Source organism: Varroa jacobsoni, unplaced genomic scaffold (genome assembly GCF_002532875.2).
Source record: "Varroa jacobsoni isolate VJ856 unplaced genomic scaffold, vjacob_1.0 contig00873, whole genome shotgun sequence".
Classification (NCBI taxonomy): domain Eukaryota; kingdom Metazoa; phylum Arthropoda; class Arachnida; order Mesostigmata; family Varroidae; genus Varroa; species Varroa jacobsoni.
The window spans coordinates 1-113,943 of NW_019214544.1; the positions used below are offsets into that span (position 1 = coordinate 1).

General features: G+C 42.2%; 3 long non-coding RNA genes across 3 annotated transcripts; 1 reads left to right on the top strand and 2 right to left on the bottom strand.

The window, feature by feature from the left end:
* Positions 1-8,542: 8,542 nt before the first annotated feature.
* LOC111271687 (uncharacterized) lies at positions 8,543-10,010 on the bottom strand. The gene is made up of 2 exons (XR_002687038.2): positions 9,456-10,010; positions 8,543-9,084 (listed from the first exon to the last, which is right to left on the bottom strand). It is a non-coding gene; the product is annotated as an uncharacterized LOC111271687 (long non-coding RNA).
* Positions 10,011-24,032: 14,022 nt separating this feature from the next.
* LOC147751962 (uncharacterized) lies at positions 24,033-60,569 on the top strand. Its single transcript, XR_015315428.1, has 5 exons — positions 24,033-24,408; positions 25,395-25,444; positions 27,768-28,017; positions 59,072-59,226; positions 59,554-60,569. It is a non-coding gene; the product is annotated as an uncharacterized LOC147751962 (long non-coding RNA).
* A 38,106-nt stretch (positions 60,570-98,675) lies between these two features.
* On the bottom strand, positions 98,676-100,978 carry LOC111271688 (uncharacterized). Its single transcript, XR_002687039.2, has 2 exons — positions 100,178-100,978; positions 98,676-98,853 (listed from the first exon to the last, which is right to left on the bottom strand). It is a non-coding gene; the product is annotated as an uncharacterized LOC111271688 (long non-coding RNA).
* Positions 100,979-113,943: the final 12,965 nt, after the last annotated feature.

The following is a 113,943-nucleotide window of genomic DNA, read 5'->3' on the forward strand; positions in this document are numbered from 1 at the left end:
ATATATTTAGAGTGCTAGGATGGAAAATATCGAGTGGAGCCGTCAGTCGAACGTTCGTCAATAACGACCGCAGCAGTCGCATCGCTTATGTATATGCGTGATGCTAGTGTAAAGGCAAGAACAGATGGAAGCCGTTGCCAAAGTTACCGCTATCGTGCAAACGGTCTCGATTTATGTTTTGTGTGCCTGAACAGCTCGCGCCGTTCAATCCCTAACTGTTTTCTTGACTGCCTCTTCTTCGACTATTGCAGCAACAGCAGCGCTGGGATTTTCGTCATTTGAATTCGGCTCCCCAGATAGTTGGGTAAGCATGGGAAAAGTGGAGGTGTTCCCATTCACCGCCGCGAGCACAAACAGGAACGATAATCGTACCGATAGGTGAGACCGTAATACTGGCAAATACTGTGGTACGAATAATATCAGCACCAGCGGCAGCAGCGGTGGCGACGATGCCGATGCCACCGACAAGAGTAAACTCGAAAGACTCATAGAGAACGCCCAGGTATGGCTGGCCGAAATGTCAGTAGCAGCTGACGCGTGCCAATCAGACGGTAGCTAAGGCCGAAATAAAGTAGCAGCAGGCAAACGAGCAAACAAGACACTTGTTTGTGCTCTATAGAAGTTGTTATGGAGAAAATGGCAAAAACAAAAGCGAGATATAAAAGTGATATTAGAACAAGAGGGAAAATTTGCAATCGTTGTAAATCATCCACCGCTATGGCGGTGATTGCTGGAGTGGCGTTTTGTCGAAGACTATTTATCTTTGGCCGCCGTCACTGGTCACTTCGCGTTTGCCGAGCGTTGTCTACGCCGACGTTGGCGGTTCAAGAGATGCCCTGAAATAATGAGACGTAATGGGAACACGACGAGAAAGCCAATAAATGGTTTAATTCCTTTACCTGGAATGGGCATTTGGCTTTATCATTCAGCTTTAATAGCCGAAAGCGGCATTCACTAGTCACGTTTTGTATGAGTAAGGATATCGCTGCTTTTGTATTTCTCGGAGATTGCTTATGGCATCAGTTTGGTCACAGAAATGATTAAGATTACTATTACGACAAAGAAAAGAGCTGACGTGCTGTATTAAAGAGGCGTAAATGTTGTCGATTTACCTGTCTAATGAACAGGCCTAACAAAAGTCTGTTTTGGCTAGGTATCCTAGTTAAGGTCTTCGAAGGGCGTTTCTAGTACCAGCTCAGATTATGCCTTCATTTCCTATATGCTCCATGTATTTCCGACTCCCCCCCCAATTCGATGAAACATAATCTCGGACGATGTAAGCCTTCGAACTTATATTAAACTGCAATCCTCTATTTTCACTTGCAGTTTCAATGCGTTCTAAATTCGTTCAATTTGAAAAAAGAATTGCAAAGGATCTCCAAGTATTGCGTTAAATAAATTTGTCCTCGAATAAGGACTTCTTTTTTTTTTTTTTCGTGTAAAAACCGGAGCTCGGCTGAGAAAAGCAATTTTAAAATAGATTTTCGCAGGCAACGCGAGTGCATGTAGTATAGAATGCAAATCTTCAACAGCCGGCGGCAGTCAGAGCGAGATCTAACGAACAAGCGAGCAAACTTAGGATCATGGTGAAAGCCTGATGCTAGAGGCGTGACAATCCACTATCATCGTCAATCTGTTTTGGCGAAATAATTCAGCAAATCGAAACCGCGTCACGCAAGAGCTTGCTTACGATGGCCGAACCCTTCTTAGAGCAGCTCCGTCCTGCAGATCTGTACATACGCTCGGCTCCTGCCCGTGGCAGGGTGTTATCTATGTGCGCGTGTCCAACTCGAAATAGCAGCTTGCTGTCATGCTTGTAATGTTATGAATCCAATTGTAAATCATGCAAAAATTTGCATCCAACGTTGAACAACTGACTTGCTATATATAGTATATATAGCCGTCACGTAAGAATCCCTAACCAAATATATCGATGTTCTACAAAGGACATGTTAATTGTGTGCTCTTTGTGAGTTCAGCCACATTTGTTTGGACAACGCTTTGTTATCATTGCGTTTTCTTCTGCTGCTGTTAACTACAATGAACCTACTGCGGCCTGCTACGGCTAAATCTGCCACTGCTGACGCGTCCAATATATTTCTATAGCCACGTTACGCGTACGAACGGCGGTGACTGAGTTAAGCGTCATGTCAAAGATGGCACATTCACAAACCTTTATTTGTTCGTTTGCCAAATTGGACCTTTATCGTACTTTGCGTACCATTCAATGAATCGTATAGACAGCAGATCTGTTCGAATAATGGCGCCCGTATTTTATCCATACGCATACACTGATTGGCGCTAGAAATGCGTTTAAATGCACGTCAAAAGCCAGACGACACATTGAGAACACCGTCATCACCGGGCGGTCGGGTTGTGTGTCTTGCTCAATATATTCCATGCATGGGTCAATATCAAATCAATGTCTTTGCCATCGAATGCTAAAGAAAGGCACAGAGTAGAGAAAACTGACAATAACTCTATCTTATTTTACGAACGTCGCAAGTGGGATGATTGCTTAACTACTATCACTAGCGATCTTATCTTACATCTTCAGCGAGTAGTAAAAACAATGGTACTGTACCTTATGTTGATGATATTTTAGTAGTTCAACGTGTACTGCTACATCTAAGCGCAGTTATTGTAACGGGCCTTTAGGTGTCCTAAAAATCCCTTGGAAAATCTCTACGAGCTAATATTCAAAGTAATATTATAATAACATGTAAATAAAACTTAATTTGCACCGCTTCGACTAGAAGAAGTAAGTGGATTAAGCAGGGGTAATATGCAAAGGCGTATTTTGAACCTTCCTTAATTATTACTGCCTGAAAGCTTAGAAGTTTTTGTCATATCGGAGGTGGACTTATAGCGTGTGAGCATGATATGATAATGAAAACGCACACTTCTTATCCTGATTAAAGGTAACAAATAGTAGGGAATCGATGCCCGCAGGCAGTGTGGGCAAAACCCGTTTCTCGACTGCAGTAAGCCTTTGTCCTCTCACCTGTGCTGATCCCCCTAGTCTATCATGCTAGTGTATCGAAACGCTTGTCCACAGGTAAGACATCTTGGCGTACAATGACCTATTGTAGTCTTTGCAATTAAACCATGCTATATTTTTCCTTAGATAAGAGCTTTGACGCTATGAAGGAGTGCCACCGCGAAAATGCGATAGGACGTTCAAACTCTCGTTGCCAGCTGAGCTAACTCTTGTGGTTACGCGTTTTGAGCGCACCTATCATAAAGTAGAACTCTGGACGGCAGGTGGTCGGCAACATAACAAATGCCTGAAGACTGTTGTGGTCCACGTCGTTCATCGCTACCACGTCCTACAAGACCATACCTGCAAAAAAATGCTGTGGAATGATATCTGGTATGTATCTTGGAATAAATGTATTTGCGGGAAAGGAAACTTTATTAAACATTTAAGAAGTGTAGCCTTCAAGTTAAGCCAATCAATTTCGCTGATCAGTTTGGAAGCTTTTGGTTCAGAACGAACTTTCTGTCATTGTTTTTCTTCTGAGATAAAGGGTCCAGATTTGAATGGTGAAGCGCGTAATATCCGCTATCTATAACACATACGTTCATTTAAGACGCATACAAACTGTATATTTTTCTGATAGCCTAATTTATCAAGTTGCAGTCGACGCTCTTAAGTTTCTTATACGACACCACGTCAGCCGTCACCTGTTACTTAGAGCGTACTGTATGCAATCTAAAAGCAATCAGTAGAAAGTTTCGATATGTTCAGTATTCGTGTCGTTTAGACTTCTACAAGCCTTAAATTGTAAATTTTTAACAAAATTTCTCTACTCAAATAACAACAGCAGCACCAAAGGCAACAATAATACACATAAAGTAGTCTGTCACGAATTGTAGTCGCCTGCCCTATTTCTGAGTGCAGATGCTTCCCAGTCAATCAACATTCGGCTAACGGACTTCTCTCGGTGCGAGTATATCATTGAAACTGACTGGTCTTCCCTGCTTCTTCCAGGCCCGATGGATTGCTCGCTTAGACAGAGGACAGCTTTACCAAGGGGTTAGGTTGGCATCTTCAGCCGGCACCGAAATATGAACATTTGGAGGTATTCAACGCGCGATATGTGGCTCAAGCTCTGAGTACGGGAGCGGCTTTGAGGAAAGAGCTGTTCAAACAGAGGAGAATCTGTAAAACGATGTACAAGCGGGATTCGTGGTACGGCTATAGTGGTCCGTAATCAGAAACGTGTGTTTCACTCCGGCGACCTATAGCCTGTAGCTTGCTGTTTGCTCCAGCCCGCTTACAACGCAGAAGCCTCAAACGGCCTTCTGCCACGCACTGGGCTTGGCTTCAACTAGAAGGAATTTCCTCGCCACCTGCCAAGACAGCTTCCGGCTAATATGCAATACACATATACGCGCATAGAAACGTCGATAGATGAGAAGGACGAGATGCAATCGTCTAACGGGCATCTTCCACAAAACAACATTGAGCGGGCGAAGAATTACAGTTTGCGAATACAAAGCGACCCGTCACCTCGGTCACAAAGTGGTTGATATGAAGCGTGGTGAAACTTGCTCTGTCGAAACACGCCATTCGAAGGACAGGGTTAGATCGAGTTACCTTCGAAGCAGCAAATCGCTCTGTTCCGCTCGGGCTAATGTTTTGAAGTTACAGTTCCCCAATGTATTTTCCTATTGCATCAAATAATAGCGTGTCGTTCGGTTGAGTGGAGACACTTCACTGATTGTCCGAAATCAAGCAATAGTAGTAATTATATAATAAATGTTGAAATCTAAATTCAGGTTACGCTGCAGCTGTCGGTATATCAGTATTTAACAGATGACCCTGCATTATAATTGATTGTTACAAAAACATAGCCGCTTGCCTAGAAGTTAGCAATTTAACTTACATATTAATATGAAGCTAACACGTTTAGTACGGGTCACACGAGACTGATACGGCTAAACAACAAATAAGAAGTTAGTCTTGTTATTGGCGCAGTTACCCTTTGTCAAGTGTAAATTACATGTCAGTTCTAATAGTAGTAGTAATAATGCCAGTGTTAGGTTTATCTTCAGGCAGTGTCTGATACGGGCCTCGGCCGCCGACGCTCGACGGACCCAGGCTTTGCAAACTGATGGGGTGATGCTATGCTAGAAAAAACATAATAGCGCCAGCAACAAAGACGAATATTCTACAAACAAACAGTATATACAAGGGTGTCTGTCTTCGTTATTTTATACTTAGCTGATATCATTCGGACACATTTTTGATAGAATGAATACTAATTTAAACGTTTAGAGCAGTCACCATTCGCTTTTATATCGTCAGTATGATTCGTCAATCAACTTCTTTATTTTCCGGCTTGACTATCTAATAGAAAATATTTGACAGGACATCCAGTTAGTCAATCCTCACCGTCAAGAAACTGCGCATGCGAAAGGCATACCCCCTTAATCTAGGGGGATGGGCGGGATCCGTAACGTAGAAGAATTTCGTTATGACCACTTCGGCCACCCCGGCTTCCTATTCCCAAACTAAACTAGAACATTCTTCGTAAGGACATGATTAATTGCCTCTGATTTTCCAGTAATTATCTTAGGTTTACGTACTTATAAAACTGTGATCATTTAGCTAAAAGATTTCACGAGATAAGTGGAAACATTGCCAATTTTAGACAAATTGAATCTCTCTCATTAGCATGACTGTTATATCATTATATTATTATTATTATTATTATGGGTTGAACTTCAGTAATTTGGGTGATTCTTTGATAACGCAGTACGGACTGATAGGATGTTTATATCATTTAAGAGCGACGGTTTAGACTAGCTATCGTTCGTCCCTTATTATGCATCCGCAAGAAGAATGATCGTTATCATTCTGAGCAATGATTGACGCGGCAATAAAAACCAGTTTTAACGATTTGCTACTAGAAATATTACAGTTGAAATTGTTCTTCGGAAAAGTGTCGTGTGAACAAAAATTAAGGAAGATTACTTGACGATTATCGTTGTCAACTTGAAATATATTATACAACTTACTCGTGCATCAGCGCGATCGAACATCTACGAGGAGCTGAATTTTTCCCAGCTCACAGAGCTTTTATGTTCATCTGACAGTGTCCTAATGTTCTATGTACTTATACTGGGATCCTCCTTGCTCTTGCCAGGCGCAGTACTAGAAACCCGGATCCGGACGCGAAATTACTAGAATTCCTAGTAAATCCGTGGCCGTTTCGACTTAGCTATGCGCTCTCTTCTTTATTCGAAATTAACTACAATTGGACAGTGGCCGAACTTAAGCAGGTGGTGTGGTCTCAGTAGATTTTCACTTAACATGGTAGTGTCTCGGACTGTCTATTGTTTGCCATTAATCTTCTGCAAATGCGTGTAGACATTTGCAGCTTTTTTTCTTCTTTATACTTCTACTGAATGGCCGCCAGCCCATAAAGTTCGCGCCTCCAGAACAGAGGTCTGAACGTTTACAAACACATGGTTGAACTTTTCTATACACAGATTTGTCTTGACCCCGATACATCATTGTGGATCAAAACAACTATAATTGTAATTGGCAGATATTTGGAAGCGTTTAAAAAAAGCGCATTAAATCTGACAGCGCAGGTACGTCGGCATAAGTTTATCATTCGTATTGGATTATCTGATCAAACCGTAGTAAAATCAGTACAAATCAAAGTACGAAGTTAAAAAAGAAAAATTAAATTTTCTAATATGACTCGTTTGATATCATTTCAGAAACTTTCGATGCTCATATCGATTTGTGGCTATGGATCCACTGTTTCCTTAGGCTTAGAATAAGTGTATATTGAAATAGACTCTGTACATCAGAATGATCAAAGAAAGTCTTTCAGGAGCTACCTTTATTTTTATTACCATGGCCGGTTTCCTGTTCCTGGCAGCAGCCTAACGATTTCGCGCCTATCATTCCAATAGGCTGAGATTGAATCAGAAAGCAGCGAACCAAGTCTAGTCAGGTCGTCTCCCTTTTCCTGTCTAGGTAATCAGGTTCAGTAGAGAGGAAAGTATTTTTCGAAGAAGCGTGCGGCGATTCAATTGACAGAAAACAATATTTGATATTCCGTAGCTTAATATCGCTCGAGATCGCGTCTTCATATGGAAAGCAAATTTATTGTTTGAATTCGTTTATTCTTTGAAAGGTTAACTTCGTGGTTTTGTTTGAATTGGATAGCTTTTCTGTAAAGAAGACAAGTTAACCGCCCGATAGCGTTCGTCATTTTAACTTATACTCAGTTACGCAGCTACGTTTCAGCTTGTCCGCGCAGGAACTTCACTTGTTCTTGCCAAAAATTAGAAATTCGATGAACTTCTGTAATGTCTTGAGTAGAATGAACCTCGATACTTGTAGGCGTAGATCTAGGTTTTTTTTTTTAGACGTTATAGCAAGAAAGTCAATTTAGCAATAGAAATATATAGAAAATATAGAGAAAATAGAAATTCGGAACAGCTACGCATGAAATACAGCAAACCCATAGATAAACATAGCTAAAAGCATCGTTGTCGATGGTCCGAGATCGAGAAAAAGAGAAACTGGGTTGCAACTTGTCTTTATACTTTTAGAGACTACTTACTCGTAAGGGTTAGTAAATAAGCACAGGTGACCCTGAGGTTGACACTAATACATAAAATTTCTATGACTATCTGTGTGTGTTTTGTTACAAAGGTGCAACAATGACAGCAAATTTACGTAATTGAATTAGAGAATGCTTTAGAGACAGAACACAGCTCGCTTGATAAAATGTTACGCGTAAAGTTATTCTTAAGTAGAAACGCGTGTTTGTAATCAATTTTAGTGAGGCTCTAGCTTTTTTCAAAGCCTCAATTTGTTCGGCTCGGCAAGTGCGCCTGTGTATCCCAGCAATTTCATACGTCTTCTATTATTCCCGTGTTTTTCCTTTGAGCATTTGCAATAGCAAGGGCTATTTTGTTAAGCAAAAAGCATCTACAGACTCTCCTTTTTATCGATTACTTCATAACTAAACAGTATTCTCCTGACGCTTATAGTTGGTAAATATACACAATGTAATTCATTAGAACTGGTAAATACGGAAAACTGTCAATATGGTATGGATTTTTAAAAAAGTGACAAAATATTACTGGATTACTTTGAAGATTGTCCCTCAGGATGCAAAGGATTACCAACCTTGTAGGGAAAAACAACAACAGGAGATAACAATTTAATTTTTAGCTTGCTCTATGCTCTTGGAACTCGGCCTAATAACTGTAATGCAAAGATTAAAATGGCTAATGACATTAAACATACGAATATAATACACGTAAAATTCAAAGTTCAGTCTGTGCGCCAGGGAAAAGCTAAAATGGAATCGACGTCTGGGACTACGTAACAATACAATTATACCAACGGGAAAAAAACCTGTCGTCTCGTTGATTCCCCACATTCTACAACAAGCAGGTAGTAAGCAGGAAGCAAGGGCAAACATGGAAAAAAATACATCTATTTATCTCTCCGTATTTCTACGTACGTACTTTAACATACTACTAACTACAGAATACGAGGAGATGAGACAACAAAAGGCCCGCCAGCCCGTTTCAATTTATTTCAAGCTAAAAAATCTGCTAAAGCAGTCAAACAAGTTTTTTTCTTCAAGAATAAAATTCGTCCAAAAAAACTCCAGACAAAGAGCGCACTATAGAAGTCATCGTCATTTTCTTTAAAGTAGGCCAACGATTTTGTTCCCAGAGCAGTTTCGCGGGGCCGACTGGCAGCTCGGGTTGCTTGAGCTGAGGTAGGGTGGCCGGAACAACACGCTCGTTGACGCTTAGCGACATTATGCGCCGCTATCTGGGGTCGCCGCCGGTTGCCGGCCCGTCGCTTGCTTGCTGCCAAACGCACCAACGGCGCCAGGCCGTCTAGTGCTATTTGCTGCCGTAGCCGTCGCGGCCATCACTGCTAAAACGCCGGCTGACTTTCCTTTTTCTCTCTAACCAACCAGCCATCCACTCTGTAGTAGCTCAAGGACAAGCCAGCAGCATTCTCACTAGCTGCGGCAGCCGTGACACTAGTACTTTCGCTCTTGACGACGATGGCGCGGACGGGATGAACTGCAGTTAGAACAAAGTTTAAATTTTCGCGGCAAGCACAAGCACAAAGAGGACAGGGACGAGCGCTGTTAGAGCGTCCAGAAAATGTCCATTACCTTTGGAGAAAATCTCGGGGACCGTTTAGAACTATCTATATATACCTTGAACGTATAATGTTATATAGCATTCGCGAAAGAAGTCGCTAGTAGTATGGACGAAAGTTTTTCTTTCAAGCAAAAAAAAACGGATGAGCGAGGTCGAAAAATCGGTCGAATATCGAACGCGACAAAAAGAACTTATTAAACCAAGATGTGTTAGTTTAGCGGGTGAAAGCGAATTTCGGTAGATCTATCGTCAATTATCCTTTCAGTGTCTGATAGAAGCACACATACGAGCATTCTTCAGAAGTATCCATTTGTTCGATACGCCCGAAAGCTGGAACATAGGTATATTAACACACACTGGCACAGACAGGCACGCAGGCCAGAGTCGAATCGAGGCGAAACAACTGCATCGAGAATAGACAACGACATCAACTGCAGTATCGAAGCCACCGAATGCGGGACTTAGTCACTGACGGGATGGTTGAGCTGGGACATGTTGAGATGCGGGAGAGCAGAAAAAAAAGACGAGCTACCACCAGCAGCAGCAGCAGCAGCAGCAGCAGCACGGAACATGACGTACATCTTCCAAATAAATACTCGCCCAGTCGGCTGAGCAGCCCCCATAGCAACAATCCTACACTCACCAACGTCGACGGACGCGCCGGTAGCGCTGCGACAGAACCGCTGCCGATGCGCCGACAGACGCTCGGTTTCACAAGCAGTTCCAACTGTATATGGCCACACGACTCGAAGACGTTGTGTTCTATGAACGATAGAGCATACAAAACAAAAAAATGACCGGCCTTGACAGTGATGATGACAGCACGCACGGGCATAATCACATATCAGATCTACACAAGAGCTTTGGTCCAGAAACGCACTTAAACATATACCCGGGTACATACACGGCGAACTCGAAATTCAATAGTAAAAGTTGCCAGGGCAGCTCAAGTCCTGGCTTTACCTTTACCGTTCACTCACAAATAAATTTTCTCTTACCATAATATGAGCGATGCTGTCAGTGGAAGATACAAATCAAAATACTGGTTATGCGTGAATGTTCACATATGCTTTATGGCCATATATATATATATATATATATGCGATAATGCTAATGAAACTGAAAAAGATGCAATCAATGGTCACAGACCAAGCATTTATATATTGCTTGTACATTTTGCCTTGATAATATTACCGCAGTTACTAAGTTAATGATGGACACCGACGACTAAATGGAATTAACAATGAACCTACGTTTACTACCGATAGAACTCGTGTTACTTAAGTAGTTAAAATCCAGTATAATAGATAAATGTTTGCTTGGTCTAAAATGTCGCCTGAGAGATAGTAATTAAGTATAATCTTTGCTCAACTTGATTTAGCTAATCTCTACCCCATACATTCACAATGTATTTACGGAGATAATGGAGAAACAGCAACGCTTAAATAAATTAATGTGACAAATAACTCTCGTTGGCGTAATTATCGATAACTATAAAAACAAGTCGTTTGCTTGCTTGTTTTCTTTCATATTCAATATCGCTTAGTTCATGGGACGCGCAGATACGTGCGTACGTCCAGTATTTAAGTAAACCCTCTACTTTGCCGTTGACCTTGACTACAGTCAGTCATACTTCATCGAAAAACCCTTGAACTCGTTGTACCTTTATCACAAGCGACTTCATGTTTGACTGATTATAGGCCAAACATCTACATAAAATGCTTAGCTGTTTGCCCTTGTTCGTTCGTTGTGTACGAAACGTGTGCGAGTAGTGTTTGAGGAACGTTGCCTTCACCGTCTGCGTCCTAGAAAAATACTAGTAAATAATAAAACTCTGTAGTATCATGCGTGGCTTTCGTTTTCTGTTGAAGATGAACGTCAAATAGAGGTCCTGACGTCGACGGCACCAGTTGGAAGAGAAGCCGTGACAGCCAGTGGTCGTAGCAGCAATCCAAATAGACATCGTAAGGTGTTTCAGCCCTTCAGTCCATCAGCTTTTAAGATCGATGCTCCGGAACGACGCTTGTGGCGTATGGCGACTTCAACGCGAGGCCTCATTCTGTGTCCATCTGACACCGAGCCGGCGTCATAGCAGTCCAGCAGCAGCGACGAGCAAGCGTACCGGCAGCAGGAGGAGGCGTGTCGTCGACAGAATTGCCATGACCACAGACGCCACTAGGTCCATTGTTATCGTCGAGCCAGAGCACCGATAGAAACGCCAACCGCATAAGCGATAAATAATATAGATAGATGGATAGAGTTGGACTATTGTGTAAGTGCATTGTGATTACTATTATCATTATTGTTGCCATAATGGCCTCACGCGTCGTGCTTTAAAACTTTGTTTCCGTCTGGTGGCGCGGCCGCCTCTGCTGTTGTTGCTATTGCGTTTGCCTTGGTGATAAGTAGTGCCGGTCAGCATCGACGAAGTGGGCGAGTCACACGCACTTAAGAAGCTCAGAAGGACGGCTGAATGGAGTGGCGGCATCGCTTATACCTTATCCACGTACAAACGGGCACTTCTGCAGCCAGTGTTATGAGTTGAGAGGCGATACTCTCTTTTTGCGACCTCCTTTCTGGCGGCCTGAAGAAAAACTGACGCCATCCCCAGCAACACTGCGACGGGGCAACTAACAGGAGAGCTCAGGTTAGAAAAGATGACGGACGGCTGTTGCTAGCCGCAGAAGACGATAGGCCACTTTGCAATGAGTGGCCAGTTTCTGGTGGCGATTCGACTATCATTTCAGAAAAACAATCGGACATTCGCTATTGTCTTGCCGTTCGGAGCCGACACAGCCACAGGTACGGGATAGCTGTTCTTTTGCAAAAGCGTATAGGCGAGTACTACAAAGAAAATAATGACACCAGGTAGTACGCAAGAAGTAGAGAGTTATCGGTTTCGACGTTCACTTAAGTAAAAATATTTATGGCTTCACACTTCATGGGCCCTCTCTGACGTCTCATCTGCTACTACCATGTCTACCGTCCATGTCGAAGCGCAGTTTGAGCCGTTCACTTGACTGTGGAAAGCAGATATATTTGAATAAACACGAAATAAGGGAGCACTTAAAAATAATTTCAGTTGACTGACTAAGCGGCCGTATCGGCTCATAAATAAATTAAAAAAAAAAATAAAATAAAAACACGACATCTTTATGTATATAGGCATGACCTTTCGTAGAAGTATGTGGTCATACCTTGTTAGAAGCAATATCTTAGTTTTCACTGTAATTTTCTATTCTATGTAGTCTACGTATTCCATGTTTGTAAAGCATGTCCGCAGTAATACTCCGAGCGCGGACAAAACTAAGCGACCCAAAATTTAATTTGAACGTTATGAGATTTGTACAACAGCTCCGGTTTTTACGTCGTGCCACTGTCAGGAGCAATTACAAAACATTTTGCCCAGGGAGGCAAGTAGCGAGACCTTATCCTAGACCTAACCTCCCAAATGAACTTTCAACATAAGGATAACGTAGACTTGTTTCAAAATTTCAAGCCTGGCGGTAACCTGATTTTCCCTAGCTTCGATCCAGGATTCACTGAGGTATTAGGCATTATTCTACTAGACTAGACCTTCTTGATAAATGAATGAAAAATAGATGATAAAATACTTGGCCAGTACTTAACAGTTAATCGTCATTCATAGTGTGAACTTGCTGTGTATGCTGTTTGAGCAACTCATAAACCTTAACCCTGAGGCTGACGTAAACGCTTCATAGGTCGTAAGTTGGGTATAAGCATTTCTGTCCTCGTTTAGAGCGGCTTATCGTCTGTTTCTTCTAACCGGCAATGTAACTATTAATCTTACATAGAGTTGTAAAGACTGATGAGCTTGCTGGATGTACAAGTGACGACTTTTTCTAAGCATCTCTCAGGGTTGGGGCTGATCATCGATGTGTACCATTTGGCACGCTACGATCGTCGTTTTTCCTCGCTTATTTTCTACCCAGTCGTGCTTTTGTAACACCAGCATTTAGCCTTTACGCTGGGTTATATAGTAGAGGCATAGAATGTAGGACAGAAACTTTTGGATATCTTGTAAGTGATAGAGAGATGCAGTCAGCTTAACTGAGTTTCTTCATCGACGAAACACAGCCGTACTTTGAAGGCAACGACGACTAGCGCGTATATACAGCATTAGCGATCACTGTGTAGGATACCTGAGTTTGAGGTGTAACTGATGTGCGCACAGCTTTCCCAAAATGGCCGTTAGACAAAAAGGCGATTTGTTGCTATTCCTATGCACCACGTATTCTTGGCTAGGGTAAATAGCAGCACGAGTTGGGGCAGCATAGATACGACGAGCGAAAAAAGAGAAAAGGATTACTAATTGGAATAAACTCTGAAGAAAACGGGCAATTCTTATTTCATACAAAACCTTTGTCCAGATTTTCTCTTTAGACCTACACTTACAAAGGTGTTTTAAAGTTGACTGCAATCATAGGAAGCTTTCAGTATAGAGAGGAGACGCTAACGAATGGAAAAGGACTTAGGTTGAATGATAGAATAACTTGAACGATTCTTCAGAAGAAGATCTGCGGGATTTAAATTCATACATTTAAATAACGTTGTTCGAAAAAGTACATGACAGTCTTCATATTTGTAAGAAATCTATGGGTGACCGCATATATATAATGCACATAGGCAATATATTATAGCTGTACGCAAGAGATATTTGACAGTTGTTTGTTTAGTCATTTAGCCAGTATTGTTCCACGTTAAAACGACAAATTCGAATCATACTGAATTTATGACACCTCTTGCCGAACGGACAAAAGTCACCTGTAGTACTTCTATATAGAGTATGGAAGAAAAGTCTCTTCACAAACTGAGTCTTCGTTTTACAACTGTACAGTATATACACGGATAGAATCTACATTTGTCGAGAGATTTTTTCCCACCCTATATATATATACACGTGTGTATATGCTGACAAATAGAAAGAGCATTTGATAGACGAGGACCAACGAGCGCAATGATAACGCTATGAGCTTTACGACGCAGTTATAGAAGCCGGTACTGCTTTACTATTTTTGTTATCTGAGAGGTTGTATGCGCGTCTAAGTAAAGAGTAATGGGTTGTGGGTTCGATTGCGACAAGACCCAATCGTCGTCGACTCCACCAGCAAGCACAGCGCACGTTCATTACTGCTGTGCCCGCTGTAACGCTAAGAAGCAAGAGCGGCGGCATAGCTGGTGGTGACGGCGGATGATATGAGAAATCATTGACAATGGAGAACGAGAACTAGAACGTCGAACATCAACGCAAAACAGCCAACAAGGCAGGTGGGCAGCTATCCTGCCAAGTCAACATGGCTGCCAACGCCAAAAAGGTATGTATAGGCACCGACCACAGGTCGTCTTGTCGCGTCATCTTCGTCGTGAAAAACTCATCATCACTGAGAACGGGTGCCGCAGCAGCAGCAGTGGTGGCAATATCATCACATAAGCCAAGGCGCGTAAGCGACAATACCAACAAAAGGTGCTCGTGTCCCCTGGTTCTTATCGGTAGAGTTATGTGAAACAATGTCATATCATCTATGATACTATAATACTTATCCAGCCGATCGTGGTTGTGTTACGGTAACTGCTGGTTGTAGCAGTAGTAAACAGGCAGCGTCCGCAAAGTTACGAACACGTGTAACAGGAAGATTGAACAACATAAAGACGAGATAGGAAGCTTTACAAAGTAGGTGATACGAAGCCAATAACGGTAGGTCCACTAGCGACCGGTCACTGCCAAGCATGGAACCGTGCCCTAACAAAGAACACTCCCATCGTCTACCGGTACGATTCGAACCCAAGCAATTGATCAAGTTCGTGTCCGGACACCTGCTACAGTAATCAAATGACTACGGTACTGTTGATGTTTCCTGGTAGAACCCAATGCGCTCTTACTTGCGCATCGCCAACTGTAAAAGCCTAGCAACTGACTAAAGCTGTGGCTCTTACCAAAAGCTTCTCGATATGATGGTACTACTGCGTCACTTGGGTTTCTCGCAGTCTATCGCGGGCTTCTCAGCCGATAGAGCCTTTAAACTGGGACGAAGCTTAAAAAAGAAATCAAAAGGTAAAATGGGTGTCTGAATGCCACGGCAAAAAAATTATATTAAGTGTTTATGAAATCTAAGAGCCTAGATTTGGGCTATGTTCGGTAAAAATGTGGTGCACAACGCTCATTACGACCACTGCATCAGATGCAACGTTAATGGCAAACAAAGCATTGAACGTAACGGGAGCATCCTGAGGCGGGTTAGCGAGGCAGGGCTAAAATGTCGCTGAGAAAAGCTGCTATTTGCTGGTTACTCAAATATAAGCACCCTCTCAGCCTTATTATATTTTTTCGGAAAATCAAATACGTATTTATATACATGCATAAAAGGTAAAGGCGAACTAAGAAGCTGTGTCCAGACAGGATTTGTAGAACTAAAGCTTATTTCCAGTTATCTATACCTTATTAAGAATAGAGATAAAGGAAAGAGTGCCTGGGGATGAAGGAAAGGGACTAATACTGGGCGAAAGAATTGAAACAATGAGAAATAAGAAAATTTAGGCTGTGCATAAAAATCACCTCAATTTATCTTGTATAAGTGTTCAACTTCAATATCGAATCAAAAGTACTGATCGATTTTTCATTCATGATAAGAAACACCAACCAAAATTACTCTGATCATTGCGTCATCCTGTATTCCATAATATCCTATGCAGCGGAGCACAAACCGCATTAACCTTTTAGGTTAGTTTGGCCGGAGTGATACCGAGGTCTCAAACTATTGTTTAGAGATCAACGTCGCTGCACCACCGACCATCGTTAATTATAGACACCGTAATTTATCGTTTTAACCCCTCCAGTCGTGTTTAAATCACCATTAACTCTGGGCATGAAGAAACTGTAGCTGACGTCAATTATGGCGGTTCCCAAACTTGAAGACGTACTCGGCTAGAGATCTGCAAAAACGTGTACATGAAGCTACCATTTCTGTTGATGACTAGAGTAATGAAAGGATATTAATGATTTGTGTGAGTAATTAGCAGAGATGAAAAAAACAACAATAGAAAATTCTGTAACATTAAATAAACACGTTGCGAAGCAGATCTATGCATAAAACATTTGTCAGTATGCACCTGTAGTCGGCTAGAGAATAACTTAAAAATTAAGATAAGGAAACAGCGAAGAGTCGCTGATTTAATAGACTAATAAAAAATCTCTCTCTCTCTCTCTCTCTCTCTCTCTCTATATATATATATATATATATATATATATTTTCTTTTTTTTTTTAACTATATATATAATGAAGTATAATAATAAATTTAAGAAAATTACTAAATACGTGCTTAAGCGACAAAGCTGGCATCTGTAGACAGCGGCATGTTCGGCCTACTACACAACGAAAACGTCCTAAACAAGATATATAGGCATTTATCGTATAACCAATGCACCCAATATTATAAGCTCGATATAGTCCATGGTTTGTGCAAAATACATTTAGATAAGTACATACGAAAACTAGAACTATTTTAAAAATGTAAGGACCAGTCGGGCCAAAGTCGCAATGTTTTTTGTCAGGGAAAGGCTGAATTACGAGTGCCATTTTTTCGGCGATAGCGACTTCGCTTTTTATTTGTTGCCGATGGAGATAATGTTGTCCCAGAGTTGAGAGTAGGCCGAAAAGTATCATATTCGCGTTAAGTAAACGCGCTACTAGTGACTATAAGCAGTCCTACGAATTAATCTATAGCTGCCTCATATAAACTTAATCTCATTATTTCAATGCATTTGCATAGAGAAAACACAGCTAAGCCAGTATAGCTGAGTCCATTTATTCCAGATATCACGCCGATATCGATATCTGTACCATAAGACATGCGTGATTCAATAAAGTACCGTTGTCCTTGTCATTTCTATGCCTGATTAGCCAGACAGTAATGTCCCACGAGAACAGAGTACTAATTCACCTATGTTAAATGACTATTTTCTAGAGCTTGGTAAAGCTATACAATTCTGTGCGAATCCGCATTTCGGGACGCCGTGCTTGTACAACTCGAACTGAGAGACTACCCAAATTCGTAGTCGTTATCGCAGATCTGTGTAGGATATGTACATCTTCCATCAGACCTGCTGTTGCAACTACATTTATCGCTGATTGCAATATTGTGACGTCGCGGATCGCCTAATCATTCACATCATCATGTTTCTACAGTAACACAAAAACCATTGCTACTTGACACAGGAAATAACTCACCAAAACAGTTAGTTGGAATTGCCCCTTTCGAGGCAAGCTAAGCTTTTCAAGCCGACAGATGGACCGACAAACCTGGCGAGAGCACGCTGAACGAACACTACTACCGTCGAGGCGATGGCGATTTGGCCACATACGTTTAGCGACCTCATTACGACTTGTTCAGCCAGGTTGACGGATGACGATTTCACATCCTACGCGTAGGGTACCGTACAGAACAAGTTCGGCCACAGGAAGACAATCGAAAGGAAAGTGTTTCCAATTGTTGTTTTTTTTTTGTTTCTACTTAGTATCCTTCAAGATGTGAACACACGAAGGATTAGCAGTAACACAATGATATGTGCTGGACTCCTGTCTATTTTATTTCTTTCTTTGTATTATGGTAAAAATGTGGCTTCATTAGAGCTTTTCCGGGCTTATGGTTAGCACAAGCTTATTTATTGGCACGCTTGCGAGGCCAAGGGATTCACGACAAGTATATTTTATCCGCCAAATTAGATTGCTTCACTGGCATAATTCTCTCTCGAAACCGTTCGCGTCCAAATGGTATAGTAGCTATATTGTTTCAGTACTATCAATCCAATTCCGGCGCACCATATAGCTCTGCTAGATTGTCTTCGCAGTAACCAGGACTTCCTGTTTCATCTTTTTACTCCCTTCGGGCGTATCCTCTATTTTTTAGTGTCCATTAAAGTATATGTACGTTGACATTGAGCCGCCTTAACGTCAGATCTATTCCGATATCTGCCCAGCTATTACGTGCCGAACGACATACAAAACTATACGTTTAACGTTTTATATACGTAAATGAGAATATCGCGCATCAGAACGATATCAATAGATTTGATGAGATCTCGATAGTGCGGGATTTGATCACATCATCATCATGCAGGATCATCTTCGAATAGAATTTTGTAACCAACTTCAAATGAAGATCAACCTATTGCTGTGTTTGAGAGTCGTTGTCCCATTGGTTCGTTTACCACATATATTGATATTAGGGCGTCACGCTTTTTAATCCTATCCTATCAGTTACCTTTATTCTTTATAGCAGCCCCTTCCTGGACCAGGACAAGATGCCTTAGCTCACTGTTAGTGACTGAATTTGCCGGTCGTACGTACGGGCGCCATAATGTCGACGGTTCAAAGCAGCTTTTAGAGACTTGTCGTCGTTGCTTTCGTTGCTGTTAAATTTCTCTACCTACTACCTACTACTACTAATCTCTACCTAGTAGATTCTAGTGTACTTACTACCAGACTCTTTGGTTTTCCACCACAACTCCTACCACCAGCACTATTCTAAGGGTCAAAAACTCCCTTATTTCTCGTTCTGACCTCTGATGAAATCAGAGCTATAGGTCCAGGCCTAAAACCCGTGTTTCCCGTCACAACCATCTCACCCCATCGCAGCTAGTACTTCTTTTTTTCGACTTGTAGCAGCAACGGCAACAGCCTGCACAACAAAGTTAAGAATTATCGAAATATCGTTCTCGTTGCTATAGTAGTCCTTGCACGCTTGTTCATTACCTAGGGTTGGTAGTGTGACTGGCATTGAATATTGGCACAGCGACTGACAACATCCAGATCTTGATTGGCGGTAGCCCGCTGCACCGTGCTACTGAAAGCTGGCCAACGACAGAGACTACAACATTGCAAGTCCGATCAACTGACGCGGAGCTTGATCAACAGACAGATTAGGACCTAGGAGAAAGAGGCTCAAGAAGACCTAAACTTTTACATCGCCTGATGCAACTCTTCTTTGACTCTACATACATAGTACCATGCGATACGATAATTGTAAAGGGTGTAACTAGAATTCGTAATAATAGTAAGAAGAAGAAGGGCTTAATAATAAGAGACCCGCTTTCTTTACAGCTAATATTTCAACACTGCCTACAACGAAATGGCTCAGTATAGACCCATTCCAATGCCCCTCTGCAATTGCTGAATGCAGCGAATTAACCTGCCCTAAAATATATAGCCTATTACAAATAGTAGAAAGAATCCCTATGATGCATTGAACACCACTATGAAAAAAAAATCGGGAGCCAAATTATTGATTCGTTTATTTTTAAACCTCTAACGAACTGGCGCGCTCTCCATTTAATTCTGTCTTTGTCTAAAAATACGTAGCTACGACGACGTGATAAACGTAAATTCTAGCCCAAGTAATTGGCGTTTAGCAACATTTCATTAGTGGCTTTTTATCTGAGATGACGACAGATCAGCCAGGGTTTCAGCCTGATAACTTTGTACTTTTCTACCACATTGTTACCTGTAATATGTATTCTATAAAATAAGATAACAGACTTAACTATAGGTTTACAAATTTGTTGGTAGGGGACAAAGCTGGAATACGTTATTTTGTTCACTTGAGAGACACTAATTACGTCCTAATCCGATACGGTCTCTGGGTGAACCTACCTCGTGCCTTCATAAGCCGAGGCCATTTAAAAACGACTCTGGCCTGACCAGAAAAGTTCAAGGCCAATGAAGAATTGTTGTACAACCGCTGGGCAGCAGTCCTTGTGGGCTTCCTCTAACGAGTTACGATAACGAAGCCCTATAACAGCTTCGATTGGTGCAAAAGGGTGGTTGTAGCGTTCAGAGTTAAGATTGAACTCAGCGAAATGTTTTTCTTTTTTTTTTAGGGGTCAATCCATAAAATTCGAGTTATTTCTTTAATTCTAAAGTAGAGATTCTAATTACTCTTTATTAGATATGGTCATCTACTAGAACAGAAATTCTTTACCCATATGAATTGAAAGCCAGTGCTTAAAGGCAAAGGTTTAGAGCTTATGTGCCTCATTGTTATAATTAACTTCCTTGTTTTAAGTAAAAATCTTTTTTAATTTTTACCAAACACGTAAAACTAGTTATAGGATTCTGTCAAATCATCCGTATGGGTAAAGACTGAAGCGCTTACTGATACTAGCATCATGTCAAATTTTAGCAGAATATTGTTTATTGTTAGTAGTTAACACTTATACCATGCTTTACTCATAAAATACATGGTATAGTCACATTGGAAATCACTGCACAACTTACTAACGTCGTTGATAATGTCGCTCACTATTTAAGTTGAGGCAATGTGCTATCGAAAATTACTTCGTTATGAGAAAGTACTTCACCATATTGATTGCTAAAGCCAGGAAAACTACTGTTGCTTTGTTTTAATGCAGACTGTGCACGGAATAATGTATTGGTAAAATCTGTTTTTATTGCAAAATTGCTATTTTCTGTATGTTCTAAATGATATTTGCATTTCTGGGCTTGCTGATATCAATTCATGGCAGTCGATGAGCTTATAGTCGTCACAATCTCAATTCTGCAAAGTAGACAGAACAACGTTCAGGACGCTAAATTTTGTCATACTAAACTGTTACATGGCAACTATCACAAGGTGACCTTAGCTCGATCGGTAAATGACGTAACGTTACGTTTCTTTTACCAGTGCCGATAACGTAGTTCGTATAGATGAATTTTGCTCGCAAGACGTATATATATATATAATTTGCAATGTATTATTAACTAATTACTATATGATCAAACTTATACTTCTATTATCAAACTTACATAACCCTTAAATTGATATTAAAATTTCTCAGAGTAAATTGTAATGATTTTGTGTTCGTATATCACATGACTTGGCGGATCATTTAACGTTACTTCATCTGGAGCTCAGGCGCTCAATAAAGTGATCCTTCGCACGTTATTACTTACGTGGAGGGGTGGGCTATCTTGCTAAGATCTTCTTCAACAATTGGGGATATCAGAACACGTGGAATCATCTTCTAATAGTAAGCACAGTTTTTTTTTGTTTTGGCTAAGGAAAAGGCCAATGATGCCTTCGGCTCACATAGCGCACAAAATAGGGTTTTTTTTCTTGTATGTAAATTCTATTATCCCGGTAATTCTTGGCCTACGACATTCCACAAGCGGTGGACCCACTTGAGGAAAATATCCATGTGCCTTTAAAGAGCTAGTGTCAGATGTATATGGGAAAGTGGCTAAAAACTAAGTAAAGCAAATTACCGCAGTGCAGAAAGCCCTTGTAGCCCCCCCATCTTAGTACTCTTCTATTTGAATAAAGTCAGTATATAAAATTTGTAATAAAGAAATTGTTTTATAAGTTCATTAGGCCGGTTTTGTTTAGAAGTAGGTCTCGACCAGACAGCCGACCCTCTATTATGATTTGTGTCTATACACGATAATACGTAAAATTTCAGTATCTACACTTCATTATGATAGCCGGTGATAGAATAAACAGCACACAGATTGCACACGTCGATGTAGTTTGTTTTAGCATATCAGACCTATACATGTACGGTGTACAGGATTGTCAAAGAGGTGATTGTCTCAGCAGGTCATATTAGTTACCATCAAACAGAGCTAAGTAGCGGGCGAGCTACTTGAGTCGTCCAACATAGCCAAAAATAGAACAGAATGATACAGCCTACAAAGCACTTCACTTCGTCGAAGGCGTATAGCTGACCGTTCCCGATGATGACGAGGGACTCACCTTGAGTATAAAATCTGTTTCTCGTGCTAGGTAGAACACTTACACTTCTATGTAATTATATGTATATCAGATAGGTACTTATTGCCTCCGAATAACATACATGTTAGCCTCAGGTAATAGAGCAATCAGCTGCTATGAGATACATACATGTTTTAGTTCTTTTTGATTTTCCAATCGTTCTGTATTCAGACTACAATCGAGAGTCCATTGTTCAGTGAAGCGGTTGAAGACTAAGAGTATAAACTAGGGAAAATGTGGCTCAATCAATTTTTGTCAATGAGTGATTTGGCTAAGCATTTGTCTTCGAGCACGATCTGACATCTGCAGACACTATGGTCTCCAAAGGTCCTGCACATGCATAGCGTTCATACTAATTTACATAGCATGAATTGTCCAGGCCCTCTGAAGCTTAATATCTTGAAGTAGTACCACTCGTTACCACATTATTATTCATAACATATAGCCGAGGACACACATTGTAAACAGCGAACTGACCGTTGACTGACGAACAGAGTAGTCGCAGCATCGCGGTACGATTTTGCAATCGATGAGGCTACTGCAAGTGTTACAGCAACGAAGTTTGCAGAACACTGCCTTAGTCAAGCGGTATGTATCGGAAGTTATCATAATTTTATCTCCTATAAAACCTTCCTCTATGAGAGAAAAAGGAAAGGATAGTCATGTAAACTACAAATTTGTACCGTTACAGCGGCCTACGAATTTTCATAGAGATAATACTGTACACGGTACTTCCTGTGGCGGTGGCCTACAATTACTGCGGTTCTAACTACAGCAGTTCTGGGCCCTTTCGCAGCCGCCACTGTGGCAAACGCATCACTGCTGCGACTTCGCCCTCAACAGACGACTTTCGTTATATTGTATATAGCGTGCATCTAATTAATCAATCCTTTAAACGACGTATTTTATAGCTGTGAGTCTTTTTTTGTGAACTCCCCCTTTGTACGCTTTACGGCCCACCGTCGTCGACGTTTATAACAAGCTCGTCTATGTAAACGGGCTTTCGTAACACCTAAAGCAAGTTGCCGTTCTTTTCTGACAACATATCGATGGAGGCAATAGAAAACGAAGACATTAAATGCTTTATGAGAGGGCAAAATAAGTAAGAAACAAAGGCCAAACCAAAAGAAAGCAAGGAGCTGACGCAAAAATTTGTCAGCTCATATAGTATATTATTACCGCTGCTTCAGCAGTCTTGACATGCGTGGCACATGCACATGGAGAATAGTTTTTCAAATAACTTCCGTTCGAAATACATACATTTGAAATTACGTACACTTTCATAACTACCGCTTAGGTTACTTTATTGTATAACTTTATAACCTAACGGAACTTTATTGTTAGCGCAGTAATGAAATGGCGCTATTTCCTTTTCCGTTAGTACATACACGCGTCTACTGGGAATATAAGTTGAACTGCAAAATTGGACAAGTTAAGAACCGTACAATGGCAGTTCTTACGTCTTACATCAACAACGAGCTTTGTTAAGTGTAGCCTTTAGTCCTTTGTTCTGCCTATGCAATCATGTAGCCTTTGTGGTTTCATTGAAAACTTTCGCTATAGCGCACTGTCGGCCGCCAGCGATGCCGAGCAAACGTGACTCTGGGCACGCACTCCTCTCAGCTGCCAGCCACACTAGACGGTGTGGCTGGCGATCAGCAGGCGTTGTTGCTCTTGCAAGCGATGACAAGACAGAACAAACTATTGAATTATCTGAGAGGGACGGACAATGGCGGCGGCAGCATCTGCATTTGGGGTGAGATAAAGTTAATGCAACCGCTTTTATCTCTGTATACGGTAAGTTATCGGTAAAGGCATGCTACGAATCAGGCGGGCAAAAAAAGAGACTAAGTCAGCTGTATATTACTATGTTGCTGATTGGCGAACCATTGTATTCTCGTGCATGGGCGTATGCATGTGTGAACGCCAATGTAAGGCCGGGATCATGTGTGCCTTTTGGGCGATGAGAGAATAGCTGAGCTAACCGGATTAGCGATGCTAGCATCACTTGTCGAACAATTCGATAAAATGATGCAGGAGTGACAACTCACACGACGACGGCCAACTCTGTAACACAGTTTTCAGTCATCATGTCCTGCTTTCCAAGTTTGAGCTCGTTTGATTTTACGCGACGTGGTCCTGCGATGGTGATTCGTACTGTAAAGGCTGCTAATGCCTGTTGGTTACGTCTGTAAGTGTTGACGCTGTGTGGAACAGCAGCGCATTGGCATACGATGCGCACCTGCGATAGGTTCGCAAGCGATTCGCGCTTCGGCCTGTTGGCCACATTTGTCTGTGAGGCGGCCAAACAAGCAAGGGACCCTTTCAGGACGCACACGAGGACGATTGGGCGGCTGCCGAGTACAGCGTATATGCTGGTCAACAGTTGCTTAGGCGAACGATGCAAGAAGCAGTCGACGGTGGACAGCATCTGTGTGTGTCGTTATGGCATCAAAAGTGGGTTTATTTTGAGATGCGCTTGCCATTTAACACATTATAATTCTGCTTAATGTTATGTCAGAGGTATCAGGCCTAACAAATTCGGATCGGAAGAACATGAACTATAATATGTTTGTATACGTACAGAGTTGTCTATCGTTCATAATACGGTAGACGATAGATCTATGACGTAATTAATCGTCGCTACATGTAATACCTGTATAGAGAAAAAAAGTGGTAATAATTAGTAGTTAACGATCGGTAAATATGATAAGTTTATTTTATCGTATTCATGTTTTGACATACACTATACCAATAGGGCGATATCTTATGGAGTATATCTAGAACTATTATCTATCTAAAAATGACATGGCTGATAGGATAGAACTCGCCGATGTCCTCGATGCGTAATTTGATTGATTTACGCTATAGTTAGTAATTGGCGTGGTTCTATCCTAATGGTATTTGTGTCCGATATTTCGGAGGGGCGCTGTTTTTAAATAAATCACTTCTGCTAATAGCTAGAAAATACTGCGGAACGCCAAAAACGTACCGATGCCAGCTACGTTCATTATGTTTTGCCAAGTTGAGAACGCATGATATTGGGTCACACAAATTGAGTGCGCCTTAAGTTGCAACTTCCTCGCTGGTAACCTTCAAGTTGACACTGAATAAATTGTTACATTGTCACAGTAACATTTCAAACAGATGTCATGAATGATATCCATTATTATTATTATTATTATTCAACTAATAACTTTATAGTCCTATATCCTCCGAACTATATAATCGGCAGGTGTAATGAAAAGTCGAATTTCGCTTGACGCCAATACGCTGACTCGATATCATCATCTTATTAAAAAAATTGAAGTTATAATTGTTTGTTAATTGAAGGCGAACTAACAGCTTATAGTGATAATTTAATTTGTTTTCCAAATTTGTAACAATTTACATATACTCGTATGTCAAACTCTGCTAATATGCCCTTCTGTTTTTAATTTCAGTAATAAACGAAGTGATTTGCAGCTCCCAGGCGGTAGATCAACTACTTAAGGTACTGACAACGACCATAACGTGAGCTTTCCCCAGATGATATTATGGTCATTTATCTTAGGTCAGGACATATAAAAGGCGTTTTGCTACTTCTAGGAAATTGCCAAAGGCCAATAGATTGGCTAAAATCGTGTAATAAACAAAACCGTTACAACAATTGAATGTGAAACAATTGAACAAATGAACAAACCGAACTTGTACCTGCCAAAAGAAAAACAATAGCAGGTACATTATTAGATTCAGCGTAGCGCGTCGTTTCGGCTGAGAGCATAACCAGGACAAAAAGCTACGGACACATAATTTGAAAACGTTCAAACTTTAACAATGACAAGATGCCAAAACGATCACGGCATCTTTTCATGACCCATTTCCTAATTTCATTCATTTCGATTCTCGCTCCTGTTTCGTCTTGCTTTAAGTAAAGTCGAAGTGAACGTGCCGGATCACGCCCGACCTTTTGTTAGACTCTATAACATAATGCAAATGAGAATAGCACACAGATGACCATACTCGTGATCGTAACCCACACCTGATAAGCACACGAGGGGTGAGCTACAAGTAAGCACACTATTACTTGAAGTGATAGCTTTTCATATCACGTGTGTCTGAATGTACAACTTCCATCATCTGTAATTGTAAGTGTCGGTAGTCGTCCTTTCTTTAAGACTGCTTCTGCCCATCAGTCTTGATACAGGCCAACCTGCAGAAGGCACAATATCTTTAGTTCTAAAGTTAGCAGAATTTGTAGATAGGTTTTGATTATTTTTACCGTCGTTCCTGTTTTTAAGGCCGGTCGAGTGGTCGGCGTATGGAGTTGACATCTATAACACTATTGTTGATGACGACCGCTAACTCAATCAGCTATAAGAGTACAGTATCGTTACGTCGACTTTTCAGTCATTTAGTACTCTACTGGACAGCTTCGCTGACAAAACAAGGCCAACTGGCGCTGAGTTGTGATTAAGCAACGCGACTTTGCGTCTTCGCTCACCGTATTCCCCTTATTTTTCGTATGGTACTTGATCAAAATAGACTATGGAATACAATACATGAAAGCAACGTCTCTCGTACGCGGTAGCGGAAACAGTTTACCCGCCTGCTAGATCCTGACTCACTGTCTTAGCACGAATTTGAACATGTTTAACTGCTTTCATTTCAAAGTTTCCTAGTCGTTCAGTTTTGTTTAGTTCTTAAGTTCTCCTTGAAATGGCTTAGAAAAAGGTATCGTTTAGACCGCGTACACTTCTATAATGCATGGTCAGAGAGTGACACAGCCACTCGGATCGCCAACAAAGCGGTGATACCACTAATAAAAGTGAAATGATCTTATGAAGCGATTACTTCTCGCTAGACGCTTTCTACTAAGCAAGCGTAGGTTCAGCTCCCTATTAAACAGTAGCAAGGACGCACCTTTATTTATCGCAGAGGTCTACGGATAAAATATACGAAATATAGTGAGGTACATGTAGAAGCTTTACTCTAATACGTTTCACTGGTTTTATTCACCGTTCACGTACCACTTTAGGCACACTTGTATACGTACCATTTATGTACGGAAGCACGGAAAAGTCGAACATGCGAAGAGCAAGGACAGTCGTTGGTTAGACAAACCTAAGCGTGGAAATATTAGATTTTGTATCATAAAAGACTTCTCACGCCTGTGAGACGCGCGTGTCTGACGTTGTACGTGCACCTTGGCTAGCGGTAGTCAGTGAGAAGCGCGTCGTTCGTCTCTGCCTTCTGTTCACGACTGCCACGTCGGTATTCGACCATCTCTACAAACGAAGAGCGTCGGTCGTTAGGCAGACATACATCAGGCGAGCAAGTGAACGAACCGAACGACCCGTTGCTTGGCAGAGCCACACACTCACGCAGGCCGTCAGTGAAGATCGACCGACCGGATGTAGGCAACATTTCCGGAGATCTGTCTTGGACTCTCTTTAAGTGAGTTCGTCCGTCCATCCGTCCGTGCCTCCTTTCATGTATATATAGCACGTAACCACACGAAAAGAGACTAGACTGTCCATCTACCTTTTTCCTTTTTTCGTCGACCCTGCGGGAACGAGAGAACGTGCCCCAGCACGAGAAGATGGCAGCACTACTCCAATGGCAAGATAACAACTACTGGTCCGCCATGTAATACACCATGTAAAATACAACCTACACCAAACGGATAGGGTGGCGGAGTGCGTACCGCAGCGATGTGCACGCACATACATACACACTTAGCTATGGTTCACATACTAGCAGTAATAATATATATATATGTATATATATACTCTATCCATTGGCATAAAACATCCGCGCGGCCGTTCTTGTTTTAGGCGCTGTGATGTTGGATCAAGTAACGTCAAGAGGGATAAGTGAGGCGGTTCGCTATAATGGTCGTGTTCGTCTATACAACTATGGAATAGCAGAAATCATTAGAGAGCATGAAACGATAGAATATATTTGAAGGACATGACCAGTAGACAGACACGAGCAGGAAAAAAGAAGGACGGAAAAAGCTCCATATGCAAACGGCACAGAGGTCATGCCATGCCAAGCTAGGCTGACCTTGCGACAGGTAACCCGGTAAGAAACACAAGTACCATGGCCCTCCTGTATTAGGAAAATTGTTTGAGAGGGTGCACCACGAGTACTGGATGCGTTCTTTTTTTTTGTGATTTCAATGCGATTTTCTAACGTAACTTCGACTTCCTGTTGTCACCACCCAAATTTGCTTTAAATCGTTAATGGCCTTTAGAAAACATACTTTGACTGGACATACAGCCCATAGCTATTAATCCTAAACCAATTAGTGCCTGCGAATTTGTTTAAGAAACAGGTCAAATCCGAAAAAGCTTGTTGTAAGCTTTAATACCACTTATTGTAGTCACAATATTTTGTCCCCGCATATTTATATGATATAGAGCTGGTCCTTAAATGTCGTCTCTAAATTTTAATAATTTTGTTCGAGATTCTTTAGAAAGCTTCTAAGTTTAGATCAGTATGTTACCGTTCAGTTCCATATGTTACTAGGATTTGTATTTGATCTTGATAACCGGAGTTACGTGCCAACATAAAATCTCTTATAGGACACAGTAGATTTGATACGGTATCATATCAGGCAGCACGGTAGATTGTTCCTAGCGGAAAATAACCATCATTGAGGAGCCATTTGGCTATCAACAAATTCAAATAAATACTTTGACCTCAGAGCAGAGAAAATGCCAAAAAATCATTTGCCCAACGGATGAACGGCACAAACATTTCTTAGGTTTTCGATTGGCACAGTAAAAGCGTACTTCTGTCTGCAGTTCCATGACGTGTTTCAATATCGCAGGTTTGATTCAGTGGGCACTGGCGAATTTCATCGGCAAGAAGTGTTCTCAGCTAGCTTGGATTCAGTAGAAAGCAACTGGCTTCACCTTTATTCCGAATGGGGTTAGTGCGATGCGCTAGAGGAGAGTTTTTGAAGATGTTTATATTCTCACACTCACGACCATCGTACACCGTACCCTGTCCGTGATCTGCTCTGCGAAGGTTGAGCCGTTCAAGGGCAATAGACCAAAATCTAGATCAAAAATAGATGTGAGGGGTTAAAAAGCTTCCGGTACTTTTTTTATCGCAGATCATGACTAAGTCCCACCAGCAGACGATTGATTGCCACGAAACTGGGACTCTGAAGTGCGTGTGAAAAAATTGCGCTCTAAAATACAGTTCACCTACACCTCATCGTGGACGAAAAGGCTAAAATACGCTAATACATCACATTTAACTAGGGATTTTGTACAAACATACCTGTATAGTGAATTTATAAAAACTAAAGCACATCAGCTCGACATTGGACATTTCCTGACTGTAAATTTCGTTTCGTCGTAGATTTCTGACCTGTCAAATGATCTCCTATTTGCATTAGGTCTAGCCGTTTGCGCTAACTCTTAGATCACCCTCAAATAACTGCGAGAGCCATTGGCCAAAGGTGATAGATTCGATTAGTGCTATTAATGTTTTAATGTATTATTAGACCTGTGTACCTGTGTTTACGTAATGTGTTCATCATCAATTGAGTTAATAAGAAACGAAAAAAAAAAGAAAAAACAAAAGGAACTACAATAGGCTTTATTTTATTGAAAGGCCTAAATTAACGAAGGCATTCATGACACCATGACTATCGACTATTCTTATTAATATACAGTGCGAGTAATCGATTGCAAAAAAAAAATCGGATATAGAGCAATGGCCTGCTGTCTGTATGGTAGTTAGACGCAATCTGTATGGTGTACATGGTGCACCAATGCATCGTATCCTAACAAAGGCCGGCTAAACGAGCGAATAAACACGCAAGAGATATAACAAAACGATAATATATATAATAGGATAGTAGAACAATGGAAAATCATATGAATCAGTGATTGAAGCAACTATCAATCCATCCATGCAGCCTATAATAACAGCATCGTTCTGGTGTGGTCGTGAACAGAAAATGCAATAGTGAACACTGAAAATGAAACGAATCGTAATTTCATCGTCTTTGCCGATAAACAGTAATCCTGCCCCCTCAATTGACCATCCCCTTTTCCGTAGACAGGCTTGGTCGGTTGTATTTATACAGTCATAACATTGTACGTACGTGAGTCTCAGTGCACGGTGCGTGTGTATTAGGGGGGCGAGAACCGTCGTGCATAGCTGGGTCGTTCTCCGTTATCAATGTTACAGTGAAATAGAAAATAAAATAATATACATATTACGATACTTGGTATTCGATCAAGCGTTAATTAGAGGAGCATTTATACACGCACTGGTAATTCTACGTCGATATAATAGCAGACGGATGAAATGGGGTAGGTTCATCTTCGCTTAGTATAATGTATAGCGTTGTACAACCCATTGACTTTTGCATGAATCTACGTTTTCACATACAGAGCGTAATCCTCGTGCTATGATACCAGTATTATTTTTACCATATACGAAAGTTCGAGGTGTAGATAATGAGATTATCGGAAAGTGAATTACTACGTTTGCCCAGCCGTTGAGTCTCGGACAAAGACCCAAGGCGGGAACGGGTTTGGGAAAACCGCACTGACTGTCGCTTTATGGAGCTAGAAGAAGCGGGTATTCTACGATCGCATAAGTACCATCGCCATAGCTGTCAATCGCTTAATTCTGGAGGAAGCGTTTTTTGGAGAAAATAACAATCAAGCAGAAGGGTCCATAATCTCATGATAATATGTCAAATATATTTAAATTAGATGACAATCGTTTCTACCACCTGCTATAGTTCACGTTACGTATCGATAACGAATAGCTCTTACTATGTTTTATAGAGAAACAAATTATTACGTCACAAAGTGCTTTTGATAGATAACAACACTTTTAGCCATTAGCTCTGATGCAATGTCCTTGAACGAGAACAGCGTAAGAAAAAGCCAGCTAGTCGTCGGCGTGACGCACTCTGGCGCGTGCCAGGCCGATGTGTCCGTTAAAGGCTGTAAAAGGTCTAGCTACGGCAGCCGGAGCTGACTGGGTCTTGTAACAATACGGACATCCATTAATCGCAATTGTTACAAACTTTATCAACGAGCTCCTTTCTAAGATCACGAGCTTGATTTGTTGAATTGAGCGTTAATTATACACGTCGATACGGCTTGAACATTTTGGAAACTCGGCCTGCTTGCGTCAGCGTCGCAGTGGCGTAATGCAGGCGATTGAGCACCACGGTCACCGTTTCTGTGATTTGCGCGTCGTCACTAATGGGTTTCTGTTGTCTAGATATGTTTGCTATCTAATATGCCAACACTGTCGAGATGTTATACGAGCAAAAATACAAATAGTGATGAGAGATGCCACTCGAAAATGATGACTTATCTTTGAAGATGTTTTATGATAGTTAGATAATAAAGCAACATAATGGCACAAGATACAGTTACGAACGACTAACAGTTACATAGCATATCGGTATCCTTCTATATCTAAATGGATGCCAACTGTGTAAATGACCCCTGGCGAAAAGAAAAACACCTCAAATCAGTCTCAAACAACAGAATAAGTACTCTTTCTCACCTTTTTTCTGTGGAAAAAAATCTCAAGTGGCAATATTATGCTCAGATAGCAACGTACTAACTCGGGCTCGCATGTGTGACGTAACAGCCTCGACCGACATAACCAAGTTATATATATATATATATATATATAACTCGTATAATTACTTAACTAGGTAACTTGGCACAAAATAATTAACGCGTTGAATTTAATTACTTGCTTTATGGCTAGTCGTTCACTGTTTTGTGTTTTTACTAAATCGTCTTGCACACGAGAAATAGGTGTGGATATTATACTGACAGATGGAGCTTTTCTGTTGTGTTCCTATGTATAATACGACGTTCGTGATCTAATACTTAGCACATCCATAGTGCATCTCTGTCCTTATTCCTCTTGCTAAGTTAACCAGTGCTCAAAACAGAGTACACAATCAGCTGAACTCGATCATGGCCCACTATGGCGAAAGTCTAAACCGTGATTTGTTCAACGCTAGCATTAAGCCCAGGACAGCAAACCCATCATATGTATATATAGGGGCACACAAGCAAGCGGCCTGTGCTTTACGTATGTAGCAGATACAAATCCGCTGGGGCTTTCCTAGATCGATCTGCTGAGGCTAGTCATTCCACTCCCATAACCATTGTAATCGCCATTACTCGACCAACTTTCTCTAATGCAACCATAACAAATAGTAGCGCTACAGACCGCCGTTTGACCCGTCGTCGTTCAATAACTCAAATAATTTGGACCCCGCTCATTTGTAGCAGGAAACAAGATCATCAGCCGGAAGTCCAGCTAGTCCATTGTTCAAGCCCTGCTGCTGTAGCGATACAGCTACCGCTCCCACGAACGCAGATTTTCCAAGAATAGCGCAAAAGAGAAGGGCGAAGGAGAGGGATCGACTGAGATGTTATAGTACGAGTGTTGGAATAGGGAAAAGGGTTCAAGTTATGGAATTAAAATACTTGGCAGTAAGTGGAATAGCGAGAAGCAGACCCCAACGCAGCCATTGCCAAGGTCACTCATAGGAGCGAAAACTGCCTCCAGTGATCGATGTACGGCAACGACTGTAAAAGACGGAGAGAACGATCAGTATGACTGGGCAGACTGCGACGGCGGCGGTCGAGATATCGACAATAGCCGAAATAGGGCAGTATTCCAAACTTCTTAGAGCGACACGACCCATCAAACGAACACTTCGTTATTGAACGCAATCAACGAAAGCACTGATGCGTGCTGCTAATTCCACTTTCTCTCCAAACTACCGTACCTGTTCGTCAACGCGTAACAACGATTCTTTTCGACTCGATTCGAGTACCAAGTCTGTTGTTTAATCGTCTTTTCTGACATAATGATATTGTCGAAGTTGGACTAGCAACAATGACAATATCGTATGCTCGTACATGCGTCTGTTTATCTATTTGCCTGTAGTACGAAACTGAAGCAACATGGAAGGCGGTAAAAGCGAACAACGGTACTAGCAGAAGTGCAGAGAGCAGAAGACAAATGTCAATGGCGTGATTCAGTTATTAATTATTCCTATGTTATACGATGCTTTTGCTTCCGATGCAGTCGTGCGCCGCAAAACTGCTTGGTCCTACCGGCGTTGCTTACTAGGCCTCACCCCCCGTTTCGTGGTCGCCCGACTTCAGTTCGTCAACGGCCGTTTCGGTTTGCCCTGCCGATCGGCCCTCGAAAACGGCAACGGCAGCGGCAGCGACGACAGTAATAGTTACAAAAGAGGCAACGGTAACTACTAGTAGAAGGAAATGGTGCTTTGACGTCTATAGCAGTGGCTCGGTTGGCGATTTCGCCGTCCAGCTGAACCTCATTGCGTAAGCCTTACTGCCAGTGGTTAAGGCACTCATTCTCCGATTAAAAAGCTGTTCACGTTTGCGCAGTAGCTACCTTCATTTACGCATTATTATTATTACAATAAAAAAGTGTAAACGACAGTGATGCCTACAGACAATGCACACTCAAATGCACACTCGAGCTACTCATTAGAATCAAAGGCAAAATATAACGTTGTAATGATAGTAAGTGATTATACTATCAATAGCTGTACATTTAACTGCATAGTGAATAAAGTTACAGCTCACGCGCTCGCAAACGTACGTAATATCCCTTCGTAACTAGAACGGGGCCAGCGGCGTGCGTAACTCAATCAGATTGTTGTCATGACAGCGAACGTTTCCTTACGATACTATACCAGTCGACGACTAAATGTTTGTGCGTTTAGTGCCGCATATTCAATAATCAGAAAAAAAGTATGTTATTGAATAAGCTTGTTGTTCATAAATGTGTATCTAAATGTAGGATTGTAAAAATCCTATAGAGCCCCTGGTTGATTTACAGTTGAAAGATCAGGTATAATGTCTTTCGCTTAGTGGAAGATAATTTAAAATCGTTCTTGTATTAATTAACTTTAAGTTTTTACACCTTAGTATATACAGGGTAATGATATGTATGTGTAGTTCCATGATATGCATTCAAGTTGCGGAAGATTGTAATGGACTATAACGTAGTCTGACGTTATGTATCATTCATATGATCATCAGATATATCTAAATTGACTTACATGCTACGTCATGACAGTCTAAAGAGCAATATTACCTCTAACGAAAAAATCCTACAAAACCGTTTTTAAACTTTGGGCCAGGAAAGCAGAGTCTATAAGGGCATACGAGGCCTAGACGATCATGTTCTACGACAGGAAATAAGATCCAACCTCCAAGGTAGACATTTGCCGACTTTTTGCGAACTCTTTTTTTTTTAGCAATTTTTCTTAATTTTTATGAACTAACCAGCATTTAAAAGCCAAAAGCACGGATTTTTTAATAATTTCTATAATTTGGCAGTCGGGTTAGGTTTCTTACTTCTGTCACTCGCAGGTATACACCGATCGGCTCTACGTGTACTGCATGTGGCAGCTAAACTACTAATAGTGAACGTCTGTACTTGTTTCGAGGGCAAACGCCTACGACCATGAATAGATAAAGTATTTGTGAGAATTTTTCGGCTACATTACTGATTGACTTCCACACAAAAGGGCGAAATATTCCCAGTGAATGCGCAACAATGGGCATAAAAAGGTAGACTGAGCAGAGCTCTATCAGTATCGCTCAGCCTACTCTCAGAAATTGGCGGAATTGTTATCGGTAGAACGTTAGTAGTTAACGCTACAATGGAACTTGTGCCGAGTTAGCATTGTAAGTTGATGTACGACGGGTCGTACTAGGTAACGCACAAGTCAGCTGCGTATGTATCATCTTTGGTAGTCCGCCAACACATCTTCCTGCCTGTGGGGCCCAAAAAATTTCTCTTAACAGCCAATCACACAGGAATACTCACAGAAGATGGTCTGTAACTTTGAATAGAATGAATGAGTTTCGCAGTTCAATCCGGTGCCAAATGCTAAAGCAGTACGATACTGCCACGAGAACTGTTACCTATACGCGTATGTGAATGTATGATTATAGTATTCGACCCAAGCTAGCTCTTACTAGGTTACGCGATTAATAACAATATTCTAATTTTGGATTTTTTTTCAAATTTTTAGAAATTAGGACCGCCTGAGTTATCTTAATCGCTTGTAAATTTTCAGGAATAATTTTTTTCTTCTAAGTACATAGAATCGATTCGTGTATACTAGCTTCTGTTACATTCGAAAAGGCAGATCTGGACTGGGCTTGCTAGATCACAACGATGAAAATCCCTCGCCACGTGAAATTGCTATTCGAAAGCGAGAAAAAAATGGTAGAAAAAAATTTTTCCTCATATCGAGCAAAAAACACGCCTACTGTATAAGATACTTTTAGCCATTTAACTTTTCCACCGAGTGTCACGACGGCAGTGGCTATCTTGGAATGAGCGCAGATTGCAATCTACTTGTAGGAAATACCTTCGTCATATTTTGTCTGAACGTTACTATGGCAAGTCGTAAGTGATGCGACTAAGCTTAAACGGAGCGGCATGTAGGGTAAGTTGGACAACGAGCATAATGGAACAAGCTGGGGTCAAAAAAACTGCCGTGCGATAGCTTCAACATACACAAGAAGTAAATTCCCAAGAAATTTATTGAACATGCTGTACATAGATAACGTCTTTTGCCAACGGAGGGAACCCCTTCAAATGTATTCCATACGCCATAGGCCTGATAGGGCCTATGGCGTTTCGAACTCGGTCGGGGGAAATGTCCCCACTATGGAACTCGAATTAGCGACCTCATTTTCACAGCCGGACCCTGAGCTGTTGCAATTATCAACACATATTTAGCTCTGCGTCTGTTTTATTTCGATTTGAACAATTGGAATATTTTTATTAGTGCTCAGACAAAATTTTTAGCTATGACACCATCTGCATCACTATCTCAAGGTCTTCCAATAATTCCGTTGCGACGAACCTCATTATTGGAAAAACCTTCTCATATTTATCTGCTGTGCGTTCTCTGTTTAGCCCAACTGGGTCGTTGTATCGACCTGAACTAGCGATCAGGTTACGTTGAAGGCTTCATCCGATAAATACAAGATATAGATGATTTAATAAAAGGGCTGTCCTTAGAAAGTCAGCGTTTCTATAGACGCATAAATAGTGTTACTTACCGTTAAATATCCATGTTAGGCAATATACCAGCTTTTTTATACGGTTTGATTATGAATATACCCTTTTCCACTTACTTACAATAAACACATGCACATTGCCTAGAGATTTAATATAGATCTTTTGTCCGAAGCATTTTTGTTACTTCCTTTATTAAAAAAAGTTCAACAGCACTCATTGTCCCATTCAATAGAGATCTCCTCAAGCTTTGTCTTGTGCTGATGATAGTGACTAATTGAATGGTCCAAGACTAGATATTTGTTTCTGCGCTCGTCTATCCTTGCCGCATTCAGCGTCTGAAATCCACCTACATTTTGCTATCAAATACTGCTTTTGTTGAAACGCTATCCTTCGAACTTGCAGTCTTTAATGTTGTCTGGGGGACTGCTGCTTAATCCACCTGGCACTAGACACGTGTCCGTTTTTCCTGCGGGCTATTTTTCGCTCCTTTTAGCTTGACTCATTTGAGCTTGTATAGTGTAGTAGTAGTTAAACCTATTTGTATATTAGGCCAGTGTCTATCGAAAAACCAGCGTTAGTATCTGCTATGATTTGAGTCTGCCTGCTGTGTACAATTGAAGTCAGTTCTGGGTATTTTCGCTTATGGTCCCTTAAAAGAGATCTACGTACTAGCAAGTGCCCAAGAGAGATCACGATATCGTCAACTTGAAAGTCTCGTCGCGAGCTCGGTCTATATCTAGCCGATTACTAGCCCACCAGCCAACCAGCTACAGCTGATTCACTAGTATCAGCATTGCCTTTTCTCGCTTCTGTTCGTTAGTCTGTCCTTAGCTATCAGTAGTACATTGTTAGCACAGGACGACTGATCCAACAGGATGCCTACTTCTATATTCGTATATAGGCGGTCGCACGGATCGTCTTCTCTATCGAACGCAAGCTCCTCAAGCCCGGTTCCGATCATCACGAGAACTTCTCCCAGTCCGCAGACGAGAAACAGGCAGAATCGAGAGCGCCAGTAAAATCTTGTAGGTAGAAATAGATATGGGCTTAATAAATAGCACCGATTTAAACACAATACATATACAAAGACGTCAGTGTACATAGTTTAGAAAATCTACAAATATACACAGAAGAAACATCTAACAGCAACGGCTGAGGCGAAAACGAAGTCAGGCGGACGGTTGGAATCATAGACTGTGACCATGTGTATCTGTGCGCAATACAATGACTTCATTTGACGATGATCTATACGCTGTTATTTTATAAAGGACTCCCACTATGATCCCAATCGTAACAGGCCAGTACCTCGGAGCTCTATTCCTCAGCCGTTCTACTCAGTCCATTTAGAGTGTGCATCCACCCATCCCACGACTTCCTGGTCCGATCCTATTATGAAAACTTCTTATCCCCTCCTCTGTTTGCACGCTTTCGGGTTTTTATCTACGTAGCGGGCTTCGTGCGACTAGCATGCGACCAGCGAGCGAATGAACGATCAATGAGGTGTACATCAGTAAAAATAACCTTTTCTTCTTCGAGACGCTTAAAGCGCCGCTTCAAACGTTGCAGCCCCTCTAACTGTTGTCGGCGTTTAAGAACCTTGCCGTTAGTCCAACATTCGAATGCTTTTTGAATGGACGTGGCCCAACAGTTTCTGAAGCTGTTTGTTTCCCGTTGACATCAACTGCTTACAGGACACTGCCATAGAATATCTGTGTATGTGCGAGAAAAGCAAGAGAGAGAGCGAAAATATCTGTATCTCTGTGGAACGCGCTAAGCAGAACAACTAAGGGAAGCGCAGGGGGAGCGAAAAAACTTTTCTGAGCACGAACCATTGTCGTCGTCGTTGCCGCCGTTGCCATTCTAGCGCCGCCACTATCGGCAGGATCCTGATAAGAATCAACGAACGTCCGTCCCTTTGTTCCCGTCATTACTACTGGTACCGCTAGCCGAACAATTTTGATGATCTGATCAAATTTCCCGTTTGGTTGCCTGACTGCTCGTCAGTTAATCTCAGACCAAAGAGCAGACAGCTGGCCACGGAAGAGTATCGGCCATCGGCCTACTAGTTTCAGTAGACTCGATGGGAGTAAGTAAAACAGCAAACGAGCTGCAAGAGGAGAGGTCGTAGTTTTAGTAATAGTACCAACCAATGGTCACTATGGGTTGGCTTCATTCGGTTTGACTCGGTTCGATTGGGTTCGGCTACTTCGAGCGTAGTCGGCCTCTCTGCCGCCCTGTAAAGCTACTGTTGGAGTAGCTCGACTTCAGGCGACCGAGCCAAGCGAACTGGGACGATCGCTTGGGTCTCCCAGCACCCCTTCCGTACTCGTTTACCGAAATAGGAGACTTCACCTGGGTAGCTCCCTTTTTTCCCAGGGACTTCCTAGATCTCTCCCTCGCCCTGGATGCGCTCGTTTGCTGATCGAAAGCATCCAAACGAACAAGTAAATCTTCTCTGCTCGCTCCGAAGGACTTTCAAAAGAGTTTGCAGAGAATTGACAGTAGGTTCGCACGAGCCCTGGGGGCTGGTTCAGCATCTCCCTGGCTAGTTGGTTGGAAAGGAAAGAAGACGAAAAAGGAGAAGGAAGATGTAGAATGTGTCCTGTTGTACGAATCCTGCCCCTGCTGTGGGTCGAAGTAAGGGGCTCTTTAAACCCCCCGAGGGTAGACAGCCTGCAAACGGAGGGTTCCACGTTCTCTCTTTTGCCCAGCCTTTGCTGCTTTCCCGGCCCGTTCTCTCCCAAGTATCCTACGTACCCTTCGGAGTGCGGATCTTAACGCACCATCGGACAAAGTATCGCGCAGCGGGACGACGGACGGAAAAGCATCTCTTTCTGTGTGCCGCTGCGCCGCCTGTTTCTCTGGCTGCGGCTCTCGCTGCTGAAGCGCGTTGGATCGCAGCAGATAAGCATCCGTCCATAAATTAGGCACTAGACCGAGCTACGCTACTACTACTGCTACTACTATTACTGCCAGTAGTGATGCTGGTGGTAGACAGTATCATCCAGGCCGGCCGGCCGGCCGAAGAAGCGGCTGAATCCAACGGGGAAGGCGAAGTAAGTGTTGCACGCAACGGACAGCAAGCCGACACGGTATAGTACCACCGTCATTTCGAAGGCGGAAGCGCCATGAGTTTTCTACGAGCTGCAGCTACAGCAACGACGAGGCTGATACAGGGGCTCGACTAACCTTTAGTGTGTTTGCTACGTCGATCAGGAAAGAGTCCTAGACTACTGCTTCTAGACGAACTGCACTGAACGTCCCAGGCGAGCCAACTTCTGCCGTAAAGGCCACGCTTCCTATACAACACTATACGGACAGACAAAGGCAAGTGAACAAACGAGTGGTCGGACCTGTGGACCAGTCAGGCGAATATCGCAAAGAGCGGAACACATTTATCCAATTCTATCGCATCCCACTCGTTTGGATACAATCGGTCCGTATCGCATTTTCTCTTGTTCTATCTCTCATTTCTCTCAGAGACCCGGGAAAATCCACGGCTAGGGTTGGTTGGGATAATCTGAAGGCTCCAGCAGTCTTTAAGGCTCATGATATGGTGCTACAACGCTAGTAAACGATCAAGAAAAGCGGCTAAAGTAGTATATACATTGAATGAAAGTATTTAGGGTGACCTTGTTCATCAACTTTGTTTCTACCTTGCAGAACTTTAAATTCGATCAAATCGAAGCAATGCTATATGAAAGCTATCGGCGAATCATCAACCATAGCCAAACAATTTCTTTGTCCTTACGCTCATAATGCGTAGCATCTTTTTTAGTGTCTTAATGTACGTATCGCGTTGCTTTTTATTAGAATGGCATATTGTGTGCGTGTGTGTGTGCGTGCGTGTGTATGTGCGTGAGCGCGTATATTATATGTGGAGCAGGACACATTTCGAAAGTAGGCCCGTCGCCCCAACCAAAGTTGGTCGGGTAGCTCGTGGAGAATACACATCGAGTTCGTAGAAGTTGGTTGGAGAAGCATCAGATTTTCATTTGGCTGCAACGAAAACCGAGTGACGAGGACGACCCAAGGCACATCGTTTTCAGCCAAAGCGTGAACCACTCTCCTCTTGCTCTGTATATCTGGTACTACATGGGCGATACAAAAAACGAAATAGAATCAAACGCGATCAACAAAGCAAGCTGTAAGAAAAAATTGTCAGTCGTTTCTAGTCGGGTCTGCTTACTGCTTTTCGCTCAAGACCTCATGACAAAAACATCGTCGACAATGACGATCACTACTGCGATGACGCCATCGGAAGGCTACCGGACCGAACAAAGATACGAGGTCGAGATGAGTGAGCGGACGATGAGCAATGGCTAGATCGTTCCGTCCTCCTCATCGGCCGGTGATCCGATACTGTCATTCGATCCAATCGAATACGGTATATCTGAGACGGCCATTGACGGCGGTACATACATGGTATCCGTTTTTCATACACGTACAATCCACACCGAACTGCGTAGGAGTATCTACAAAGTTGTGTGTCAAAGGAAAAGACAACAGAGCAAGGACAAGACGTTTACAGGAAATTATGAGATAAAGAGGAAGAAAACGGCCAAAAAGGGTTTGTTGTCCTTGTATTCATGTGGCAAATTAGGTCCGCTGAGGGAATTAGCTGGATATTATTAACAAGATCAGAGCTTGTCTAGCTGTCGTTTAATTATGTCTCTTCGAAACACTAATGTGCAGACGTGGCGCATACGTGTCTACCATACCATAAAACAGCGCCGTCTACGATATAGAGCCGAGTGAAGACGTAGAAAGTAACGTGTCAGTCTACAATAGGTTGTAGCAGGATGTAATTTTGTAATCTCACATAAGAAGTGTATTTTATCCTTATGTAAGAGCCGTTGTCACTGAGGCCATATCAGCATATTCCGAACATGTTAACTTTTCGCTATGCTTCTCAATGCCGTTCGTTCTACAGAACTCCTGATCTGCATGTATATCGGCCATCTATCTACCGTGCCACCTATCTCCACGCTTATAGGATTAAATGAGTTACAGAATGTAAATTTCATGAGAAATTAACATTAGGATTGTTTTGTAGTCATTCGGCGATAGGGTTGAGCAAATGTAATGTAGCGAAGGATAAAGGGAGAAACATTATGGAAGAAAAAGGAGTGAAAAAGGAGCTCCGGTATTGGTGTCAAGGCTACGGGACGGCGGTAGAGGTACAAAGTATAACTGAGCTGGGCCTTGCAAAAGGCCCAATCAATCCAAAAGTCTACCGTGAGGGGCCAGAGACCTGCGGGAAGAAAGAGTTTTCAGTAACAAGTAAGTAGGCTCTAATTTCCTTTTTCATTTTCCCTTACCCTGACTCGTTTTTAATGTTACAGAGCAAGAAGGATAACGTCGAATATAGACAACGCTGGAAATGATCGACATGAGATCGGAACGTAGCACCCTGTCAAAAGGAAAAAGACGACGGAAGCACTGGTTGGAGATAAGCGGAAGACAGCTATGGCGCCAAGGAGGAAGATGCGTCTATAGCCAAGCGATAGGCGGCAAGAAAGATAACGAAAGAGATAGAAAGAGAAAGAGGCCGAGGTATGAGCGAAACTCACCTGCAGTAGCAGCCACTCTGGAGAGGAGAGCAGGAGAGGCGCAGGCAGCATCAGTGAAGATACAGCAATAGTCTGGAAAGAGTAGCAGGGAGCGGCCGGTCCAAACTGACAGCGCTAGTGCACCCGGCCAATGTCGCTGCGCCAGCCAAACTGACGTATCGGCTAAGGCAACCGAACTAATCCTTTCATTTGCTCCATTTCCGTTCCGAATGTTCGTTCAGTCGCCCGCTGACTCACTTCGTACCACCGTCACTCCTGTCGCTCGCTACCACCACCGCCCACATTAGACTAGTCGACTCCTGGGCTCGTCGAAAAAAAGAACGAAGACGCCAACAGAGAAAGCATGCCTGATGCGAAAAAATAGAGCAGCAGCAAAAGAACCGGAGTGTAGCGCAGTGCGCAGTCACCACCCTGTCCTTTCATCTTTGCCTACTTTTCGAGTCCTGGGACTGTTCAGTCAATGCCACGTAGTTGCGTCGACGCAGTGGCGGCAGCAACCGACCCATCGACAGGCGGTACCCAGTATGACGGCGGCGGCGGCAGTACCTCATAGCAAAAGCAAGAATGATTGCCCGGTCCGTAGGACTTCGGAACCCAAGAGCGGAACTGCGTCACTTTTCCGCTACCCATAGATACTCCACCTACGATGTTTATAGGGTCAGGCATGACGACTGAACCTGCGAGCTTACACATGGGATCCTGCTCGGTGGACGGGAATAGCGCCCCAACTTGGCAAAGGTACCGCCTGACTGTGCGTGTGATTTGCCTGTCATTTTCGCTGCTGTTGCTATCGCCATTGCTGATGTTAACATCGTTGTCGTTAACGGCACCGGCAGCAGTGGCGAAGGTCTAAGTTGGTATATACAGTAGCTGACGTGGGTATATGAATGTATATTGCTTGAATTGATATGGGCCTGCTTTATGTGGTTGTGGTAAGGCAGTCCGGGTTTAAATGGGTTCCCACTACTTATAAACCAAACGGTTGCAAAAGAAGAACGACAGTGCGCTCCCACTTACGGACCTTTTTCAATTTCCGGGTAGAGCAATTTGTATGATAAGCACGAAAATGTGCATCAATGCATGCTAATTAAATGTAGATGCATAAATACGTGTTTATAACGACGATGGATAAATAACGACCACGCAACTCTTGTTGTTTTGTAATATACTAGTCATTATTGCTCAATAGCACGCCATATTAAGTCCATTTGAGGAGTCTGACAGTTATAAACAATCCTAAAAGACATGTGGGCTTACATGTAGGTTTTTTGGTTAGAGAATATAAACGTGCTTGATGTTTAAACTGCAAAAGATTATTATCTCATTTTGTCTGAATTAGGTTGAAGGTTGAATATCTGCAGAAAACGTTAAATCAATCAATAGACGCCAGGCCCTGACATTTGTTTGACAAGCATCTACCCGTAATGGCGTACATTCACTCGCGAACCATTCATATATAGGGCAGCCAACACAGAGCCGGGCTTTGTAAAAGCATTTGGGACTTTTCAACCTTTGGATGCACCTTTATTAGACTGGTCAGCAAAAAACACATTAGGAACTGTGTTTAAGAACAGATAGTTATGAAATAGCGTTCTCTCATAGATGTACTTGACGGTACGATTCAGCATTATGTTTTTACGTCGAACGGCAGCCTCTGCGTAAACGTAGGCCAAAAAGGTCGATGTTGTGATCGTACGCAACGGTAGAATGCGGAAGCACATCGGAAATCCTAGCTCAAATCGAATTGAAAGGTGCCTTAGGTTGTTTACTTAACGATCTAAGCGAACGGATACTGGTTTCCCTGTTCTGCGGCTGCAGGTGCTGGCGATGTCTGTTGTCTGCAATAACACCTCGAGGACTATGCAGAGCCCAACAGAAAAACCGTATATTTGGGATGCAAAATTTTACATTGAAGCCCATAGATATGTCTTAATTTCGATTATGTATAGCTCAACGTTTAGACAGAATTCGTTAATCTTATCTAGTATTTTTAGTATTAACATTACGGCATTACTGAATAATGCTATTTACTGTTCCTCCTAAGCAGTTTGTTCAACAATATCTAGTTAGTGCTGGCCTCCTATTTATTTATCCTCATCCTAATTTGTGCACAAAAGAACTTAAAAAGATTACAAGATCAGCTTTGAACAGCGAAAATCTTGAAGTTCATTGAAGCGTGACACTGAATACAAACGCTGCGTGCGCCCTTTTGAACTTATTACATTAGCGAAGTAGATCTATGTAGCATAAAAATAACGACAATATCTTTCTTCCTCGTTAATCATAACCTTAGTTGCACGTAGTTATATCACGGCTCATTAAGTATATCTATGGAGAAGCTATACAGATATATATATGCGTAGACACTGATGTCGTCCCGCGAACGTCCAACTATTTTCCTCTAGTCTGATTTAGACCCACTTGGTTCCGTTAACCATCTTCGAAGTGCCCTTTGTTCGGCACCGTCACTCCCCTAGGAAAAAGTATCATCAATCATAATTTAGATGCTGCATTATTCCTACAGCTGTAAAACGAGTGCAACAGACTACGACGACGATCAGAGATAAAGGCTGGGAATGCAAGAGTCAGGACGGTGCGGAAAGACAGTGATACCGTTCGGTCACAGAACCACAGTTAAGCGTCCGACCTAGAGCGCCGCCACTGAGTCGCATACCGGTAGCGTTACTGCCCGTGTATACATGTATAGCACACACGCGCTGCGCTAGCTTTGTCCACTCGAAACATGGAAGCGTCACTGACGAGTCGACAGTTTGAGGTTTGAACCTTTTGACATCACCTGCTAAAAAGTGATTTTCCAGCGAGCGATAATCTAGCCCAGTTTCGAAGGCTGATTCAAGCCGACCCACCATTTCGGGTCCGCGCAAATATTTGCGACCGCTACAATAAATAGCACAATTCACCAGGCGGTCTTAGCCTAGAACTGAATTGAACCTTAGCAGTGATAAAATGATAGGACAAACGCGTTTCAGATAAACGATTGTCTGTCAGTTCGTATGTCAATTACATTACAGATTATGCCCAGTCGGATAGCTAAGCTGGGCCAACTTGTCCTGCGGCACACTCAAAATTTTTATTTTGCAAGGGGTGGGAATGCGCAGTGAAGAACGACAATTCAGCGACATCACTACACAGTAGGATTCATGCACTTGCTGGTTTTCGACGTGGCGTTGCCTCGACGCTAACCTGCGGCGGTATGTCCAAGTGTATATTCCGATAAGTGCGTTCAATGTATATATCAAGGTATTTTGTACCTATCACGAATGCCTGTCACTGGGTCTCTTAGCCCGAAAGAAGTGCCACTCGTTGTCCTTGTTTTGTCACGCTTGCGACTCGTTGTAGTAGGGATCGGTAGAGCGGAGAGATTTCTGCTGGATTTACATATGAGAGTGTTTAACGACGTGGGCTGAATAAAGAAGACGAAGAGGCGGAGACTGCGGCCAGCGGGTTTGAGAGCTTTACTAAGTGGATACATAAGGTGATAACCGCTGTCTGAGTAACGAGCTATAGCCATATGTAAACACACCACGAAACATATACTGCTACAAATACTAGACATAATCCAGAAATTCTGAAGGGGACAGAACGGTGCCTGCCACGGTTGCCAGCATTACAGCCAAATCGAAGAAATCCGTCTGAGTAGCAAAGATATAGAAAGTTCGAAGTAAGGGGAATGAACTGGCATGCAGACACTCGTAGGGCCCAACTACTTTTAACAGAGGTGTTTAGCGGGATAAATAGCCCGGAGAAGCAGGGATAAGGTGCCACCATCTATTAACAATACTAAAAACCCAGGAGGGCAGCGAAACAGTTCGAGAAGAAAGTAAATAGAAGCAAATGACTGTAGCAGTATAGATAGAAAACAGCATACGATATATACATGTACATATATGTATGTGTATGATTTAGTGTACATTTTGACGGCGCGTGTTGTTGTGGGCACGAGTATCTACGGATACAGTTGCATAGCTAGAAAGTCTGTGCGCTCTGCACGACTGTCTGTATGTATCGAACTACTGCGATAATGCTTGCACTGATGGTAGTGTGGGTGTCAAGCTCGGCTCTTTACCGCCCTAATACATACAAATTGTACACCTCTTTATGTTGACAAGAATTCGGTTCCAGTCGCGATTTGGGGATTGTACTGAACGACTCCACCTTTCTGAGTGGCAGATGGACGCCGACTGAAGAATACAGAGCGACCAAATAAGAACTGTCAGACTAATCATGCGTCTCCGTTGTGATGATAGTAGCGGTGATAGTATCCGCGTGGGAACCGAAGCCTGAGGTCGTCCACACTTCACGTGGCATAAGCGGACGAAATGGAGTCGCCTGGTATTGTTGCAGGATCAGCGGATCCTTCCCTGAAGGATAGAAGATGGATATCCGTCAGACGTGAAAGCCTATCTTTCCAATTTGTAAGCACACAGCAAGAACTCTCTGGATAGGGAAATAATTATGGTAAGCAACGCTAGCCTTGTGGCTCGCCTATTCTTACATTCAGATTGAGCTTATGCCAGGCAAGTCTTACATAAACGCGCGATGTGTTTGTTTGACAATAGGAAAACGCTTGGGAAGAAGCTTCGTCACTCTACTGCTGGTAGATCTACCCCTTTACTACCATTGGTTATTGTAAAATATTGTGTTTAACCATGCCCAATCAGACACAGCTAGAGCGATCGAAAACATTGTTAAGTCGTCGAAAAAAAACTGATAGTCAGTCGTAACAGGTTGGCGTTGGTGACGTTTGAAAGAAGAGAAAGTTGACGCCAGACGTAGATGTACTACCATAGCCAGAATGTTCTTCTTTAGTCTTATAATGGAAATATCTGGAAAATGAGTGAAATTTTTACAAAATTTATTCAATTTTTATTATGAAAAGCGCACAGATGCTGGCTAGGCCATAAACGGTTATACTATATATAGTCAAGATACGTTACCTGTATCTCTCGAAAATGGTTTCGTTTTGGAAATTTTGATGTGAAAACTGCTTCTCGTAGGGGTCGACCAGTTACAAAAAAATGCAATAATGTTATTGCAAAAGTTAAGCAAAATCAACCCACGAATTACAGAACCAAACATCTACCGCTAAACAGCTTTAAACTGTTTGAAGAAAACTGGCTACAAAAAGAAGCTCGAAGTTTTGGACGGCACATGAATTACGGCAAAAAAAGAAGTTACTCGATCCTAGTTCCATATGCACAATTTAACAGAAGTTCGAATCATCGAAGTCGAGTCATACTTGAAATATTTAATCACGAACAATGTGCGAAAAAAAAATCATGGTCACAACGAGGAAAAACTCCACCGTTTCTGGCAGAATCCATACTCATGCCAATGGAGGCGACGCTGTACGTTTGGTCGGATTGGACAGCAATCGCGCATTTTTAGTTGCTGTCACCGGGCAGGACGATTGACTCGGACCTCTACTCACAACAACTAACAAGACTGCAACAAACCACTGAAAAGGTAGACCGTGAACAGTGAACAGAAAAAGCGTAGTTTGCCACAGCCAGATGACGTACGTTTTTAGCTAACCGGCAGAAATCATGGGAAATTTTCATGCATGCCCCGTATAGCTCAGTTGTTGCAACATCAAACAGGTTCCAATCCGTTATCGGTGTTAATTTGGTTTAAATGAAGGAAGAAGCAGAGGTCACTTGTCACATCTATTCGTCCAGAAAGCAAAAGAGTTCTGCGGTGATGAGTTTATAGTGTTGTCAGGACAATGGCAGAAGGTCATTACTTGAAAGCTTGAGTTGGCTAAATTGGTTTAGAATTTAGAATAGAATAGAATAGAATGCTGTTTTTTCTAGATAGGTAAGGATATGCCCACTTTGAAGGAAACGCAAAAGTGATTGCTGAGGCATCCCTGCTGAGTCTAGCATCCGTCAACGGGCCCTAAAAGGAGGAACTCGGTATTCAATTTTGGTCAGTTGGCTAATCTGGGAAAGCCGCATGAAGCAGGATTTCTATCCTGTTTTTCAGACTCTAATTCGCTTACATTTAACTTGTTTCAGTTATTTTCAGAACATGGCAGCATATTTCCCAGAACGATTAAATCTAATATGTATTGCTGAGTGATATACCATAGCTTGAATGGGGTTACACTCCCACACACTGCGGTAGCCAAACACAGCAACAACAGTGTATCTATCCCAGGAGAGTATCTCAGTAAGGACTCTTCGACCACGTACGTTTCACTCCCATCGTAGACGGTGGTATCGACTGCTTTCAGCTATACCATCATAATATGCAATATATAATCAAATACATAGTAAACAATTCAGAGGCAGTGCACAGGCGTGTTTATTGTTAGAAAAAAAAAACGCCCAATTCTAGCTAGGTACCATAAATTGTACAAGCCTTATATACAGTTAGAAAAATAAGGGCTTCATGCAAGAACGAGTTCATTTGAGTTCGATAAGTGAATATATGGTGGGTTTGCGTTCGAACGAACATGCTCTCCTCTTTTTCTAATTCATACCAGCAGTGAATGATGCAAGTTATTTAAGACGGGTATTCTGAATGCGGTGCTACTACCTAAATTCAGAATGTCGAAATTTTCAAAATCGGGAGCAGATTTATGTGTGCCTTTGTGCCAGACTTCAGCTTCACGGACAGAAAACGTCGAGGCTGCTTCAACGGATTCGATGTGACGTTCAAAGATGTGCAACAGCACGTTGAAAAATTCTGTTCTCTAATAGTATAACTTTTTTTATTTAGCTAAATTGTTATACGGTAATTATGTGTCACTGGCGAGACTTGAAGCAGCGACCTCTGCTTGTTCCTTCCCGACAGCCGGACCCGGCCGCCCGAGCCATACTGACCGTCCGACCACACGTATGCTATTAAAACAACGTAACAGCCCGTTGGCCAATAAATGCATTGGATTTTACTGGTGCGATGAGGATATACGTCAGTAAGATAGCAAATATTAGATTATTAATTTACTAAGGCCTGCGTAAGGCGTACCATAGGGCATGAATAAACATGGTGAACACCCGACTTGGCCTCTTTCAGTTTATGGCAGCTCGTAACTCTTGTGTATTGCAGCTATTTTTGAGATCTTAGGAAGTCGTCTACACACGACTAGCACGAACACCTAAGGCAAATGGTCTTGCACATAGAACTCCTTTTTTTTTTTTGCCTTTTCGATTGGTAAAACGAAGCTACCGTGTCCTGCAGGTGGTCATTGGCCTTCCCTGCTACACTGATTTTTCGGTATTTTTCCTTAGTGAATCGGCTAAAAGCTTAACTGTTTGTTGCGCCCCCTAAAATGAATGTACTCGCTCATGGTTTCGAGCAAGCTCTACCCAGTCAGGTTAGGTATTGTGAACCAACAAGTTGTAAATCTTCCGAAAGAACTTGTCATACGCTGGACAACTACGCACATACTGACTGTAAGTAAAATATAAAGCTAAATGTCTTTTAATAAGAAACCTTAAAATATTATTATTATTATTACTGCTGTTTCTAACGGCCGCAAATTCGTATCTTAGCAATTCGGTCCTTGTCAGAAAATTTCCCCCAAGCAGTATGTACTCGTAAATCGTTACGAAAGATACTAATTCAATGATTATTTTTACAATATAGATATGATCTCGTCGCCCCTAGGCTGTCATTACCGCATTCTCTGAATAATGTTGTTTTTATTGCCGGAAATTTTGTTTTTTGCATTGGAAATGAAGAAGAGATGGAACGAACTCGCAAGAGTAGTGGACGAAGATTTGATCGAGTCACTTCTGTCGATTCAATAGATCTAAACTTTTTCGCGTTGTTGACATAATTTGCCCCACGGTTGGCGGGAGTGCAACATTCATTAGTATTCTAAGTGTTCTCCGGCCGTAAAGTCGTACGGATTAACCTGTAACCTCGATCAAGTCCTTATAGCTTCTTTAGGAAGTTATTATAACAGACTAGTAAAACACAACTATAGTTGCACGCACCTATTTGAAAAGTAAAGAAAAGATTTTCGAATCTAACAGATCTACCCACTAGTAGGTAATGGAGAAGGTCACGCGCATAGCACCTCACTACAACATGTTTTAACTAATCTAGCTGTTTCAACATGGTGAAACAACACCTAATTAACGTAAGTTCACTTTTACCTATAGCAATCTATTTGCATTACTATGTTTCACATGTACATGTCAAAGATAAGACTGAGATGAACAAATTCTATTTAAACTTTATGATAACAGTTATTACAAAACGTAATAATGAAACTCACAGTTTCCCACATACGTGGGACGAGTAGAAGAACTATGGTTTCTTCATTCGCCTGTAATTATCACTGTTATATCTTCAAGTCTGATGAGATCCACACGTTCGAAATGACGATACAGTCAGAGCTAGATGTTTGCGCAGACATTTCAAAATAATGAAGGTAATCTTCTATGTACATTAGTACATGTACAGCAGCAATCTATTTAGATCTATACTTTACCAACGTATGACTAAACTGACAGAGTTAAATACATTTACACGCCTTTTCTTGGAATAATTCCATCGCGTAAAGAACAGCCGTTTACAGGAAAAAAAGGACGTTTTTCTATCACGCTCTATATTCTACAGCGAAGGGAATGTTTTGAACGACAATTTTGACGCTAGTAGCCATGCATGCATGCATGCATTGACAGGGTCCTATCAGGTCTGTCACGACCGGTCGATAGGACGATAGAAATGCATTTAATTTTCAAGGAGCACCTTTTCTTGTGAGCACCATATTGGCCTACCAGTAAACTGTGTATCATTCTGTGTGTTGGCTGAAGTTACTTCAATTAAATTTACGTCATACGTCGTTGTGCCATATTACTCTGGATGTTGCCCGACTCTCGCTATAGCGTTTCTATTCCGCCTAACGCTTCGTTTATAAATACAATCCTATAAGGGAGACGCGACGTGTTATGGTGTGGTCGTAAGGACCAAGAGAACGTTTCGAATCGGGCGCATCATGTCAACCAGCTGAATTCCTAAGACAAATTGTGGAAGTTCGTTCTGTTGGACGTTCGCCCTACATTTTTATTAGCTCGACCAATCCAATACAAAACAAACAACGGACCCCCAATTGTAATAGCACTCGAGGCTAATAAGGGCACAAAACCATTCTATCGACAGCGACATCTTGTCGATCGCGGATAAGCTTCTTCGAGAAGCTTAGACAGCATACATTGGTGAGCCTAACGTTACGGCAAGCTCCAATAAATCTATCTATTCAGGCTTTCGATGGATTAGATGCGTAAAAGATTTACTTATAAAAATGTGCGAAAGGAATTGTTTCGAAATCGTTCGAGCGACATAAACTTGATGGTTATTTACGATTTCAAGTGTACCCAAAATCGAAGGAATACTGAAGTACTATGCATTGGCGGTAACATTTAGCTAACAGACATAGATCGTGTCCTATGAAAGCATCGATTTCGATAGCTGATAAGCCAGCGTCAGTCTGAGCAGAACAGCCTGCACCGCGTAACTCATTCGTTACAAAAGCAAAACGACCATCGTCTAGTATATATACGATACGCGCAAAGAGCGACCCAGTTGGCCCGGCAGCCTGGGACCGACCTCGTCATGCAACACACAAACTATAATATGATACCAAATAATGACAGTCGAGGAAGAGCGGACTGATGGTGATCGCGCACAACTAATCATTTCTATTCGGCTGTTGCTATCTTAGCGTAGGCGTTTCTTTCGTTGGCGTCGTCTTTCGGGGTTGATTGCGTAGTCGTTCGACGACGTGATCGTAGATATGGTCTGCATGGATGCAAATCTTTCTCCTCGACTCGGTCCGACCCCCGGCGGCGGCAACTGTAATCGTTCTACGGCTACTATTACAATTATTTTACAGCAATGGCTACCATTCGTAGAAGTAGCAGTGGTAGCACAAGTAGCATTTAAAATAGAGAGCACATATGGGCGTTTGTATGGCGTCCTTTCTTTTGTCGCATCATTATCACAATCATCGTCATGTTTCTCTCGTCTATGACGACAATGATGGTGCGATGTTGCCACGCGGTCTGGCGTCGATCGGCCGATGGCCCGTAGGCCGACTGGCTGTGTCGTCGGTTAGTTCACTAGTTTAACGTCCAGCCGATGGGCCTGGAGTGGTAGATCTAGCTGGTGGTTGTTAGACGTGTCGTGAGGCAATTAAGTTTTTGAGTGTCTATCACAAAGGAAGAGATGGCAGAGGGACGGGAAACCGAACAATGCAATACGTATGCATTTGCCATTGGTTGAGCGTCAAATATATAGGCAAGCATATAGCGGAAGGGTAAAGGAAAGGCAGCAACGGAATGAATCGCCAAGCCGAAATGACTTCTGTAGTAAACAACATATATACACACACACACAGGTACAATGAGCCATGACCTTTGGACTGCTTCATGTTTGAAGTAATCAGAAGGATGGCGCAACGAATCGGCTATTTCAGAATGAGTCTTGAGCAGTTGTCTGACCAATTGTACCAACCAAAATGCTGTTATGATACTGCCGGCCCAACGATGGCCAGTGACCTTACCGTGAGGCATGTATCTGGCATACGATCTGTGCGTGTACGTGTTCGCGTTAACGGGGTGGGTAAATGAATTAGCCTGAACGACAGCAGCCAGCTGTACTCGTTCCAACTTCAAAGATCTTCACTCATCTCGTCTTGCTTCCTCGCTAATTTCCTGATATAAAGGTCGTATTTTTCCTCGGGTTTAACAACAGTTAGCTACTGGTATATCTGTTTTGGGCTAAAATTTAGGACAATCTGACGTTTTTACAGAGTAGCTTGTGTAGCATTTGAATAACAATAATACAATGTTACACATCTGTGCGTTAGTATTATATATATATGGATATATAGTAGCGTAAAAACGTAAAGAAAAATATCGTTACTATGGCGGTTCATACCACAAAAGTAGCCCCACGTTCATTTAGCAAACCATATTACTTCAGTAGTGATGAATCCAGCACTATTTTGCTATAAATTACGTGATTGGCCCCTAGTTGTAGAAAAAGTTGATAGAGAAATACCTGCTGTTTGTTACAAATTGTTTTTCAGCAGAAGACTTCATTGTATCTAATTACCTAAACGTGTGGAGCATCATAATGATGATGACAATGAACGTGATAGTAGATAACTACAGAAAAGTCTGAGCGAAGCCCTACATTACTTAATTATAATATTTAACGTAAATGAAACTGCATCAGTAGTTATAGGACAATCACTGCAAATAGATGAGCAGAGAGGTGAACGGTATGAAATCGCAATCTATATAGAGAATGGTAAAAAAAGTATAAAATATATATATATTTGGTTCACTTCAACTGCTATTGCAACTGATGGACTAACGAGTCGAGCATACGTGAAATAATTAAGTGAAATTTCCATAATTTTCGCTGAAAGCGAGTCAGCTTCGAGACATGCAAGGGCGTCTTTCTGCTAAATATTCACTGCTACTTCTGGGTCGGCAGTAGGCGCTATTTTTTCTATGTCACCGATGTCTTCTCTATATAATGCATTTACTTTACGTTGGTTCTAGTCAGACTAGCAGACTGTTGAAAATTCGCACGTTAAAATACGTACCATATATCAGAATGGTTGCCATTATGAATCATGCATATCAACGAAAGCCAAAGAATGATCACTTATCTTTCAAACAGTTGCATTGATTTTCTTCTTTTTCTCGATTCGATTTCGTTATAATGACCCGCTGAAAAATGGGGGCGGGTATCAAAAAGCCAGCAATACTAATGATGTATGTAAGAAGATCATGAACTGATCAGACAGTTGCTGCATTACTATTGAAGTTTTGTTTGAAGTTTATGTGCGCTTGCTGCTGCTGCTGCTGCTGCTGCTGTTGTTGTTGCTATCGCTATCTATTTGCCGGTCTACGTTTCTGTCGGTCATTCTCTCCTGTCACGTCCTGCGAGCCCCGTCATCTGCACGAAGGGTTGCCTGTCGGAGTCTCCTGCTATTCATTGGCCAAGTCGGAAGGCGACGTACAAATTCTATGAGGTAATACTAGTTCGCCAGTTTGCTGGACTACCCGATGCCTATCTAACATCAACGGCGATCACCGTGAAGAGCTATATCGCTTATAGTCCACACAAGAGCTACGAAGTCGACGCCTGTGACGAACAGTGGTGACTAACATGTGTTGGATATTGATATCGATTTACGTTGCTACAGCCCCTGACGTCGCTGTCGTTCCTGTTCAGCAGAATTACTATTATTAGCGAATGTTGCTAACTACGGAGGTGAGTGGTCCACACAGCTGTTCGAGACCCAAGCGCACTATTCAGATGATGCCAGGAGATTAGCTAATACCCAGTTGGCATGCAGGCCGATGTCTCCCCTTTTTTTAACTGCAGCATGACGACAAGTCAGCTGCTATATGCACAGCACCTATATGCGCTGGCTAGAACGCTGCAACGTCGACTGACGACGGACTGAAACCGCTGGCTGACAGACAACGATCAGAACTGCACGGCAGACGACATTCGAAGACTTAGGCGCAGGACCAGAGTCGTCCGGATAAGCGCCTGACTAGGACCAATTCGTTGCGGCACCGATATTAGTGCTGGCCCAACTTCTGCTGCCCCTTGCGTCACATATTGCAACATACACACCCACACCCACACACACACACACACACACACCGGCTCATAAATAACGCAAAAGTGCACGGCGGCAGCAGCAGCAGGTAGTCCGCGTTGAGCGTTCCGTCGCCACTGCTGCTGTTTCTGCCCCCGGAAGGTAGGAAGCTATGCGTTGCGATTGGCGAATAAACTAACCCTTCAAACAAGCCAAAAAGAGTACGAACAAAAGCGCGAGTCACCAAGAGTGGAAGAGAGCAACGTACTATATATATCGGTTTACTAGGACACAGTTGGATCGTTCTCGGCTGCTACAGTCAGCGCAAACACGTCCATACCCCTATCTACTCTGTTGCCGACAGCAGCAGCGGTACCGAAGCGCAATCATCGTTGCGGCAATGCAACGCTCCATCAGTCATTCTAATCATTATTCGCCATAAAGCTAAAGTAATAAGTGAGACTCTTGCTTACCAACGAGAAGTTAGCTGTTGTGAAATACTTTCCACTCATAACAGCAACGCAGGCCAGCGTTCCCCATAATAATAACGAGCGCGGTTGAGCGCTCGTTATTATTATGGGGAAGATAGAAAAGGATCAATGAGAGCGCAGAAAGACGACCTAAAGAAAAGTCACACAGAGGCGGCCAAAAAGAGAGAAGGAAGTATTCATATTTCGCTAGGCCTTAAACTGTAGCGTAGAACTAACTGAGCAGTTGTCGATTCGATAAATTAATTACAAAAGCAACAAGTAGACCACATAAGTTGATGATGGTGACCGTGCAGCCATCGCTCGAGACACACATGTCTTTGAACAGATTTTTAGCGAGAGGAAGTTCAAACATCAGGGTGAGGAGTATAAGCGGCTTACAGAAAAACGGAAATTGCCATCGGTCCAGGTTTTGAAGTGGGCACGTCGATATCTGCAAAAAGTGACATGTAGTTGGCTCGATCTCGAGATCGGTTTCAGGAAGACCTGGAAAAGCTTTAAGGATAAGCTGTACAAACGTTTCCATCGGAGGTAATCGGCCCACCGAAACCGTTTTTTGTCCCTATAGGACAAACAGGAAGACGTTCCAATGGCTTGCGTACGTCTAACGAGCACTCCTGGTTGAGTTCAAATTTAGCGTATTCCTGGCAAACTTCTAAAGAAGCGCGAAATCGGCTACTTTTGCTAACTCTACGGTGGTTAGAGTCGATTCGTACGTGGAGTTGGCCTGCTTTCATACTGAAGAAGTCTGACGGACGCTTCCGGAAGCGTAACGAGCAAAGAAAAAAACGCCAGTTGCCGTTATTGTTGTGGCACAGAGCATATCAATGCGCAGGGATCGTGGGCAGGAGTGGGAGTCGACAACGCAAGACGAACCAGGCTGTGTTGCAGACAGCCCACGCCGTCTGTTCGCTATTAAAAAAAATGCCATTTTCAATGCAGAGATCATAATGCATCAACTAGCCAGTCCTCCATGGGTCGCTGTAAAACGAGCTTTGTAGGAAAAATGAAGGGTCTGTGAGTTCACGCTCAACGAAGACTTGCTATCTGAAATTAATCTGAGAATATTACGACCAATCGTACCAAAATTAGCTAAAGCGTTAATATTTCCACCTTGTGACCGAGGTAGCCAGACGTTAGTAAAACTGCGCACCCACTAATGACGTGCAATTTTCCCGGAAGAGGGCCTAGGTTGAAGTACGTGCGTTCGTACATGGCTTTGCCGTATATGTCCCTTTCTACCCCGTTTACCGAGGATCCGCGAATTCTCCGCTGAGAGGGGAGCATCAGTCTTGTTAAGTGACGTGAACAGCCGCTATCATTATGAACATTACCACGACAAAAAAGTGGATTTTGGTTGTCGGCAGGTCTGGGTGCCTGGGTTTGTCGCCAGACGCTCGTGCAGGACATTCGCGATCGTGTCGAAGGCCGCCAGTTGTTCTATTATCGGCTTGAGAATGCCGCCGGAGAAGCACACGAAGAGACGACGAGAAAGTTTAGAGAGGGTAACGTAAAGTAACTCAGCGCTAAAGCAGATCCGTTGCGGGATGAAGACATGCCGCCGGATAACCGTAGCCGAACTGTGACGAAGGAAATGTAATATTAATCTATGGGTAAATACACCTTGGCGGCTATATAAGGTCAGAGCGAGTGACTGTGACGCCAGCCGACGAAAAATCTAAGTTGGTTTGTTTCAATGACCCGTTTTTGTTCGGGGTCGAATCTGCCTTTGACCGACGTCTTACAAGTGTTCGGTGTTTCGGATCCGCCTAGCCCATATATACTAGATGTACGTGAACTGAAACAGGGCATCAAGTACATACATCGGACCACCTTGTTATAAGTAATTCATACAAAACGTTCGATGAAAGTGACGGCTAAGCTTCCTCCTCTTCAAGCTGGGTTCTCCGTCAAATTAGGATAGCCGTCGCTAGACGGCGATAAAAATTGCTTACATCGAACCGTTGGTAGTAAACGACCAATCAACGACAATGATCAGATCATCCATATGGGATATTCAGTTTATTTATCTGTAATAACAATACTAATATTAAGTATTTATCTGGAACGATAATATAAATGTGCAACAGGTCATTCTTATTCGTTTGAAATTGTCGCCGGTATCGGCTTGATTTTTTCAGGTCCCGTATCTAAGCTATTAAGCACTACCTCAGGCAGATCTAGCTAGATTAAGCTGAGTGTTTTCTAATAGACCTATAAAACGGCATAGCAGTCGTTTGTTAACGCTAAAATTTGGACCAACGATGGCCGCAGGCTCATATGGTAACGCACTCAGAAACGTGCGCTTTAGCCGTCAAACCACGCAGACCCTTTAAATGAACGATAACGACCGTAACTATGCAGCTGCCGTAAGGGATAGCAGACGAACCTACATTACTATCGTGATTACCTTTACTACAATGAAACTTATTACGAAGCTATTGCTTTCGAATAGAGAAAGTAGAATTAGTACGATCTATATTAAAATCATGTACGAAAAGCGTCATATCGTTGCCCTTTTCTTCTTCTTCTATTATGCTGGCGACTCATTCTGCTACCCAGCTATTGCAATGTCATGACGCATCCTTACCCCCTATACTTTACCCAGATAAGGTTCGTGGAAGATGATATTTTGATTCAGACGGTCCGATCGTTTCGTCTGTTACGATAGGTGTTGCTTATAAGTGTTACAAAGCAACAGCGTCACGAAAGATAGGCAATATCAACTAAAACAATTACGAACGAATAGCAACGCTATAATTAGACCTTCATTAGCTCGTTCTGACTTCAGAGTCATGAGGATCCAGGTATGAGTTTTGAATCCATTGCAGTACTAGGCGTCGCTGTCATGTAGCCACCAGTAAAAACGATCTTAATAACTTTGAAGACTACACAATTCGATATACTGATCACGGACATCGAGTTCTCCTGGGGTGTAAAGAAAGGATACCCAAACGCAGCTTAAAAAAAAACTTGCTTTTACACTGTTCTAATCGAATCTTTTACGTGACAATAATATTAATAGTTCCTTTGACGCGGCCCATGGAATGATCACTACTACGTTATTATAGATGTTTTTATATCATATTACGGGCTATAGGTTTCTAACAAATGACCAATGGGCATGAAATCGCCCATCCATCTCCGAAACGCTTGTTTATTAAATACGTACGATCTAACGCCATTTACTATCTGCAATAATATCGACCGCCTAATGTAAATTTTACAATATTAGATAAATTTGAATGAATTTAAAAAAAAAAAAAAAAAAAATCTACCTCGTGAATTTTCTATGTTATTTTAGTAAATTGATGACTCAATAACCAAATAGTAAGAATTGGTTGAATATTAAGAAAAGGTTACACTCCAAATAGTGTTAAATTAAATCGGTATACGAGACCAAGAAGCTTTTATTCTCTATAGGAATATTGATTTATTTCACCGTTGTGCCTATCTATAATCTAACAGAAAGGGAAGAGTTATAGCGTTTGAAATAGCTTTCAAGCTTCCGTATTTTTAAAATTTACTGCGATCCTTACGGGGAATTTCGAAAATCGAGAAGACGAAACTCAGTATCCCTGAAAAAATATAAATCCTAATTCTTCCATAAGAAACGAGGTCTCAGTTTAGAAAGAATACAGAGCTAAAATCAACGACGAAATGGACTAACAATATAAAGGGCACGTATTTTATTAGTAAGTCTATTTTCTCCCAAGAGAAAATCTGTTACTTCACAATAAAATCTCACCTTTACATTTAAGGCAATATTTTTTTTCCAGTTGTTTACGCAATGAAACGTTAAAATGACCATTGCATAATGTATCGTTTTTAATAGGTTTAACGTGTGTCAATTTAGGATAGTTCCCATAACGACTGTTGATTGCGATCATTATACGGTTTTACAGAGTCGTTCTTCAAGATGCTTTGAGCTTTCGAACTTTGACAAAATGCACTTATAATTCACTCACACGTCGGGGTAACTAAGACAAAGATTTTTTTTTTTTCTTAATTACTTTTCTATTACCATGGCAGATGTTTTCCTTTTTTTTTTTTGTTTAATCATCTTATTCATCTGGATACAGATAAGTAGAATTTATCGTATCTTATCTATTTTTATGCGCTGAAACGATCTCAGTCTAATACAGTATATTACAAATTCATATAGATTTTATTATGACCTATCCTACGTGTTCGGTCTTCGCCGTTTATATCTTTTGCTTTTTCTTGTCTATGAGCAGGAATCATTAAGAGTTGGATGGACAGAGCCCTTGATTAAAAATATGTTAATGTCACACACTACTATTAGCGTTATTGTTGTTGTTGTTGTCACTGCCGCCATGAGCAATAATTTCATGCTAATGTTAACGATCGTTAAGTCGTTCGCCAAAAGGAGGCTTGTCCGGTAGCAGGTGCGATTGCCGTTGACGCTGTCGCTAATCAGAGAAAATCGGATAATGGAAAGGTTTACACCCGAGAGGATCGAGACGAAATTTTTGTTGCCTTCAAGCATTGGCTAGCACCGACAGTAATGGTAACCCTGTAACTGTTTGTTAATATTATTCCACTTCTGTAGATATTAGTATTCTATAATGAATGTGGATATTAAAGTGTTAATGTCTTGATTTTGTATACGTATGTATTCATCTTCACCTAAAGCTAGTCCTGTTTATATTAACCCTCGTTTGTCGCGGAACGAAGAATGGAGGGAGAGCGTCAATCTAATCGGAAGAAAAGTACCTAATGTAAGGCATAGTCTGTTATGGTTGACGCTTTTTTCAGATCGTGCACCGTACGGTCGCAGGTTCGATTCGTAACTTGTATGTTATCTGCTTTATATTTTGTTATTGATTCCCAGCAGCATTTCGGCCGATCAGAGGCAAGTGGCTCAGTTAGAAGCATCCTGCAGTGAGACTGCGTCAAGCATCCAATAGGATATGAGTGAAGCAGGCGATCATATGAAGAGTCACTTCATTTAGGACGGCAACGACGAACGTGGGTGTTCTTCCTTTAGGCAGCAGCATGACTTTTGCGGATTCTTTGAGCTCATCTGTGATATATGCTATGCGCATCTACCATACTATACACATAGTGCAATACTGTCTAAGAGAAATTTAAGCTTAAGAGTCGCATGGAATACAATTGTCTTTCGTAATATTATTTAGAATGATGTGTGAGTTGTTCGTATATATCTTATTATATTAGACCAATCTAATTGGTAAGGTTATTTACCTAAGGTTTATTTAGAGTTTTACATATCTACTATTCTTCACGTGATCAACTAGGAGAGGAGACATAATTAATACCTACGTGTATTGGGTGGGTATCATTTGTACGAAAAGCACATATATGTATCTTATACTAGAACTTCCCTTTTTTATAACACACGATCTTGTAAACCTTTAAGTAGTGCGTTATTTAGAAAATCCACAATGATTTTGGCCTGCCTTAACCAGGGCATATCAGATTTTTACATACGCCTTACAGAAGGAAGTGTCAATGGATGCCAAAGAATTTGACACTGAATAAAATCGGCTTATATTGTAGCAACCCTTGGATGATCGCAGGTTGTAAGTTGCAAATTGTAGGTAAAAACGAATTTATCATTAATATGAACTTGTAATAATAGGTCATTCTTTTTTTTTTGCTAAATAACGTTTTATTAATATTTTTTCACTTAATCCTAGTTTGTTTTGATAAACCGTTGGTGTTTTACATCCGGAACTTCCTTTCAGGATGATGACGATGGAGATGGTTGACTTTCAGCTCAAATTAAACAAGCGTCTATCCGAAGATTCGTATTTTAAATTAATTTCCTCCGTTTATGAGTCATGTACGCAGATATGCTGCCACTGCACCGTCCTATCAAAATAGTTCAACCCGTATCAATCATATTTATGCTATAATGAAATCTGAGGACAGCGCAACGGCCTTTATAGTAGAGGCATCTTATATCGCAAATTTTAGAAAGCTAACATAGTTATAGGGCATTGAATATATAAGCCCCTATAAGTTTTTCTTTCCACAATTGAGGACGAAGCCTCAGATAATTTTGCTCGTGGGTCGTAGGAAATGACAGTTCCAATGGTGTATCACTCGGAAATTTACGGCACGACGTCTTCAAACCTTCGTGCGGCCCCTTGCTATAGCCCACTAAGAATTATCATGAACCGAGAAAGCGCAGGAAATCGACAGAAGAACGTATCTATATAAAATAGTTATACTGTTTTATATTATCGGTATTTTGCCAACAAAAGCTATGCTCACACAGCATACTACAATGATAGTTTTTCTTCATGTCCCGAAGTTGATTTTTTTTTAATATTTAAATAAAGGCCCTACTCTACGTCGACATGTTCAGAAAGGTCACCAGTCATGACACGTTGCTGGTCTGACTAAACCGTTTTATCAATAAAGTTCAACAACTCTTTTTTCAACTTTTTCGTTGCCAATCGTCAGCATCGTACCGGCGATCCTGAACAGTAATAATAAACGGGGTGCGATTCAATCTGACGTGACGTTGGAACTGGAACTAATCCTGTGGTTTCAGCATTGACGTCACGCTGCATCACACAATAAAATATATCCTATAAATGCTGTATTATATTCGACTAGGGATTCGTGAATCCAGTGATAAATTTGTTTGGCGGATTGTAGAATTCTTTCGGCAGAGAAGATTAGAAGCGTGAGTAAGAACCTATGTGGCCAATCCCCTTACGGATGCTAGACCCAACTTTTGGATAGGACGATTATTCAGGTGAGAAGATGTAGCGACGCGCAGCGAAAAGCATGTTGTTTATAGCTGGTCCTTCTTTCGTGCCGATTAACATCGTTGACATGCACAGAGATTGTGGTTTACCGCAGTTCTCCTGATGTGGACTGATGGACTATCACATTAGACGAGGCTGATTGGCTTGCAGCTTGTGAAAATACATATTGTTCCTAATAGGCACGTTTATGTCACTGCTTGTTCTACAGATGTTATAAATAAAACAGAATACGTCTAATCACAAATTATGATCATATGTACCATACCGACTGAGCAGAGCTCGAAATAGCAGTCTACCAAGGAAGAAAAGCTTAGCTTAGATGTATCACCAATTAATTTTTGAAAAATCCTTGTCACCTGTTTTTTTTTTAACCTAATTGTGGAAATGCGAGATAATTTATTGCGTAAGTTCAATCCGAGTATTTCCTTCCAAATGAATATCTAAACGACATGTGCAGAAAGATTATGTTAGGAATAATTTTCTATCATTTCATTGTAATACATTTTGCGCTCACTGTTCTCTAGAAAGCAACGAATGAAAATGAACCAAAAAAGACCCGACGATAATGCTGATTGTGATTTGGTTAGCGTATGAACTTAAATTTTCCCGTAAAATTAATTTCTTGCTTTGCGCTCTACGTTTCGGCGGCCCATGTGATAATGCAAGGTACACCTGTTATGAATGAAGATTTTGCCCATGTTCCTAATACATAGGAGCTAGGACTCGAAGGCACACAAAATTAACCTCGTTTACCGTTCACCATCTCTATCCTATCAACGTCCTCTTCCATCCATGGCCAACTAAGGGTCAATAATGGTTCGGCCTACTGCAATTCAATAACTTAAATAGCCGATCTTATAATCATAATAAATGAAAAGCCTTCGCCATCCTAGCTAGCCAAGCCTTCGAATAGAATAAGATGAATGAATCAAATTTTGACAGCTCAGCGCTACAAGTAGGACGTGGGTGAGATTTTGGGAACTTAAGACGTCTTTCGTCGAACCTCGAGGTAAAAGTTCATCTTGTTGCAAGCCAACAGCGTTTAAGCGCTCACCGTTAGGCACAGGCCTAGTGGTGGGCAGGAACCCTCGCCTAGGACAACCAATCAAGTAGCCAGCGCGTCGAGTAGCTCCTTAAAATTTAAGCAGCCAGCTAGATACAGCTATTCAATATATTTCAACGTATACATTTTGGCAGGCGCAGAATTTTCTTTCATACGATCGGTACTTTCGATTGAAAAGAAACAGCCAGTTAACGGCGTGAACCACGAGAGTATCGAAAATGGCGGCTCCCCACAGAGATATCGACACACAGGGCCATGGCAGTCTGACTGTTCCTCGCAATGTGTAACATATATCGCTGAACGTTTATTTACCCATGTGCGCCCACCAAACGAGATAAGTTTTCAAGTTTTATAGGTACTCATACAAGTTGACAGAAAAGAAAGACTTGCTTACTTACTTACAAAATTTCCAATTGCCAGCAACGAAACTAGAAAAGCACATTCAGCTAATTGTAACAAAATATATCATTCTGCTGCAGTTATTAGGCCTCTCGGGGAGGAGGAAGGGGAAGTGGAGGCTTACTTCAAATGTGCTTAATAATACAACTGTTTAGGTTTTATGAAGCTTACATAAACGTAGTGGTAATAGTAACACTTGTATTAGTTGGTCTGTTTATCTTCTGCACTATTCTACATTGTATATCTACCTTTGGTACGTTCTATAGATTAGCGGGTTTGTCCAGCTAGGCAACCGTTACTTCTACCTGTAGATTCTTTGTTACTGTCTTTTTTACATCAAAGTACATGTACAAATGAGGAAAAAAAGACAGAAAGAAAAACAATCTCGAAGGAAAGGTTATTTCGTAAGCTGCCGCCAAAGGTTCGTCTCCTATGTAGCCTATAGATCAATAATACTTTCTATCAATGCCGAAAACATCATGCTTGTCTATATCTTATATACGTTAATTGAATCGCCTTAATATCTTCAGACACAGTATCCATTATTATTCTTTGATTATTTATTTATTCTATCTCTAGCCATTCTTGTCAGCACCGATCAGCTTTGTCCTAATGGTATCAAATCTATTTTACCTGCTTACGTATTTCGTATACTTATTTAATCCTAGTTTACATTGATAGTACTAAATGATACACATGCATCACACGTGTGCGCTTGTGCGTTGGGCTTGTTTCCGACGCACGCTAATGGTAAAGATTCTTCGATGCTACGTTTTTCTACCTCATGTTGTCACTATTGAGGTGAAAAAAACATCATTTCATTAGATAACCTCGATCTGCGAGTATGCGCCGATGGTCCGGATCAATGATATCAAGTGGATGTGGTTCGTTCCGAGATCTGGTCGGTCTGAGAGCTCTCGAAATGCTAGCAAGTGAATCAAAATGAACGCTCACGAATAGAGTGTTCGATACATCATCATCATCATCATATCAAAAGCCTGTCCACTCAGTTGGGATAAATGTATCGGTAATGATGGCCTCGTTAGAACTATAATGCGGTGATGAGGATCGTCGTAGTCCTATAATAGCCCGATGGGCTGGTGCAAACAGTCAGGTAAAGCCTTCCCATATGGTAAGCCAGGACAAAGCGTGAATACGAAATCGAAAGGGAAATCAATGTACCGCATTCAATATTTCGTCACTAGTAGCCGCGTATTAAATAGACAACGCTTGAATCGACGCAGATTTAGATTAGACGCATAGAACGATCGCAAGAGGCGTTCGGTTTATGACCCTTCTATTGGTGCAATGGGCCAGCGAGACGAGGGATTCTCCGTGCCGCCAAATACAAGTTAATAAAAATACAGCCAGTCGAAATAGACACATTGGAATGAAAAGGTACAATTTTCAATCTACAAGCTTTTCCATAGTCAGAAACGAAGAAAGAGATGGAAGACGACGAAAATCTCACAACATCTGCGTATCGTTTAACGATCGGACGCCGTCTAAACATAGACGGCGCCTCTCGTTCTGATTATGAATCATAGCGTTATGATACCGACATGATGGAACTGCGAAACTTTTTTTACATACAACCATGATTCTGTCTATATATTCATAGCGAAGTTTTAGCCATGCGTAGTCAAGATCGAATTTTAATTACCCTATTTAAGGTTTATTGTGAAGCAAATATAGACTCATTGTATGTGCAGGATGGGTTATTTTAAAAAGCCAGATGAAAAATGACAGCTTCAAATACCATATTGGAATCACTGCGTCCATTGCAAAACTTTGCTTATAAGAGATCCTATAAAAATAGTTTTATTGATGTTTATTTCTTTTCTAATTTATATATACCCAATTGTATCGATTTGCATCCTGATTGACAACGTATGAGACAAGAAGCATGTCCTACTCATTAGAAATTTATAAATATCTGTACGTAGAAATCAGGTTAGTCCCCCCTCCCTCCCTTTTCCTCCACTTGTATAAATTCATTTCGCTCAAAGAAGACTTAAAATCATATACCATCAGTTCCTCGACGTAACGTTTGCACGTAGCTTCCGGTTCCGCCACAAGCGGTGCTTCATCTTTCATAAACACAAAGTAAAAACAAAGCAAGCACATATAGAGAAGATGCCATGTCAAAAAAGGCCATAGTCGCCCGCCAGCCTGAGTGACCGTGGACAGTGGCAGGGACACTAGCGCCGATGTTGGACCTACTCTATACCACAGAGAGATGACTGAATATACCGAAAATTCAACGACAATGTTAATGGAAAAATCTGACATTTTTCACACATCAGAGCTTTCTATGACATTATCATCATTGTCGTTGGACTACAGCCGTATGGCTGTGTCTTTCGTATGGGATCCCCATAAACGTAAGTAAGTAAGTTTACCTGAACAAAATTAGTGAAGGTTATCCTGCGTCGACCGTCCTTGTCTTCTAAATAACATTGTCCAAGCACTATTGAACAGCCTATTATAGTCTATCTAAAAAAGTCGGATTTGTGTCCTGGTGACACTGGAATATACCAGTAGGCATAGACTGAAAACGTTTCGGCTATCTACATAACTACAATGTAATTTTGTTAGATATGTGGGCACGTGTATAGCAATACGCTGTAGTGACCACAGTCAATCGAGGCCGCTCCACGCGCTAGAAGAGAAGGTGCGAATAACGCACAGGACGCAAACAGGTGAAGACGTAATTTCAGGTTGAAGCATTATTTTTATTATTTTAACGATTGATATTGACTTTATATTTCCTACACAAAGTATTGGGTCCGTCTAGCTTCGTATATGTTTGCACGACGAAGTAGTCATGATGACAGTGTGCTACCGAAAAATGATTTTTTTAAACTAGGTCAACTTTAACTAGCTTCACGTTCCTTGTCAATTATCGTATGTTAGCTATTTTGCTAACTTAAAAATATCTTCTCGAAATTCGATGACGGTAAGGTCCACGAAGTTGACACCCAAGCTTGAATGAATATATTCTGCTGTTTGGCCAGTATTCGGTTGCACCTGAAGGCTCAAGGCTATAAAGTGTATTGTTTTTATAAATTCTATTTAGATGTCCGTCTTGCTGCTACGAGGTGTCAACAATAGTCCCGTTATGATGCCACAGACGATGTAGAGCCCTTCGTAGCAAACAAGGGGCCGACATTCAGCGCAGTTCCTTTTATAAATATCGACATTGAGTTCTTTTCGTTCGCACGTTGTTCTCTAAAATGAAAACATACATCGCTGTCATTTGTACACATCTTTGTCGTCAAGGGTACAATGCGTAAGATTTATACTGCGGCGTACTGTGTTTACCCATGCTACGAAAATTGATACAGGGCCAGCTATGAGCATGCCGTCTCGTTCTATGTCATTAGAGCTGGGGTAGCCGATGATAAAGGTTACCAAGAACAACCCCAAGGGCCTGGAATCTAGGTAGGGGGTCGACAAGGCATTTCGTTGTGGGGTTGTGAGCTAGCACGAGTTTCGTCAGCCATCTTGGCGACGACAGCGGCACAACATTCCAATAGTACGTAGTGAAAGTACTAGTATCGTAGATCCGGCCTCAGGCTTAATGTGTGCGAGGAGAAAAGGAGTAAAACAAGCTTCTATCCCATATTATATCATTTTGGTGCAACTCCTGGGCTCTTTAAACTAAATTCACTACCCCTCTACCTATTTAAGTTCTCTCCGGCTACGCTGGGACGCAGCCAACTAACCATCTGGCTGTAAGCCGACAATAAAACATTGGCACTAGATTATGTTGCTAATATTACAGCGTCAGCGGCGGTTTCAGGAAGTTATTTGTCGAAATGGGCTGTGAACTTCAACGGAACAAACTGCCGCCATTTCTTCTCCATCAGAGGCCCTCTGATACTGGATCTCTTTGTTGAGTATGATGTGAACCCTAGTGGAGAAAAATCTCGATTAAAAATATGTTTTCTCTCAGGAGCTCGGTTTTAGCAACAATCATGTAAAGCTTGCATGCTCATGAAGAATACACAGGTACACAAAGCCACTAGTAAGACAGCTTTTGTGAGTGACCAGAGCTCCCTCTTTATGGGTATGGTCGAGTGACAAAAGGGCTGCTTGGACGACCGGAGAACCTGGCTGGAGATCTGACGAACAATGCCTAGGCCTTCACCAGTTGTCGGTCGCCGTCGGACAAAAAGGCCTCATAGATTGCCAGGTCCATCGCAATCGGCGCAGGCTGTCTGCAGGAAACTGTTTCGACGATGGCGGCGACTTCCGGCATCACAAAACCTTAATAATACTTAACAAAAGCTAATCAATTTGTTGGCAAGGTCCTGTCATTAGAGAACGTTGAGTCTAACTATCGGCTTTTATAAGATTCGCTGCTAGTCGTCCGAACGGTTTTTATTGGCAGTTGGACGATTATGCAGGCTCAAGCACTACTGTCAAAGGAAAATGCTCGATGGACAATTAACGCATGCGGAAGTATCTGCTCTAGTTTGCGGCGTTTACACTCAAACCATTAGATGAAAGATCCCTAACGAGACATTTATTTAACGAAGGCGATAGGCAGAGTAATTCGAATGTCAGGTCACTATATTACGTGGACACCGGAAGCGATTGCAGTGTAGTGATATGAAATGAAGGGCATGTCTTTTTTAATTTACGTAAGTTTAAAGTATGCGTTACTTCATTTGAGCATCTACTCACCAATTACAGATAAATCTAAGTAATGATTATTGGTAACGATCACCATTATATTACACGTGCCTTTTATTTTAAGTGAAGCGTTCCGTAGATGGTTCGAAGGAACACTTGATCTCGAATAGAGCCCCTTTTAACCCGTCAGGGAATTATAGTGGCATAACAGTACTATCCTTATCCGCCCTATAGAATTGCTAATATCTCTCTTATCTAGCTATCGAATTTTCCTACGTAACAGAGTTGTCGGATCAGAGCGGTTGCCTTCAGCTCAAAATAGAACGTGGGCAAATCGGAATCGCCGACGTTACGTAACGTCCTGTTGAGTACATGTTCGTTCGCCAATTTTCAAGCGGGACTTGTTTCAAGGGCAGGTGGTCATATATTGAGAGAGCACGGGACGACGGGCTATAAAAACTAGTCAGTCAAAGGCAGAAATGTGCTCGGTAATTAGTTCGATTACGATATAGATAAAGCGTCCGTTCGGCGAAATCACTAACAGGGGATCACTAATGATTAAATAACAGTTTGTTTTCGTTCCTCCTTCGCACAGTCGATATCGTCTTGAATAGGTGTCTTCGCTGTTCTCATACTAATCTCTATGAGCTATAGCATGCCATAGCGAAAACAATTATAGTAAAGATATGATACATTACTAACGAGATCGTGCGTCAGTAGTTCTTACGATGCTATGCTGTTATGCATAGGTCACCACAAAAGAGATGTAGCTAAACGAGCTGATGTCTTCTTGCAGATAGAATTTTAAAAAGAGCATCTATTATGTGTTCTGTAGTTGACGACCTCAGCTCGTGCGACTCGTATGGGCTTGACAGAGCGCGTGCGTTTTTCGAATCTCTAATCTCGTTGAGGACCGTATCATCGAGTTGGCGTGCTGCGAATATATCATTGATGAGATTACAGCCAGTGAAGCAACTAACGATGATGAAATGACTTCGAGATGAGTGTACAAACGCGTTCTGATGAGATTACACTGTCGCTATCCTCGAGTATGTCGCACGCAAAATCACAATTTATACAGAAGCCGAAATACCTCAACGCATTATTATATATCTATCGATCCCCTTTCTCGTCTGTCTGCTGCTATTTAATTTTGGCTGCTTCTCCGCCGAACGTCCGTCAAGGCCTTTCTCGGTTGCCTTCCAGTAGACCAAACAACAGCACTAGTAATTAGGTAAACGTCTAAACTGTAGAGGCAGACAGGCTTTCCCCTTGCATGCATTCGCAAAACTACGTCCTAGCTAATAAGGCACCCCTTGGGAAGCTATTCTACCATTGTGTTGCTATACGGCGCCTACGAGAGCTTTGCCTCAGCTGGACTCCTGACGTACTATGAACAGCTATAGCTTTGGCCCTGTTGCGCCTGTAGTGTCGCTGTTTCAAAAGCATTCAAACGATGATGGACTCTGAGCTGATACAGGCTGAATTATATTGACTGACCGCTGGTTAGTCCAGGTAAGCTTGGCTTGCACAAACTAGAATACTGACATTAAGAGGTCAGTAAGCGATAGATAAAGAAGCTAGCAAAGAGTTACGCAATGACGAGCAACATAATACTCAACTTAAAAAACGACCTTTGCGATCCGTCTTCCACTTCTGATCCTACCCCTTACGGAAGTAAAACTTAGTTTATACATGGTTCTCGACCAGTCCTTCGCCGGTCCATTAGCATACCATTGACGAGCATTCAGGAAAGTGTATAATAATGAGCGGTCCCTTGCTCCCTGGCTGTCTCTGTGCATACAAGTATTTCCAAGTCGAAACCAAGCCACGTCATGAAAGATCGATAGAGTGCGTACTCATGGGTATGTATATGTCTGTATGTACATGTCTGTGTGGGTGTATTGATAAGAAAAATCAGTTAAGCTTAGCTTGCTGCTTTGATTATTTGCTTTTGGTCGGTGCACCAAACACAAGGACCAAATCATACATGCATGCATGCATGCATGCATACATACATATAACTATGCCGCTCTTTTCTTTACCTCGAGTTGTTTTCTTAAGACTTTTCCCCAGCATGCTGTCCCTGATCTCATCAATGACTGCTGCCCTCGATCGTGAATCAAGGGAAACTAAAAAGGGCTTCGGTTCAATGACTGCGCATAATATTTCTAGAGCTATCAATGCTATTGTATGCACAGTCATGGATCAACATCGACGTTCATCGGCGTGGCTCAACCGAAGGAAGATTATCTGGTGTGAATGGAGTATCAGGGCAGATATTCATATTGTGACCCATGTGGAGAATCCTATGTGTGCCCGATACGCTGGACGACTTCTAGTTAATTTGCTTTTCAATTCCACATCCACACTGACACGCCAACGTGTATCCAAGAACAAAGTATATACTCGAGTACAACTGGTTCAGTTCCGTTGTTTAGAATCATTACGGAAGTTATTCTATTTAAATAAACTATTTTCGCTTTGCTTAACTTTTCCATAATAGTGCATTGCTGATCGCGAATGACGATCAACCGAGTGAAGTTCTTCGCAACCTACCTGGACAATACAAGCATTCAGACGTTTAGTCTGCCAGGAAATACGCATTAAGTTGACGTCAAACGTTGTAGAGGCTTACGCCAATGTTACTTGTGCTAGGCGTTACAGCCATTTAATAATGAATAAGAAAATTAAAAATATCATCTAGATTAATCACTGATTTGGAAGCATCATTGGAGCATAGGTGAATTAGAAACTTAGCTGATTCCCGTTTCAACTGCCCTTTTGGAATAAGCCCTTTTGAAAGTCATATACGCTTACGTTCGCCACCGAGACGCCAGATGTTCGAACACGTCACTGCACGCAATGCGGATATAGAATAGATAATGTATATTCATTTCAAAAGCAACTTTTAATTTGATTTGGAAAGCCATAGGGGTACGCTACACCAGATAATCGAAGTCTGAACCTACCCAGAAGCCCAGTGCGGCGTCGCGCTAAGAGCGTCTTTGTCCTGCCTCAACGCGATCAAACATTCTAACCTTCGACGGCTCCATCGTTTAACCGTGAAGTCCAATAGTCCGATAACCAATACCTTCATTTCTGTCGATTATGGCCGATCTGACGTGAGGCATGTCGATCTTTTTCCATAACGATAAAAGAGGACCGAAACTCTGCTCGAATCTCCAAATTCCCAACTGGATCAAACTTAAATTTGCTTTCCGCTGTCGCTGCTTTTCGCTTAACCTAATGTCTCCATGAGAGTCTCCCTATGATGCTTTAAGTTGCGATTTAGTTATAGTTCTAAACCTAAATATGTAAAATAGTCCTTCAAATTATGTTTTACTAAACCTTTCTATCATTTAGCTATTTTTCTATATGCTGCTTTCGTACTATTTAATATGTTTGCTATCGATAAGTATGCGTAACAGGTGCCTGATCGCAAGGATGAAAAACTGTTTTGATTCCCATGGTAGGACACATACGGTCCTGCTAGAAAAAAGTAACATAGTAGCATTCTTGACTCTAAAAATCGGAGATACCGTACAACCCATATAGGTATATCTTGAACTGCCTGAAGAAACACTTAATAGCAGCGCCGGACATAAAACTTAGGTCCATCTTACATATATATATATATATATATATATATATATATATAAATTGGAGTGGATACTATACTACAAAAAACTGGTGTTCTTCTTTACGGATAAACAATAGGCAGTAGTAACCAATCGTTTCAGCTTGTTCGGCCATACCTGCTTCCTTCTGTCGCCCTATAGCACGACTGCTGGCGCTTTACGCGGCCAAATCATCACAGCATCACAATTAACAGTGTCCCATTCTATCAGCAACCGCTTTTTGCTCTTCGTAATTATGCCTATGTATATCGCCGTAGTATCGTACACTGTCGCCAACAGCGGAGCCAACATCGCACCAGACGATTCAAATGACGTGGTGACCGTTCCTGCTGCGTTTGTCGTCGTTGTTGTTACTATTGTTGTTGCTACGTAAGAGTCGAACGAACAGATGAGCGGCCGTTAAATTTGTGATGCTTTTTCTTTACTTCGATTTCTTTCTTTTATTATCTTCGATACCTTTCTTTTTACCGTTACCGCTATCTGTCACTAGACTTTTTCCGTCGTGACCTACTCAGCGACAGTGGTAACGTCGGGCCTGCCGTCGTGGTCTTTCCTGTTACCCTCCGCTTCTACTGCAGCTGTTCATAGACTGATCTCCTGAAAGCCGTCCCCCGATTCTGCGTATACATATTGCCATACATAAAGTTTACAACAAGTTAACGCTTTTCTAGTCATCCGCCAGCGATCACCTCACTGCCTATACGTATTAGCGAACTTATTGCAGGCAGTTTGCACGGCTCTCCCGTGCCTTTTTCCCTGATTTCATGTCGCGTTCAACTGGGTCATAGCAACAGTGGGGCTTACCACGTTAGTTCACCTTTGTTCAGTCCGTTTGGGATCCGGTAATCGGCAGCGATATTCCGTTTCGACCGTTCGCCAGGTTCAAGCAAAGTGGGCTTGCGACCGCAACTGCGAACAACGGCTCCCCTGTTTGTAGACAGTGGCGCCTGCAGCGTCAGCATCGTCACTTCCACTGTAACAATGGTCCGTACCGTAACAATTGTTGTCCTAGCACTTACATAAGTTTAGTGTAGGTCTATCTGCCTGTTTATTTATGCCGTCTTTATATCCTTCTATTTGTTCGCCTATGCAAAAAATAGTCAAACACCCTGCGGTGGCTATTGGCGCCGTAACAGCCCACCCGCCAGTTCACGGCAGGAACAGGGCTAAAGTTCCCACCGGTGCGAAAAATGCAAAGACTACCTCTCTTGCTTTCTAACCCCCTAACCCACAAAGATGTAGGATGTGTGAGCGGTTCTGCGGTGCGTATTGGTACATGTGCGCGTTTGCGTATCGTGCTAGAAGCGAACGACACTGCTGCGTTATATTAGATCACACTATGTGACGCTGTGATTCTGCCGGCAGCAGCTATTTTTCTCGCACTTGCTTTCTCTCTCTCTGTAGTAGTAGCTATTGTTTGCCCTTGCGTGCCTGCCTGCCTCTCGATTACCCCATTCTGCTCACTCTGTCGCTAATTCGCCAACTCTGTTTGAGCCACGAGTCGCGAACAGCATGACTTGCTCTCGTTCCCCCCTGTAGTCCTCTGTGCCATAGAAAGTAGGACCACCTATAAATTCACTTAGTTTTTGATGGACATGTACGCTATGCTAGCATTGTTGTTGTTATGGATAGCGGTAAACAAAAGCTTCAGCGCTATTGTTCGTTATGTTATGGCCATTGCGAGCCAGTTTGGTCAGTGTGGACATCGTCATGCACCGTTCCGTATCAGAGTCTTAGCCTCTGTCTGCATTTTCGCTGTGGGCGATCGACAGAAGAAGCGCTCGTGGCTGCTGGTGGTCGTGCGGCCATTGCTGTACTGTGCTCGCCCGCAAAGTTGCGGTGTGGCTGTGGCGTTTGTTGCAACTCACTCACTACGAGAGAATGCGATACACAAGCGGTAGTTGCGAGCGATCCAGGGATCGGCCAAATACAAACGGGGTCGTTTTATCGTTACGTTCGTTATCCATCGCACCATATGGCGACTGCAATGCTGCTTCGACCGAAAACTGTGGTTGAAGGGGCACTTTGCTTGCCCACTACAAGTGCCGGCACCGACTATATAATCAGGCAATCTGAACTCTCCAGCCCGAAATGCTGGAGCCCATATGGTATGGCACGGCCTATCCCACGATCTAGCTCAACTTAACTCTGTTACTGATTCAACCCTAGCGAGTAAGGGCCCACTGATCACCGACAGCAAACGTCGACTAGCCCTACTTGGGCCGGCCAGTAAAACGGATGCGCGACGCCGATGACACTTACGACGATAGCGAATATAACGGTCGTCTCGAAACATATCGCTGGTCGTGGTCTTTATCGCCACAGGACCGTCTCATCGCCATTGCCATTGACACTGCGCCACTCGAACGTTGCGCCCCGCCGACTTTGCCACTGTTAATGTAATACAACCGTCATTGTCACCCTCCTTTAAGTGCCACAGCTGCCGATTTCCCCCTTACTTCCCCCAAGCGCCGATTTGTCCCTCGACCTCGTTACTCTGTAATACTCAGACTCTCGCTTGGTTCCTTGACGTTTGGCGCGTTGTCGCCTCATTGTCCTGATTAAAATAAAGCAAGTAAGCTAACGATGTGGAACAACTGCGACGATAGCTACCAAAGCAGCCAAGCGACTACGGCCGAACAGCATCGCATCGGTGAGCCACTAGTGACAAATGGCTATAGTGAGCGGTTGCAACGGCTACGAATCAACATAATATTTTCAATATAATAATATGACTAGTTTTAAAAAGACCACTGAACTAAGCGAGGCATTGTTTGACAGGCAATCGTTGGTACATTGCTGAGATGTTCATCGACCTGTAATCACATCGGTTCGTCCTACTGCTAAAGACTGTCACCACCTGTACAATCATAAAGCTGACAGCCAGCCGACGGAATAGGTTGCAGTGCAGATGGCTAAAGGCTGCGACCTCAATCTTCTCACTATTGTTGACAAACAACTAATTAAAAAGATTAAGCTTTTGTAAAACATCGCTTAGCTAAAACATTAATTTTAGAACGCCAGCAAAGGGTACGGGGCAATTTTCGTAACGAATAGGGCGGAGTGTAGTTCCTTTGTCCTGTAGCTTATTTTATCGTTGTATATCGAAAAAGGACCGAAAATTATTAATAGCGTAAAAATTGATTGTCGAAATCGATTTGATTTTGCTCTCTGCGTTAGAAGAGGAACCAGATTAACGAGTCAATAGCGGGAAAACAGGCGACGGTACATTGAAGTTTTAAAGGGGTAATCGGCGGTCGATCTGATAGTGAACCTACAACAAATGGAGAAGCTCAGCGCGTATTAATATATCTGTACTGAACAGGTAGAACACAATAACTAGATACACAGTTCACTGAAACGCAGCTCTGACTAAAAATAACAACGAAATTTGCCAATTTTAATCTATCGTAACAGATCAGAGTTCGTTGAGTAGCAGTCAACTCATTCTTATCAATTAGGCCAAATTTCTGGCCTGGTCTGGTAATTATACTAGCCGCCTTCAATTTGCATATCCTCAAAACAACTGAATCATTGCCTAGGACCGCTTTTAAACGCTGCGAGGGCAAATATTGAAAAGCACAATGATGTGAAATATATTAAAACTGCTGTAAGTGCATCTCTATTTGTCACTAGTTGGGATCTATCAATAGAGCAAAATAGTACTTTTAACGACAAAAATTTAATCTAGGCATCGACAGAAAGCAAACCTTCATAATAAATATTAACGAGCTGTTCACTTGTTTCTTTGTTTAGTATGTAGTCTGCGAGAGCAACGTTTAAATACAAAGTCTAATCTCAACGTTAACATGTCCTTTGCAGGGCTTAACAGTTAGGTCAGGCAGCGTTTCCGGTTGCCCTAGCGGCAACCAGCTGGTGACCTTTCTGTGTTGTCTGAGAAAGCCAGTTGACAATGGTTTCACTATGTCGTTCTTGTTTTTGCTGCCCCACGAGAACTCTGTGGTCGTCGACCCCCGTTGCTTGTTTATTTCGAAGACGGCTCTTTCGAGGTAAGCAAAGCGGCAGGCAGCTGATCAAGAAAGGTGCCTATAAAATCCAGTAGCGGTCCTGCTCTGTCTTTTATACTGTTTCACCCCTTTGTTGACTACTACGAGGCCTGCATTCGCATTATAGTCTGATCCAAAGCAAGTTTTGCTCTGACCTTATCTAACCATGTGCACGAAAACGTACAAATATATACATAGGTTATGAATGCATAGATTGTATCGAAGGCCGACAATATCATTTGCTTTTGTATCCCGTCCGTGTCGGAACTAGTAGCTATTTGTTACTTACTTTGTTGGGCGTTACGCTCAGCCCCCTTCGCAGTTCAGTGCCCTAACTGTCCGACAGCAATATCGTGACGCCCACCGTTCTTCCGACTGCACGCCGTCGCTACGAATCTTCAGCGATCATAGTGCTCTCGCACTTTACCCATCGTCATAGTACGGACCCGATGCCATTCCGGTCTGTAGTCTTTACGGTACAAACCTGGCGACTTCGTACAGGATATAGCTGCTTGCTCCCCGGACAGCATTCGTCTGGTCTTCCTTTTTCAGTCAAGTCTTCTTCGCGGATCCTAATCCTTTTAGGCTGAGTGCACCCCCATTTGGTTCCGTCTTTTAGTGCCGATAACCCCGTAGGCTACCATCTGATGCTACTATCGGCATTACCGGTCGCAACAGAGGTGGCCTCTCTTTATTGTTGAGTTGATCGGCGTTCCTCATCTTGTTACTTATCCTCTGCTGTCTTCAGCAGCGAGGACGTGTTGACGGATATATGGCCAGTCTCGAAGTCTGAGCATTTCGCCACTTCTACGAGTCGGAAACAACTGACGTGGCGTGGGCTTCGTCGTTGGTTGTTGACGGAAAATGTATCAGCTAACTCTTTTATGTTCGAACCACGTAATTTGTAACTATTCATAACGTACTCACTTGCTCATCATTTAGTTTTTAATGTTTTTTTTTAAGACTAATGTACTGGATGTAATGGATGCTTGCATGCGCATGTTTTGCATAGGCTGGGTATCGACGCGGACTATACTCTAGAATCTATCGAATTCTCTATGCGGTTTTTTTGCTAATTGGCATTGCTGCATCACACGATGTTTTCGACACTTCTTCTGGCAATAAGAAATAGGTAGTTGTCCTTGTTTATGGTGCAATTCTTATGAATGTACTAAGGAGATACACTGGTTTTAGAATTGATGGTAAGTATCGTATATTTAAGCGTAAAGAGAACTTTTTTTTTATATTCAAGTTGGAATACGACAGACAATATCGTGGTAATTCGTCAGCGGAACTTTCAACATAACCAAATACCCCGATCCTATTGTAGCTTCCTGTTCTTGATAACTTGCTTGATAAACGTGTTTAATTCATCCCTGTGAACATAATTGCAGTTATTCAACTAGATTACAACAGTAATACGAACATGTCTGCAAATCTGCACTCACGGAATCCTAGATAGGTAGCATATGTATTTGCCTAGATTACTAGGATCAAAAATAGAAAAGAAATATCAGAAGTGAACGCTGTATACTCAGCCCTCTGAGGACGTAGATGCCGAAAAGATCTTCTATTCTCATTGTTGAGGTTCGACACAGAGTTTCTCTGTTATCATCCCGTTCTGACTCGTGGGGTGTATTAGTCCGATAGCGCTAATATTGCGAAACTGCTGACTTCACCAAAACGCACTATAGTCAGGGAGCGCTGCATCTGTCTCAGTGAATCTAACTTTTTTTATGTCTTTTCAAAAGTGCCTGCTGTTAGACAATATGGCGAAGTTTGATCAATACAGGCCTGTTATTTATGTATGTATGATAAAAACTAATAATATTGCTACCTATTTCACGATAAACGCGACACCTCAGCTGCTGCTATTGGGTTGAACGATAAGTCCGTCTCGTTATTATTTATGCTCTCTCCTATTTGATTTTGTTTTTGGCTGTTTATTGCCGCAGTCGAGCGTTACATCGAAGAGTTCTTCCTTTACTCTAAGGTATGACATAGTCATCGTTCTAATCGGATCATGAACTCTGACTTCGGGCTCCAGTAATGGCCATGTTAGATGAAGAAGAAGAGCTGGACCTAATCGCTAGTGTCATTAATCTACAAAAGGAACCTAGAATATTTGTACACAGCAAGGTTCCACATCTATTCAATAATAACTATCTTCAAAGATTGAGCACAATGCAGTTTTGGATCGAAGATGCTTTTTGAGTTTTGAAAGTTATTTTTGATTTACACTGTCAGCTACCAAATTGCGTTCTACATGTCAAATCTATTTTCACTTATTCCGACAGCTTGTAGAACTCAGTTAAGGAAGACAGACAAATAACGAAAATGGTATCCGATACATTCGTATCCAAAATCAATTAAAAGATAGCTCTCCAAGAGCCCTCCAAAACAATGACACGTGCAATGCTTGTTTGTAGCCATCGGCACACGAGGAGACTCAAAGTAAACGCAAGTATCAAACGCTCGATAAAGCTCAGTTGAGAACCTATATTTTGTGATTACCGCAAACAGATTAATTAACTGTTGCCCCCCCCCCCCCCCCCGACTATCTATTATCAGCTAATCTCTATATATAATAACAACAATAATATCTAAGCTATATCTCAATGTACAGTAGATCATTCGGCTACAATAGCAGAGCGGGTTGGGTTGTGCAGATTATTCCGCTTCAATTAGCGATGTATGTTAACAACGACGGCGAACCAACTGTCGTTGCCTGTCGTCTTGGCCTGTGCCTGTTAGGCTAATTGCCGTTAGCCTGCTGGCCAACACGCATGAGGCTATGTGACCTACTGCGTGTACCGAAATTGGTTTCATACATGGCAACGCTTGCTCTCTACCCGCACACATTTACCTCCAATACAGCCGCTTGCCAGAATATTGTCACGATGCGTGAAAGCAAATAATCTTCATCCATGAAGCGAATATACACATATAGGCCTCCTGGACCAGGCCCTCGATACAGGAAAGTTCTGAAAAACGGATGAAGAATGACGATATAAAGAGAAGCGCAAGAGCTGGCTGTTGAAACTATCTAGGCTAATATCATATGGAGTAGTTAGGCAGACAGAAATTAAGTTACCCTAAAAGTTGCTGGAGCCACCATTTTCACCAACCATTCATGGAGTCCACTCAACGATTACTCGAAATTACCTTACGCTCGAATCCGGCAGGCTACAATAACGAGTGGGTGATGGCAACGAAATAAATGAAGAGATGAGGACGTGTACGTGTGTTCCCCTGTCTGTCTTTGCGAGTTTTCGACGCCATTTATGTGTTGCGCTTTTTTTTCGCGTAGCTTGCTTGTAGTGTAGGATGTGCATGAGCGGGACAAGCGGCCTAGACTATAGTATGGATGTGATAGAAGTTAATATATATACAAATAGACTGAAAGGAAGAGGAAAACAGGTAATTAGCGTGTGAATACTAGAAAGTGAGATCTAGACGAAGCAGCTGATGTGGAAACGCGTTAACATTGTTATGTTGGCTTGATGCTGGCTAGGGGCTTAAATCGATGTCTCTTTGTGCTGACATTTTGTATAAGACACATTGCTCATTTATCAAGACTTGTGACGCAGCATCGGCCTGCATATAAATGGCTTGTCTGTCAGTATGTCTACGACTTTCATTCGCCACAGAGTAGAGGAAGCCTATCTGCTCAGATATCTGTATACGGCCAATTTGTACGGATGTTTTTAGTTATGTAGCAATATTTTTTCTAAAAAACTAGGTCATAGCACGCACTAATTCCCTGAACCACACAGGTTCTTCACCTGTCTATGGCAATATCCCTATTTAGCTAGCAGACATAAGAAAAAAAAACTGCTATTAATCTATTACATTAGTTACATTTTAGCGATCGCTAAAATTAAACGTGCGGGTCTTAAATTAATGATAAATAAAAGAATAAAGAATTTTCATTTAATAAGCACTGTATACGTTTTTACTTATGGGACACTAGTGGCAGAAAGGGATACTGATAGTGACTTTATCTGTTTCGGTAGCGACGTGAATAAGGCTCCACACTCACAAGACTGGGGTCCTGATTTTGACTCCTAAATTGACGTCCGATAACTTCCGAAAGCTGTTTGAGTTCTCAGCATAAATTTGTTACATAATTACGTCTGACCAGCGTAAATATGATTCCTGCCCTATTTCGTGCTGCATTAAATACAGGTCCTCACCGCGCTGCAGACACTATTATCGATTCCACAATTACTGATAGATCCTCGCTTTTAAGAAAACCATGGTAGATCCTAAAACAAAGCAGTGATAAATGAAAATTCACTGGAAATGCCGGTGCTGTAGAAGCTGCTCAAAAAAAGAATTGCTACAGTCTCGATCAAATTAGAACTGTATTTTTGCTTTTCAATGATACCAGACGCGAGGACTTCTTCGAATAAAGAAGATCTTAGAATTTTTAGCAGACAGGTGGAAAATTTGGTTTAACTTGACAGTTAATGGTTCTTTATTGTGTTTAAGCTTTAGCTAGATAAAAAACGAATGACTCCTCATACGAAGGACCATTTTAGGTAAATTGATCGTCTAAGTGTCAGAAACTCAGCCTCAAAAATGTTGGCGTTTGACAATACCTAGTGTCTGTTTATTAGGTATCTATATATATTTAGTAGTATATTCATTAGTAGTATAGTAAATTCATCGTGTAATCCTAATCCCATATATATATATATATATATATGGGATTAGGATTACACGTTGAATTTACTAAGGTTTCCTGTCAATAGGGATTTCAAAGCTTTTGTAGTTCACGTTCGAATAAAGCGTCTGCTTAGGGAGCGAATCCTGCGAGGTAATCGCCCACGCTATCGCTGAGCGAACTCCGACAGTAACGAAATTTTAGAATGGATACAAAAACCGGTTTAGATAGAACATAGTAGCGGAAACGATTTGGATATTAATAGGTACCGCACGCATTTTAAAATCTAAAGGTTATTAAAGTTTATCTCATTCAAAGTACTTATTTCGGTAAAGTAGGTCCGTCTAATACTGTGTGTGTTTCGCGGAGCTAGCAAAAAGCCTCGCTGTAAATTTAGCTACATTTATCCTGGATGACTAAGGAAACATGTCGGGTCTGCCTGGCGTCACTTTGTAGCTAATTACGAAATGAAAATAATTGACAACTACTGCAGGATGAGCCGATTCTGTGCGTCAAATTCCAAAATGAAAAATCTAAAATGTTCAACCTAACCTCAATTATTTCTAGTTAGCATAGGCGCGTCAGATATCTCCGAACTAAATGTTAGCGTGACGGGACAAGGCCACCATCTCTAATATTAAAGCTATATCGTCACGTGCATATCATTCGGCACTACCTGCCGGACGCCTTCTTACCGGTTCGACGATCTTTCCTGGGTAACAGCTTCAATCTTAAGAAGTAAAAACAGATATTAAAAGAGCTTTTTATATTGGATACAACTAAACTATGACAGTTCCGTGTCTAATGTGTTTCTCTGAAGAACTATGAGTCAAATCACTTCTGTCTAAGCTAGAAAATAATCTTCCGATGGAGACGCCGTTGCCAAACAAATAGTTGAACCAAGCTGAAAGCGCACCGTCGTCGTTCTTCGAGTGTCTTTGTCTCTGCCATCCCTAGCTAGAAAGCGTTAGAAATGTGTAATTTAAATTGGATGATATGATTCTTGTTGGTTCCGTTGAGTCCGAAAGATTAACTACTCGTTGTACTTAAATCGCCTCCGGCTCTAAGTCCCAAGTCCGCTTTATTGTAGATCGCTGGTATTAGCTCTATTACGGGCGCCACCATTGTGTTATAGTGATGACCTCCTTCCTGTTGTTGCCCCCAAAACCTCACCCCCATCGCACACCACATCATCCTCGTTTGCCTATTGTTTATAGCCGCAATTATTGTGCTCGCACTAACCCTCACACGCTTGTTGTTCTTATAGTACTATTATTATTGTTATTATCAGTAACAGCTACAGCCTCATCGGCAGCATCACCATGGCGATTGTGATTATGGTGCTGGACAAAACGGAAGACGAATCACTAACGAATTCAGTGACTGTTGAACGGTGCTGCCGGGCGTATTCTGCTAGACTATGGCCTGCTGAAACTACTATGATCGCTCGAAGAGAAGTCTGTAGATAGCTAACCACCGGTCGCATGCCGCTAATTCTAGAGACACCGTTTCGCAATATTGGCGAATCGTGGCATCACGACGATGATGGTGACGACGACGACGACGACGACGACAACAACAACAACAACAACAGCAGCAGCAGCAGCAGCAGCAGCAGCAGCAGCAGCACCACCACCACCACCACCACCAAAGCGGCCGCAATGACTGGCAAACCCTCCAGACGCAATCGTCTAAGGGGAGATGAACCCTTTAAAATCTTTAATCACCCCACCCGCCCCTCAAACGTTCATAGACACCTTGTTCTTATTTAGCCTTCCTATAGCCCCTTCCCCTTTCGAGAACTTCACACCACTATAGCTAGCCAAGCTGAGACGGAAGCTGGTTGGCGAGGATAGACCGACTGGTTTAAGTAGGTTTCCATCTCCTCGCCATCTGGACGCTCGTCTCATTGCTAGCTGGCTCACTGGCTTGTTTCGTTATGCATGAACCGCCTGTAGTTCATGGGTCCTGTTGAAGCTCCGCACAGTTGCTTTTGTCGCTGCACCCTGCTTCTGCGCCATGATGGCATAGTAATAGCGGCAGCCGCTGCGGTAATGTTAAAGACGGTAGATCTGAAGAACGCCTAGTACGTATCATAGTTGTAAGCTTAAGCTGGCACTACTGCTGACAGAGTATTAATACGGTACCTATGGTGAGCGCCTAAGGTCTAAAGTAACGGTCCACTATCAGCGCTCCAGCGACTTCACGCCGAACACTCGCGCTTTCGAGCCGTCAAAGCTTTCGAATTTGCTTCTAGTCAGAATCCTGCTAGCAGGACGCTATTGGTTGCTGTGATCGCACTTCTTGTTGCTCGGTGCCTTTACTGAATCTCAAGGGGAGTTCTAGTATAGACAGCCGATTCATACGCGCAGACATACACACATCCCGGCCGGATAGGCAGGCAGATATGAACGTCGATGGGCTGGGGTTCTGCTCCCAACCCAACCGCCTTGGTCCCAAGCATCTAGAGACTTCTGCCGCTGCCGCAGGTGCTACTTCGTGTGAGCCATTGTGTCTACTGTACTGTACAGCATTTGCACTCCGTTGTTCTGTGTAGAGCGACCCTAACGAATCTCTAAGGTGGCGTGGCTAGGAGCGGTTTTCCTGCTATTCTCGGCTGCAGGGAATGTTTTGTGGGAGAGATGAAGCGAACCTTTTCATTTGGGTGCTTGGGACCATCGCAACTCATCAAGACTTCGCTTATAACTGAATGTACAGTTATAATCGTGGGTTAGACAGACGAGACCTATTTCGTGCAGGGGCTTATGTAGATTGAAAGTTTTTTTCAGCAGGAACAGCTCTGCGGCAAGCACATGCGACCGGATCAGTCCAGTTAGGTAGGAGCTGGGGGAAGTAATGGGGGGTAGACACACAGCATGACCAAGCGCTACGTAGACAAAGGCAGATATAACGGCAGGAGGAAATAGCTGCTATAGTCGTTCGGAATATTAGCTCGTAATGGCCTCGGCTTTTTGTTGCTACTACTAGATTCGCCTTGTGGAAGGCGAAAAAGAAGACTGGGGCGTTGAAGGTTTCACGTGATATTACGTATCACATGTGGAGTCGTTGAGAAGTCCGAGGTAATCTTAGCTAGGACAACAAAACTATAAATTGCTTGTCCAGCTTTCGATTATTACGCTACGCAATAATACTCTTGTGCTTGCTTAATGATAATGAGCTAAATTGCAACATTAGTAACTTAGTCCGTCTGATGCATAAGGGCATATCGTAGCCCACAATAGCAGGCTGAAACGAGCTGGTTTTTCTAATATAGTTTCGTCGTCCAAAAGACAAATACGAAACTTCGTTTGTTTCATACGGTCTAATAAAGATATAGTTTTGGGACGCTTACATTTCTTGAGTAGAGATGCGCCAGCCCCCCTTGTTTCGTCCGAATGTTCAACTTCTCCCATGGCACTTCAGAATCATGAATTTCAGAAAATGCCTTTTTTAATATAGAACTAATTGAAAACTCAGAATGTGTCAGACACACATTTGGAGCAACTACGGTTAGTTACTTTGCTCTTTCTGAAAGCAGCATTCAGAATTGAATATATTTCTTTACGGATCTCTAGTTTGGGCATTTTTTCAAGTTACATACGAATAAGGTATGTAAATAGATTATATCATCATAATCTTACCACATTTCAAATAGTTCAAACTCCCTTCCAAGGCCATCATTTTATTGCGCATTTCGTCTAGCCGTGGCGTACGCAACGTTTTCCCGTTATAAAAGAATTGCCTCCTAACGCAACCAGTGGAAGCTAAACATAAGCGGTAAATATTAATACCCAAATAACAAGACTATGATAATAACGATGATGACGCGTATTCAGCATAGTATTGTAAGTCCCTATTTTTTCCCTATGAGCCTTACAGCCACTTAATTCGCTCCACTGATCGAAACGTGGCATCTGATAGGTCCGTCTTAGGCTAGACTTTCATGTTTGTCGAGAAAGAAAGAGAGATTGAAGTATATTTTCGATTTTATGCTCGTTCCCGTCTGAAGGTGAGGCGGTTGTCTCAGTATCGTTGCGCGCATCGTCTCGAGTATACATTGTGCCGCTACAGCTCGTGGCGGGTTATCATATTTTGTGGTGCCGCCCGTTACGCCCCAGCGATTTGACGTCAATGTCCACAGACACTAATGTACCTAGCTGGGCGCACCAATAGAAAAGAAAGTTTACTGACGATTCATTTGCAAAGAAAGCTACGAATCTGCTAAGTAATGCAAATATTATATTTTTTTGACCTATGCTAGATGTTGTACACTTATATTCGTTTCTCTTTTGATGCATCCTTTCGAACTAAATAGGCCCCAGGCACACGTTTAGTGGTATTGGACTTATTTGTCTTTACAAATACATACGCTACCATAATGCGCTAGTTGATGAGGCATATATCCAGCTTCTGCTGATCTTTCTGGAATCCTTGCGGATGAAGTAAGAAATTACTATTCTTCATATAATTGGCCCGTTGACCTCCCCTTAGGTTATTTTATTCGGATCCTCGGATCAGATGGTAATGCCACATACCTTTCTTTATCTTTATCACCCCATCCTAGTTGGGATTGAGAAATGCTACGCGCTATTTTCGGCTCATTTACATCTATATATAACACTCAAGATTAGAATAACGTGTAATGTTACAAGCACCTTGTAACTTTGATATAATACATATACATAAATACTTAAAAATAAACTTTATATATATATATATATATAGAGAAAGGGTATATAAGTCCGTCTTTGTTTACGTATGTACGCGTTTGCAACCTTAGTGATTTAGATAAACCTTCCACTTGGATATAAAAGATGCAATTAGATAGCGAAGACGCTGACGACAGAATTAGAGCCGACCGCGCTAAGCGGCTAGCGCTTTTGCTATCGTTAGCACAATTCAGTTGTGAGATGAGGACGGTAAGTGGGGGGTGGCTGAGTGGGACTGGGGGGTCAGACCGGCGGCAGCAGCAGGTCAAAGGGGGAGCGGGAAAACTAAAAGGGTCTACAAAGTAACAGCAGAGTGAGCCTCGTCGGTTTGGGCATACTCTAAGTAAAGTGGCGCTTAAAAGCACCTGCCTAGCGATAATCGTTGTCGCAGAGGACAGAAAGCCCTCGTCGCCAGGCGCTCACTTCTCTTACCGTTTGCCGTTCACCTTGCTACCACTGCCACAACCGCAGCGGCTGTAACTGCTGCCTCGACAAGGTGCAAACGTAGAGAAGATAAAGCGCTCTCCAGAGATAGGATCACGCCAATCTTCTCTGTTCAGCAAGGCACGCTGAAACACATGCAGAGCATAGCTAGCCCACTAACGCAGCTAACCCAACAGCGGCAGTTAAGTGCGAACGAAACGGCCAACGACGATGAGACAGAGCGAGAACTATCCACTCGCGGGCAACGTGCCGTCGTGCAAGTACGTATGGAAAAAGCTGACAACAAAAATAATTTTTTATGGTGCGAAAATCATCATACCAATGAACCAGTCGTAGCAGTAGTAGTAGCGGTAGAACTAGTCCTTGATCGTGGCTGAATAGCTGGGCGAACGCAATGAAATACGACGGAAGCTAATGTAGTGAAGAATATGAAGGCATCGGACAGCATGCGATAAAAGTCAATTTCGGAAACATCCAAGCAATATATTATTATACTATAATATAGTGCTGTAGCTGATATTGTAAAACGCGCTGAGAAGTCGGACGTGTCCTTGAAATGTCCGCCGAGTAATATCAAAGCTGTGCATGTCTCCGTCTGTATGAAGCAAGCTACATTGTGTAGCTTTTCAAGTTTGGAAGAAGCACATGCAGCGACCTTGTAAATAGTGACTTGCAACTTACATCGACCACCGTGATACAAGCGATATAGGCCGGAATGAATGTACACTTCTCGCTATCGCTGATCGCAGCGGTGACATGAGGAGCGTTAAACGAAGTATTGACAGGAATCCTTGAAGAATCTTCCCCCGCCCGATGAAAGCGCCTTTATTTGTGCCTACGGGCGAGACCAGCGTATCTTCCTCCCTGCCTGTATGTTACGTGCATGGCCGATCGTGAGCTTCTTTCCATATGAAAACGCGAAGAGATAGCGTGTATTGAAATGTCCCGAGAGAAGTATACGGATGTTTTGCCGATGATAATGAATGAAGCAATCCATAAACGTCCATAAGCGGGACTTTCCATTCTTCTAGGCTGGCTGGCTGGCTGGCGGAGAGTTAGCAGATATGAATAGCTGCCATCTTACGGATGGTGTCGTAGTTATTGTCACGAAAAGAAAGTTTGGCTGGGTTATCCAGGCATGTTGGTCGTGCGACATCAGCGATGGAGTCGTTTATGGAAAAAACGAGCGGACGAATGGGAGTGGCGATAGACCAAAGCTCAACTAAGTTGTTGCTTTCCTCGTACTGCATGACGCTCTATTTCGTAATATCTACGAGTTTTGCCGCTGCTCGAGAACGTTCTGATCTACCATTGTAGGCTGGTGGCAACAGTACATTCCGTTCACTTGCTGATCCTGCTACTACCGCAACCCCTCTCCAGTAGAAGTTTACTTCTGCCGCCGTTAATCACTGCTAGTGTTGTTAGGATGTAGGCTATAGTGTACGAGGTGACAACATCCGAGGCATCCTCGTTGCGACTATCGCAACCCCGCTCAACCACCCACATGAAAGAAGATGGATCCGGCCGAGCAGGCGACGGAACAGACTGCGGTAACGGTTGCACCAACGAGGCCGACTGAGGATCGAATCTGTTCGACCAAACAGCCGGTTGCCAGTCATTGGCGCTTGTACTATCAGCAGAAAAATATGTCCTATGGCTTTACTCTGTGTCGAAGTGGGCAACAGGTCAGATGAAGGCTACCCAGTACTCGGTCTCGCCCTACGACCAGTTCAACTGCATCAGCAGAGCTGCTACTATTACTGCTACCTTTGTGTACTGAATCAAAGTCATCACTATTCTGTTTCAGGATCTGCTAGCTTCAAAGAACAAAAAGGATCACGGTTTGAATTTGCAGAAGAAGAGTTAGGGATTCAACTCGACTTGCTTCGCTTCCGACGGAGAACATTGTTACTAGGTGTGCTCTCCAAGTAGCTTTCGGATGTACGGATCTTCTACTTCAAGTTGGACCGACCAGAAAAGCCACAACGGAGCGAGGCAAAGTTAGGCGCGAGTTTCCTGCAAAAGATGGGGGGCCGACGGGATGAAGGGAGAAGTCTTGAGGGTCGGGCACATCATGAGTTGAAGTAGGAGTTCACCGGCTTGAGTAAGGGCCTGCTTGGGCCTTCAGGCCTTAAGACATTGCCGCTGCCTCTACCTTAGCAAGCAGCCGGCGACGGACCAGGTCAGCAATCGAAAAATCGAGAGACCAGGCGACACCGGTTCCGAAGTTTAGCCGGTCGTGCACGAAGAAGGGTAAATACGGGGCGTGAGTTGGCTTGGAGGGAAAACAGCAGGAATAGTGGCGGGGCCCTGCCCTCTTTTATAGCGACTCCACCTCCGCTCCCAAAGACCCTTCGGAGTCTTCGACTCTTCGAGCAAGTCAAGCTGACGAGAAAGGCAACAACCCTCTCCAACGGCAGTCATTCGCGGCGTACTACTCCAAAGAGCAGTGAGGCCTTCTTTCACACTGTACGAGCAACGGACTCGGTGGGAAGAAGGGAGGCGAACACAAGGTGGGTTTGAGAGTCGACGAACAGGGAAGGTGCTGTTCCCCTGCAGTGCTCGTTGCCCCTACAATTCAACCCCCAAGTAACGTACCTACACGAAGGCTCAACCAAAGGCGTGTTCATGCATCCTCACTTATTCCGCAGTATTCTGCGTACAACCACCGAAACGTCGGAGAGCGACCTCAAAGTCAGCTGTTAGCAGCAGCAGCAGGCCAAGCGGACTTCTTGAAATCGATTTTTTTTACTACTCCAAGTCTATCTATTTATATATCACTCGGAAACGCTATTTACGCATCGAATGGGTTTGAATAAACCTGCATGAGAACATTTTCTTTACTTGAGAACAAAAATGTTAGTTGAAATACAGCCAATCAAAGATGCCAAGCACCACCGGGAGGGGTACGTGGGAAAAGGGGAAACCAACGGAAGATCTTAATGATTACTTAAATTCTTCACGTTGGATCAAGGGACCACTTATGCGTTCATGTCACGCCCAGAAGTCTACGAGATGATTCTATTATCTGTTCTTCGAATTTACCATCAACATCAGCTTTTGGTAATACAGTCGTGTTGCTTTTCTCAAAAGATGCTAGATAATTTACGAGCATCTTGACGGAACGGTCGATCAACGATCAGGACAATTCTACACGCTCGGTGTATAGTCTGTGGATATCTATATGCTCACAGAATATATAATTGATTCACTAATCTCCGATACTTGCAGTTTGCCTTGAAAAGGCTTATTGATATCCGATCTTCAGTGAACGGTGCTAAAGTGATACTTGCCACCACGGTCACCGGCCTGAGTGCTCTGCGAAGCCAGGTCAAATGACAGATGATTCGACTGCCCCATTCGATATGTGTGGCTCATTTGGCTGCTATAATATCATTAGTAATCATTTCTTACCTGTCCTCAGTAACGCTTGCTTCTTGTGGCTCACAACGATTTCATGGTTAAACTATATTATATTATATATACACCAAGTTGACAAACAGTAATCAACACTCATCTCTTCGCGAACTTCGGCCACTAAAACTTATTAGCTGCTTCTAGCTGTTTCAAGACTACTTCTGCTGGCAGCAAGTTTACCCTGTAATAAGAGCGTTAAAATGTGCATTTCAACAAGACCAGGTTGACAATGCCGAGACACAGGATACAGGACAGCCCCAGTAAAGTCCTGTGACTACAACGTTCGAATCAAACGTTCACATGAACAAGCACCATTAGTAAAATGCACATGGCAAAACTGTAAAATAGAGCATGCTCTCATGTAATAGGTTCGTGCAGCAAAAATTGTATGAATTAGAGGATAAATGAGGGCTGACGTCATCCGGATGTGAGTGAAGACCTTGTGGTTCGGGATTCTATCAAAGTTACGTATACACAAACTAACATTCTTTGACGGAACTGATATGTTTAGGAGCAGCAAATTATTCAATAGAATGAGCTAGAGTAATACGGCTCGTACAAGGACACTTATCTGAGGCTTTAGGTAAAAACGTTACCAGCAGACTTCGAAATACCGAAAAATAGGTCATATGAAAGCGTCGTTGGAAGAAGCAAATGGGTTGTTGACGCTAGCTACCGGGAAAGTGTTAAAACGTTTTCCTCTACCCTTCTACTGAACATTAATTGAATGCTAGTTATAAAAATTAGGAAAAAAATGAGTGAACCCTAACATTGAAATGGCTTGATAATTGTCTCCGGTTTTCGATATAATTGTCGATCATCCGGGGAAAGCTTAACAGACTTAGATAATGAGGATTATATTGTATTATGATTAGGGAGACAACGAGATTATAGGGGCAATTATCTGCTGATAGAGAGTCTACCACGTCAATTAATTAATGCTCGGTGACGAAATAAATTTACAAAAACTAATAATGAATAATTGAAACCATCTTCAGTCGTACGCTATATGAATTCTATAGGTCTGTACATATCGACGAACACGTATCGTTCATATGACTAAAAATTGAAAAACGTGCGGTGTAAAAACAGGAAAAAAGAAGGCAACTAGAGTTTTATATTGTCTAACACCGTCTATCTAATTGTTGTCGGTAGGACTATGCAGCTGCGGGACCATCAGTAGCTAGCCCGTTTTTCCAGATATGTATCGTTATTACTGCAGCATTAAGAAAGGCCGTATTGCCACCCATTGGCTATCAGCGAGTCACGTGGTTAATTACTGTTGAAGTTTTAGGCAGCTTGCCTCTATATTACTGCAGAATTCGTTCGAATGCGATGCGCAGAGTCCTCGGTATATGTATAAGGGAACATCGATATTAGGGTCGTATGAACAATCAAATACCTTCCGTATCGGTTTTATTTTCTGTTAAATCTACTGTTCTGCGTAAGCGAAATAAAGGTGACAGGATTTTATTTGTGGTAAACATTCGAAATAAATCGTTTGCCACCTCAGCCGTACATATGTAATTTAATATTGTATTTCTTTTCCGGCTTCTGTGTTTTTCTATTAAAAACCACCAATTTTAATCTGGGAAATGCTACCGTTAGTTACAATGAGCAAACGTAAAAAAAAACATAAGTGTATTCAGCTTTGTAAAAAAAATAACGAAAAACAGCTATTGATTAATTCCCAAATCGTCTAAAATTTTACCTCATCGTATTTTGTTCGAAGGCCCTTGTGCTCTATGTCTAGTTTTCTAGAAGAGAAATGTCTCGTAAGCACTGTTCTAGGTTGAGAAAACATCACAGTACAATATCTGCCACATCCTGGCATAACATTTTAGTGCATCAATATCCTTCCTTGTAAACTATCTGCGTAGAATAAGGTTCAGAAGTTCCATCAGTTTTTCAATAACTGGTTCGATTTTAGGAGACTCTTCGTACGGAGTCTTGCCTCCATAAGGCTCGAGTATTTGCCGAGGTCTGGCCAAAAAAAATATGGTCGAGTTTTAAAAAACATCACTTGTCCTGGGTAGTACCTTTGAAAAAGGTGCTAACTTGATACGGAAAAGTTTTATAAACGATATATACGCATAGAGATTAAACATATATCAAAATACGCGCCCGTCGAAATAGGGAACTGTAAGAGATTTCCAGCCCTGCTCAGCTGTTAAATATAATAAAGGACCCAGCTAATTCTTATTGTCGAATCATCATTGACCAAATGCTATTCGTTAATTATATAAGCGTTTTTACAGAATCATTATCAAATAAAAGTTGATGGGAGGACCCCAATGTGTGACTTTACACAGTTTCGAAACAATGGCAGCGTATTGATTGCCTTCAAATTTCTGAAGTTAGCCTGTTCCACACGTAAGGTGGCTTCCAATAAGGCAAAAGTTGTACTTTACGACTTAGGATTTTATGACAGAAGACAGGACAATCTTCATTGTTTTGTGGGATATCAAAAGATCGTATTTTGTAAAAGTTCAAAAAAAGAAAACAATCATATTTAAACCTTGTGAACCTTATTCGTTGATATTTTAATACAAAGCAATTATTAACTGCATCGAATCTACAGAAAGCGATTATGGTCGCATGGCGGTCATATCTATGTTTCAACGTTCGCTTATCAACAAACAAGTCACGCCAGGAATTACTCCCTTTTCTACCAATTTCTCTAAAACGGCCTTAAACGGTCGTCTCTCCGTCCGCTTGAGAAGTTGATGGAGAAGTCGACAAAGGTACTTTCTGCTAGAAAAGTATGGTCAGCTGAAGTTTGAGTTTTGAAATGCTCCGCACTGCTAAGTACCGTTTGCGCAAGCAGGATCTTTCTATACACTATCGGACTGTATTCGCATTTTGTTCACTGTCTTTTAGTCCATCAATTAAAACCTACCACCGCTTAAATATCAGTGCCCTTTCCATCGCTTTCGTTAAACGCGCTTCCATGCACTCAATCCGGCTCGGGCAGTCTCGCTGAGGGCTAATGCAAGCAAGAAAAGTGGGCTTTAGCGCCACACCCAATGCGACCCAGAGTTACGAACAAATGGGGCGCCAAGCTTCGCTCACACCAGCTACGAACTATCAAGTCGCCAATTTCGTTTTTAGTAATGCACCAGCTGCACCTGACGCTGTGTCTAGGACGTTGCAACACTTCCGTAGGAGACTATAGGGAAAAATACAGGAAAAGGAAGTAGGTAACCAGTAAACGAGCGTACGTAAAGCTATACGCTAGTACATGCACACACATTAAAATGTATAATCAGCATTAATCTTCGCCACCATAGGCGAGATAGGCATGCAAGCTGGTGGTGATATGACGGCTAATCAGCAACAGTATGCAGTAGTTCTACACTGTCATGTTTACACGCTGCAGATTTTTAATATGATTTAGTAGAGGTGATTACGATTGATTCCTTTTTAGTTGTTTATTATCTGTTCTGCTTAAAACTGGCACTATTTATCTTCTTCGCCTAAGCGGAGCGCCTTGAAACAGAATGATTCTTTTTTATGATTTAATGTTAAAAGCTGTATGTGAGAATGTGAAATGAAGCCGAACAGTAACACTGTATTAGTATTGTCGTAGTCACAATTCAGGGAACGGGACTTGGGTTCTCGATAATGCGACTGCCCCACCTACTCACTCTTCTTCACTTCTTCGGTGCACCAACGGTATCCCACAGTGTTAAACCCCAGAGTTCCCTAACTAAACACTCTTGTAACGTAGGTCCAGACGGTCTCCTACAAACAAAGATCGTAGAAAAGGCCAACAGCTCCTCCAGCTACTGCTTATCGCTAAGCGAGTGTTAAAAAATATATAAACGGACCAGATACTAAGTCTTTAGTAAGAAATAACATCAGCAGCTGTAATCATTGGTATGGCAGTAGCGGACGTAAAACTCGAAGCATTTCTCTATTTAGCAGCTGTAGTGACGAACTTCAGCAAGACACCAATAAGGTGAAGAAAGCGATAATGATAATAAAAACGCGTAACTAGATAAAAATTATCTGTCGAAATAAACCACCCGCTCGTTTCCCGTTATTCTCATACCCTTATTCGTGCTGGCCATCTTTATTCTACTGACCTCTTCCGTTCACCCCTATCGGCTTACCGCCCCTGCTTCTATCCTATCCCTTGCAAGTGTGATAATTCCTAAACCGTGGGGACTGCACAGCCGATTCTGGCCTAATTTATTGATCGGCTTCCGTCTTAGTAAAAGCGAGAGGAACTATAAAGCAGAAGGCGTCTGTTTCCTGACGCTATTTGGTTAATTGGCGAGGCTTCTAGCTAAGCGGTTCAGTTTCGGTTGGAAGCGTGCGGTGTCGCTAAATCGACTTTCTGCCCCTAGCGGTGCCAACGTATGCAAAGCAGAGCCCGTTCATCAAATAGGAACAGTGGGCTAACCAAAGCTGGTCTGAGCAAATCAAGGAAGATAACTGCTTAACTTAGAAGTAGTGGCAGTGCTATCGGTGGTTGTAGCATAAAGTGTGGTCCTGCCAAAGCCTGTAGAAAACTGTTTTAGGCTCGGCATCGGCGCTAAGCATTACTTCAACGGGCTGGGTTTCAGCTCGAGACAAAGCGTGCCTATGCCTGGTTTCAAGCCCAGACCACCATGTGTTTCTAAGTTTAGTAGGCAAATACGTTACCCATGACGCTTTCACAAGGACATCAGAGACTGTTGGCACAAGGAAAACGGATATGCTTAAAAAGGTGGCGAAAACATGATTTAAATAGCAGGGTAAAAGAAATGAGAACGCAGTCCTACATCTCAATGAGATTCACCGGTCCAGCGAAGTTCGTTGACATTGCCTCCCGTGAAGCCTCTGCACTTAACTTCTCTATGTATAACCTCTGTAGTAAGTCCTCTTTTTGGAGCCTATATAACGACCGGTAAACATAAAAGTCTAGGCCCATGGGCTACAAGGGTGTAACAACCTCCCATTTTATAGTAGATCTAAAGATCTACGTTGTCTAAAAAATTCGTAGGCGATGGTAAGCGAGGAGTCAGGAAACGAGAACTAAAAATACGATGAAAGGAGCCAAATTGAAGAGAGAGAAGTAATGGGGAATCAAAGCAACAGCCACTAAACCAACTGGATGCGGAGATTGAGAGAAAAGCTTACTATAAACGAATTAAGATTAGGTTATTTTGAGAATATCTAACAATGATTCTGAAGAAGCGATACTATCGTATCTCGTTTGCGTTTTTGTATCCGTAAGCGCAGCAAACGCAGTGATATAAGAGGCGATATAAATTTGACAAGTTTAGGAAGGGCAAGCCGTTATGTCGATTCTTCGATAATTTTCCTCGGCAATTGTGACGCGTAATTGGCATCAGCGAAAAAATCAATTGCAAAATTACTCAAAAGGAAACATTGAATGAGCTTAACAGTTACGAAGTCGTAACCTAACCTTAGCTAGACGTCATTTCAATGATCACTTCCGCGATGGCTGGCCGCAGCTTTTTATACACAGTATATTTAATCATGCTTTTAGTCGCCACACTATAAGGAAACATCACTATAAGGATTACGACAGCAACCGCGATAGACCTAAATTAACACAGGGGAGCGTCACAAAAACTTGCAACCAACGAAATAACCGACAAATAGTTTTTTCGTTATGCCCTTGTTTCTTTCCTCATAATGTGTAGACGTACTTAGGACAGAAGGTGCGACCTTTTAACTTTGCACCGGCTCCAACTTACTAATAAGAATTTAACCAAAGCATGCTGAGGCAGGGCCAACAGACCCGCAGTACAAGATCCTTGAATCGGCGTACGCATCGACAGTGCTTGGCCCTCCAGAAACGCTAGGAGACCTATACCGGCGAAGGTATCCACCACATCAGTAAAGCCGGGATGCCGGTTGAGCTGTTGATTCTGTCGAGTATTACCTCCGCGACGTTGGCATGAACAGGAAAGGGAAGCCGGTGACGCTGGTGTTTAGTGTTGGTATTAGACAGGGTACAGCGTCATGCTGGCGTGTGTTAGCACACCCGCTTCTATCGACTCTATTTTTGGAAACGCACTTGACATCTGTGAAAGTCGTAACAACCTAACGACTGACGACGAAGGCCTGAATGCTAGTCCTCGAAACGGCAACGACAGTACAGCCTAATGTACTGCTGAAGCTTGCTGCTTTTACTTATGTTGTTCTTGCTTTCCTTTGTGCCTTTTGCCGCTGACGCAGACCGGCTCGTAAAACATGGATTGTGGTGCTTATGCGACTTTTCCAGGCTTTCACCGGTGACAAAGCTGGTGCGGGCTGGTCCAGCGAGTAGGATGATACTGCGCTATTTTTAGAGTTATGGATTCCCTTGGAACCGTTGATATTTCTAATAGTGTTATTATTAATGCGAACTGCAAATAGTAGAACTAAAAATACAATGCCACTACCCACCAACACGATGTGTTCTACTGCAATACAAATAAAACCAGGCGGGTTTATCTAGTAAAGGACTTCATCTCATGTTATTACATAGTTTTGTTGTTCCCATTAGATAATTGCTTAGAGACAGATGCTCCACATGAGAAGCTTATTTCAAAAACGATCATCAGTCGGCCACTGCGATCATGACGAGAAACGTATATTTATTATATATAAGCAACTGGAAATTGTTCATAAATTGCGTCCAATTCTACAGAATCTAGTCTATTAAAAATAACCCAGATCATTTTGTGCATTTTAGACGAATTTGTCGTTGTCTTTATTATTTTGTTGTTACTTATTATATACTAACGCTGTTAGCACTTAAAATTACGACAATGTTGTCTAAATCAGGTGCTCTCTGTAGGTATGCGCTATATCAAGTAACTAGAAAAACCAACGCAATGATCCAATGTAAATGAAACAAGCTTGCTCCATAATGTTTCTAAACAAATATGAAGATAAAATTGAGAATGTTGTTTCCATCCTAAACACTGATATGTTTTTTGCCGTACACTTATACATTTCGAAGTTGGGTAACAATGAATTCAGTATAGATTTTGTCAACATAAATGGGGCCTGCGGAGCTGATTACAATCTGCTACGGACTGAATTATTCACAAGTTAATAATATCCCATAATATAATCACGATAATATTCCTTAGATTACTAAACTATTTTCAGGTTGAACGAAATACACACGGAGCTGCAAGTTACGCATATATTAACTTTATTTGCAAGAGGATGTTACAGTTGGAAGGTTTTACTGCAAAGACCATCCCAAACTTTAATAGAAGATCTACTAGAGTCCCAAGGGGCTGAACACCAGACAAATTCAATGCGACAGTTGTAGTTACCCCCCCCCCCCCCCCCCTCCCCCCGCTTAGGCTACAAATAAGGAACCTGGGCGATTCTTCAAGTTGCCTCCTTCTGAGTCCCTGGAGCCTTTGCCTTATCGTGTTGTCTGTTGCCGTTATCGTTGATATTGATTTATTTAATTTCCGCTAACGTTCTGTAAAAGCCTTGACAGCTGAGTGGTATAGCTGATGAGAAAACAAACATCGGCTGCAATGCGCACCGGCTGAGCCGACACGCACCTACTACCCGGAATGGATGTCTGAGGTTCAATGTTACCGTTAATAGCGATTTACCTACAATGGCTAAGGACATCCACTTCCATATCCTCCTAGGTAGCAGCTTCGCGCGGCTATGGGATGACTAGGATTGCCTAAAATGACAGGCGGTTGTTTCCGATCGGTATCATCAGTCTGAACTCGAAAATAAGAAAATGGTTGTTGCTTATTGTAGAATAGCTCTACACAGACCCGAATATCTCATCCACTAACGATGTAAATGTTAACATCTGAAAGTTTAAGGCCTAACACAAATATATAAAGCAACGATCACTTGGTATGCAGACTTCCATATTAGACAATTCAATATAGTCATAGAATATGTCATTCAATGTAGGCTATCAGTAACCTTATGCAGGAGAATTGACTTGGGCAGATTTTAAAGCTGGAAGGTACACGTTGACCCTGGAAATTCCATAGATCCCGATGAAGGGTTGGCATTATTCTGAACAGGCGTATGCGGCAACCATAAAAAATTGACGTGAATCCCATTGACGGTAGCTCTAGATCAGACGTTTCTATATGCATCTGTCCATTGTTAAATTTAAAAGCTCCAGGAGTCCCATTTCTCACGAACCTCAAGCCCCATAACACGTATGTAATCTGGTTCACAAGAGCGAATGCAGTTTACAGATAGTGGATAGCTGTTCGGCATGCACGAAATTGACGCAGTCAGTTGATCTGCCTGGTGAGTGACGACCGTTGGTAGCCCTATTCTATTCAAGCCTGAGCCCTAGTTTTCTCATGCGTGGAGAATTTTCCAGGGTCTGAATTCCTCTATGTCTGCTGTGGCGGCCCACCAACAGCAGCTTGTTCCATCTGAGGAGTAGTTTCCTGATGTGCTGTATGCAAAGTCAGGCTGTGTTTATAGGGAACGCCCTTTGCACTTAAATTCTCGCTCTGTATATAGATAGGGCGCTGGCAGGACTCGCCGTCGCTTTGCGATTACGGGAAAGCTCCTAGTAATATTCGTCGACCTCTCTGTGGCTGGCGGTCGGCGGCAGAGTGAGCCGGCTGAGAGCCAGAAATATGAGCCGCACGAAGCAAGGAGAACGAGGTGGATTAAAGCTTAAAGATAGCCTGGTGCAGGAGAGGGATAGCGGCGGCGATCCGGAGGTTCGAGAAACGCTGTTTACCGCAGTCGAACAGTGCGACACGGCTGTTTCCCAGTGGGAAATGCAGAACTATACAACCTGCATAACTCCTCGCGGATGAGTCGGTCGTGGAGCCCTAGCCGGTTGGGAAATGCGGGATGGAGGAGGGGAAAGAAAGAAAGAAATTCTAAATTGTGACTTGATGATGCAGAGGTAAGACGAAGGGTCCATGTAAAGACAAGAGACACGCGCAGCCCGCAATAATCAATATGTACACTGTACTAGTTAGTTAATGGTCAAAATATAATGTGACAGGCGTATTTTATAAATATGTTACCGTGTTCCATAGAGAAAATACGCTACATGTATGAGTAGAACGTGTTATGGGACGATGCTGCTGTTCAAGAAATTCTGAACGATAATACCGGTTTATAGCATATAGTGTCAGAAGACTATTATATTTTTGCATCGTTTCTCGTTGGCGTTTGTGTCCTTTTAAAGTACCATGCAAAAATGTTATTTTGATTAAAAGTGAAGGCTGTCCAAGTTTTGACGTCCACGTCGCAGCGCGTACGCTCGACGTAGACGTCAAAACTCTATATTCTAACGTCTACATTCGAAGCGAAAAGCTAAGTCGGAACAGGATTGCCCGTCTCGCTGTCTTCAGTGCAAGCCGTCATATGAAGGGCGTTTGCAGTCTGTCGGCTGTAAGGCAGGCTGTTGGCTGCAATTGGCACGATACACGTAAGTAGCAAGAACGATATGACGTCAAATGAGTTTAATGAATAAAAAAAAAAAATCAAACGACTACTTTTTCGCCAATTATATTTTATGCGAGAACAATATTCCTCTTAAATATAGAATTTTAGGCTCATTACATTATGGCAGCGAATAGATAGGTGTGCACTGTAGCTGGTTTACAGACAGCGTCTACGACAAGTGTATACTTGCATTACATAATAGGAAATATCTAAAAATGAAGCGCTGATTTGAAGCTATCGCGAACGTAAAGCTCACGCGCGTAGTTGAAACACCGCGTATCATATGTTTAAAATTAACTGAAAACAAAATTCAAGTTCAAAAAACCTTTCCCCATAATCATATGTTAGCCTGTATATCATGAGGCCATTAAATGTGATTCCCCCTTATACTCCAAGCCGATCTTGGCGTGATCCTCGAAACTTCTATCGTTATATTTTTTATTTTTCATGCTATAGGATAGAGGTCAAGCCAGAGATAATAACAAAAGGGGGTGCAAACGCTATATTCCTGTAGCTTGTAGTATATTAAAGCTGTCTGTGAAGTTTGAAAAGCCAGAGTAGAATATAACGAAATTACTAAACGGGCCGACTAGTTATTGCTAGATATCATGTCCAGTATCGGCGTAATGTGGCAAAAATGACTAGATAAATAAAATCTATTGTTATTTGAAGTAATTGTATATGTACCGTTTTCTCACTGACGCCACAACGCAGTGAATTTCGTCCACTGAATTTCGTCCACTGAATTTAACAAGGAGGGGTGGCCACGGCTTTATCTAAAGCGCTAATGAAAACATACTAGATAATAAAGCTGTTCGAAAGACTATCGTCATGGTTTATGTTATAGACAATAAACCAGGATTACTCGTGCTGCTACCATTGCTGCTGCTGCTGCTGTTGTACCGATTAAGGCTTGCATGATCTTATGCTTCTGTCCCAACTCCTGTCCTACAGCCAAAACGGAAGCGGGTAATCAGGACACTGTAAAACGAACGTCGCGATGGTATTGCAGTGAGATTCCATAGTATTATATTACGTTATCTTACGATTTCTCAAGAGTTGGGAGCGACGCGGTACCCTCTGACGGCTTCGCTTTATCGGGATAAAACTTTGTCGTTTCCAGTGTACTTCAGAGTTTCATTCTGTATTTTCGGTCCGTAAGTTGTCCACCACTCGAACCACTGCACTAACTTAAACTTGATTTAGGCTCGCCTATAATGTACCAATCCTTTAAGCGAATCCTTCAACTCGGCCTTCAGCCTAGATTAACCAACGTAGTCCTCGTGATAGCTTAGTGGGTAATGTATTTGCCTGCTAACCTTAGAAACATGTTGTGGTTTAGGTTCCAAACTGGGTATAGATACACTTCGTTTTGTGCCAGGAGCCAGCCGTCTCACGACATACCTGACGGTGATACCGGACGTAAAAACTCGACACATAGAGAACTCAATTATTTGTTACAGTCAAAATACTTCAATGTTTTTGCTTACTCAAGCGTGACTTTCAACCGGTCTGCACAAAATTTGAAGGTGTTTATTATCGAGTATCCAAGCAATAACGTAATCAGACGTACGATAGTAAATAACAGCGAAGCTACTATGCCGACTGGCGCTATGCATATATTTCTCTGCCCTAGAGAAATTGTTGTTTCTGTCTACATTTATTTGCAGCAATCGTTATTATAAATATAAATTAAATAAATGATTATAGATCAGCGGAACGGGCATATTCCGAAATCTAATAAATGGGCGGTTTGATGAGAGCTTGAAGCGAACGGAGGCAAACTGTAATACATATTTTAATGCCTACTAACGCTATATTGATACGGTACACTGAGTAAAGCTTTTGGACAGAAAAGAAGCTAGCAAAAAAACTAGTAATGATAACAATAGATCGACAATAAGCACCAGCATTAAGAATGAGAAATGGTACTCTTCCAGTGAAGCGTGTCTGATTCGGGCTTACATATCGAGAAGCGGATCTATTTCAGAGGAAGCGGGAAAAGTAACTCGATGTAGTCGAGAATGCTTATTCTTTGACCTCGAACTACTTGTCACAGTGTAACAACACTCGCCGACATGGAAAGCAAACGTGAACGAAGTAACAAACAACAGACTATATAAATTAAGTTCACAAAATTATACATATATGTAGCCAGATAAAAAGGTATTACTACATGATTATATGATTCAACTACACAACAGCGAGAGAAAATAAAAACACCGTTGGAATTATTGTTGTTGCCTCAGTTGTCCGTGTCATCATCGTTACATGGTAGATAATTGATAGCCCGATGGCTACTTACCTCGTTCACTGACGACGATCGACTTGTGATGGCTGCATACGAACGTGACCAAGTTTTGCCGACGCCACTTTCACTCGTTTCTTTATCGCACCTCATCATCGCAAAACTGTAAACAATCAATAAGCGCTCAGCTACTCAGGCGGATGGCGTCGTTTCAGCCCAGTGACAATGTTACGTCCGCTGTTTCTCTAGTGTTCTGATATTTCGAGGGACAGAAACCGCCACAGAAGCTAAGAGCGAAAGGCGACATAAATGCTCAGTCAAGGTGCGGCAGCAACAACCGCTCGTCAGTGTCGATGCAATGTTACGTGCGGCACGCAGGTACTCGGTCTGGCTGCATGTACCTGTCTATGGACAGATCTGCCGACGCGTGTGTGTCCTTGTCAAAATGACTGGCTACAATGACGTCTCGTTCTCATCCGACGACAGCAGTCGTCTCGATCACAACCATCATAGGCAATAGAATAGCAATTATATGTTAGAAAATGTTCTAAAAATAATAATCACAAAAAACTACTAAGCCGATTTATGAAGTGATTTACAGACTGTTCGTCACAGCTGGCCACTATACAGTCGCACAGATGCTAGTTTCGTCAACATAAATCATCACACAATACCCATAGTAATAGTATGCCTAGAGCTGCACGAATGAGCTTGCTGCTCCTTCTATGACTCCTACGAAACACAAAGCGCATAGATATATTCACTATTGGAAGTAAATAGAACATTAATGGAATGATACGAGATTGCAAATGATGACACAGAATTGCCCCCATATGCTATCCATAGACACCAAATAAAAAAAAGCCACACTTGTATTTTCTTTCACTTGTGTTGTTTTTATATTGTGTTGATCTAATTTTTCGGATAGGCGGTTTCGGTAAGCTTTTAGGGACTTGACCGAGTTCTTCAGCTTTACCGCTTCAGACGGGGGTACGTAGTTTCGAAGACTGCATGCTGAGTCAGAACAACCCCAAAGACCAGTTCGATTTTCTGTTCGATGCCGTGGGGAGGTCAATCGGAAATAACTCTCTATACTGTCAAAATCTAGCCAGTTAGAACTCGATGTAGTCCTTATAAGTATACTGGGCAGAGTTCGCAATCTAGATGCAAACAAAACTATGTGCAACGATGTACAAGTTATCGATAAATCGCTACAACCTACCAAAAACTTAGGTTCCCAATATTGGGGCCGATATTGTTTGGATATTAGTCGTGGTAAAGGACAAAAGTAGCTTAGAAAGTATCGGCCTTCACACAGAAATCACGTCCGATTCGTCTTGCAATTTGCTGCTACAAAGCTCAGTGTTCTAGCGTAAGCTCCTGTAAGATGTCCTCTTCGACACTGACTGTTTGGTATATTAATGCAGTTGATCGATTACAATTATCGATTTATCATCACCTAATTAATGTTAGTTAGCCAAACAAATATAGTAACCCCTGTGACAAGAGCCGTTGGTATATTCAATTACTTTTGTCATCACTTGCTGTCTCAGCACAAAATCTTCGGCAAATCATAATAGTTCTCGAGCATCTGGATCAGTAAATTGCGTTTGAAGTTCGTGATGGACCTTGGTTGGCCTTATAACATGTAGTTTTGCTGTTAATTTCTTTTAGCCCCTTTACTCGCTTTTTCGCCTGAAGTAGGCCTCGGGAAGGCCGCAATAACTCATCTTGACGAATAGCTGATTTATTCGGCCGGTGGCAGGACGTATTTAGCGAGTTCAGTAAGGTCGAGTCAGCTCGGACGCTAACGGTGTTTGAACACGAAGAATCCGTCCGACGGCTTCGCTTGCTCCCTGTTCGAATTGTTGATAACTTTGAAACGACGAGTTACGTACTTTCGACGAGTATGTTTGTTTGCTCAAGGTACCTTATTAGCTTTGCACTAATCTTTATAATCAAAAACAAGATAATATCTTATATATATATATATATTATTTTTCTTTACTCTCTTGTATTCTTGGCATACAGCAATACCCTTAAGGGTCCCATAATTTATGGAAACAGTTTACTATCTCACTATGCTGTTGAAACTAGATTTTGGTTCATAGGATCCATACAGCCTGTCCCTGGTTGAGGGCGTCATCGACTGGATTTACCAAATTCATGTTCCGTTAACACTTCGTTATAAAAGTAAGAGGGACACATAAAATAAATATAGACTCTATTGATATTCGTACTATTATGCTTGGCGGAAAGTTTCATAACAAATAAGGCTGGACAGTATTGTTATATTAGAATTTGCAGTTTTTTCCGCAGACATTTGAGTGAGCAACAGCTTGCTAAAACCGATACCACAGATATCGGCAACCATTTCTCATACGATGGCAGTATCGAACTGGGTTCGGTGACGGTTGAACTTATTCACAGCTCATCAACTTCCTTAGAATCGGTGGACAAGCACTGTCTTGCTCGACGCCTTCTATAACTTAGAGGTTTCCTCATTCATACAAGGGTTATGTGTTTTCACAGCGGCGCCTGCCGTACTGAAGGTTCTGAGTCAGCATTGCTGGGGTTCCTCTCAAAGTGTACTCACTAACAGTTTCTCTAAATCCTATTATCTAACGCGTAATAATAAACATTCACAAGCGCGCTCACTAGAAGCTGCGCACAACTGATACGCGTCCATCAGCAATGAGAGACAATCCACCTGTCGTTAGGGGTGTAGTTGTCGCTGCAGCCGTCCGGCTAGATCTCTGTTTTCGCTCGGCAATCCGTCTGGTCTGATACTGCAACAAATGTGTTGATTGTCAGGAGGCTGTTTCTTAACGATGCATTGTTCAAGACTATTTCGAAAGCGTAATGCTACTCGTTGTACGGCTCGCTCATGCATAGGACCAACGCCTTGGACGTTAGTGCAAGAGCCTGCCATTCTTGTGTTCAAGGGCGTTTGCAGTCTTTTACAAAGTGTTCCAGGTACTGTTTGAGCATGAATAGGCCTCAAAAGAGGTGTCATTAGAGCTATAGCATTAGATGCGACATGAGCGTGCAGGAAGGAATTCGTCCATCCGGGAGTCTCATAGTGGCGTTGTTTTCTATTTAAATAGGATCACGTCTGGTCACCTGTACCGTAAGGTTTACACGCATATATTCACGTAGGGCTATTTTGCGACCAGTCTACGTACATACAACTACAGATCATTTTAGTACGATGTGTCGGGGCTAGCTGTTACGAATAAGTTTAGATCAATCTGGCTTCGCGCTCAGCTTGTTTTTTCAAATTTTTGCTCATAATTGCTGTTATATATCCGGGCGATATATATGTATATATTATTTATTGGCCTGCAAATTTCCCGTCACAAATAGCGTTTGAGTTTACTAACGTGATGGAGCACTTCGATATATTATCAGTTTACAAACTCGTTTATGCAACAAATAGCTACTATCTATGTTGTAAAAACTGTTAGCCAGAATCTATTGGTCGATTGGGCACAAGTCATGTGGACCACGATATGAGAAAGTATCATTTACGTTCATCGCAAATCGAAAATCAGCCACAAGATATGAGGGTGAGCTGCCCACGTCGTTGCCCTTCTGGTACAAAGCTGCTAGAATTGGCGCAGTAATCGATTTGTTATGTATGGCCTAATTGTTACACGTCGAACATCTTGCCGACGGGTGTATGCTGAACAGATTGATGGTATCAACACACAGATGGGATGGATTTAATCGAGTGGCGGGCGCTTTCGGACTCAGCAAAAGCAGTGTATAACGCCGATGAAAAGATTTTGGCCATTGCATACTATATAGAACACTCCAAGCCAGACGCACATGTATAGTATTAGAACTATGTATTCCTGTACAGCAGGGCCAGTTTCGAACGAGGGTACGGAACGTATCAATAAGTTTGTTTGTATTAGCGAAAGCAGATGCTCACTAGGAATAAATCCCTCTGCTATGACCCGTACACTTGGGCCTTTTAAGAGGGCCTAATAGATAATTAGGCGTTCAATTAAGGCAGCGAAGGCTCTACGAACAGCAGAACATCTTTAAGAGCTTTTCGAATCGAGGACGCACTACCGATAGCCCAATATATAGTGGTGCCCGAGTTTTATTTGACCTCTAACATTTTTGCTGGCGAGGATCTACGAGAAGCATCAATTACGGTATAAACTAGTTTATTGCCGATTCTTGTGCCTACTCATCGATGGCATTTAATAATGAACGTCTGTCGAACTTTTTTTTTCATGAAACAAACAGAATAACAATCATGTAAACATGCTATATTTATTAAAAGCAAGACAAAGATCGAGTGGCTGTTAGTCGGATGTGTATTAAGCAGCGTTATCGCCCGTTCAGCTGGAGGCCACACTTTTCTCGATGGCTGTAGGCGCGGAACTTCCGGCCGGCGATCCTTTTCTTCAGAGAATCGACTCAACTGTTCGGGTTTAGCTTTGCCGCCCTCTGATTTATTGTCGAGGACGGCTGTTACCACCCTTTGCCAGCAAAAAAAAAAAAAGAGGCTTGACCATATTTAAGAGGGACACTCCGGTGCTACGCAAATAAAAATTATATGTGTCTGTAACGGTATTAAGCAATAAGCTTTATTAATTAATCACCGATGAATTAAAATACATTACGTTTCAGCATACGGGTCGGTCTCTCAGAACAGTGCAATCGTTAACTTTATGCCGGTAAAACTGAGACGGCTGGTTTTGACGGTGCGCGCTATTTTAGATCAAAGAACAATCCGACATTTTTCAATGGTACAATATACGAGCATAAAGCAAAATTGTTTGTTTCTAGATAACTTACTCTAGTGCAATCATATGGCCAAGACGTGGGTAGCGGTGAGGCATTGGTTTGATTCAGATAACGTCACAGCTATCACAGAATAGATAACATGTCGGTATTCTAATAATCGTCAATGATTTTACTTCTTCAAATTTAACTTTATCTGAACATACTTACATCTTAAAAGCATTAGGTAAGTTAGATGTAGAATCGTATCGAACATCCGTCATTCGTAGTAAATTTTCCATTTATCAATCAATACAAGAATATCTGTCGTATTGTGTCAGTACTATATTTATCATCAGCTATACTGTGCCCTACTATCAAGATTAAAAGAATACGACTCATACGATAAATTTATAGTGGCAACTTAATCATCGAAGTTACAATGAACACTTTTTAGTATAATACGCCCTATTGACACATTACATTGGCCTATCGATACGGCGTGCAGTCACAACGAATAAAATGCTACAACGCATCCCTTCCATGATTGCGCTGCGTGCAGATGCCTCGAGCGGCACTCACTGGCCAGAGTACCATGGCCGTTGTGGTAAAATAATAAAATTAATGCGAAAATAACATGCGAGTCGGTAGAATCCGCATCGGAACTTTGCTAACGATGGTATCACCCACCCATCGTACTTCTATGTACATGTGCACGAATGCCGAACGCTTGACCTGCTCAGGTTGTACGAGTAGCGATGGTCGAAGGGTAAATAAGCCCGTTCCACCTGTTCCAAACCGGGCCTCAACGTTCTGCCCACGAGGCTGCCAGCAACTCAACGTTATAGCTAGACTCGAGCTAGCTCAGAGCGGGTATACGGGCTGCGCACTGGGGCAAGGGAGCTTGCAACTGAAAGGGAAATTCGGTGGGTGGCTGGGGGCCGGCTCCTGCAGTGCGACGAGTCAACATGACAGAGGTTCGTCGACCCCACGACCGGACGGATGGAGCGAGAGAGTGCAGCTGTGTGCAGCCCATCCTGCCGTGTGCCATCTAGGAAGCGGATCAAGGGGTGCACTGTATGAAGAAAGGTCTGTTGGGAGGTGAGTCTGGATGATGAGGATTGAAGAGTCGAATGTCTGGTGAGGTGCGGTCAGTGGTAACGGGAAGAATAGCTATTTCCGAACGGGAATACACGTGACTATGGAGAGCTTGGGTCCTCGAGTGTTTTAGCTGTCACCTACGACTCCCACGAGCGGTTTCCAAACCCAGAGCCTCTCATACAGTGGGGATCGACTAAGCGACCCGCATGCTGGACCGCAAAGAGGCTCGCAAAGAGGATCTATCTCTCATTCCCCCCCCTCCTCTTTTTCTCACTCTTTCTCTCCTTTGTCGGTTGCAATAGTACTTCTCTTTCAAGTATCTGGTTAAGCATGTACGTATATATATATATATATATATATATATATATATGCTCACGACTGCGACGCTAATTGCATGAGTACGGGCAGTAGAAGATGGACCTACCGCTGCCTGTAGGTATATCAACATCGTCACTTACGTGGCAAGCCGATCTAAGCTGATCATACATCCGAACCAGTGTTCGTCAGCTAGGTTGTCTCTTTTATCCTTTCTCCAAAGAGGGTCCTAACGATAAGATCTGATGGTTTAGGATCAAACGGACAGGTCCCAGATATAAATACCATACAGACGCCGCATGAGTATATCGTAAAATTTTAATTACATAACACACACTTTCATGGCATCGTATGATTGCTGCAGGGCTCCTGACCTCCAGTTCGGCTTATTGAAATTAACTAACGGAAGATAGTTTCAAGAAATGGGTATGTAATAGATAAATAATTAGGAGCATTCGTGGAATACCAGGCATGAGAGGATAATTTCATTATCATTTTATATACAATAATAAAAACTATATGATATTAATAATTACAAAACAATATTGAATTCACATGCTGTAGCATAATAATAACGTTTTCTGCTAGGCTATATGAAATCGTTCGAAATATATAATTATTAATAGACATCGATTAATATATTATTTTATATACTTATATATACGTATTCTTGTTTTTCCCTCTTAAATAATGTATAAAATGAGTTCGAAACGTTAGCATCGAACAATGTTTCACATAAAAGCATGACTTCCAGGCAGGACAAAAATGTGCGCAACCCCTGTCTGCATCATAATTTATTCATGATCCCCAAAAGATACTTAAACAAAGAAATTTATCTAAGGGTTACATAAAGGATTAACTTTACAACACTGTTTTCCCCGCCAACCGCTCTTAGATCTATAGATAATACCACCCGTTTTGCAATTAATATAATTGAAAACCCCAATATATTTAGCGTTACATCACTCAGCATCAATTGTGGCATATGATTTAGGATCTAACAGAAATACGAAACAATTTTTACGATATTATGGGATTGGTAAATAATCACAAGAATGTGAGCAAGGGACGATCGTAAGAAAAATGGGTTCAGGTACGATAAATGGGTCTGTCACGCATTTTTAAGTAATTAGCTAGTTCAACCTAAATAAAGTTTAAAAAGTGGTTGACGTGTTCGGTTAGCATATTTGGCGCAATAGTAAACGTCAGTTATTCTACCAACGCTAGGTCAAGAAGTCTGCGCTTTTTACAAAGACAGTCAAACCTAGCTATATTGACGGTGTGTAAAACAAGGGACAAAGTTCAATGTCATTAATGCATAAAGTATTGCTTTTCATCTTCTTGATTCTCTCGTTTTGTACGGGACATCTTAGTTTTGAGACTGGTGTACTTTTTCATTAGATCCCCATAGGTATTATTTGCAACTATTAAGCAAATATGCTTGAAATTAATTTCCAGAAGTTTTTTGTGCTTTAAATAACTTCTCCGTTTTTCACACTTTAGTTAAATACCAATACCAGGAAAGCCATTTACGACCAAATATCAAATAACTGATCCCATCAAAGTTTTCAATTTGAACGGAAGGTCCAAGGAGACGTTTGCCAGTATAGAACAGCATGCACTCATTTTGACCTAAATGTAAGCAGACAGGCGTATGGCACCGGGCGCTAACACGATTTGAGTAGCTATAGATATACTTATAGTAATTGCAATCCTTTCCATCTTGTCTTTGTCGAATATTTGTGAATAGATTGTGTTTAAAGTAGCCATTTTCTCTTTAGCAGTAGTCCTTGATGCATCTGTCCCGGGTAACGGTGAGCTCCTATGCTGCACATACGCCTGCGTATAAGTACCTGGCACAGGCTTGTCATCCACCTGTTCTCTCTGTCTGTCGGCATAAGTAGGGAAATTTATGAAATTCGGGTATTTTCATCTACGCGTTGGTCATGGATAGCAGCAGCAGCGGTATCACAGCCGCATACATGACCAGACGCGCCCTTCTTCCACCGCTAGCTGCAGTCGTCCAGCTTTCTCTATTCCTTTGAAAAGAAAGAAGACGAAAAAGGCGAGTACAGATTTTTCCTGCATCGGACATGCTTCTCCTACACGGGTATTTCCTCACCACCCGCAAGTAAAGCTTGATCTTGTTCTTTTTGTCGGCATATCTGCATCACAGCGGCGTTAGCTCCAATTTTCGTCCTTCTTTCTGTGCTACTTTGTTTTGTTCCTCTTGGTTTTCCGCATGTAGCTACTTGGAAGGTCATCAAACAGTCTCCTCAGCCGTTTCTTTTGTTGTAAATTAAGCATGAAAAGGCTACATTCCGCCCCGAGATAGAATCACATTATATCCCCCCCTCCCCCCTCGCACAACTGAAAGAAAATAGGCTAGTAGCCAGAACCGAGCAGGTAGTACCTAAGCAAGATTAGACTTTTTAGGGTTTCAGGACGTTCTTTTCTTTACCTTCATCATCGTCATGGCAGCGACCGTTATGTTCTGATTCAAATGAAGAATGCCGTCGTTCAGTTGTTCAGCCGTTTGCTCTCTTCTCGCTATCGTTTACTGCTTGAGCTAAAATAACTCCTGTATTCTTTCGCAATTCGGTCAAAAAGGTCTCATCCTGCCTTTTTTTCTATTATATTGGTTCCGGCGGCAGCAGATGGATGCAGCACGATGACGGAGGAAGGTGCCTCTTTTCAAAGCATTCCATCACCCTACAGGGGCAACTCCCATCTTGCTTTGTAGGGCATGATTGCATATGGCATCTAGCCTTCAGCGGTGGCATTGGCAACAGCAAAAGCAAAGCCAGCAGCAAAACTAGCGACTGCTATCAAACATCCAACCAGCTAGAGAACCAGCTACATGCTCACACGCAGTCCTGTAGCACTTCAGCCCTCCGTTGTACTTTCTTTTTTTCATCCTTAGCCGTCTCTTCGATAAAACCTGCGACTTAATCAGGGCGGAACGCGGTTCTGCCTCGGTGCAGTTGCTATAACCAGTCCTGCTGCGGCGCTGGCCTTTGCCAAGGGAAAAAAGCAGCACCATCCAGGATCCTTTCTCAAAACATATCCTGGTACTCGGGCCATTGCTACCACGCCGGTTCCTTCTCATTTATACTGAGATACAGCAACCACGGCCGCGGCATTATGCTATGGCTCTGAGCCAGCATCGTAGTAGCAGTCGTGGAATAAATGGATGGATTTTCACTTGAGCGTGCGTCCTCCTAGGGATTCCGAGAGGTACAGGTCTTAGTAGGAGGGTAGCCTTGTGCCTGTTGCCTATTTTTTTCTTTACTGCAATTCACTCATCCCTCGCTGCAATGCCAACCATTTGACACCTGAACACCGCCTGCCCTTCGCCGCCGTCCCCATTACCACTAGCTGTACCTGCGTTCAGGACACAGCCTAGCTAAATCTAATGGAGTCTTCTTCCAGGCGACGGCGATGGCAACATCAAAAAGCTGAAGGGAACCAACAACAAGGCGACGATAGGCGGAAGCTACCTGCGGCCGCTGTTGAACTAGCTCAGTGGCCTGTTGAAGAGTAATAGCAGCAGCGAAGAATATGTGTCCCTATATTATATATGTATGTCCCTTTATCGTTTACCTAGAAAAATCATCGATGTGCCGGACATGGATAGATAGAACGAGGGATAAATTATTAAAAGTAGTCAGCCAGTTATCTCCTATATTGTTGCCAGCTAGCAGTCATTGCATCCCAGATTGATTGTCGAAAATAATGCAGTATTGCCACCACCGGCGAGCCGAGAACCGTCTAAACGGAAAAACTAGTGCGTAGCAAACAAGCTTGCTTATTCGGTACATCTGTACATTAGTACCTTACCCATAAGAGCGAAAGCCACGGCTGGATCTGTATATGTACTAAGAGGCACGACAGACTTTATCAAAGTGTGTGTTATAATTCTGCGTTTCACTGGACAGACGGATGTGAGTGCATGTTATGGATATATTTGTAGAAGCTTCGAAATGGACTATAATTAATTAATAAAGTACTCATATATACTTACCTAGTAATTAGCAAGTCTAAGCAATCGAGTCACTCAAGTACCGCTGTCAGTCAACAGAGGACACTTTAATACAACTCACACTTCGTAGAGTGACTGTCCAGGACGGTTTCCTGTAATTTGCATATATCTCGCTTTTAGCCAATGCGGGTCAACTTTACGGCCACTATATAAGCCGTGGTAAGAAAGATGTGCTGGGCAAAGCTAGGTTCTTAAACTAAAAAAGATGCAACAATTAATTGCTACTGGTAGGGATATGTTAGTAAAACAATTTAACCAATGGCAAGCAGTCATGAAACTAGCTTGTCCTGCCATATGAAGCTATATGAATAATATTAGTCTCCAGAAGAAGTACTAGGTAGCTTGTAGATGGGTGAGTGTCCAGAAGGACAGGCGCCTCAGGCCGCGAATATTTTCTTCGCGAAGCTTTCTGCAGCTGAGTTTGATCCATGATATTGAAACGGAAGTGAGACGTACTTCCTCCAAAAGCGCTCCCCAGAATATATTTGAATCAGTGAATAAACGGGCAAATGAAAGTTTTCCATCGTTTAGGATACTACGTTGCGCTAAGATATCCGCAGGGGGATATGCTTGAATCCTTATGCTGGGTAAGACGAATAAACGCATCAGAAATAAAATATGCAATTATGGGCTATTTACATTAACAAATATGTGCAGGTGTCTAAAAGAGTTGTGTTTAGGCGAGGCATCATATAGAACTCGTCTCTCCCTAAAGTCTATGCTAACTTATTTAGTTTAGTTAATTATTGATTAACCTTTATTACTTGTACCTAGTTGCACGTACGACATCTCTTCACAGGAGTCTCCACCCAAACTGATAGTCAACGCGTAACGTAAACTCGTCACGGAGTTCGTTAGTGCCTCAATGCCGCAATTCCGTTTATCACGAAATCGTTAACGAACGTCATTAGAAAACGGGTAACTTGTTCACTTCGTTAAAGTTGGCTAACGTTCCATTTGTATGCGATCTGCTTTATGGCTTTCTGGGCTGATTGTCTGTCGAAACGAACCCGAGTCAGTATACGAGGGGCATTTGTCGGCAGTTAGAGACAACGGTCTATGCAATCAAGCGGACACGAAAATTGCATTCAACCAACAGACGCCGACCGGAAGGGCGCAAAATATAGCTTAAAAGAGAAAGTACCATTACAAACGCAATGTTAGCGACAGATAGCATATCAGAGCCGAGATGAAAGATGCTAATCACCGGCCTCGCCAGGAAATCTTCAAGAACTCGACGATTTCCTTTCGTGTGCATGGGAGGATACGTTTAACTTGTGTTTTTTTTTCTATGTTCGTTGCAGTAACGAATTCTGAGTTAACCAACGCTTAAAATAGCTGATTGCGCTGAAATGTATTTGGAGCCGTTTTGTTGACTTTTGGGATATTACATTAGCCTATCCTCATTTTTTATTGCCGGAATTATTCCGTATGCATTTATTTATATATTTAAATGAAACGAAGAATTTTTTGACTTTTTTTTTTTGGGTTTACGGTTGCGCGCTTGTCTATGTGTGTCTTTCTGTTCGCCTGAAGAACAAGGGAGTTGTGGTAGCTGAACTTTTACCGGCACTTGCTTGGAGGCCGGAGATATAATTATCTTTTGTTCTTGCACGCATGCTACATAAAAGGATTTTGGCCAGCGGGTCTTTATAATGCATTCAAGCTAACTTTTATGGAAAACGGCTTTGCTATACGCTAGTGTTTGACGAACGCTTGTAGATGATTGGCTGTCGCACTGGCCCAAAGCGAAAACTGCAAGAGATACAAAGTCTGCTTGGGCCGTTACATCGAACAAGCTCAACGACCTCGAGTCGCTCGAAAGTCGCGTTTTGATCGCTGGTCTATTGCGATTGATCTGATGTTGCCTCATTTCATAAATTGATCTACAATCTGAAACCGCTACACATATTTTATGTCTTATAATGAAATAATTATATATATATATGACGAAAACATGTGACAACAAAGCGAAAGTAATGTCCTCAGACAGAGATTTGACTATAATCAAATCTTCTTTAGACACACTTTTGTGACAGGTACACAAAATGGAAGCCAACTCGAATTATTTTATTTCTAGTTTCTTAAAACCAGACATCCGATATACATAATTCATATAACAGTATATAAAGTATAACTTTGGACGCAGATTAAGAGACGCAATTCCTGCTCTTATGTTTGATATCGGTTGTCACGGACAATGAAATAATAATAATATCTGTTTTCACTAGTGTTCAGTATTGCTGATATCGATGTGCCTGTTATTGGGTTAACACTACCGATATGAAGGAACGACTGAACTTTCGCAGTTTTTTTTTCGCCTTTTTGTCAGATCCGTTCCGAATGCATCAATTCCGCACCGCCCATTGAAACTTATCCAGCAGTTCTTTTGTCTCTGTTATTGCTGCGTTACTTTCCGGGTTGTCGATGCTGGCGCCCTCGTGTAAGGATATACCGCGCCTTACTATCCGATCCATCGTATTTTCCTATCAGTGTCTCTTGCTCTACCGGATCTGCGAGAGCTTTTCTGACTGGTTAGCTATTGTATCCCTAACCGTAAGTTATAGCGGGGCCTTTCTCGGCGGGTGGGAGACTCAATGCAGCAGCGCGATTATTTTTTACTACAATCTATTTTGGTGAACCGATACACGCCTCCCGGCCACCATGATCATCGTTATGGAATATCATGGGCAGAAAGTTTCGACGCGTCTAAAATAATGTTTCACCAGACAGCTTCGTATACCTGCTATATGGTAGGGCTCTTCAACAACAATGATATATATCAGAGGCCATAGTGACGGTAAGCTTCGCTTACTACTTGTCATTGACGCTTATGTTTTCTTCACTAGCGTTTGCACGTGTTCTTGATTGGCATATATTATTGACTCGTTATGTTGAAAAATAGAGGGTGCAAATTCTTTTGACGGAGATGCAAACAGTAATCGTTCTACAGAACAGAGCAACGTATCGAAAAGCTACAGAGAGTAGACATAAACACTCATGGCCGTATTGTCTATCCGGAACGGTTAGATTTTCTACAACACAATGGACGACAAATCTTTGTTCATCCCGTTAGTGTTTGCTCAGTAATAAAAGGCGAGCTGATAAAATTTATACATAGACTTATACTGCTAAGCACCCGTTGTACTAGTTAATGGATACAGCAAAAACATATGGCGGCTCACGTCCAGTGTAATAAGTGATGATGGCGGTGCCGTTTTCGTTTTGTGTTTTGAGCCTGTCTAGGTCACCGTTCATGCTTCTACTCAAGAGAGAGAGAGAGAGAGAGAGAGAGAGAGACAGAGAGATATGACTGACAGGTAGACTGATAGATAGATTAATTGATTGATTGATAGATTAGATAGATAGGATAGATAGATGGATAGATAGATAGATAGGATATATAGATAGATAGATAGATAGATAGATAGATAGATAGATAGATAGATAGATAGATAGATAGATAGATAGATAGATAGATAGATAGATAGATAGATAGATAGATAGATAGATAGATAAATAGATAGATAGATAGATAGATAGATAGATAGATAGATAGATAGATAGATAGATAGATAGATAGATAGATAGATAGATAGATAGATAGATAGATAGATAGATAGAT